Source organism: Mycetomoellerius zeteki, unplaced genomic scaffold (assembly GCF_001594055.1).
Source record: "Mycetomoellerius zeteki isolate Tzet28-1 unplaced genomic scaffold, Tzet1.0 scaffold135, whole genome shotgun sequence".
Classification (NCBI taxonomy): Eukaryota; Metazoa; Arthropoda; class Insecta; order Hymenoptera; family Formicidae; genus Mycetomoellerius; species Mycetomoellerius zeteki.
The window spans coordinates 4,819,410-4,921,350 of record NW_017256287.1 but is presented as its reverse complement, the minus strand read 5'-3'; the positions used below and the strand labels follow the sequence as shown (position 1 = coordinate 4,921,350).

The 101,941-nt window shown below is 29.8% G+C and overlaps 15 protein-coding genes and 2 pseudogenes across 24 annotated transcripts in view; 12 read left to right on the top strand and 5 right to left on the bottom strand.

Moving 5' to 3' along the window:
- Window positions 1–531: 531 nt before the first annotated feature.
- LOC108731758 (GDNF-inducible zinc finger protein 1) lies at window positions 532–7,278 on the bottom strand. Of its 2 annotated transcripts, XM_018462263.1 has the most exons (6): window positions 6,660–7,278; window positions 5,306–5,746; window positions 5,108–5,210; window positions 3,208–3,601; window positions 913–1,348; window positions 532–793 (listed from the first exon to the last, which is right to left on the bottom strand). In XM_018462263.1, the coding sequence occupies exons 1-6, from the start codon at window positions 6,837–6,839 to the stop codon at window positions 581–583; spliced, it is 1,767 nt and encodes a 588-aa protein (XP_018317765.1). In that variant the 5' UTR covers window positions 6,840–7,278; the 3' UTR covers window positions 532–580. The 2 variants fall into 2 exon arrangements, with proteins under 2 accessions (XP_018317765.1, XP_018317764.1); XM_018462262.1 differs by lacking the exon at window positions 3,208–3,601 and having other exon boundaries at window positions 913–1,331.
- A 5,385-nt stretch (window positions 7,279–12,663) lies between these two features.
- LOC108731544 (15-hydroxyprostaglandin dehydrogenase [NAD(+)]-like) lies at window positions 12,664–13,970 on the top strand (annotated as a pseudogene).
- Window positions 13,971–15,035: 1,065 nt separating this feature from the next.
- On the top strand, window positions 15,036–15,984 carry LOC108731620 (15-hydroxyprostaglandin dehydrogenase [NAD(+)] pseudogene; annotated as a pseudogene).
- A 1,609-nt stretch (window positions 15,985–17,593) lies between these two features.
- Window positions 17,594–18,640, top strand: LOC108731587 (15-hydroxyprostaglandin dehydrogenase [NAD(+)]). The gene has a single exon (XM_018461970.1). The coding sequence runs from the start codon at window positions 17,684–17,686 to the stop codon at window positions 18,470–18,472; it is 789 nt and encodes a 262-aa protein (XP_018317472.1). The 5' UTR covers window positions 17,594–17,683; the 3' UTR covers window positions 18,473–18,640.
- Window positions 18,641–19,860: 1,220 nt separating this feature from the next.
- On the bottom strand, window positions 19,861–20,235 carry LOC108731591 (histone H2A). Its single transcript, XM_018461974.1, has one exon. It carries the CDS (start codon window positions 20,233–20,235, stop codon window positions 19,861–19,863), a length of 375 nt encoding a protein of 124 aa, XP_018317476.1.
- Window positions 20,236–23,186: 2,951 nt separating this feature from the next.
- LOC108731542 (probable oligoribonuclease) lies at window positions 23,187–24,658 on the top strand. Its single transcript, XM_018461898.1, has 5 exons — window positions 23,187–23,213; window positions 23,703–23,774; window positions 23,882–24,043; window positions 24,147–24,367; window positions 24,532–24,658. Exons 2-5 carry the CDS (start codon window positions 23,730–23,732, stop codon window positions 24,656–24,658), a joined length of 555 nt encoding a protein of 184 aa, XP_018317400.1. The 5' UTR covers window positions 23,187–23,213; window positions 23,703–23,729.
- Window positions 24,659–28,886: 4,228 nt separating this feature from the next.
- Window positions 28,887–34,620, top strand: LOC108731709 (Kinesin-like protein at 61F). The gene is made up of 16 exons (XM_018462181.1): window positions 28,887–29,111; window positions 29,360–29,507; window positions 29,615–29,764; window positions 30,185–30,345; window positions 30,409–30,558; window positions 30,633–30,869; window positions 31,010–31,385; window positions 31,474–31,745; window positions 32,218–32,357; window positions 32,426–32,544; window positions 32,611–32,964; window positions 33,084–33,311; window positions 33,405–33,584; window positions 33,666–33,885; window positions 34,227–34,348; window positions 34,437–34,620. The coding sequence occupies exons 1-16, from the start codon at window positions 29,047–29,049 to the stop codon at window positions 34,491–34,493; spliced, it is 2,979 nt and encodes a 992-aa protein (XP_018317683.1). The 5' UTR covers window positions 28,887–29,046; the 3' UTR covers window positions 34,494–34,620.
- A 454-nt stretch (window positions 34,621–35,074) lies between these two features.
- Cdc23 (cell division cycle protein 23) lies at window positions 35,075–37,385 on the bottom strand. The gene is made up of 7 exons (XM_018462182.1): window positions 37,285–37,385; window positions 36,549–37,204; window positions 36,155–36,334; window positions 35,897–36,061; window positions 35,576–35,822; window positions 35,246–35,510; window positions 35,075–35,186 (listed from the first exon to the last, which is right to left on the bottom strand). The coding sequence occupies exons 1-7, from the start codon at window positions 37,383–37,385 to the stop codon at window positions 35,076–35,078; spliced, it is 1,725 nt and encodes a 574-aa protein (XP_018317684.1). The 3' UTR covers window position 35,075.
- A 768-nt stretch (window positions 37,386–38,153) lies between these two features.
- Window positions 38,154–40,223, top strand: Sergef (secretion regulating guanine nucleotide exchange factor). Its single transcript, XM_018462183.1, has 5 exons — window positions 38,154–38,273; window positions 38,488–39,058; window positions 39,365–39,616; window positions 39,696–39,860; window positions 40,002–40,223. The coding sequence occupies exons 1-5, from the start codon at window positions 38,217–38,219 to the stop codon at window positions 40,169–40,171; spliced, it is 1,215 nt and encodes a 404-aa protein (XP_018317685.1). The 5' UTR covers window positions 38,154–38,216; the 3' UTR covers window positions 40,172–40,223.
- A 959-nt stretch (window positions 40,224–41,182) lies between these two features.
- Fam92 (CBY1 interacting BAR domain containing protein Fam92) lies at window positions 41,183–43,688 on the top strand. Of its 4 annotated transcripts, XM_018462184.1 has the most exons (9): window positions 41,183–41,302; window positions 41,413–41,514; window positions 41,634–41,762; window positions 42,143–42,323; window positions 42,544–42,768; window positions 42,920–42,952; window positions 43,090–43,251; window positions 43,320–43,424; window positions 43,494–43,688. In XM_018462184.1, the coding sequence occupies exons 1-9, from the start codon at window positions 41,271–41,273 to the stop codon at window positions 43,632–43,634; spliced, it is 1,110 nt and encodes a 369-aa protein (XP_018317686.1). In that variant the 5' UTR covers window positions 41,183–41,270; the 3' UTR covers window positions 43,635–43,688. The 4 variants fall into 4 exon arrangements, with proteins under 4 accessions (XP_018317686.1, XP_018317687.1, XP_018317688.1 ...); XM_018462185.1 differs by lacking the exon at window positions 42,920–42,952 and having other exon boundaries at window positions 41,185–41,302; XM_018462186.1 differs by having other exon boundaries at window positions 41,186–41,302; window positions 43,320–43,571.
- On the bottom strand, window positions 43,688–45,249 carry LOC108731714 (heat shock factor-binding protein 1). 3 transcript variants are annotated; one of them, XR_001937036.1, is made up of 4 exons: window positions 44,905–45,249; window positions 44,745–44,811; window positions 43,906–44,090; window positions 43,688–43,815 (listed from the first exon to the last, which is right to left on the bottom strand). XR_001937036.1 is itself a non-coding variant. In XM_018462189.1 (4 exons), exons 1-4 carry the CDS (start codon window positions 45,001–45,003, stop codon window positions 43,808–43,810), a joined length of 252 nt encoding a protein of 83 aa, XP_018317691.1. In that variant the 5' UTR covers window positions 45,004–45,249; the 3' UTR covers window positions 43,694–43,807. The 3 variants fall into 3 exon arrangements, 2 of the variants coding, with proteins under 2 accessions (XP_018317691.1, XP_018317690.1); XM_018462189.1 differs by having other exon boundaries at window positions 43,694–43,815; window positions 44,013–44,090; XM_018462188.1 differs by lacking the exon at window positions 43,688–43,815 and having other exon boundaries at window positions 43,849–44,090.
- A 1,667-nt stretch (window positions 45,250–46,916) lies between these two features.
- LOC108731573 (group XV phospholipase A2) lies at window positions 46,917–50,558 on the top strand. Its single transcript, XM_018461951.1, has 7 exons — window positions 46,917–47,386; window positions 47,749–47,891; window positions 47,973–48,207; window positions 48,328–48,555; window positions 48,740–48,911; window positions 48,993–49,115; window positions 49,210–50,558. Exons 1-7 carry the CDS (start codon window positions 47,284–47,286, stop codon window positions 49,427–49,429), a joined length of 1,224 nt encoding a protein of 407 aa, XP_018317453.1. The 5' UTR covers window positions 46,917–47,283; the 3' UTR covers window positions 49,430–50,558.
- Window positions 50,559–50,823: 265 nt separating this feature from the next.
- On the bottom strand, window positions 50,824–53,288 carry LOC108731677 (TBC1 domain family member 20). The gene is made up of 5 exons (XM_018462115.1): window positions 52,699–53,288; window positions 52,205–52,448; window positions 51,892–52,095; window positions 51,543–51,762; window positions 50,824–51,464 (listed from the first exon to the last, which is right to left on the bottom strand). Exons 1-5 carry the CDS (start codon window positions 53,132–53,134, stop codon window positions 51,159–51,161), a joined length of 1,410 nt encoding a protein of 469 aa, XP_018317617.1. The 5' UTR covers window positions 53,135–53,288; the 3' UTR covers window positions 50,824–51,158.
- Window positions 53,289–54,237: 949 nt separating this feature from the next.
- Window positions 54,238–56,161, top strand: LOC108731678 (translocon-associated protein subunit gamma). The gene is made up of 4 exons (XM_018462116.1): window positions 54,238–54,479; window positions 55,077–55,204; window positions 55,563–55,654; window positions 55,820–56,161. Exons 1-4 carry the CDS (start codon window positions 54,350–54,352, stop codon window positions 56,016–56,018), a joined length of 549 nt encoding a protein of 182 aa, XP_018317618.1. The 5' UTR covers window positions 54,238–54,349; the 3' UTR covers window positions 56,019–56,161.
- A 2,172-nt stretch (window positions 56,162–58,333) lies between these two features.
- On the top strand, window positions 58,334–81,793 carry LOC108731673 (long-chain-fatty-acid--CoA ligase ACSBG2). Of its 3 annotated transcripts, none has more exons than XM_018462109.1 (13): window positions 58,334–58,392; window positions 75,832–75,899; window positions 76,956–77,007; window positions 77,285–77,492; window positions 77,748–77,882; window positions 78,082–78,277; window positions 78,357–78,458; window positions 78,544–78,690; window positions 79,623–80,098; window positions 80,198–80,412; window positions 80,878–81,029; window positions 81,104–81,229; window positions 81,551–81,793. In XM_018462109.1, exons 2-13 carry the CDS (start codon window positions 75,837–75,839, stop codon window positions 81,743–81,745), a joined length of 2,067 nt encoding a protein of 688 aa, XP_018317611.1. In that variant the 5' UTR covers window positions 58,334–58,392; window positions 75,832–75,836; the 3' UTR covers window positions 81,746–81,793. The 3 variants fall into 3 exon arrangements, with proteins under 3 accessions (XP_018317611.1, XP_018317612.1, XP_018317613.1); XM_018462110.1 differs by lacking the exon at window positions 58,334–58,392 and adding an exon at window positions 63,957–64,060; XM_018462111.1 differs by lacking the exons at window positions 58,334–58,392; window positions 75,832–75,899; window positions 76,956–77,007; window positions 77,285–77,492 and having other exon boundaries at window positions 77,760–77,882; window positions 78,056–78,277.
- Window positions 81,794–89,378: 7,585 nt separating this feature from the next.
- Window positions 89,379–93,784, top strand: LOC108731674 (very long-chain-fatty-acid--CoA ligase bubblegum). The gene is made up of 11 exons (XM_018462112.1): window positions 89,379–89,433; window positions 89,711–89,918; window positions 90,174–90,308; window positions 90,520–90,715; window positions 90,793–90,894; window positions 90,980–91,126; window positions 91,668–92,143; window positions 92,240–92,454; window positions 92,927–93,078; window positions 93,152–93,277; window positions 93,566–93,784. Exons 1-11 carry the CDS (start codon window positions 89,385–89,387, stop codon window positions 93,758–93,760), a joined length of 2,001 nt encoding a protein of 666 aa, XP_018317614.1. The 5' UTR covers window positions 89,379–89,384; the 3' UTR covers window positions 93,761–93,784.
- A 4,637-nt stretch (window positions 93,785–98,421) lies between these two features.
- Window positions 98,422–101,941, top strand: part of bgm (acyl-CoA synthetase bubblegum family member 1) — a 9,599-nt gene continuing 6,079 nt past the window's right edge. Inside the window, exons 1-2 of one of the 2 annotated variants that reach the window (XM_018462113.1) lie at window positions 98,422–98,475; window positions 101,834–101,882. In XM_018462113.1, the coding sequence (XP_018317615.1) occupies window positions 101,837–101,882 (46 nt within the window). In that variant the 5' untranslated portion in view covers window positions 98,422–98,475; window positions 101,834–101,836. The other variant, XM_018462114.1, reaches the window with a different exon arrangement.

The following is a 101,941-nucleotide window of genomic DNA, read 5'->3' as shown; positions in this document are numbered from 1 at the left end:
TTTTGCCATTTAATTTGGAAACACCCTGTATATAGTATACTGGCCATACGTAACAATTTTTCTTAAATATTTAATCTATTAAATATCTACAAATAAAAAAAATCATATATATTACTAAACATTTTTAAACAATATTTAGAAATGTTTGGTAACGTAATATATGTGTTTATTATCCATCACAGTAGTTCATATGGAAATATATGTTAGTTCACGTTTTTATATATTCTATCTTATAAACACACAATATTTAGATTATTTTTTGACAAAATTACTAAAAATAAATTGCTGGCATCCTGATACAAAACATAATAAATAATGTAATTTACATTCACGACCATAGATAAAATATACATATAAATATCTCGAAGTAACATATATGTATAATTATTATATATACACTGTGTATATACATTAAAAATATGTTTTATATTTATATAATCATTTACAATTTTTAAGTATAAAAACATAAACTTGCATTTGCTTCGAACACGATGGTATCCTCAACAATATGAATTTTATTAAAAGGGGGAATACAAATAATTTCTTGACATACAAAAATTTAAACTGTGATAATTATTACCTAATCTTTATCAGGCTGAGTGTTATCATGACCACAGTTTTGTTGTGAACTTTGCTTAATGATGTTAACCAATGTATCCAATTTGGTAGGACGCGCTATTTGCAGGACCATATGTGCTTCTTCCAAAATTAAGAGACCATTGTGTGCGTCACTGGCTGATAAATTATGCGCTGATATCACATGTCGTCTCCAAGCTGCGTGCGTAGGGAGAATCTATACATGTATAGAATAATTATAAAAATAAAATCTTACCTGTCATATAAATGCAAATGTGACATATAATTCAATTTGCTTTTTATTTTGAAATAGATCAAACAACTCTACAAACTCACTTGTAAACACCATTTGCAATTAAGAGATGGAGAAGTAGTGTGCACAGCTTTTATGTGCCTTCTGCGGAAGCCCCAACTCGTATATGCCCTGTCACAGAAAGGACAAGGAAACGGTGGATATGCTGGTCCACCTTTTAAAGTCTCTTCTGATGTATCTGTACTGTAGGATTCGACAAACGCGGGAAAACTGGGTTGCAAAACTCCAGAATTGTGTCCCAGGAAATTCGAAGATTTCGGCTGATCTAATGATTGTTCAGCACGAGAATAATTCGGTAAATCGGATAATGGACCCTCCAATATTTTCGAGACATTCCACAACGAGTTCCGTTCAACTGCGAGGGAATCTCTCCTGTGCGTTTCTGGATCTGGCGAAGTGTGACGAGCTTCGGCTATTACTGTCACAATCGGTTTCGACCATCCTGTAAAGAATTTCAGTCTACCATTTGAATTGTTTCTTCATAAGCGAAATTTAATGTATAAATTAAATGTTGGACACAGTAATCACACAATGAGATATAATAGTATAATATACTCAATAGAAATTCCTTGACTTGATGCTTTTCCACTTACAATATAAAGATAGAGAAATACTATTTACAAGTACATATTATATTTTATTGTTTCCGTTTTAAATAATATTATTTATTCGCTACTATTACGTTATTCTTAATTCTATTGAAATGATATTTATAATGTAAAGTATATGAAAAATATTTAAGTCATTTGCAAAAAGATCCAAGAAAGTTATTACTCTAAATACTATAAAACGCAAAGTATCTTTTCGTAGATTTTCGTATGGATAGATACGTGATGAACAAAGGAATGTATAATAAGTATATCAGAAATAAGAAGACAATTAAAAATGTAAAATATGTTTATTTGCGACCAGTCGTTTGTCTTGTCTACAATAATATTGATTTAAATAATATCGTTTCGCGAAGCTGTCGGTGTGCTCCAATGATCGACGCTCGTACCGCGCAACCGAAACAAAAAAAAAACACGACTTTACAAGTAAAACAGAGATCAAAGAACACTTTCGCAAGAGTCTCGAGAAAAGGACGTGCGATAGAAACCGCACGTAGATTTGCAACGTAGACCCTAATAGTTCGTGGTGCATGCTGAATGCACCTTTGCTGCAATTTAAATACTCTACAAGCATGTCTTAAATCACTATTCTTGTTGTAAGAGCTACGGTTTTTCTTTTTTTTTTTTTTAAGTATACACAGAGCTGCCGTGGTCGTGCAGCACGTTCACGCACGTAATCAACACGACCAAAACATATCCTCGTACATATATATACATACATATACCATACGTATACCTTTAACTGAATACGCGTGTCGCGTGTGCACGCCCGTGTATATACCATACAATTCCGCATAATGAATGCATATATACACGCGCATCTTGTCCATGTATCAGTAATGCGTGTGAGCGAGTACGTGATGTGTATATTCGAGTGCAAGAGAGAAAGAGAGACTCGCGTGTCTCTCCGATATACGCCAACTTTTTAATAACATCGTACCACGTTTTACTGTAAAAGCGAATTCTCACATGAATTGTAACTAAAAAGTAAGAAGGAATGTTATTCAAGGTGCTATACGTGAAACAATAAAAAAACACAGGTAGATGAATAATCGACCTTACTTGTGAATGCATCGTGAGAGAAGCGGGGAGATTCTTTAAACACGCGGTGTGCGAGTGTCAAAAATGTGAGATGAGAGAAGAGATCAAATAAATTATTAAACAAATTATTTCAGAATTTCCCTTGATAAAGTGAAAATTAAACGGAAACTACGAGGAAGGCTTAGAATTATTCGATTGTCCGCCACCCATCACTCCGAGTGGCGAACCTGAAGCGTATAAATAATTCGATCGCGTCTATAATGCTCTTTCTAATCACCCTGTCACCCCGAAATCTATAGCCTAGAAACGTCACCGCGGATCGGTGAGTGCACGTTTCGACTCTATTGCACTTTAAATCCGCGATTTTAACCATGACTGGACCATCCGTCTCTTCTTCCCCTAGCTACATGCTACACGCGCGTGAATCTTACTGTCTACTTACATCAAATGTTTTTTTTTTTTACAGTGTCCTAAATATAAAGCGCGAAAGCTCATACCAAAGAGGAACAAGCGAGGAACGAGTCGTCCTACGACGCTTGTGTGAGAACGAACGGGGTGACGGGTTTACAAGAACGTTCCTATTCCAGCCAGTGGAAACGTTTCCGTTTGACCCCTGACCTAAAACGCCCTAGTCATTGAGTGTAGACAGATCGTCTCTGAAACAGATACCTTTTTAAGCCTCTATTACTAGTGTCGATTTTGGTTACGCAATTCTTCCAAGCTTCCTCCCATTCGATGCTGTTAGGCGCAATGCCGCTAAAGTGCAAGAGGACCTCCCGAATTAAATGTATCTTGTTACTATCGAACTGTTGCTTGCCCATCTTGCCATTGACATTGCAGAGGATCCTCTCTTCCGGCGTAAAGAGGATTTTCATGAGGTCGCAGGCCAAATGATCCATCGGTCGGGATGACGCCCAGGTTGAGATTATGTCCGGACTTGGTAGGAGATCGGCATAAGGTAGATGCTGATACGAGTAAAGCAGCGGTTTGACATCCGAGAATCCACTTAGCCCGGACAAGCCAGATAAACCGGAAATGTCTTCAGCAGGACTGTTCCCAGACCCTGCCACACATATCAGCACATCGCGCTTTAGACACGGACTGCTCCACACACGTGAATTACGCGCACAATAAAGAAAATGCGAGCGAGTGTACATTAAAGGCTATAATGAAGGACGGATCACGCATCTTGGATCTCACGTATGCACTGCTCACGCATGCACGCACATACGCTTATGCACCGCCGATCGAAGCGTGATGCCGAAACCGGCTTCATTCTCATAAAATCTCTGAATTACAGAAATTAATGTCGCAATAATTACTATCAGTTTTTACACAAATTGCAATCATTACAAATCAATTGCGCTTTGAGATAACAATATACTTCCGTATCAAATATTCCGCGAAATACTTTTGCTACAATGCAATGAGCTACGGGGACATTTACCATTTGCACCAATTACGTCGCTCTCATTGTCTTTTCGATAGAGTTCTCTTTACTCGTGCACGCAATCTTTGTCTCTACTTCATCACACGGAGCCATTGCAGCACAGCAAATTAAGAAAACGTGGCGCGCCAAAACGAGCAGAACAGAATATGTGGTGAAAGCGAACAGAATATTCGAAAAAGCTACGATCTGCAGTACCAAAGAAAAAGCTTTGATACTACAGTAGCCGCCGGCATACGCAAAGACAATGAAACTATGTATACAAATGTATACAGCATTTGTGCATGTGGTAATATTAATTATATGCGCTAATGAAAATAATAGATTTTTAATAATAGATGAAATAATACGTATATGTGCTAAAATGATAGCTGATATTTGGTTTCCGAAAAAGCAAAATGTAATTATATCTGCATTAGATTAAAACTTATTATTTCAATAAAACTCTTTTTTGCATATAGATTAATAATAATATCTCATATATCTATCAAATTTAACATATTCATTTACTAATAAAAATCATAGTAAGCGTATTAAATACACTGATTTAAAAATTCAGAGAATTATTATAAGAGAAAAAATTACTTTTTTTTCAATTATAGAATGTTCAACAAATTTAAGAACACTTTTTGTAGTGCTAATATCATAAAAAATTATTAAAGTAATTTCAGTTTCTGTGTGTGTGCAATTATACATTAAACACAAAATGTTTAATGTTGAAAACTTAAAAATTGCAATAAATATATATAATGATCCACAATTAAATTTTATGTAAAAAATACAATTTTCAAATATCTCTAAAAATCTTTAACTGAAAAATATAAGGTATAATATCTTCAAAATACATATATTTATGTATGCAAGTTATACCTCCAAAAAGCTTTAAAATTTAACGGATTTATATTTGATATAAAAAACGAAGACACTAGCAACAATACAGCAGCGAAAATGCAAAGAAAGAAGACTCAGTGTTTCATTTAGTGAATAGTAATACATGATTTTTTAACACAGAAAAACATAAAATGTAATATACAAGAGCTAGCTATTTATATAATTGCCATATAATGCATAATAAATCGCATAAAGTAGTAAAAATCTAATTAGTTTATATGTGGCACTAACCTTGATTCCCATCTGCCTGTCCTGTATCTAGCCTTTCTGCTGGATCCTTATCTAACGGAGATCGTTTTTGGAGATCGTCTACCGCCATTTCCAATGGTTCTATCTGAAATGCGTTTGAATTGAATGCTATATTTTATACACGCCATTGTACGTGACACACAATTGTTTTATCATTATTATCTTATTTTCTGAACTAACTTTCATCTCCAATCGATGATATACTGGATTAGGTAACGTTTCTGGTAACATGTACTCTCCATCTTTCCCACTTTGATCGCTAGCAGCGGATTCATTTGTATTTTCCGATTGCGATATTCTAGGCGTTAGTGCTTTTTCCAAGATAGAATTATTTTGTTGTTTGCTAATTTTCTGTTTCTTTTTAGGTGCCTCTTCCTTATTCAGTGATACATCTTCAGCCACAGCTTGTTCTAGTTCAGCTAGTCGTTTGTAAGACTCCTTTGCAAAGATATCTCCACCAGACAAGCCCCGAATTTGTAATGTCTCTGCTGCTTTTAAGAGTGCTGGTAAATTCTTTTGCTCAATATTTACCTCTCCTTTGTATATAAATATTAACAGTGCCTCCAATTCGCTAAAGTGTACATCCTGAAGTATTATAACCGGATGCTGGCATGGGTTTGTCTACAAAGTAAAAGAATAAAACTGTTAGGCTATATTCAAATTATTAATCTATATCATTAATTAATTGGTCGAATTTGTACTTATCAGATTTGTCATTTCTTTAAATTTTTTTATCAATAAACCATCTGCTTTTCATTTTTCTTTAAATTAATTAATTAATTTAACTTTATTATAAACAAATAAGCAATTTTCTGAGAGAAATGTATTGTTTTAAAAATATATAGTATTGTTTATAACAGTAAGTTAGTAATATGTAATATATACAAGAAGAAATACTCATAAAATTTATGAAATATAAAACGCATGTAGTATGTAAAATATAAAAACATTTTATATTGATTCAATTAGAAGAAAGAAATATTCTAGAATTACTCTTTTTTTTTATTATAGAATAACTGAATAATTCTTCTTTAACCAGAGCTACTTTTATTATCATTTTCATAAAGGAAAAATGAAATATAAATAAAACTCGTAAATACTAAAATTAGCGTTTTGCGTTACAGTTTTAAATCTACTATTGACAGTTTATCACAAAACATCAGGAACGAGAAAGGAAGAGATACATTACCATTCGCTGACAAAAATCGAGATAAGCGAGAAAATTGTTCCACTTAAGAGACACAGAGCCAAATAGTTAATAGCCGCGTGTATTCAATAATCGTTAGGTTTATCTCGATAATAGTCGCGGTAATAGTCTTCTAACCTCGATGCGAGAGTGCTCCGAAGGCTATACGCGACAGCTGACAAACACGTCGTTTTACCCGCCAATTGTCGAGGGCATGACAACACGCGTGGACAGGCGTGCGAAGCGAGCGACGAAGAAGCGTCCAAGGATACGACTGGTCTCTCGTCTCATCGTTAACGCGATACGTTCAGGGATGATCACGAGGAGAAACAACCTTGACGGGCTTACCTGGAAGACCTTCTTGAAGAAGGGACTGCTGGCCGAGAGTATCACCTTGTGCGCAGTGAGGCACTGTCCGTCACTCGCGAGAGTCACGTCCACCAGGCCCTCTTCCTCCCACAGGCTCTCGAAACTGGTGGCGATGTTGCTGAGAAAACTGTTCCACTTTAGACATATTTGACTTGACATGTCGCGCTGAGATCGGACGGGCACGCTCGTATTGTCGGGACGCTGTCGCACCGTGCGGTAATGTCCTGGTCCACGGAACCTTCTCACGCGACGACTACGACAGAGACGGCGAGCGCGACAGTGAGACCGTAGTCGTGCCAGGTACGCACAAACATCGTCGGAGTCGGAACCGTCGGGAGAACACCACAGTCGAGCAGCATGGCCGTCCGCCGAGTATTGGCTCGTGCTGGCGCGCCAAGTTCGAACAACTCCCGAAACGCTTCGGCGTTATGTATTCTAGTACGTTACGCCTTGCCGTACGGAATAAATAATTAAATGCATCTTGACCGGAATATCTCATTAGGTATAATTCTTGCAATCTTTTATTTTCATATGTTGCCGCAATACACATGTAGGACTCGATAAAGACGCAGAATTTAAGCCCGCTGGACGATTCGTTAATTTCTCTCAAAATTTCAAAAAGGAAATTCCATTTGGAAAGAATTCCTTTATAAGCCATCCTATTTTGATATTGCATAATAATTCATAAATATTTATTAACTATAATTTGTCGACTATAAAATTATAAATGTTATAATTATTTAGATTTTATTTGTGTGGTCTATTTTATTGTATATTATATTGATAGATGTATATCTTATGTGTGCGTGTTATTTGATTATGAATCCTCGAAAGTTTTGTCATGTTACATGAAAATACAAATAAATTATAGAGTAGATTGTCTAAAGTGAACTAGAAAATCCATTTATTCTATACCCAGATAGCACAAAGAGTTCAAAAAGAATTCAGTGATGTGTCATCAATTCTGAATTCATTTTCAGATGCAAAAAGAATTCTTTTTCTGAAAAGTTCTGAAAATAATTTTTATCGCATTCTGAAAATAATCTCAGAATTGATGACATACGACTGAATTCTTTTTGAACTCTTTGTGCTACCTAAAGTGTATATACGCAATCTCCTGCATTATTCTGCATTGAAAATGAATTAGATTTAAAACTACGTTATATTATTTCTATAATTTTATGCGCATGTAAATTAGAATTTGTAATAATTATCAAAATATTAAATCATACTGATATATATTTTCTTAACATATATTAACTCATAATATAACTCTGTTAATAATTATTTCTTTAGATTTATACAGCAATACATTCACATTTTAAAGCTCGCAAAAAAAGAAAAGGAACAAAGCAGCCAAATATAATGAATAATAACGTTTATAAAATTTGATTTACGCTCAAAATTAATAAATCCTCGCAATAAATAGAAGTAAGATCAGCTGAATTTTCTAGCAAAATTTGGAGAGTTCCAAATAAAAACTTCGAATTGGTAAATATTCGCATTTCATCGTTATACGTTCATTTCATAATCGTTTACATTACATTTCTCGTAACAAAGCGCGGGTAGCGTTGGATCGAAAGGCAAAGTCGTTCCGTGGCACGATAGGCTCGCATTAAGGCGAAGCTGAGTGTGCATGCGTGCAGGTGCTTACGTGCGTGCTCGCGTGCGTACATTCAACTGTTGTTCTTATGGCCGACAATTCCCGCGTGCGTGGCCGCGTGCGTGCCGTGCGTGCGTATGTATACGTGCGTGCATACGTGCGTGCATGCGTGCGTGCGTGCGTGCATGCGTGCCCGCTCGCGTGCATGCATGCTTGCGTGCGTTCGTGCCTATAACAGAGTTTCATGATCGTTAAGGTTTCACCGGGTTCTACTCTGTTTTTCACGTTCGATCCCGACATACGAAAATACACAGAACAAAAACCAAGCAGTATTTCGACATATTTGTTTTCTCAACTGGAAAAATTAAGAATTTTACAAACAACGCTCTTTTTTAATGACTTTTTCTAGCAAATACGACAGAATATTACCTGGATCGTGTAACGGAAATCGATGTAAGTATAGTAAACATAATTTTATTATAAAGGACAATCCTTTATTTTAGTAGCTGTTCTTTAGATTTATTTATCTTTTTAAAATTTAATTGTTTATTTTAATAATATATATGTTACGAGAAGTTCGTTTAGGGTGCAGTCCACTTGGCGCTACAAATGCTTCGAAGCGTTTGATTGACCAAGAAGAAAAAATTTTACTAATTGACTAATCAAAAAATTCTTCAAAACATTTGTAATATCGAGTGCACCGTAGCCTTATGCCCGTGTCACACTACGCATTGGAGACTGAGGATTGCGAATTGAGGATTAGAATTCAGCCGATTAGAACGAAACGGATTAAAATTAAAGCTATCTGAGTGGTCGAATTCTAATCCTTAATTCGCAATCCTCAATCTTCAATGCGTAGTGTGACACGAGCATTAGTTAACTTTCCAATGTTTAATGTCGTATAAATGAGCGAACGTTTACGAAAACAACCGATAAATATTTAATTTTATGCGAGGACAATTAGAACAACAAAGTCATAATAACGACGAAATGACAAAATGAGTGATTAATTGAAAAATAATTCTTTTAATAATCAAATTTGCAGCTATTTCGATGTTATTTTGAAGTTATGATGATCTCGTGCTTTACTTGGGAGTTATCTCAGATATAAGTCACAAACTAGTTTCAAAATATCTGGGAATAAAATCCTAAAATCGACAAGTTTGTCTTTTATTTCTCCTAAAAAAATTTGGTCGCCATAAGCACAAGAATAATTAAATGAGTACGAGTGAGCGAAGGGGAAAATTATTTATATTCGCTCTGTCGATAGAGCTTCAAGAGTTTTATCTTGACTGATTCTTAGCAAATATTGTATGAATGTAGACAGATGAGCAATAAATAAAGTATAATTTTATTTCATATATACTACTTTCTGCAGACGAATTATAATTTCAAATCAATTCTCGCTTATTGCCGCGCTCAAAAGCTTTTATTATCGCGTGTTTACGATTTGTAATTAGGAATTTATCGTTAAACAATTCATTCTGTACACGTTTTATATGTGCGATATATCTTCATGCAGAAATGATTGCAGCAAGAAAAAATATGATGCTTCAAAGATTACCCCGCTTGGCATATTATCCCGATTTTTACGGAATAATGTTGCATGAGAAGAAAATCTTCCGAATAAAAGTCACGCGATAGCCTCCAATTTTCGAGTATCGCATAGAATCGTCGTTATTTCCTGTCACGATACAATTTCCTTACATATTTCTTATGGCAAGATGCACAATATGAAAAACAATATATATCTATACAAATCAACAAATAGCTCGATTTTACATATACATGCTTTGACGTGAATACTTAGTTTAGTATTTATAACGATAAGTTTTATAAGAAAAAGAGATATAGCTTTCTACGTGGTTAAATGTGAAATATATTTTTTTATATTTAGAATAAGAATGTTTTATATATACACACATATATATATATATATATAATACGATACACAACAAATATTTCTCGTATGAATAAATGAGTGGTCCTGAAAAGGACCGTTTCTATTTCTTCCAAATTTATGTCATTTCGCTCTGATTCATAATATACCTGTTACATATCTTAATATAACTTACACAAATAGAAAAATACTGTCTTCAGATAATTGCAAGTAGTCTGTTAATCTGTTGAAGAGTCACCATCACTGATATTTGGTCTTCGATTCTCCTTCTTCCTCTCCCTAGCAGTTAATGCTAGATACAGTGTACAGTCCGTGCGTCGTCTTACGTGATGTGTTATGAAATCCACTAGGTAGTTCTGTTTGTTTTTTTCTTTGTTAACAAGGTACTCAGGTGCTAAATCACAACGAATACATGAAAAAAGTCGATGTCGAGCCTCTCTTTTCCCCAGCAAATCAGAATAAACGGAAGCGGCCTTCCTACAGTTTGGACACTCGCCGGATACCTTCGTTTTGAATACAATTCTTTCCATAATTTATTGCGAACAAACAATCCTCTAGAGTCTAGGACGTATGAGCCAAAAGTGACGCGTTGGTGTCGTTAAGCGATCTTTTATATGTCGACGACCATTCAACTAAATTGTGATTGGTCTTTGGAGCAATGGTAGGAGTCTCCCTGATCAATGATTTTGTCAAAGCTTTTCAGAAATAGTAGCAACGAAACAATCTTCATCTTTTCTTGGAATTGTGTGTGTGTGTGTGTGTGTGTGTGTGAATTCTGAGTATACATATACTAATATTTTTAAGATTTCTTATTTATTGTATAATTTCTGAAAAAATGTCTTAAACTTTTCCAGAGATGTGATAAAATTTTATCAAAAATTATAGGATGAGAAATTTTAGAATATTTCCGAATTCATATTTAAAGAATTTTAGAAAAGACTTTCTCGGCACTTTTGAAAAGGGTTCCAATTTGTATTAAAAATCTGATGAGTTCCTGAAACGTCACAAAATTAAATTTGGAAATTTAGAAAAATTCTGAATTTTATATAAAAATTTTGAAAAATTATATGCAAAAGTTTGAGAAAAATGTTCACTAAGGTCACATATAATCGCAGAGAAAAATTATTAAAGCATAGAAAAATACCAAATATGTTTATCTCTGATCTTGTCTGTTCGATAAGAGCGTACACGAAACTTTTGTCTGAAAAGGCCTATCTATGGAAGCAAGTAAACAACTCTCCTCTAAAATTCTTTGTAAAGAATTTTATAAACGTTGTCCCAAATGTCCCGATACAACATTTATAAAATTATATGATGAAATCTTGCATAAAATGTGTAATCTGCAATAGTCTGTACGAGTATATTTGTAAAAAAGAATGTATGTACGAATAGATTTGTAAAAAAGAATGTAGACACTCTGATCTTTTCTAAAATATTAATAACTGCGCAATTAATTTCGACATAGTGTTTCGGCAAAACAATAGCAACATGATGAATCATAATCCCATATTTATCAAATTAAATTTGAAAAGAAATTGTCCAATAATTGAGAAAAATATTCAGCTGTATTTTTAAAAATATTATGCCGGAAGTTCATTTACAATTAACATATTTAACAAATTAAAATTTGACTTTATGATATTTTGGTCTGTCCAAAACTCGGCTCGTGAATCGAAACGCATCCACTTCTCGTTTCACAACGAGAAAGTATGTACAATGAGAAAGAAGGAACGTAAATAACAAAGAATAGATATTATACCTGAACTCAGGTACGTCTAAGCGTCGTAGAGTGAAGGAACCAAGAGAGCCCGTCTTTTAATCTACAACTATATATAGTAGCCATTTTTTATTTTGTCATCTTCCGTCTGTGACACTCATAATGATGCTATATCGATCTTCTTCAGGCATCCTTGTTTCTTATTATAGAAAATATGAATACAGAAGTTTGCAGCAATATTGCTACAACGTGTTGTAACGTTGCATATTTCAACGTTGGACAGATCTGACAGCAAATGGAATGCTGACGTCTATCCTTTGTTATTTACGCTTTGTCTCGCTGTACCAAGACGACAGAGAGGCGGAAGCGTTTCGGCTTACGAGCCAATAAGTTTTGGACAGGCCTGGTCTGACTGTAATTACATAAAACTTTCTTCTTTTTTTCTCCTTTTTGTTCTAATCGATTATTTTAAATATTCAAATTATGGGCGGTATTCATAGTCCATTTTTATTTCAAGACTGTCTTAAGTAATGTCTTAAGACGCTAATACGACCCTCTGACTAGTTCGTGACTTCTTAAGACTATACTTAGACGGTCTTGAATATAAGATTTGACTATGAATAACGGCCTAAAAGTCCTTGTCACTATTGCGCACCTTTCGGCATACCTGTAGCAGCTTCTTAGCAGCACAAGATTATATGTTTCACAACATATATATATATTTTTTTTCTTATTTTAATATAATAAGAAAAAATTAATAAGAATGTATAATTTGATCAAATGCAAAGATAACAAGCGTTGTGACAGTTACTTCCGGCAAGGTATCAAAGCCTGTTATGCATATTTTATGTTACATATGCTGTTATAATACGTGTATGTGATATCATGTGATAAAAGACATTGATAATGAGCACAATTAATTGCTTTACCATCCAGTTTGCTCAAGCGATGAAATGGTGTTCCAACTGGAAAATTGGTTTCATGAAGAACAACGGTGCGGTATGATGTTTTCTAACTGCTGAAGACATCGTGAAAATCAACGTTTTCATTGCCTGCGACGTGACGAAAGCTGACGATTTGAAGAAGGTATTCAAGAATATCATTGACGCATTCAAAGGGCTTGATATTCTTATCAATAACGCTGGTATAATTAACGATAACTGTATGGATGAAATAATCGATCTCAACATCAAGGCACTAATTCAATATCAGCTCTATGTTGATATTCGACTATATGGGGAGGCATAAAGACGGCAAGGGTGGTGTAATCGTGAACATTGCATCCACAGTTGCATTAGATCCAGGTTATTTTAAAATTTAATTTAAATTGTAAGCACACACAGGATTATATAAATAAATTTAAATATCATAAAAAAGAACTTATAAGAGACAAGCTAGATGTTTTATGCTAATATATGTATAATTTACTTTAATTTTAATAGTAATATTAAATATACCAACAAACATTTCGAACTTTCAATAATAGATCATTTTCAATGTTACAAAAATGTCAAATTATGCCTTCAAATTATTAAATAAATTAAAGACGCTCACATTTGAAAATTATTTTGATATAAATCTTTTGTCGTACACAAATATTTGATGCTGACATTGTTACTCATAACATTAATACTAAAAGTTATAGTAAATTATATATTAACATAAAATATCTAACTCGGCTCTCACAAAAATTTTTTTCAGGTTATTTTTTTCCAATGTATGGCGCTTCGAAATATGCCGTTCTAGGATTCAACCAATCTCTGGCAAGTATGTATGACAAGACTGGAGGGCGAGTTGTTATCATGTGCCTAGGCATTACAGCAACACCATTAGTCACACATATCAGCAGTAAGATCTATAGCTCCTATACTAACCAACGAGATCGCTGTTATGGAGAGCATTCCGAAACAGACACCTGATAACGTGGCACTTGGGGTGTTAAATCTGATTCAAAAGGGTAAAAACAGAGCGACTTGGATCAGCGAAGGTGATCAACCGCCATACGCCGTGGACTTTCCCCATTATTCCAAGCGATCTACTATATGCCTGTATAAGTTGATATTTTCTTAATCGACACAAACTAAAAGTAACATAACATCAATGTTATAATTTCCCACTCCACAGTGTAATTGTTATGTAACACCATATGTTATATTACATTTAATATATTGTGAAGTACGAAATTATATAACATTGATATTATATTACTTTTAGTTTATGTCGACTGAGTTATAATTTATCTTACTTTATTTAAATCAATTTACGTTACGGCTATCAAATCAATTATTTGTATGAAATTGTCAATATTAAAATAAACAATATGACATTATATAATTGATCACATCTACGATAATATTAACCCTTAATTCACACGATAATTTTTCATCAGCTTTTAAAGAAGGATGTTAGGTTTTAATTGTTTTTCGGTCAAAATAAAAAAGTTTCAAAATAGATTATATATTATATTAAAGAGTTATTTAAGCGCGAGTCGAATGGTATATTGCTTATCTTGGGGAAACATCGGGAACACGGAAGAAATCGTTACATATCAATTATACATATCAATAGCAATCAACCTATAAGTTCTTAAGTAAGATAGCAAGATGTTCCGAGAATTAAACAATAGAACCTGTATTGTAAATATTTAAATACACATAGATATATCAAACGATTACTTTCATCAAACTCTTCGTCGCTTGTTAATTCGCTTGAAAATCTCCTCCAAGTTACCGTGTTGCAACAATACAATATTACTTAATTCTGTAAATGTCTTGATGTCATCCTTAACAATTTTTTATCAATAAATATGTAATAACATTAAATTTATTGCTGTGGATAACATTGCTTTTTACGATATTTTACCACTCGACTCCGCGTAGTCCTAATATCTTATATAATTTTTTGTACATCTCGGAACTTTTCCATTTTGATCAAAATACAACCAAATTTAATATCCTCCTTTATCCTTGAGATAACGAAACGAATATATTTAAATAAAATATCTTATCATTTTGCATTAATTAAGTCTACTGATGAATTATTCATTTTTGTAGTGATATCAAATAAGAAGATAAGATAAGGAGAACTATTAAATTAAGAATGCTATCTTTACACAGACATTCATTATAAGTTGCTAAAGAATCTCACATCTTGCTAAAAGCATTTCAGGTTTTATTCAAGGCTTCAAGAAGTCAGCATAATGTATAACGTACAGAATAAAACTATAATGATTACTGGAGCAGCCAGAGGATTAGGCTATAAGTACGCCGAAATACTGCTTCGCAATAATGCAAAGAGTGTTGCTGTGGTCGACCTGCCAACATCGAACGGCCAGAATGCGGTGGCTACTTTGGAAAACGAATTTGGAAAAGGTCGTACTATCTTCGTTTCCTGCGACATAACAAAGGCTGACGATTTAGAGAAAACATTCAGAAAAATTATCGACGCGTTCAAAGGACTTGATATTCTTATCAACAATGCTGGTATATTTAACGATAACTATTGGGAGAAAACGATCGATCTTAATGTCAAGGGACTAATTCGATGCTCTATATTAGCATTTGATTATATGGGAAAGCATAAAGGTGGTAAAGGAGGTGTAATTGTAAATGTTGCATCTGTTGCTGGATTGACACCAACTTATTTTATTCCAATGTATTGTGCTTCGAAATATGCCGTTCTGGGATTCAGCCAGTCTCTGGCAAGTATGTATGACAAGACTGGAGTGCGAGTGGTTATTATATGTCCAGGTGCTACAGCAACACCAATGATTACAAGCGTCAGTGACAAGATCTGTAACTCCGTTCGCGCTGTGTTAGGGAGTGATGCTGTTAATTTGGATAATTATCAGAAACAAACAGCAGACAATGTGTCACTTGCAATGTTAGATCTCATTCAGAAAGGTAAAAACGGAGCGACTTGGGTCAGCGAACATGATCAACCGCCATATGCCGTGGACTTTCCCGATTATTCCAAGCAATCTTTGCCTGTATAAATTAATATTTGATAGCTTGCTTTATGTTGTTTTGATCAATTTACACGACGGCTATCAAATCAATTATAAAATTATATCCATTTTTAAGCAAACAATGACATTGTGATTGAATTAATCATATATTTGTAATAATTAATACAATAATACAGTGTTAATATAACAATGTTTTCACTTTCTGTCTTGAAATTCTTTCTCACTTTCTGTCTTTAATTTTAATCTTTAGATCTCGTGTCGAGATTTTAAAATCCAAAATCATGCATAGTTCCCTCATAAAGCCCTATAATGATTCATATATGTATAATATGTCTATTATACATTGTTCGATGTGTACGAGTCATCGCATATAACGCCATATAGCATCATATCGGCGGTCTAAAAGTTAAGGATTATATAATATATAAACACATTACTAAGAAAATTTAAAAAGAAAAACAGTACATATAAGTATGTGTATTGTAAGAGTTATTCGAATAAATAACTTTTTAAACATGGCATCATATTCGTAAAACTTGTTATTAGTTTGTTTAAATATTTTTTTATTTAAGCAAGAAATTTTGCAAATTTGATCTTATATTTGTAATCAGCAATCCATAATAACTTCTATCTTTTGTATTAAATTATGTCTTTCATATATGTATATATTATTATTTTATTTACAGATAATAAAACGATGAAGATTAAAGGGACAAACTACCCTTAGAACTAACATTAATGAACATTAATGAAATACTCTAATGAATAAAAATAGAAAGTGAAATATTTTTCCTACATTTACATTTATGTCAAATTTGAACAAAAGTGGAATGCATTTATTTAGATTTACTAGACAGACTTAGATTTGCAGCGTTACAAGATCATAAGGTTGAAGATATATTTTTCTTCAGTTAAAAATTCAACTAATTTTTTGCTAAAGTCCGAAACGTTTTTACGTGTACTTGATTTTGTGATACTAGATATATTTTTTTCAGTATGGGAGATCTTATGGGGAACTTATGGGGAACTTATGGGGAGCTTATGGGAAACTGCCTCTTCCCCCATTTTTAACGCGATTTCCTACTAAACAGTTTGAGGAAAAAAAATTTGGAGTTTACTAAAGAAAAAATTAGCAAATAAAAACACTAAAGTTTTTTACCAGTTTCGAATTAGATTTGCGATGATGGGGGCCTAGATTAATGAGGGTACTTATATATAAAACTCTCCGTCGAGCATATAAAATTTTCATCGCAACCTAGGTTTTCGAACTTCGCAGTACAGATTTTTATATTGTTCCAGACTGTATAAAAATCTGAAAAAATACACTTGTGAAAGATTTAACAAGTTTTTGCTATTATATACTTAGGACTGTATTTCATTAGTTTTGTTATAGATTTATCTATCAGAAATCAATCCAAAAATCGACTATGTCTTTAAAATCCAATATTTTCGGCGGTTAATATTGCTATTTATAACTTACATGTAATATATACATATACATTTGAATATCAAAATTATTTTGATGACCTTCCCAGTGAGAAATGACAATGGAATCGACGTCGAATCGATATCTATCTATTATTAGTTCTACTTATTATCATAAGTTCTATTGTCATTAAGATTGCATTTTTAAAAATAAGAGATGATTATTTCCCACCAACAAGTTTGCTGTTGAATTATTCATAACACTGATAAGAAGGAATATTAAACAGCATGAACTCTATTTAAAAAGACAGTATCAATTACAGTTCGTTAAAGAACTCTTACATTTCGCAGAAGTATCACATCTCATAGAAGGTTTCAAGAAACCAAAATAATGTACGACGTAAAGAATAAAACTGTAATGATCACTGGAGCAGCTAACGGAATAGGTTACAAATACGCCGAAATACTGTTACGTAATGGTGCAAGATGTGTTGCCGTTGTCGATCTGCCAATATCGAATGGCCAGAATGCGGTGGTTACTTTGGAGAACGAATTTGGAAAGGGTCGTGCCATTTTCGTTGCCTGCGACGTGATAAAGGCTGACGATTTATTGAAGACGTTCAAAAAGATCATCGACACATTCGAAGGGCTTGATATTCTTATTAACAACGCTGGTATATTGAACGATAAATTTTTGGAGGAAACGATCGATCTCAATGTCAAGGCACTAATTCGCGGCTCTATGTTGGCCTTTGATTACATGGGGAAGCATAAAGGCGGCAAGGGCGGTGTAATCGTGAACATTGCATCCATATTTGGATTGCACCCAGCTGATTCCTTGCCAATATATAGCGCTTCGAAATTTGCTGTCTTGGGATTTAGCCAATCTCTGGCAAGCATGTACGACAAGACTGGAGTGCGAGTGGTTATCATGTGTCCAGGCGTTACAACAACAGCGTTAATCACGAACCTCGACAATAAAATCTGTGACTCTGTCAGCGCTGTGGGCAACGATATCGACTTGAAGAAATATTCGACACAGACAACCGACAATGTGGCACTTGCGATGTTAGATCTTATTCAGAAGGGTAAAAATCAAGCGGCTTGGGTCAGCGAAAATGGTCAACCGCCATACGCCGTGGACTTTCCCCATTATTCCAAACGATCTTTGCCAGTATAAGTTGGTACTTGATATGTTATGAACTTTTTTTCTGGATACTGCAATTCTTCTACTGAATTACTGAATCAAAAAAAAGAAAAAATAACCTAATCAAATAACAATCAATTATATGTTTGACATTATGTCAATTTCAAAATAAATAATCTCATTAAAACTGATCATTTCTACGGATTGATCAAATCTATGATAATTAATATTAATAATCACACCCTTTATCTTAAAATTTCATCTTAAAATCTTAGAAATCATATATAGTTTTATATAAAATTTGTAGCGATGTAAACGGTTTAGAAATAAAAATATCTCACGGAATTGAGAAAAGTCTTTTATAAATCATTATCATTTATATTTAATTATCAATTAAATCGTTATATGTAAGACACATTAATAAGTAATTTTAGTAACTTTGATCTTTTAATCTTTTAGTAACAATGATCTTTTAATTAATTTTCATTTTAAATAAATTGTTTTACCGAATAATATTCTATAACTTCGTAAATACGATTATAATTATGAAAAGCGTTAAAAATAAGCTTTAAATTCGAAAAATATACATATTTGAAAAATAAGATAGTAATGTAGATTATAATCTTGTTATACTTTAAAAATGTAAAATGATAAAAATATATTTATATGTATAAAATATAAATACTTATATTTGTATAAAACGTTATTTTTTTTATGTGAGTTTTTTTTAAGCACATATGTACATAGTAGCTTTCCGAGAATATTCTCTTTATAAAGCAAGATTTATCACAGATATCACACATTTTTATCGATTCTTTTTTACAACAACATGACGTATTTCTGTGCCACAGTAAACATAAAAAGGAAAACTGCAGATTGCATTACAATCTCAGAATGTATCGTAATAACACGCAGTTCGCGATTTTGAATGTAACAAGGTTGCCTCCATTTCACTTATAATAAATCTGAAATTCAAGCTCCTATTGAAAAATGGGGACCGCTATCCTCACTTACATGCGTCTAACATACAGAAGGGTAAAAAGGGTTATGCGATATTTCAAGGTCTCATTGATTCCACTGTTCCATAATTTACAATATGTTTGAATATTTTTCAGTACTAAATTTCAAGATTCGAACAATACATATGTTCTTTGAAATATGATTATACACTTTATGCATTTTGGAATTACATGTATTTTTATATAATCAATTTTCTTATAGTAGTAGTTATGAAGGATCAAACAATTAGAGGATATTACATACAAGGATATGAATACTTTTAATATAATAGTTTATGTTGACTAGCTAGATAATTAAATAAAGGTAATAGATATAGGCAATAATAGAATTGCAAAAACGAGATATTCTTTGTACATGAAGAAATTGATGATCCTAAGAAGGACCGTTTGTAGTTTTTGCAGTTAAGCTTTTTTTTCGGTTTTCTTTGGCAGTAAAACTGCTTGAATGTTCGGCAGTACGCCACCCTGAGCGATGGTAACGCCAGAGAGCAACTTGTTCAATTCCTCGTCATTGCGAATGGCCAGCTGTAGATGCCTAGGAATGATTCTGGTCTTCTTGTTGTCGCGAGCGGCGTTTCCCGCCAATTCCAATACTTCCGCAGCGAGGTATTCCATCACGGCAGCCAGGTAAACCGGAGCACCGGCACCGACACGCTCGGCGTAATTTCCTTTTCGCAGAAGCCTGTGGATACGTCCAACGGGGAACTGCAGTCCAGCACGATTAGAACGGGATTTCGCCTTTCCCTTAACTTTGCCACCTTTGCCACGACCAGACATGTTTACGATTAGAGAACGACGTGAAGCGTACGATATCTCGGCAGGTTGTGTTTTTTTATAACCCAGCTCCAGGCTATTTATATCGCATCACGATAGCTACGTGCGTCCAATGGCGTGACAGATAGATGACGGCGTTACGTGATTGGTGCGCCGTTACTATCGCTTTACTATGTATACAAAAACTATACATTAGATAACAACTTTTTTCTTTTCTTCATATTTCTGCTCCATATTTCAATATTTTTATGATTTTGTTTTTTATTTTATTTCAAAATTTATTCTGGAATTAACGTTGAATATGATTTTTTTGCAGATTAAAAATTTGTTCCTAACTTCAGACTGTTGATTTATTGAATATAAAAAAAAACCGTGTTTTTTTTTTTACAGATATGTGAATTTTCCTGGGAACTGCAATTCTTCGATTTTATAAAATCTAAAAAAAAAGGTTGTACTTACGTGTGTATTTTGATATCTTTTCAATGAGCAGATTTCGTTCTTTAGAAAATTGAATGCTGCCATCCAAAATGAATATTAAAAAATCAATACTCGCGGATATAAAATTTTATGTTTCGCTGCATAGATCAATCATGTTTATAAGAATCTCTAATGATAAAGACAAATAATTCCATTGCATTTTTTTACTCATGTACGATAATTTCCCGTTAAAAATAATTATATACACTGCAAAGAATCCCATTTGGTTGAATCAACTAATCTCTTGTTTAGATATGAGTACGATGACCATTTTCTTAAAGAAAATAAAGGACAAATCTGAAAATTTTAGGACTTTGTTCCTAAATGTTTTCAAACCAGTTTGTGACCGTCAAGAATCTGTGCATTATAAAATTTTATTGCATAGTATAATCAAATTGAGATAATGCGCAGTCTTCTGATAATTTGAGACTGGTCCGACTGTATTGGAACAAACTCTTGATCTGAAATAATAAAAGGTTGGAAGTAATAAAAAATGGGAACAACTCTAGTTTTAATAAATTTAATTTAAAAAATTAAGAAATATAATTAACAAAAACATATCGTATTTATATGCATGAAACTGTAAAATATTTTTCGTAAAAATTTGATCTTGAATATAATATTAGACATTGGAATGCTAGTTAGAAAAGAATTTCCCGTTATATCAAAATAAAGGACAAATAAAGGACCCGTTATATGAAAATAAAGAACAAGATTGAATTTTGAAAATACAAATAAATCTAAAGGATAGCTACCTAAAATAAAGGACTGTCTTTTAAAAGACATCTGTCCTTTACAATAAAAAACATCACCGCAGACATGGACAAACAAATTCTTGGTTGATTCAATCAAATGGAATTCTCAGTAAATGTAGTAGTGTAGTTTATCGTTTCACACGAATATCATATTATCTCGAACAAAACACATACCTAAAAGATTTCATAAAGATACAGCATAAAGATATTTTTTAGACATATGCGTGTTTTCTTGACTAGAATTAAATTAATTTTTAATAATCAAGAATATAAAATATATACAAAGCTAAATGACTTATGGAAACGATCTTTTATTTGCCTTAATTATGAAATGCTAAACATAAATATAATACGTTTTTTTTTATTGCATTATGCGCATGATGGAATACAGTTAAATAAGTCATGGATAACTTATTCAAAAACTCTATAACTGTAATAGATTCTAAAAAAAAAATCGATCAAATTAATATTTGATTCAATCAGCAGCAAAGCAAAATTTTTAACTATAATTGTTTTCAATCTAAACTTTTTTTCATATGAAAAAAGATAATTTTTTATATATAATAGAATTATGTATATCTTTAATAAATGATTTTTTTCCGTAATTGTCACTATTTCATCCTATAGCTGCTATACATATAATTGATTCCTTTATTTGCATCGGTCATATCCATTTTCTACAGAAATAAATTTGTTTTTTGTTCCTATTTTCATGAACAATTTTATTTTGACTGTTTTTTTTTACAAATTGATGTAATTGCCGCACACTTTTTAGACTTCACTTTGCGTTAGCTATAATTTATTGAGGACCTTATCTAAACATCAAGCGTACTTATTGACGACGTATTGATACTTATTTCAACTATATTTTTTACCTATAATTTATTAATGTAAGTTTTACGATAAAGTTGTCACCAATTAATTAATATAAGTCGATTAAATTTTGATCAAAAATAAGGCTTATAATGCTATTTTAATTTTTAACATTTAAAAATCGTATTTTTCCGTTTATTTATAAAATATGAATAAATTTATTACGATTCAACTGATTCTTGCTATGAAAAACAAAAATCGGCGAATCGCAATATCGTCTGAAAAGTTTTGAGCCTCAACATGAAGATGGTATTACTCGTCAAAACAATTTTAGTACTATAATCGTACATACTTTGAAAGATACCTGCGAAAATTGTAGCTACTTCCGGCACTTAGTTGTTGTTTGACAGTCATTTGTGCCAGTCAATGTCAATGTTTTTGTAAAAATGGAAAAAATCAGCAGTCGCCATGGTAAAAATTCACGAATTGCGGTTCGAATTAATTGACCATCCACCGTATTCACCAGATCTGGCCCCCAGCGACTGTTTTCTATTTCCTAGGCTCAAAGTTTGGCTCGGAGGACAGAAATTTTCATCGAACGAGGTCATCGCATCTGTAGACGCCTATTTTGCAAAGCAAGACGCTCAGTATTATTTGAATGGATTAAAGGGGTGGGAGCATCGCTGGAAAAATGTATCGACTTAAAAGGAGACTATATGGAAAAATAAAATTGAATTTGATCGAAAAATTAGTTGTTTCTATGTTAGATTCAAAACTTTTCAGACGACCCTCGTATGTTGCAAATGCAAACAACTGATATTAATTTAAACGAATATCGAATTAAAAACTCTCAATTATTCTCTGTAGAATTTACAGCGAAAGTCGAGCGCATGTCAAGTATGTCAAAACGCACATGAGTTTACGAAGGAAGCTAAGGTAGCCTCGTAGTGTCAATTTGAATAGTTCGCTGTCGTTGAAAGTATTATTTTCCAAAAATAGACAGCCATCATTAACGTCTGCTTTAATACACGTATTATTATATTACATCAGTTTTATATTTTAGTTTGTATAACATTTTTTTACGTTTCTAGAAAAACACGTGTTTAAAGTTTATCGCGCATTTTGGAGGTTATCTCTAACATTGTATCGTCAGAAATCCCCATTTTCAGAAATGTCATTTTATCATTTTTTTTATAATTTTACCAATACTTGTATAATAATTATTGTATAAATTTATGTAACGTGAAGTATGTAAAAGTATCTTTGATATGTGTGTGATATAAAAATAAATAATGAGTGTTTGATTTTACTGTTATATATGAAATTCAATTCAATGATAACAGATGAATACTAATCTCTTTTTTTACATTTCTTTTAATATAACTAATTTTTACTTCTTTTATTTTTTCTCATTTATGTTTACAGATTGTGAAATATATTATTGATAACAAAATGGCGCCCAGGAATGCTAACTATATTGTTTGGATTGATATGGAGGTATTGGAACATTACAAATAACACTTCTGTACACATAATAATTATAATGAAGAGTAATAAAAAAAATTAATTTAGAAACATAAATCAATTGCATGATATTTTTATAGATGACTGGACTTGATGTAGATAAAGATCATATATTAGAAATTGCCTGCGTTGTAACAGATAAAAAATTAAATATTATTAGCGAGGAATTGAATATTGTAATACATCAGTCAGACGCAATATTAGAAAATATGAATGACTGGTGTAAAGAAACCCACAATAAGGTAAACTTTTAACTTATATGGATGATGTTAATATTTTTGAACTTTTTAGCATTTGCAAATTGATATATTTTGAGCTCTGTAATTTAATTATTATATATTTCAGACGGGATTAGTTGAAAATTCTCGCTCAAGTACTATATCATTGGAAGAGGCTGAGAAGACAGTACTTGATCTTTTAAAAAAACATATTCATGAAGGTTCATGTCCATTGGCTGGAAGTTCAGTGTATATGGATCGTTTTTTTCTATACAAGAACATGCCATTAGTTAATAATTACTTGCACTACAGGATTATTGATGTTAGTACAATTAAGGAAATTGCTAGGTAAGAATAAATTTCTTCTATTTTTATATTAAAAAATAGAGATACTGACATTTTTCTGTTATACAATGTAAACGATTAATATAGAAATCTGTCTTGCAATTGACATTTAACAACGATTTTAACAGAAAAATATGATACTATGAATAAATCTTTATAATTTTTAGGAGGTGGAATCCGAATGTATATAATTCGACACCAAAAAAAAGACTAAATCATAGGGCTCTGGATGATATAAAAGAAAGCATTAATGAGCTAAGACATTATAAAAAACATTTCTTTAAGTTGCTATAATTCAATAGTAATACTTAGCATGTTGTATTTGTTGTAATATTAATTTATACAAGGTAATTTATTTATACATAATTAATATTAATTAGTACTTTCCCTGACGAAAATAAGAAGCTTCATGAATGTTTTTTTGGACGCTTAAATGAACGTTTGCAGAAGTTCGTTAAACGTAGAAAAGCTCAGTAGAGTGTTTGTAAAGCGGAAATTACAACGCTGCAGCGTTTGGAAAACGGAATTCAGAAAAGCGTTTTTTGGGCATCTCCAAGTTTGACAGTGAACTCTGCACGAAGATGCATCAGCGTTTACTGCCCAGTAAACGAGAATGCATTGAAATGGATTGAAATGGATTCAGATTTTCAGAAATATGGATTCACGAATATTAAAATAAATGCTTTTCAATCCTGAATGCATTTTTATTCATTTATAGGAATTGCATGGAGCACATCTATGCCTTTCAATCTAAAAATAATATCAACTTTTTCTGTGCATTAATACTGTTCAATTCAAAATTTTGAATAGGAAATGCAGTTTTTCAATCCAATTGCATCCAATTGAATCTAATTGAATCCAATTAAATCCAAAAAAAAGTATTCGCTATTTAAAATACGCATTCGGATAGAAAAAAATTCAATCCATTTTAATTCATTCTCGTTTACTGGATGAGCGTCCTCTGAAAAGTGTTGCTTTAGCATTACAGAACTTTCACGAAACGATATATACTGTATTTTATAAGAGTTTCTGAAAGTGTTTAAAATTCAATGGCTGTTGTAAGCGTTCTTATAAAGTTTAAAACCATATAAATTTTCAAAAAATCGTCATTCGACGGTTGACAACGCTGTATAAAGCTTTCTTATTTTTCCAACCAGACAGTAGGGAGACACTCATCCTCGATCTCACATAGAACATAATTCCAACATTTTCCAACTATTGTCAATACATCTACGGTAATGATTTATGAATTTGCTGAAGATGGTTTGAAAGAAACCGAAATTTCCAAATCAAATAAGTTGGTATCGACAGTCATTGTACAATTTTAATATATATATTGTGTGAATATTATTAGACTATTGTATAAATTGCGCACCAATTACTGCGCTGTGTTAACGCTCTCATTGTCCGTACATTATATTATTGTTTCTTATTTTCGTCAGGGTTTACACTTAAAAAATTTCATGTATTTATCAATATGAAATAGCAGTAAGAAAGTTTTAACCCAGACAGCACAGAATATTTATGATAAATATGTATTAATATTCACTCATATTATTTATAATAAATGTTTATAATCTGTGCAATTATCTAAGAGATCACAAAAATAAAATATTTATAAAATATTTAAAATAAATCTTACAAATATTTATGAACATTTTGTAAATATTTTATAAATATTGTATGCTGTCTGGGAAGTTTTAGGAGAATTTAATGTCCGTTTCTATCAATATAGTTTAATTTTAATCTCGGTTTAATATTAGAACTGTGGCTGTGCCATTTTTTACCCATCTGATTTTTCTTTTTCAATTAATTTGGATTTGCACATTTTCAGTTAATTTGGAATTTTAGATTTTTGTGACTTTTTATAAATAATTATAATTAATTACAAGTAATTTTACTTTTATGGTGACAACCTTCCCTCGTAAAAGCCAAATTTATCTTGAATCGCGATTGGATTAATTTAGACCCGCGGTTCTAGTTAACTATATATATAAAACTCTTCATCTTTTTTTTTAGGATAACAAAATTCCTAAGATAACAAATTCAATAAATAAATTACAACAAATAATTGGGAATTGGCTTCAAAAAAGCTTTATTTTAATAATAAAAAAATAATTAGTAGTACATGTTTTGGCTAATCTTTTAGCCTTCTTCAACAAAACGACATAAAAAATTATTACATTAAATTGGTATCTATCTGGCTGCAATCATTGAGACACAGTAATCTCATTCTTCCATTATGGAAAAAATTCCCCAGTTGAAAAGATAGTGAATGACTAAGAATCCCACAATAATGTAACTGATGATCAGAATAGTCATAAATTATTTTGATCATAAATTCAATAATTATAATATTATAATAATTATAATACAATTAAAAACATGGTCAATGAATAAAAATATATTGAAATTTAAAAAAAATGTTTCATACTACTGTCAAAATTGTGAATAATTTGACAATAAAAGAACAGTTCGATGCGAATTATGGCAATGTTAAAAATGTATTCAAATGTAGATAGATACCAATTTATACTGTAATAATTTTTTATGTTACTTTGCCGAAGAAGACTAAAAAATTAGCTGAACCATGTGTACCAAATATTGAGATAAAGCTTTTTTAAAGCTATATTGCGCATCGTCTACAGTGCTGATTCCCAATTTCCTGTTGTCATTTGTTTATATTGATTGAATTTTTTTTAGTCCCAAGAGCCCTTTTTTCCACCAATATAAGATAAATTTCGGTTTAACTTACTGTTTATTTTTTTCCTAAAAAGAAATTCTCAGAATTAAAAAAATAAAGAGTAAATTAAATCGAGATTAAAGTTAATCTTACGTTAGTAGAACTGGACCTAAATAATTAGAATAAGATGAAGATTTGAATCGAGAATAAATTCAGTAATCGAGAATGGATTAAAATGGATTGAAATTTTTATGCATATTTTATGTCTAATCGAATCCAATTGAATAAAAAAAACTTTATGCAATTGGATTCAATTGAATTGAAAAACTGCATTTTCTATTCAGAATTTTTAATTTAGCAGTATGTATATATATATATATATATGCATAGAAGATGTGAAGATGACAGAAGACACACAGAAAAAGCTGCTGACATTATTTTTAGATTGAAAGGCATAGAATATGTTTTTTGCAATTCCTATAAATGAATGAAAATGCATTCAGATTAAAAAGGATTTATTTTAACGTTTGCGAATACGTATTTCTGAAAATCTGAATCCAATACAATCCATTATTGTCGTTTATTGGGAAGTTAATCTTCATTAAAATAGGTAATTTAGGTTGATAAATTTCATGTTGTGAATAAATGTATGAATATAACATGAATTATAAGAATTATTTTTCAATGGACATAATAAAAAATCAATAAAATATAGCGTAAATTTTATTTTTACATCTGTATTTGAATTGAAGCTTTATATTTAGGTTCGGTTCCACAAATATAAGATTAACTTTAATTTCGGTTTTAATTTTCTATCTTTTTCTAATTCTTGGAAATAGAAAAAGATAAATAGTAAGTTAAAAGTCGAGATTAAAATTAATTCTACATTTGTGAAATCGAGCTTTATAAAGTGGCATCGTATGTATCAACCAATAAGCGCGCTGAAAACTGAGTGCAACGATCTGTTTACGTGATGGTCCGTCTACAATACACGTAGTAAACTTAATTTAAGGCATCGTCTACAACATACGAAGTAAGCTTGGTTTAAGAAGCAAGAGATTGACCAATCACAGTCGATTGTGAAAAGAATAATCGACTGTGATTGGTCAATTTCTTACTCTTACTTCTTAAACCAAGCTTACTATATGTATTGTAGATGGACCATTAAACCAAGCTTACTACGTGTATTGTAAACGGGCCATAAGGCCAAAATCAGACTACGCATCGAATATTGAGATTGAATATTGAAAGATTGAAATTTGACCAATCAAAACAATAGGAGTTAAAATTTCTTTGTCCTCATTGGTCAAATTTTAATCTTCAATCTTCAACCTCAATCTTCAATGCGTAGTCTGATTCCGGCCTGAGGCACTCATATGTACATTCAATATTATGAGCATTCAGTGAGGTCTGTTTGGTTTATATTTTTAGATCTAACGGAATATGCCAATCAAATGCAAGAGCTCACTGATCGCTCAGTGTAGTATTAGGTCTGTTCGTGTTGCTTGCACTTTTGGCACTCGGCATCTTCGCTTCCTCTCTTTTCAAAGTCAAATATATATCTATCCCATTTTAAGTGCAAAAATATTTGGGGATTGCATGCAACGCGAACAGACCTATTGAATGCACCCAAATAGGTGCATCCAGAAGCGCAGAGCGCTCAGTTCTTGCATCTGATTGGCATATTCCATTAGAGCTAAAAATATAGACCAAACAGGTACAAGAGTCTCACTTAGCGCTTAGTGAACGGTCGTGCTTCTGGATTCATCTAGTTACTAGTGATTTGTACGTCGTCACCTGGCGGCGATCGTGGGAAACATCTCAATTCAAATTCTTCAACGGATAGTGTGGCTGTTTTCTGGCAATTGCTGGCGTGTGGCGTTTATAAACAGTAAATGAACGCGAAATAAAACGCAGAATCATTCAGTTAATGAATGTAAAATTGTAATTAATCGTGTTGTATCGTTGTGAGAAATAATTGTACAACAAATTATCCAAAATGAATGATACACGTAACGCGAAGAAAGAGAAGAATCAGCATATACAGGTTTTCGTGCGTGTCAGGTAAGTGATGATAATTATTTGCGTTGCTGACGCATTATTGCGTGTGTGATTGAGGAAATTGAAACTCTGTGCATAATTAGAGGTCTATAAAATTCTGTCTTAAAAATTTTTTTTTAATCTGTTTCCCCCTGTTTAACAACTTTAATTTCTCCATTAAATAAATATTAGCTAATACATTCATTTTTGTTACGTTTATTTTCTATGTTAATATTGGCCTGTTATCTTTATGGAATAATTTTTTTCAATAGGCCAATAAATCAGAGCGAGAAATTTGGAAAATCTATTTCTGTATTGGAATTGCCAACTAACAAAGAAGTAGTGGTGCATGAAAGGATACAAGGCAGTCATTCAAAAAAATTCACATTTGACAAAGTATTTGGACCTGCATCGAAACAGGTATGAGACAAATATGTTTCTTTGTATTATATAAAAAAATTAAATTTTTTATCTTAAATGTTGCTTTGAAGAAATGTTTGTTTTAAAAAAAAGATTGTAATCTTTAGATAGATGTGTATAATGCAGTTGTTAACCCTTTGCTTGACGAAGTATTGGCTGGATATAATTGTACAGTTTTTGCTTATGGCCAAACTGGAACTGGAAAAACATTTACTATGGAAGGTGTCAGCAATGATCCATCATTACATTGGCAAAGTGTAAGTTGTATTGTTTAAAAATATATTAAGTATTGTTAAATAAATGTTATGCATCAGATCTAATAAAATTTTAATATATAAAAATATAAACAATATAATGAATATAACATATATATATAACTTAGAATAACTTTAAATTTATTATAATACAAAGAAATAAATAGAACTTCCTGATTATTGAATTACAACAATGCTTGATATATAAGAAATTAAAGAAGATTAGAATAATCTTCTAAAAGAAATAAAATAATTTACATCTATATGATTTTATATATAGCTGTAAATTTTCTTTCTTTTAAATTATATTCTAATCTTCTATAATTTCTTATATAAAATTTTGAACTAACTTTCATATCTTATTGTACCTTATAAATGTGATAATGTAATGTATGCTTGTATAATTGAGATTTATTTTTATAGGATACTACAGCTGGTATTATACCACGTGCATTGAGTCATTTGTTTGATGAATTACGTTTGTTGGAATCACAAGAATATACAGTTCGAGTTAGCTTTCTTGAGTTATACAATGAAGAATTATTTGATTTATTATCACCTACTGATGATGCATCTAAAATAAGGTAATATTATATTCTTATAAAAAATATAAAAATTAGATCAGCATAGTATTTATAATCCTTTAGGCTTTATGAAGATGCCACAAGAAAAGGTTCAGTGATCATTCACGGATTAGAAGAAGTAACTGTACATAATAAAAATGAAGTTTACAAGATCTTAGAAAAAGGATCGGAGAAAAGACAAACAGCTGCAACTTTAATGAATGCTCATTCAAGGTTATTCTTGTCTTAAATTAAAAATATGTAATTTATTTTAAAACTTTACGCTACTTATATATTTTTCCTTTTAGCCGTTCCCATACAGTATTTTCAATTACTATTCATATAAAAGAGAATAATGTGGATGGCGAAGAATTATTAAAGACGGGAAAATTAAATTTAGTAGATTTAGCCGGGAGTGAAAATGTTGGAAGATCTGGTGCAGTTGATAGGAGAGCGAGAGAAGCAGGAAATATTAATCAATCACTATTAACCCTTGGTCGAGTTATAACAGCACTTGTTGAAAGAGCACCTCATATACCATATCGGTAACATAAATTTACGTAATATAATTTCATAAATACGAATATATGAGAAATTTAAAAATTACATTAACATTAAAATTTAATAAATATCTATCTGTGAAATATATTGATCTAATCTATTTTTTGTGTTTTTTATTGGTCAGGGAATCAAAATTAACAAGACTTTTGCAAGAATCATTAGGAGGACGTACAAAAACATCAATCATTGCAACAGTGTCTCCAGCGAGTATAAATCTTGAAGAAACCTTATCGACATTAGATTATGCTCATCGTGCTAAAAACATTACAAATCGTCCTGAAATCAATCAGAAATTGTCTAAGAGAGCATTGCTTAAAGAGTATACAGAAGAAATTGAGAGACTTAGAAGAGACTTGTTAGCAGCACGTGAACGAAATGGTGTATATTTGGCGCATGAGAATTATAATGAAATGCAAACATTAATTGAAAATCAAACCAGGGAAATTGAAGAAAAAATAGCACACATCAAAGTACTTAAAGAAACTATGGATGCTAAGGAAGTAATTACACAATGATTAATTTCTATTTTATTATAGTATAAACACTATTAAGTAATTAATACTTATCCTAAATTTTATTTTTGTTTAGGAAATATTTAATGATTTAGAAGAGGAACATGTCGCACAAACTAATTATCTGCATAAAACCGAAGAACAATTAGAATGCACTACACATATTTTAAAATCGACCGAAGCTCTTTTACAAATGACAGAACGTGAAAAAGAAGAACAATGTCACATAGTAGAAAAACATGTATCTGCAGAAAAACAGCTTTTATCGCAAGCACAAACACTCTTGGATGTAGCGGATGCGGCGACAATCGATGTAAATAAGCTTCAAGATAAAATTTATTATAAGAGGTAACTACATTATTTTTCATATTTATTTATTATATTCATCATCATCTCAGTCCTATTGCTTGTGGCCGAGCGTGATGACTTTTCTCATATGCCTGTGGTGTGCATGCTGGTTCTACACAGTCATTTGGGACCTACAGTTTCGAAACATCGATTCCGAACAACGAAATTTTTATTAGAGAAGTGCTCTTAAGCAAAGATACTCTCAGTGATTTGCCAGTGTCTTCTGAGAGGAGATACGAGCGTATGAAAATATTTTTGATTCTGGCGCGAATCGAACTCGGGATCTCTAGCATAGCAGACCAGTGCGCTGTCTGCTCTGCTACGCTCGCTCTCAAAATTTATTATATTATTAAGCATTAATATTTTGTGATATAGATTAATATTTCTTGAATAATATGATAGCATTATATCATTTAAAAAATCTTAAAATTAGGTCATTTAAAAAAATACATTTAAAAATACATGTTCATAGACAATTGGAACAAGAAAACGAACATATCAGTCATCAGTTCCGAAGTAATATTTCAAAACAATTTCAAGATATGGAAAATAATGTTACAGTTAATACACGAGGATTTATAGATTTTTGCACTTCTATGAATAGTAACATTGGTAAGTAAAAATTATCAGGACACACTTGATAAATGTGGGATACGTACATTATACAGATATTTTTACAGATTCACAAATGGAACTATTTAAAAAAGATATTCATGCACTAATCTACCATATGTCGAATGATATTGTTAATAAACAAAAGTTAGCAACAGATGAAATCATGAATAATATACATAATTCGGTAAGTATTATTTACATATATAAAATACAACAAAAAAAAATGTATATAATAAAAATTTCTCTTTAGTACAAACACTATCATGAGTGGCTAGACACAGAAATGGCACATTCATCTGATATGACTCAACATGAACGTAAATCTTTGAATGACATATCCCTAAAACTAACATCAAAAGTTAATGATTTGATAGAAGTTAATAATATGGAAATTGTAAAGAACTTACGTCGTTTAAATGATAACGTATCTCAGAAGTTTGATGAATTATTGGCATATACAAATGAATCTACAAGACAACTTTGTAATAACAAGTTGCAAGAACGTGATAATTTACATAAAAATATAGATATGATAAGACAGAATGTACAAACTATTCGTCAAGGTGATGATAAAATCATGGAAGATCAAGAAAGATTTAAAAAGGTATGATTTAGTAATAATTCTGTTATCTGATGCTATTTTTTAAATAACATTTTTGTTTATTTTTTGATTGATATTTTAATAATTTTATTCAAATTATATATATTGTCCTTATTTTACAGTCATTTGAAAGTCTATGGCTACAATTTAACAAGTTAAATGAAAACATGAATGAGAATTATTCCACTGCATGTGCTACCTTAAATCATGTTAATGAAGTTTGCAGCAGTACAACTAATGATATTCTCAATAACTGCCAAAAGACTGTTGAAAGTAGTGAGACTCTGCAACAAGAAATTCAGAATGGTATAAATATACTCAAAAACGATGTTGTATCTAACACGGAAAAGGTAACATTTAACTTTCATTAATTTTCAAATTATTAAATACTTAAAATAATATGAACAAGATAATATACTAATTCTGTATCTTTTATTCTGTAGAATTGGACATTAGCAGAGCAAATTGTAAAACATAGCCGTAATTTGACTAACGAACTTCAAATTGACTTAAATAATCACTGCGATGTACTAGTACGGAATGAACTACATGTCGAAAGTAATACGACACAAATGAAACAAAAATTGAAGAAAGATGATTCTTCTTCTATTGAATCTATCAAAGTAAATCTATTTTGTGTATACATTAAAATTATTTTGTACATGTATAGAGATAATACATATATCTAATTGTTTCTCTTACAGAATATGTATGATACACTAGTACAAAGAAGTCATGATCACAAAAAGCTTGCGGAAGAATTAAAAGAGAAAAATCTACAAATGTCCATAGAACTGAATGATAAGCTTGCAAGTCAAAGTAAACATTCATCTGTCTGGAATGACAAAACACTTACAGAAATGCATTTAATACAAGAAAAAATTGGCAAATTCCTTGAAGATTTACGGCATGATACACCTACAGGTAAATCTCTAATTTTTATCATCATCTCAGTCCTATTGCTCATGGCGTATTGAGTGTGGTGATTTCTCATATGCCTGTGGTGCGCACGCTGGCACCACCAGCGTTGTACACAGTCGTATGGAACCTACAGTTTAACGTCGATTCCGAACGACGAAATTTTTATTAGAGAAATGCTCTTGACAAAGATACTCTCGATGGTTTGCCATTGCCTTCCGAGAGGAGATACAAGCGTATGAAAATTGGTTCTGCCGGAAATCGAACCCGTTTTATCGAAAGTTTTATTGCAATCTGGTGCAGTAACAAAAAACAGACTTGAAAATTCATTTAACATTTCTTTTTAGGTTTAACGCCAGCAAGAAAAGAATATCAATATCCACGACACCTTATTGCAACTTCGCCACATGAACGAATTATTCAGCGATTTAGAGAAACAAGAAATTACCTCGAATGTTCCGATGATGAAGTAAATATAAATTCCGAAATTACATATTGCTAAAGAATAAATTGTAGGGATTATTGAAAATATATGAATATATGTTATGTATTTACAGGAAACAATATTGGTCAATAATAACTCGCCGAAAAAAAAATGTCCAAATGCAAATTAAATACTTCAACTGGTAATCAGTTGCATTTTATACTTAACAATAAGAATTATATACATTAATTATATACATTAGATCTATATAAGGATATTTTCTTACAATGATAGAATGTAATTAATGGAATTCTAAATAAATCTTCGACAGGACATAATTCATACAAATCTATTGCAATATATTATAAAGGTATCGATAAAAGATTTATTCTTAATATTAGTATATAAGTTAAATATTAACACATGAATTGACTGCACAATTAATTTTTGTAATAAACATAAATAAACATTGTAAGTATTCGGATTGAATTGGTATTGAATTTAATAACCACTTATGGATTTTTTCCGACCAGAGAAAAAAATTGAATTTTGCAATTTTGATTTTTTATAATTTATATATACATATGCTATCCAATAATTAATTACAATTACAGCCACTTGTACTTAACACATGAAGATATGAAAATCTCGAGAAATTTTAACATTATGTAGGAAAAAAAATATATAATACAAAAAAATGAATCCTTTGTATTTATATACAGAATTACAAGCATTAAAATTATATACTATGAACGGAAAATATTCGTTTTATTTATGGTGTAGGTGTGAACGAAAGATTCATTGGCGATAGTTGACTTCCAGGTGTTGCATCCGTTCGCGTTCTTTGCTCAATCACAGGATCCGTTTCGTTCATATCATCCACCTGGAAAAATTAACGAAATTCAATTGTTTTGCTAATTATTAGTAAATAATGTTACTTACCACCATAGAAGTTTCTTCTACTTTCACTCTTTTTTCAGCGATAGTTCGTAACAGCACCTTTGCTTCCTCTTTTGTTTCATCAAACTGAAGGCACTTCTGTGCATAGTGATTAGCTTGATCCAATTGTTCCTTCTTTAAGTGATACTGTGTGAGATATTTATATGCATGACTCAGTTCTGTTCTATCGACACTTCGAAATTCGTCCATTACAAAATCTGTATAAGCTGCCGCTGCATGATCGTGTTCTCCTAATTTCTCGTACAGTCTGTGGCAAAACAAAATATACATATATTATTTCTGTCATTTTAATACTACATATCGGATACATACGTTGCTAATTTTAAGAGTGCCATTCCTTCTATATCGCCTACATTGCATGCCTTGTAATAACATTTGAGTGCGTCTTGAATTTTATCCTGCTTTTCATATGCTTCGCCCAAGGCTAGAACCATCCTACTATCATGGGGCCTTAAAAGCTGAGCTTGTTTATAATAATATAGTCCATAAAATGGCATTTTCAAAATTTCGTACGTCTGACCCAAACCATACCATGCTCTATAGTCTCGTCTGTTCACCTCTAGCAAGTTGAAAAATATAAATGAAAGATGTGATATGTTGCCGATGCAAACAAAAAATGTTCAAAGAATTTACCAATCGCCTGTCTATAACTATGAATAGCACCATTGGTATTTTTCATTTCCATAAATTCATGACCTAACAATGTCCAAGCTGATAAATATTGAGGATTCATTTTTAATGCTCTGTGAAAATACATCACTGCTTTTTGATGATCAGCTCTTAAGCTGTAATAATTTCCTAAAAGGGCATTATTTTTTAAATATTTCTTAAAGTGTATTTTCCTTAAATATGAAAGTGTGCTTTTCAAAGACATGTACAATTAATACTTACCAACTATACAACAAGTCTCTAATCTGTATTTATCTATCTCAGTAGCCCTGTGCGCCAAATCTGCTAATTCAACTTTCATTTCTTTCACGTAAAGTAAATTCGAATAAGTATCCATGTTATCAAGGCAATATGGATCTTCATCTATTATTCTTTTGAAAGTTTCTATTGCATTATCAACATCTAAAATAAAAAATTTTTATGATATTCAAGCAACTTATTGCTTATTATTAGAATATTATTTAGAAGAAATATATTTCAAATAATTATGAACATGTGATAGATTTAACTAAATTCTAAAATCAATTTATATAATCAAGAAAGAAGATTAATTCAAAATATTTCAATAAAGATTATAAACAGTTGTTTATTCTAAATATTGAATTCGCTAACTCGCCTCTTCTGTAATGCACTGCAATTGCAGTTTGAGCTAAAACATAACCATTTTTCTGAAAACCCATTGATTGCAATTGACAATATAATGCTAAGCCTTCATCTATGAGCTGTAATTCTAAGTACATGTGTGCCATAAAAAAATATTTCATCCAATGATTAGGAAGGCATAAGCTCTCCAGCTTCTCCCTGTCTGTGATTAATGCAGCCAGCTCTAACCATGCACCCCAATGCATAGGCTCCTTATGAATAGATTCTACTAGAACATCTGTCGCCTCTCTAATGAGTTGTAGCTTCTTCAATGTTACACCAAAAAGATATAGTCCATAACCATCTAGCTTCGATGCCAAATGATCCGATCTTAAATCGGCACAAAGGTACTTTAGAGTCTCGTTCTTCAGAGGATCCGGTGGCACATCCGTCATGTCGTCTATCTTCTTTTTCTCCCCTGATAAATAACGTGAATACAAATGTAGAAATCTAATCTTAGGACTTACGCAGTCCATTGTGAAATAAGCCGCTCTATCGTATTCCTTTAAATCAAAGTATGTTTTAGCCAAGGTATAGATATCTTCTGCTTCACTGATCTCTGGTACCTTGGCATGTATAGTCAAATCATCTATATCTACATTTTTCAATGAATAATTTAATTCCGCTAACCTATAACAAAGAGACATGAGTGTGGAATCCTAAAAGTGTACACAAAGGACTGTAATATATTTACTCAAGCAAAAATTCACCATTTGGTAGTGTGCAGCAAACCACGCTGGGAGCATTCGTGTATTGCATGCAGAAGATCCAATTTAACCTCTTTAAGATTGAACTTCACGGATTCCTGCATTTTGCTCAGCTTAATTGATTCTTCTACGTTACGTCACTTACAAAAATAATAACATTTAATGTTACACAGCCAGAAATAAATTCTTATTTAATTAATCTACATTTCTTAATGCAACTTGCTTGTATGCCGGCATATTTGTTTACAATCATATGCAGTGTGAATCCAGCATTAGGCTGCGGTCCACTTGACGTTACAAACGCTTCGAAGCATTCTTTGGCTATGTTCCAAATTTACTGCCAGCACAGAAAATGCTACAGTTTATGTTACGTGCACTATAGATTTTCAGTACTGGCAGTCAATTTTGGAACAGTCTTTGATTAGTCAATTCGTAAAATTTTTTGTTCTGATTGGTCGCTCAAACGCTTCGAAGCGTTTGTAGCGTCAAGAGGCCCGCAGCCTTAAGGTGCGTTCAGGGAGACGCTATTAGCGCTATTGTGTCATTCTATCCTTGTTTTACGTTTAATAAACAACGAAGATAGAATGACAGAATAGCGCTATTAGCGTCTTCCCGAACGCACCATTAATCTAACACAAATATTCGTGCATGGAACTTACTAAAGGCTGCTGCACATGAAACTATTTAAATGCATAAACAAAAAAATAGCATATTATTTTTGCTGAATAACAAGAAATTATTTAGCAAAATATGTATTGGATATTTCATCGACCAAGAAAGACTTTTGCGCTAAGCTGTTGTAATTGGAGATTTTCATGAGCACCTGCCTGTTCCAAATGACGCATTTGTCACATTTTATAAATATGCGGATATAGAATGTCGTCACGTGGAGTAATGCAAAGAAAGAAAATATATTCTGAATTATAAGAAAGAAAATGTTTAATAAAGAATATAATTCAAATATAATGTCTACGTATCGTTTGATTTCATGGGTAAGATAATTATAAATAAAACATCTAGATTGTCACGTTATTTGACGAAAACTTTTATCGTGCGTGTACACACTTCGTGAGATCAGATTTTCTGAATACGCATGCTGAGTGAAAGCAAAAATTAGTAGTAAAAAATTAAAATAGCTAAACTTTCAAAATGTAAATCTATAGCAGATTTAAAAAGAATCTGAAAAATCTTGGGTATACTTTACAGGGTGCAAATTCCCACGGTCAACTAGGACAAGGTTTATTATCCGAGCAATTTATTCTACCTCAAGAAGTTGATTTATCCAGATGTTCCCTGAGGCCAGAACTCATCAGGAAAATTGTCGGTGGTGCTGGACACACCCTGATTTTAGACACAAATGGTCGTGTTTATTCCTGTGGACTGAACAACAAAGGGCAAGCTGGAAACACCAACATCGAGCAAGAAAATATTCTGATGTTTCAAAGGATATGTGCTCTTGAACATGAAATAGTGATTGATGTCTGCTGTGGATGGGACAGTTCCGCAGCATTAACAAGGAATGGCGAGTTATATGTATGGGGTTCCAATCGTTATGGACAATTAGGTTTGGATCCTTCAGTTTATCTTTCAATACCTCATCCCCGCAAAATTTCATTTGGCGAGAAAATAAAGAATGTTTCAATGGGTCTGCGACATACCGCCGTAGCAACAGAGAACCATGAGCTCTATGTTTGTGGATCAAATAATAGGGGACAATTGGGTTTGATTAATCCAGAAACCATGAAGCTTTATAGTCTTCTTGGTGCATTCACCAAAGGTATATAACAAATCATACTTTGAATAATTTTTTTTCTGTAAAAATAAATGTATAAATTAAAAAATTCTGAAGACATTAAATTTCCTCGAATATCTATTAATATATTTTTTATTATATGTACTATTATTTTATAGTGTATTTATAGTTTCAATATTTACTTATCACTCTTATGGATTGAATTTTATACATTTTAAATCATTTATTTCATCACTTATAACTTAAATAGTCGACAACTGTTCTATTGAAAATACATTTCATTATAAGAAAATGAAAATATTTCCATTTAATTAAAACACAGGTGAACAGTTACAGAACGGACAATGCAAGGAAACGTGGAAAATGTTACCTGTGGTCAGTATCATACTATTGTCCTAACAAAAAGACAAACATATAATATATATGTCTTTGGTGATAACAAGCATGGACAGCTGGGATTTTTTCCAAAAACATCTTCTGAAATACGAATATCGCAACCTTTATGTATTCTACTCTCTGGCATACAACACGATGTACCAATTCAAATTCATACAGGCTGGAGCCACATAAATATTTTGAGCAGTAAGTAAACTAAATTCACTTTGTGTTTTTGCTACATATATTGAACTGTTTACATATTAAAATACACATATAATTTCAGACGGTATTATTTTTTCGTGGGGAAGAAATGATTATGGTCAATTAGGCCGTTCTTTATTGAAACCACAGGATGGAATTTTTATGGAAGAGAGACTTCAGTGTATTGAACACATCCCGAAAATCGTTCAACTTTCAGTTGGATCGGAGCATAATATTGCCTTAACCGGTAAATTATTATATGCGATAAAAATGTGCAAATGCTAAAAAAATAAAAGACGCGGCAAATAATTACAATTTTATATAATTGAGAATGTATATTTAAAAATATTTTATTATATATGTCATAAGAAATAATTTAATTTAACAGATAATGGAGCAGTGCTGTGCTGGGGCTGGAACGAGCATGGAAACTGTGGTAACGGAAAAACGGAGAATGTTTTACAGCCAAAATTTCTTCCAGTGCCATCTAAGTCCGTTGCTGTTCTCGTGGGTGCTGGCGCAGGACATTCATTCGCTGTGATAAAAGACACTAGCTAATTGCGATATTATATTATTGCAAATTTGTTATTTATTAAATATTAAATCATGTACCTGCAATAAAGTATTTTTATAAATATATCTTGATATTGTTGGTCAATTCGTTATTTTATTGCAGTATTATAAGACAAAGGTAAGTAAAATCAATTACACAGAATTCCGTATTCATCTTCTACATTTTATATAAAGTAGATATAACGTAAGTTTCATTTTCTAATATAAAGATTAAATATAAATGCATAAAAACAATATTTTTATATGATATTTAACTATTAGTTTTATTTTTCTAATATAAAGAATAAGGGCTAATTGTTCCATCTTCGGATAAACTATAATTTATCTACTACTGGATAAACAAAAGAATAATATCATAAGAGAGTAAGACAGTGAGCTAAAGTTTACCGAAAGGTGAAACAACCCAGCCTAAATGTAAATGCGTAAAAGCGATATGTTTTTTGTTACCCTGGCGGAGAAGTTTTACGAAAAACTACATAGGTTGAGACAAGATCTTAGAAATTATTAGTTTTTCATAGATATTCGTAGTGGGACGTAAAACGGCATTGTTTCTTTGAAAAACCTAGAAATCCCCCGCCTTCAAACAACGTCACTCTACATCTCATTACGAATATCTATGAGAAAAACTAAGAATTTCTAAGATTTTGTCTCAATCTATATAGTTTTTCTGTACTTTTTCGTAAAAATTTTTTTCCGCCAGGGTATATAGACAAAACAGGAGAGTCATGAAATGTACAAATCTTTATCAAGAGAATAATAAAAATGATTGTATTACAGCCGCGAAACAGAAATGAGAAAAGTTATAATAAATAGATCAGATATGAATCAATCTTTCGTGAGACGATCAGAAATTCATAATCAATCTCTTGCATAGTTAGCCCGAAGGCAGTATAGAAAATGCGTATATAACTTCACCTGCGGCAATTTACCACCTGTCAGTAGGCAACTGTCAACGAAGCGTACTGGAAAGGAAACAATAGATAGACATTTGTTCCCTTCGCTTCGCGAGATATTACCGCGGCAAAGGAACCTGACATAAAATAGTTCGCGTTGGATTATTTTTTTAAAGAACACTTATAGAAAGATGCTTCGATCACGTTCTCAAAGCAGCTTGTAGTAAGTTAAACCGAAAACGTACGGTTTCTTTTTAATTTTTTGTCGCCATTTGACATATCATAAACAAATCGTAAACAAACCTTAAATTAAATGTCTATTTTATTTGCTAGTGAGCAAGAAGCGAAGTTTGTACAAGATCGCATAACGGGCGTGGAAAAACATTTCGCCGAGCTATGCTCAATATTCGCAGCGTTCACCAGAAAAGCTGCCAGGTGCTCCTCCGACCAACAACCATATCGATTATTTTTCCTTAGTGACATATTCTTATTCTCTATTGTTTTGACAACAATGTGCTCCGTTTTGTTCGCTATTTACTAATTTATTTTTTCAGATTGCGTGATAAAAGCGATGAAGTGGCTAAAATGATACAAACTTACGCAGATTCGGAAGTCATAAATCGATCAATGAGCACCGGACTAGCGAATTTTTCCGCAACATTATCAGTCATCGGTGATTATAGGTAAAACTAGTTTGTTTCAAATAATTTTCTTTAATAGTTTTCTTCATAATGTATAAAAAATGTTAACTTTTTTGTGTAAATAATTTTTACATTCAATATTGGCATATATAACTAAAAAATAAAAAATTATAGCGTTACCATCTTCATTCACACAATAAAATAAAAAAAAATCTTTATTTTTTTTTATTAAATCATAGCTTTTTATTCCTTATCGAATGCGAAAGAGAGAGATTATTAGAAATCCTTTAAATAATCTTTTAAATAATCTTCGTTTGATTTACCTATGCTATTTTAATTGCGTTGTATGTTTTATCTTTTACTTTAACATTATTTTGATTTATACCTACTTTCACTTCTAAAATTATCGATCTGCTCTACAGAGATGCAGAAGTACAAAGATTGGATGCCAAGGTGATTGTACCTCTTTCGCAATACGCAATGATTTGCAAACATGCCCGCGACGATGTAAAAAACACGTTTGCAGCACGCGACAGAGAACTTACAAGACGAAAACATTTGGACAAAGTTCGAGAAAGAAACCCCAGAAATCGTCAAATGATAGTATCCTTATAATTAAACATTTATTTCAACATCAGTTAATTTTAATTATAACTTAATTAATTCTAGACCTTTCGTAACAATAAAACAAAACATTAAATTAATAATTAAGAACAAGATATTAATATTAATAAAATAATTTTAAAGCGATATAACTAGTTTGTCGTTTCAAGAATATCTCGTTATCTTACGTTATAAATCTTTAACTGAAAAAGAATATCAGTCTCAAGCTGAATCGGAGCTGACGAAAGCGTCCATCGAAGTATCCCGAGTAGTAAAAGGACTGGAGGAACAAATCGACTCATTCGAACGACGAAAGTTGCACGATTTGAAGTCCATACTTTTAGATTTTGTCACTGTCGAATTGAGCTTTCACACAAAGGCCCTTGAGCTTCTGACCAAAGCATATCAAGATGTTGCAGCTATTGACGAAATTAAAGATATTGAGGTGAGGTAGAAGATCTAATTTCAATTTTTTTTTTAAATCATGTCTAGCTAGTTAAAGTTGAAAAAGAATTATATTTATAAAATATGTATTGTAACTGTATTGATACTTGTATGACAAGTGTGGTCAATATTGTTTATCCTTCAACATGCAGGACTTTCAAAACGCGAGAGGAGAAATGAACGGGGTAAACTTGCTTCAAATTGATATTTGTTATTACGATTTAATGAGAAAGACACTTAACATTTCAATATTACCTTTACTGTTAAATGCTGATGCAATCTCGTAATCATTATCCAAATAAAGTACTACTTCTGTATTTAGGAATTTCGAGACACATTACGAGTTCCCGATTCCGTGGCAAGATTAGATACTGTGGGCAGAACTTCATTTCGACAGGCTTACTCATTAACGAACTTAGCCACTCGATTCGCATCTTCGCCTTCGGCGTCACAGAAATTAGCTAATCGAGGAACCGAATCTGCTGTAAGTACAAAATTCGAATACGTATCGCTGTAGTTTTTATTTTTGGATTTTAATATAACAAATTTTAGGATTCTATACGAACTGCATACACAAACTCTTCCGAGTCGGTTCAAGTTGAAGAATATCCAGACAGCACAGAAGAAACGGAATCAGAATCAATTCGAGAGAAGCCTGTGAGAACTAGGCAGAAATCTATGTAATTTTAATCATCCTTTTAATATTTTGCATTTTTATCTTTTTAGAAAAGAGTGTCAAGACACGCTGGATACAAAGTAAAGAAACGCTTCATTCTCAAACCCGTCCCAGCAATTCCTACATGTCAGAAGTCTTTAATGTCATCTATAATATATCGCATACCTTACAGATTGAATCAAACAAAGTAAACATTTTCTTACACTTGCATAATGCTTATTTGTATTAATTTAAGTTCATGTAGATGCCCAACATTGTTTTAAAAAGATAAGAGAAACTTCATTAAAAATAATATAAGAATCAATGTAACCCGCATTCCACTGAAGTTGAGTAACCTAATTGTTATATCGGTTTAGTCGATATCTCAGTTATCTGAAACGAGAATTGAAATAATATCAAAATATATTTCTAAAAAAGTGTAAGTTTATTTTCTGTATTGTAACAAAAGGATGGGTATCTCACTATCAGTATACAATTTTTTTCCATGATGATAAAGTATAGCGATACTTTAGATAAGTCGTTATACTTATAGACGAGTGCATTGAAGAAAGAATGAGCTTATTTATCACCTCCTTCGACTCCTGCTTGTGTCATTAGGTCTGCGATATTCTTCTCCAAGTCGTCTATTCTGTTACCCATTTCATCTAGTATTTCTTATTAAGGATCTTACAACAATTATATATTTGTAGAAATTATTAATACTATAAATAAATATATGTCAACTTTTATGATTAATACTATAATAAATAAATATACGTTAGCTCGTATAACATTTAATTCAATTAATAATCAAATAAAGGATGGCATGCATAGTTAAAAAATAAATATAGCTCAGAATATTTACATACAAACAATATATATATCAGGTTCTTTTTAGCTAAACTTTTTCTTGAACAGCTTATCTTTTCTTTTTTATCAACGTGAAAAAAAAGAAAATGAACATACAAGAAATTCAGCTAAAAAGAACACATTTATTTAATCTTTTATAAACAACTAGTTGGAATATAAAAGCGTATGCCACAAAATTTTGAAGTCACATAGACATAAAGTTGCCTTCCTAATTATTGAAATTAAAGCATGACTCACAAAATTAATAGCAACAAAAACAGCTATTGTTTTTTACTACTTACGTTCAGAGATAAATAATCTACTTGGCAATACAGTAAAAAACTTGACGCAATTAATACGACAGACAACCAGTTACATGATACTGTACGATCAAATGTCAACACAGATTTTTCCACAAATGCCGCTTCAACAGCTGCAGCACCGTTTTAGGTTAAGCATGAGAAAAAGGATATTTCTTCCTATGATCTGGTCAGACATGGTTTGAAACTTGTCCTGCATGTTCTGCAACAGCGTTTGCACCTGCAAAGGAGTCAACGTAGCGTCAGGATCGCGTCGCGACGGATCGTCCCTGGATGCGTCATCGTCATCCTGTGCGTAAATACGCGGACTCACGTATTGCGTCAGCTCCTGCATGTTCTTCGGGTCGGCGCTGTTGCCCATTCCATAGCTGTCAACGTCCTCGCCCTTGTGATCTTGTTTGACATCGGCCATCCTCGACGCTTTAACCGGAGGGGAGGAAACGAGGGTTAAAGCTCGGCTCGTCCGGTCCGGTCCAACGCAATGGATCCTCCTAGATCCTCCCTTATCTACCCTCTAATGCTCGGCTCGGCGACCTCGGCGTGCTGTCGCTCGCTGTCTTTGGTGTCGATCAGTGCCAAGCACTGTCGATTGATCCAACAACGTACTCGGTTCGATCCCCAACGACGTCGACGGGACGCTGGTAATAAACGACGTGGAAACCCGGAAATTGATTTTTCAAATGTTACTTCTCGTGCAAATTTTATTGCAACTTTTTTCTTTAATTAGAAATTTAAAAAACCAAGGTTTTTATTTATAGTTAGAAGTAAAAACTCAATAAATTGAACACCAATTTGTACAGTAAAAAAATGTTTTTTTATCAAAACTCTAAAAAAAGATAATAATTCTGCATGGCTATCGTTACTAGTTGTTGTACTGTATTTTTATTGTTTACAACTATTTAAAAAATCTTTTGGATGAATACAAAAGTTTCGAATGAATTTTAGAACAATTAATAATAATATATGTATGTCATCATTTGTCCAAAGAAAATAAATCTCGGAGTAATTTTTAAGACTAAAATAAGGAATTGATTTTTACTCGATTTTTTACTCAGATTTTTTTATCTCTACTCTCGATCATGTGGATAAAAAAGTGACATTTAAAATTGACATTTAAAATTCAAATAAATTAATATATGCTAAAAGAAGTCTTAAAAAAATTTCGTTTATACTTTCATTATTCTTGATTTTTATTTTGCCAACGTGAGTTGTGACTTAATTGTGACACGTGTAGATTTATGTAGAGTACATAAAAGAAAAACATGCTTGTATACATTATAAAAAAACTAGACGTTATTTTTAAATTAATATTAAATAACCTTGGTGAAAATTTTTCTCAGAATTTTTCATATAATTTTTCAAAATTTCTCACATTTTTTATACGCAAATTGGAACACTTCTCAGAAAATCTACATCTTTTCTAAAAATTTTTCATATATATTACTTATAAAATATCGTCAGATTTCTTAAAATTTTTGTAAGTATAATTTCTGATAAAATGTTATAAAATTTAAAAAATTAAAAAATATTTTTTAAAAATTATGGGATGAAAAATTTCAGAATATTTCAGAATTCACTTGTACAAAAAATTCTGAGAAAAGATGTAAACTTTCCAAATATTTCTGAGTATTTCTGAAAAATGTTCCAATTTGTATAAAAATTATGAGAAAAATTTTCACCAGGGAATGAGAACAAATATATTCCACACAACACGGGGAGCTCATAAAATTTTTGTGAGCTTTATTTAAGCTTCAAAAAGAATCCCCGGGAACTCCTGTCCGCTTTTGAGAATTCCCTAGGAGCTTCATTTTGGTTCAGAGGGAGCTTTTTTTAAGCTCGCCGAGAGCTCAGCAAAATGATCGGAGCTTTGTGCTGTGTGGAATACTGGCGAAGGCGATCGCAAAACAAGACGAGTCTTTGGCAATTTAAGACATCATACGATTGATGAATCATATTTTTTATGTTCTACATTCAAACTTGTTTGTCTTTGACTCCATTCTGACGCAATTGACACTTATCGCAAAATCAGCAATAAAATAGAACTATAAACTGGCCATAAATCTGTTTGTTTCAGCTTTTATATCCTTGTGCGTTTTTCTCGTTTTGTTTCACACAAAACGAAGCATCTCGAAAAAAGAATTATATAAACATAAGCTAATCTAAAACGCAAGTTTATATAATTGGAATGACGAAATTCGTGTTTACTCTCCTCTCTTTCAACGTCATTAAATTCGCGTTTATCGATAATACTCTTCTCTCTTTCAACGTCATTAAACTCGTTTATCGATAACTTAAATATAATAATATGTTTTACAAATACACAAATACAGGAAGAGGCAATTACGATCGATCAGAACAATCGCTTACGAAAGCGTACCAAAGCGTACGTGCCAATGGAATAATACTTTTTATCCTCGTTCGTCGCTTCGATTGGCTGTCGCTGATCGCGAGTGTCGTCTACTTCAACGCGTGAGGCGATATCAGCTGATTATCGTGACTGGAGCAAACAAACAACAAAGTACAACGCAGTGTTGTGACGAGCATATGATATTTCCATTTTGTTAGATCAAGAGTTGACGGAAGAGACATTGTTCGTCGAGTAACAGCCAAGTTTGTTTAATTTCCAAGATATACACGTGTTTCTTTCCCGCGAGAATCCGCCTGTCGTTTAAAATCATAGCCGCGACAAACAATGCGCCTGGCAGCTCTCCTGAGCATAATTGTTCTCTCGCTCACCACGCAACTGGTGAGACCCTGGCACGCCAAAACCAAACAAATATCGCCCGTTATTCTTGGTAAGTCAAAAAAAACAAAACATCTTATTACTGTCCATACAAATCATATTTTTATCTGAGACATCTTGATATCCTTAAGATGTTCAGGAAGGGCATAGAGATGTCCTCTGGATGTCTTTAGGATATTTCTTGGAGGTGATGTGTGTATGGGATATTTTTGAAAGCGTTCGGCTCGCCGAAAGTTATCATGATCCTTTCTGTCTGCACTTTAGAGGTCGAAACGGCTCTGAAGTGCCGCTTTGTATGATTCTCTCCTTTGATGATATATGATTCTTATCGTAGTGTCATAGAACTTCGGAGATATCGACTTATTGAAACGTTGCGAAAAGCGCGTCTACTTACGAAGGAAAATGATATTCCAGTTCCAGGTGATGGCGGCAGCCAGGTCGAGGCAAAGATTAACAAGTCATCAGTGGTGCATTATATCTGTGCGAAAGCATCCGACGATTATTTTAGCTTGTGGCTGAACATGGAACTGCTTGTACCTGTCGTGATAGACTGCTTTGTACGATCATTGATTTATCATGCGTAGCTCTAGTCTTTTTCTCGCTGAATAATTTGAAAGTAAATTTGAATCCTATTGCAGATAGATAATCTTAAATTGAATTATGACAATGTGACGAGGACCACTAGCAATCAACCCGGAGTAGACGTAAGGATACCGGGATGGGGCAATCCGTTTGTAGTCGAATATATAGATCCTAGCAGAGCCTCGCCAGGCTCGTATTTCAAGGACATTGGGAATATGCTGGTAAACGATTTAGGATACATCAGGAATTTATCGCTACGTGGCGCGCCTTATGATTTCAGAAAAGGACCTAGTATGTAGAAAAATGATATTAATAAATTGTTCCATACAGGCATTACACGCTAGCATTTAGTATCATATATTTTATTCGATTGTACTACAAATTTACCGAGATAAAGACCTTAAACTACAGGTGAAAATGAAGAATTCTTCGCTAAATTGAAAACTTTAGTCGAAGAAACGTATATAATGAATAACGATACGCCAGTGACGCTACTGGCTCACAGCATGGGTGGACCTATGACTCTTATAATGTTACAACGTCAAAGTCAGAAATGGAAGGATAAATACATAAATGCCTTTATCACACTTAGTGCTGTATGGGCAGGATCTGCCAAAGCTATTAAAGTATTTGCCATTGGTAAGCATATCAATCTTATTTGTATAATCTTGTTTGCCTGCAATCATTAATAATGGATTATTGTTGAATACATTGTTAATAAATTAGCAGATAACTTAAATTCAGAATAGTATAATACAAATTTTTCAACTATCTTGTTTTATGAGATATGATGCTTTACATACACATTTTAATTTTAATACAGGAGATAACTTAGGTGCATATTTTCTTCGTGAAAGTGTATTAAGAGACGAACAGATAACGAGTCCAAGTCTAGGATGGCTGTTACCTTCAAAACTACTTTGGAAAGACACAGATATTTTGGTACAATCGGATCAGAAAAACTATACATTGAGCAATTTACAACAATATTTTATGTACGGTGGATTATTTAGACAATTATTATATACCTGCTGTATTTTGTTCGCAAATATTTTTAGAAATATTTTCACTTACAGAGACATAGACGTTCCTAATGCTTGGGAATTCAGAAAAGACAATGAGAAATATCAATTGGATTTTACGGCACCAGGTGTTGAAGTACATTGTTTATATGGCAGCAAAGTGGACACAGTAGAAAAGTTTGTATATATATATATATATATATATAACTTTTTGTTTCATTCAAATTCGTAATAAAAGAAGCCATTTAAAATTCGCATTTATTTTTTATAGATTGTATTATAAGCCAGGTACGAGTATAAATGGTTACCCTAAATTAATAGTTGGAGATGGCGATGGAACGGTGAATATAAAGAGTTTGGAAGCATGCACACTTTGGCAGAAATCACAAGTACAAAAAATTTATAATCAAAGTTTTCCTGGACTAGATCATACTGAGATCTTAAGAAATCGTGACATTGTGGCATATATTAAGACAGTTTTAAAAATATAATATGATTTTTATTAGTACTTTTTAATGAAATGCAAAAAAATGACAACACATTTATGTCGCTAAATTCTCGTAACATTTTTTGCTCTTGCTACCGACGAGATAATAGTATCTCGCTAATCTTGATACGAATTAATATTAAAACTTTAATATAAAATGATTTTAACAAGAATAAAAGATTTCACTAATTTCATAAAGTAAATTCATTTCTTGATAATTTATTGACTAAAAAATACGACAACGTAATTGAAAATATATTTTTATTAACTACATTATTCATTAAAATATATCATTACATAACATAGCAGCAAATATCAATTGGGAATATTATAAAGTGGTGCAATTACAAAAACCATTTTCTAAATGTCAATACTTCCACTCATTTACTGGCATATAGCCATATTCTCAGCCTATAAATATAATACTTTTATCTCCTCCTTATTGTGTACATATTTATATATTCAGTATATATTATCAATTTTTATATTGCATGATCTCATATGAAACAAAGAGTGATCAGATTAACATGACTAGCGATACAGTAATAATATACTATATGTAAAGTATTTCTATATTGTATAGTAACATATTTTTTAGTCGCTGATACAGCACAATTAGAATAACAATGAAATCCAAATTTCTTAAGTTACTAGTCATAAATTGATTATGTTATAAATATATGTTATATTTACACTGATTCACAATTGTAATGAATACTCATAAAATACTCAAGAAATTTGATGTAAAAAGCATTCCCTTAAGAAATCTGGTAGTGTCTCGGCGCTAAGCCAAGTGCGACACTATTGTGTTCCTTTATGTGTCAGCGATATCAACAAAAGTCGAATTTCTAAAATATTTACAATTTTAAAATTTTCTTATTATAATGTACAAGTAACTTCTTTTTGGTATAAATAAGTCCATACATTTTAATAAATATATGGACTTATAATAAACATTTATCAGCGCACATTAAGTTTCTACAAAATTACATTCACGTACAAAGTGGTGAAAAACAAATACTACATAAAATGTAAGCAATTGATATCAGTATTCTTTTGATATCTAATGCCATCAAATCTGATAAACTAGACAATACATAATTACATATATATTTCTAAGATAAAATGGTATATTATAAAGAAGAAATTCATCATCAAAGATAATAAACGAATGTTGTTAAAAAATAAAATGTTTTTATTATTGATCACATAATAATAAGTACCATAATTTTTCTTTGCAAATATAATTATAGATAAAATTGTTCCTAATCACAGATCATAACAACGTAATTATAATAATCAATATTACATATGAAACATTTTTATATACATTTTATTTATTTGATATCCCATTTAGATCTAAACCTTTAGCAATTCTGAGTATTTGAAATTGCTACTTTTTTTTTCCTATAATTTTCATATATTTATAATTTTTTAACATATAGTAAAAAGTTTATGTCAGCCTTCAGAACACAGCATAAAGGCAGCATAGGAATGCACAAGATTCTGACTCATGTGTCCTAGAACAAATTTTTGCTCAAATACTGATAACCAAACCTTTTAATTATTCCTAGCAACATATACTCCTTGCTTCATTTCTTTGGTGCTTGCTTTTATACAATTTTTAAATCTTGTTCCAAATCGCAGCAATGTATTGAAGAAGTGGAGGATTTCTGCTTCAGAAAATATGTAAAAATTCTAATTTTTTTTACAACAAATAATATCTCTTAATGTCAGTTAAGTCCTGTCGAGGATCTTATGAAAGCATATATTCCCAAAGCTAAAATAGTTACAACGGTAATAGTTTTGTAACTTCTAATACGATAAGATATCCTTGGCGTTGCCTGAACAATTTTTAATTTTCGTTGTCTTTCTCTCTCTTGTCGGCTTGCTTCTGCCTTTGCCTTCCATTCTTGCTCTTTAATTTTTCTCTTATGATCATAATCTCTGACATCATTACTGATAGATTCAGGAGGATATTGTCGATATAGATTCTTTGCTTCTACTAAAAGGGTTTCAAATGGCAAGTCGTCGGGTAACTGAAAACATAAACTTGAAATAATTCTATTGTCTTTCTTTGATTCTTCAGAGTTAATTACTTGTTTTACTATACTCACCGTACATAATACTTTATGTGTGTGCCCCATGTCAGGCGTAGTATTAAAAATTTCTGTAGCTCTATGTGCCACAATTACCGTACTTAAATAGAGAGGCATAAGTGGGGGACTACCCAGAAAAAAATCAAATAATCTATGTAACAATTTTCGGTTTTCTGCAAACTTGTGTGCATACCATGTTGTGTATTCAGCCAAAGCAAAGTGTGGAAACAGTTCTACACTAGAATTAAAAGGAATGTTGCTATTAGTAATGAGATTATTAGTATCAGAAGTTTATTTATTAATCCATTTAGAATAAATATAAAATAAAAATTTAAGATATGTTCTTAACGGATAAGAAAAAACTAACTTTTCTAAATGTTCCAAAAGCGTAGGATGTACTCTTTCCAGCAACGCAAATATAAAGAATAACTCTTGATTCACTTTTTCCATAGTTTTTTCCATGAATCTTTCCAGGAATTCTAGCGAAATACATTCAAGTACGTATAAGCCTGCTTGTAATCCCATTACAAGTAACACAGTTGCTGCCACATCATTGTATCCCTGGTAGTAACTAAGTACAAATTATTTCATTTTATATTATAATAAAACATAAGTTATATATAATATATATAAATTTATTATAAATTAATAATAAATTATTCATGTTTAAATATACTAACTTTAATTGGGAATGTCTATGAAGTACCCAGCACATAAGCTGAGTTAACTGCTCTTGAAAATTTTCCGTCTCCTCTTCTGTTGCATTCTGCGAGACGTGACTACCGCTACGTGCCACATCCTTCAATATCTGCTGATAAATCTCGTTTGGTATATAAGTATGTACAGTTTCTAGTCCGTTAATGGATCCAGGTTCCAATCGTGCCAGTCGTAAAAGTTTCGGCCACAGTACCCTTCGTACATCATCTACAGATCATCCTCATGATTTCAAGACTTAGTCACAGAGAACAAAATTATTCTCAAAAAGGAACCATTTTATATAAGTGATATTAGCAAACTAGCACTTGGGATACCGTCTGTATCCAAAAACTACAACGATAATCGTGTAGAAGACTGAAAACCGTAAAATTCTCTTTCGGCAAAATCCTAAAGAATGAAATTATCTGTTTGTTAAGGTTCCTTGTTGATCATAATTGACGTCACCTGGGCAAAGTACCATTAACGAAGCCCTCGCTACTGCAGCCAAGTAGTCTTAGCTCTCCTAACGTGAGATCCGGGTTGGCGATGCTGCCGCGGATCACGCTCATCTTCATCCTCTCGCGACTCGTGAGGATGTCCGTCGTACCGTGGTCGTCCTCGCGAGTCAGCACACCGTTCCGCTGCTTGCCTGCCGTGGCTACGTCGATGAGATCCGGTATCTGCGGCGTGACGCCGTCGTGCCACGCTTTCGTGGAGTCGGACAAGATCACGAGGGGCACGCGGTCGTGCGAGTCGGTTGTCGCCCAGCTGTCTGTTTTTGTTGAGAGACTCGCCGACGACGCCGACTCAGGCACGTTCCTTCTACGTACTTTGTTGTGGTTATGATTCTCGGTTGACGTCGACGCGTCCGTCGAAGACTGCATCAAGGACACTTCTTCGTTCTCGGCCTTCATAATTTCACGGTGTCGAGATGGATTTACGCCAGACACGCTAGTACGCGTGTCATAACACTGATAATTTAATTGAAACTCCCGAAAATTCTTCGAATTAACGGACCACAGCTGATCCGTCAGGAATGACAGCAAATGGCACACTAGAGACACACCAGTTGGAACGAATTAGTAGCCGTCAGCTCGTAGAATGACTCGTAGTTCGTACAGCTATATATAAGGTGCGTTCAGGGAGACGCTATTAGCGCTATTGTGTCATTCTATCCTTGTTTTACGTTTAATAAACAACGAAGATAGAATGACAGAAATAGCGCTATTAGCGACTCCCCGAACGCAATAGTTAGAGCTACAGCTGCAACACCAACAAAGCAATATTAAAAATCGACAACTTAATTTATGAAAGTTCCAAAATTTGTACTACGATTAATTGATAATTTAATTTTACGATTTATTATATCATATATTTTATATTGTTATTAACTGTGTTTCATTATTTATGCGCAATAACTATTAAAAAAACAATTCAACTCACAGTAATCCTAAATATGCATGTTTATTCGTGAAACATGTATAATAATATATTAATTAAATCATTTAATTTAATCTCTACTGTATTATAAAGGATTATAGATCGATCAAATATTTATATTGATGATAATTGAACTCTTCAATTATCTCTGGACTCATCGAATGTGTTTATCATGATTAACATAATAATTGCATGATCAATAATAAAATGCTAAAAATAATGCAATAAAATCGTGTATAATTTTCGTTTAATCTTCAAAGTTTCAAATGTATCGTAAATGTTTATTTCTATCAATATAGATTAAGTTCTAATTCTTAGAACTAAAAAAAAAATAAAAAGTAAGTTAAATCAAAATTAAATAAGTTATTCTATATAATTGGTAGAAACGAGTAAAAGTAGAAAATAATTTAAAATTAAGTAAGTCGGTAAGTTAAATTTCTGATACCTACAACATGATCACAAACTTTTGGTAAAGTTTGCAACAAATTGCCTGCAGGGAGCAAGACTTATGCCTCGATCGATATGACGAGGAATGACGATGAAGGACACGTCACCACACGTTTGCACACCGATGCTTTTTACGCATGCGTACAGAATTTGTTTTTGACTGTTTCCGATCTCGATCGTCCGTCAAGTGATAATCCTCGTGAACAATTGTGTTGTCCGCCGGTTATATCGTCTAACTGAAAATGTCGGGAAAGTCTAAAGCATTTACGAAAGAGGAGGAGCTGCTGCTGCAAGACTTCTCCAGGAACGTGTCGACAAAGTCCTCGGCGTTGTTCTACGGCAATGCTTTCATCGTTTCGGCGATACCCATTTGTGAGTAGAAATTTGTGAAGAGCACTGAAAAATACTCCCTTCATCATTTTTCTCTATTACATTATGCGATTAGATTTCTACTGTATAAAATTTTATGTTGTCCGATTTACTATCTTATTTAAGAAAGTTGAGATTTGACAGTTATGTCTTGGAACTTAATGAATATTGTATAACAGATTTTATAATATTCTCTTATATATGATTTTATGTATATAAAACTTATATTATGTTTGATTATATATTTATGATATTTGTGTGTGAATAAATTATCTAATATATAAAAAACAGCATAGACAGATTTTTCTGTAGAATAATTTCTGTACAATGTTTCTAGGTTCTATACAGAAAGCGATTAGATTCATATTTTTTTTTTAATATATTTTATTTAGGTTTAAATAATCGTTTAAATTAGAACATATTTAAGTCAGAATTTGTTTTTATGTGTATGAATATATATATTATATCTTAGTCTAATAACATATAATTTAATATCGCCAGTATATCTTTGTTTATTTTAAATCTAATATTTAATATTTATTGAAAATAAATATTACGTGAAATCTTTATTCTTTATTAACTACATTTTATTTTTTACAGGGTTGTTTTGGAGAATACATTTGATCGATTTATACTCTAACTTGATCTCTTTTGTATTGGTTACATTGGCGAGCACATACGCCCTTGCCTTAGCATATAAAAATACAAAATTCATCCTCAAACATAAGGTATGTTCTATTGATATCTGAATTTACAAGATGGATATTTGTTTACTAAAGCACAGAAGCTCTTATTAAAATAAATAATTTTTTATATAATTTACAACATTAAAGAATTTACCTTTCGAGTTTTATTTCATACTAATCACAAAGAAAAAGTGACTGAAACTGTGATATTTTGTAGATTATGAGATGCTGATTAAAAGTTTTCTTAGGCAAAATCATAAAAAGTGAACAGATTTTGCTATAGCATAATTTGATTAATGCAGAGTCCTTGTTGAGAACTTGTTGAATAAGCCTAAGAGATGATATATATGTAGGAATGATGAGAATATAATGTAATTTTGTATATACATATGTTATATAGATTGCAGTAAAAAGGGAAGATGCTGTAACTAAAGAAATAAGCCGTAAACTCGCGGAAGACAAGAAGATGAGCAAGAAAGAAAAGGACGAAAGGTAATTTCAAATTTTTCTGAAACAAATGACTGATTAATCATCAGTCAACATGCATCGAATGGTGTATAATATTTTCTAAGTAATCATCTCGGCACAATTAATTATAATAAAAAGTATATTATACCTTTCGCAAAATATTAATTTATATTATATTTAAATATCTAGGATCTTATGGAAGAAGAATGAAGTGGCAGATTATGAAGCAACAACATTCTCAATTTTCTACAATAACGCCCTTTTCCTGGCATTCGTCATCGTATCTTCGTTTTACATTTTAAAAACATTCACACCTGCAGTAAACTATATACTTTCTGTAGGCGTTACTAGCGCATTCCTAGCATTATTTTCAACAGGATCTCAATAATATATGCTACGAATCTATGTATTCTGCTAATTTCATAAGAAACCTCCATCAGTTCGATTTACCTTTTGATATGGAACATTCATGGATAATAAATAATATTTCTATTTATAATGAAATCAACTGCTATAAATTATTTGTTATTTCCGGACAATTTGGTTAACATTTCTAAGTTATAAACAATTTAAAAATTGTTCCTATTAAGTAGCAAATAGAACTATTCTATACATTTGTTAACATTTTATCCTTAAGGGCGACTTTGATCAAACTCTGATTAACTTGAGCGGTGATTAATTCAATGAAATTATAGTAAAATTTCTAAATATAATACATTGTCTCTAATTTAATCTTATTTCTCAAAAAATATGTCAAAAATTAATGATTCTATTTATTCAACTGTAGATATTACCTGATAAGCTCATCACCGATTAAATTAATCAGAATTTGATGTAAATTATCATAAGCAATATTAATTTGTGATCTTGTGCAGGTATGTATATAGAAAACTATAGTATAATAGATGTAAATTATATATCAACAATTATAATTTTATTATTATAATTATTGTTATAGACAGTTGTGTGTGTACGTGTGTGCGTGCGTGCGTGTGTGCGTGTGTATGTACCGTTATTATGACAGTTATCTTGTAGTCATTATTGCGTGAAGTATCCGACTTATCTCTTTAAAAAATGTGAAATTGTAGCTATTTACCAACTAACATGAAGAAGTTTCGAGAAAAATGTATAAATTATATGCGTATAGAATATTAAAGGATTATTTAAGTGGAGTTGAATGTTGTATCGTTTATCTTGGGAAAACATGAGAAATATGGGAGAAATTGTGAAATCTAATATTATTATCTAATGCTATTATTGATAAAAAATTATTAAGCAAAAATTATTAAAATGTCGAAAAAGCAACAAGAATTGTATATTACTTAAATACATAACTTTGAGAAGACTTTCAAGCAACTGATGAACGGAGAGTCCGATTCATAATAATCATTTCACGCGTTTCCTGGATTTGATTAACAAACATGCTTCAAGTAATAACTGTATTTAAAAAACAATACAGTCATTGTTCTTAATTCCTTTTAATATCTTAGTAACCTTTTATCAATAAATTTAATTGTCTCTCAATAAATATTATTATTGTCTAAATGCGATTATTGTCTTTGATCACGATTTCTTTTGATTTTTTCCTAAGATAAGCAATACGGTATTCAACTCCGTTTTAGTATCAATTTAATATATATTAATTTATACATCTCAAAATTACTTATGTTAGCTAGAAAACAGCTGAAACTTAACATATCCTTTCATAAAAATGTTTTTAAGAGATAACAAATTGATGAGCCATAGTAGTGGCTACAAATTATTAATGATAACTAAAAATATAAAGACTACGCGTTTCACGGGTTATCTCCGTGTCCAGATCCATCCTTAGAATGCCGACGTTTCATGAACATAACATCCAGATAACAAAATGTTTGCAGTCTTTTAACAGACTGTCAGCAAATTCGAGCAGAAAATGATGACAGTCTGCTATCAAGCTTGAATTTTTCTATTAACTCTTAATAATAAATATACTAATGATATCAATGATATTTTATAATTGATATCAATGGTATCACTTTGTACTTATATGATATCATTTTACATAGTATTACGTTAAACATTCTATAATCAAATCAAAGATACATATTGATGTAAGTAAAAATTTTTTATTTTAATATATGATTTATTTATGATATAATTAATATTTATACTCTCTCTATACAATATTTATCTACATAAAACAACCTAAAAACCTGGATTAAATTATTAATTATATTAATTGATTTATGATCTGATATGTTTATATGTGTGCCCGTATAGATCGATGAAATCGTATAGTAATCAGCAATCACATAGATATGTTTCGTTGATATTGAAACTATTGAAAGTCATTTTCGCTAATTGCCTTTTTTCAATGTTAATAATTGTTGTATATAGTACATATACATTTAATCAGTTTTGTGAGTTATTGTAATTTATGACTTCAAGCACGTAAATTTTTTATTCGGTGTTAGTATCTAATATTAAATTATTTAATGGTCACTATTACAATAAGCAACTGTCAACGAAAAAAAAATATATTTTGACAACTCAGCAGTTGTTAACTCGCTTTATCGACAATGCGCCAATGCGGGATCTATTAAGGTGCATTGATTTTTTTATCGTGAATAAGAAAGTGAATAAATAGGTTTTATCTCTTAAAAAACTTGGTAATGTTGAGATTGTACGTGTATAAAAACACCAGTGTTCAATTGTTTGTTTCTTTGCAAGGATTAATAGAAGTCGTGCCTGTGCCCTCAACGATCCATGTTGCAGATCGCGTAAGATTTTGTGCAAATAAAATTTAAATTCTTTTTTACATTTTTTGATACTAATTTCAATAAATATATAAAGATTTTACTTTTAAAATAAATTTTTCGTGTTTTGTATCATTCTTTTCACTAATGTAATTACAAAAAGCAAGAGCCGGTTACGGTCACGGTCAGAGATTGTATCCAATTTTCGGCTTCGGTCCTTTGACGATAACAGTTTTGATCTTTTTTTTTATTTTTTTCGATCTTTTTCGGTTCAGGATCGGAAAAGTCCGAAATCCAAGCGGTTTCAGCTCTTTTATCGATAATGGTGATCATAACCCTCGTAACCATTTAGATTTCAATTTTTTTTTATTATGGTTACGGGTATATGATTATCTATTGTAGAAAAAGGTAATACAATAAGCATAAATTGCATATAAAAATTCACGTTTATTGAAAGGAACATTCTTTAAAAGAAATCTGGAACGGGAGAAATGTGTAAGCACTGTAATCATTTCGTTTCTTTTTTTGCTGCACTTTCGTCTTCATACATCAACGTCAACAATTCGCAGCGTTTCAACTGGTTACAGCTCTTGTTGATAATTTTTATAAAATAACATATTAATCTTATGCAAATTATCATAATCAAGCAAGGAAATAAGAAAGTAACACTCCGTGGACATCCTGTAATATTGCTCTTTAAGACTCCTGAGTAGTCTGTGTAACACAATTGTTGACTCGACGATCGTACCGAAAAAAAATCCAAACCGAAAATTGGATTGAAATCGAACCGAAAAACATGTATCGATCCATTAGGCTACACAATATTTGGGTCCGGTTATTCCGATAAAAATAACGGTTACGATCCGGTTATCTATTTCGGTTTCGGTCCGAGTCCCTGGCAAAAAGTCAATATTTATGGAAATGTATGGAAATTAGATATATATAATTCATGAAATACTCAACATTGAAAAAGAGACTCTTCTAAAAAGACTTGTTTTTTACGGAAACGAAAAAGATATTTATTTTATCATTGATCAAATGATAGGAAAACCTTGTGCTGTGCCTTATATGCAAATTAGTAGCGAGGAGCATCGTATACAGTACATTTATTATATAAGCTGTATCGTATAATATTTTTATTTTGGAATCTTTGTACTCATTTTGGATAAAATAAAAGGAATTTAATAATTAATCAGCTATAAAAATGGTTCACTATTATTTTTTCGCGAAAAAAAACTTGATTTTTTACTCATAAAAAATCTTCATATTTCCAGATGTTTTAACTTTTTAAAGCCATTAAAAAGTTATTATACTTAAATACTACTAAAAGTTATTATACTTAAATACTACTAAAAGTTGTTATACTGTATTTAAATTTATAAAAAATAAATAAAATCCAACTTCTGTTATGGTAAAAATTTGTGTAAAGGTTTCATAAGTATATAAGAATTGTTTCAAATTTTTATGTAATTCAGAACAAAAAAAATCTGTTATGGATCTCAACAATCCAAGTTGCAAACTATAATTGAAAAGTACATTTGCCGATGGAGGATTAAAAATTAATAACTTTATTTGTTGTGAATTAATTTGGTATTGTTTGAGTGCTACAGAAATATACGTTATATAGCAAATTCGATTGGATGCACTTTAGTGCGCACTGGTGCATGTTAAAGCCATCATACACATACAGTGAGAGCAAAAAGTTTATTAGCAATTTTATACAATGAATATATTCTATTCTAACATAAACAAACTAGCTTCGCATGTATTCCTGATTTTAAAAGCCAAATTTCTCGACTGTACGAATACTTTTTGAGCATCCAAACAATACAATTTTTAATTTTCGCTTATTTTTTAGATGATATATTTTCTATAATTAATACACATCTCTTTGGTATATATAATTTTAAGAAACATACAGTCTATTTTATTCTTTATGAATAAATTGTTAATTACCCAACAAGAAATGATCGTCAATTAAACGTCGAATCGACATCAAATTGGTGTTGAAATCATCGTATCTATATCGATTTGATATCAATTCGATGACTCATTTCTCGCTGGGTAATATTTACTTTTTAAAAATAAAGTTATTTAAAAAAATATTTTCTATGTACGAATACTTTTTGCAGTCACACTATATATTCTTCTTCCTCGTAAAATAAACTTGAAACCTTTTTTTTAAGGTTTAGAGAGCCTCTTGAGATGAAGTCCAGCTGTCTTTCCATTGTTTGGATTCCAAGCAGATCATCCTTCCAAACTTTGGAAGGATGATCTGCTTGGATCGCCTGTTTATTTCCATCTCTTGCGCTCTTCTCGTTATCCTTTCTTCGGTCAGTACATGCTCGTTCCAGTTTTTCCTTCTTTGTTTGATTCATCTGACAATGTGTGTTGCATACCTCCTTGATTAGCGTGTGTTTTGTATTCTGTCTCTTAAAGTATATCTAATTGCAATGGTCCTATTATAGGTATTAGAATGACATTACCCATTCTATACTCATCATTAATTGTCAGTATACATATATTGATACATTAAATAAATATATGTTTAATATAAATAATTTAATATAAAAACGAATTAAACCATGAAATCCTTAATACATTTTATTGTGCTGTCAAGTAAAATCCATATTTTATAATTCGAAACATTTGCATTTTACTTTTAAACAGGTTAAATCAACGCGGGGAAGAAATGTTTTATATATTTTTATATAAAATTATATAAAAATATATATAACTTATTTTACAGGCAAAATACTGCGCTCTCTGCCGCTCTCCTTTGTCGGCGAAGATAAGATACTGCTGATCGCTCGCTCACGACATTTTCGTGATATATATGCAAGTTTATATATATTTATACAATATTCTGAATATTTTTTCATCGACATTTATATATTCTGTGACTGTTTTTTCACTGAACCGGAATATTCGGCATATTGGGAATACGAATCGAACTTTCTATGAACGTATATTTAGCATTAGCTGAGACTACTGATTTCGTATAAACAGATCGGCCGAGTTATTTCAAATATTTCTGTTCTACTACCTATTAACCTTTCCCTATCATGTAGATAAGCTAACTACTTGCTTTTTACACCATTATTATTATCGCCAATAGTGGTCTAAATACGTATAGTATGAAAAGTTAAGGCAACTAACTATCCCATTCGTAAGATAACTATTAGCTTATTGGCAAGCTATATAGTAAGTCGCATCGTGTAAATAACAAGGATCAGTATTGTAAAAGCCGAGTCTTGCTATAACCATTCAGATCAATGGTCAGTTATTGGTTTATACTTGCAAGTGAGTAGCTCACACTGTATAAATTAGACAGCTAGACTTATGCGTCAATTCTAAGCAGAATTGTAAAACTCGTAAACTGTTTGTGTTCTCGTAAAACTTGTAAGAACTTATGATTAATATTCTAATTTTATGCGTATATATCGTAAGACGTACGATTATTCGTAAATATCTACAAATTTTTGCAAATTTTATGGCTAGTAAGAAGCTGTCTGCAAAAATATTGTATAAAGGTATAAGCACTTAAAAATTTTTACAAATCTTACAGGAATATGTTACGAGTCTTACGATTCTACTTAGAATTTAGGCATTAATTCACAAATAATAATTAAGAATACAAATGCTAATTATAAGGAAATTCGATCTCATTTTAATATATGATAGCATGTTACACTAATTTATGTTTGTGCATATTAATATTTATAAGAAGATGAAAAAACATCGACTGATAAAAAAATCATCACTTATAAATGAGAGAGAAATAAAAATAAAACAGTACATACATGACTTATACAGGGTAGCCCATGTAAAGTATTACAAGCTATTATCTCTAAAAGTGTGTGTCAAATGACTAATATGTTCAGACAAAAGTTTTATGACTTTGAGGAGAGCATAAGATGGTACCATTTGTTTGACCTTGGGTAGCGTTGTCAAAGTGAGAGCAAGGCTACTTTGAATTTTTTAAATGGAACCCCTCATTTTTTATTACATTTTCTTGTAGCTTATCTCGAGAGCTTTTCAAAACGCTATAATAAAATATTTTTTCATTAAGTATTTTTCGAGTTATAAGGTTCGAAAGTTACAATACAGTCGGCATTAGCACTACGTAAGTTGTCCGACCGACGATTAAAACCTCTTGAATGTTGTTCAGGATCATGTTCTGGATAACATTTGTCAAGATCAAGGCCATTGGAGATTATTCCTCTTATTTTCATTTTTGCACTAAAAATTCATTTACGTAAAAATGAAAATAAGAGGTACAACCTCTCCAATAGCCTTGATCTTGACAAATGTTATCCAGAACATGATCCTATGGTTGTGAATAGAGATGATTGTGAATTGAAATGTGTATAACAGATATCAGATACGATATATATAATTATTCTAAAATTTTATGTTTTGTTACCCGATAGTCATTTAAAAAATTTGTTCCTTGATTTTTCCTACATATATACGCAAATCACAAAAAATACAATTCTGAACTCTGTATAAACTCTATCCAATATTAATATCTAATTTTATTTTTTATAATTTTGAAAATATTACAATTTTTTCTCAAAAATTATATATTTTTAACAGTTCGATAAATATTAAATAAAAATTGATAAATAATAAAGATTGATAAATACTAAAGATAAGTGAATTAAAAATAAATTTGAAGTACGACACAGCAACACGTATTCACGGTTAATGTGCATTTCTTGTCTGATTTAATATTCCTAAATTAAATTTCAAATGCTGAATAATTTTAATTAAATATTCAAATTTTGTTTTATAACTCATGATCTTTTATGCAGTTATGTAAAAAGCGAAAATAGTATTATAATCAGTTGAACAAGAAAAAGATGTGTCGATTCAGCTGCAAAAATTAATACGAGATTGAGCAACATATGCACTTTATAAAAATACATGAAGATTTCGAAAATGATTGAAATCATATTGTCTATTATAAACAATATAAACCTATTAATGTAATTTAATTTAATCTTTATAACACTCAGACAGCACACAATATTATAAAATATTTACATAACACTTTTGTGTAAATATTAATAAAACTTATTTTAAATATTTTGTAAATATTTTTGTGATTTTATATAGATCGCGTAGATCATGAATAGTTATTATAAATATTATGAAATAAATATTTATAAATATTTATTGCAATTGTTGTAATAAATGCTATAAAAATACTCAATAAGACATTATAATCCAAACAAATACTTATTAGAATTATTTACCTATATTTATCATAAATATTACATAAAATATTTAGTCTACATATATTTTAATAATATTTCGGATAAAGCTTTATATAAAATATGTATAAAATATTTATATGACATTTCAAAAAATGATTAGTGATAAATATTTATTATAAATTTTATTCTATGCTGTCTAGGCAACAACTCTTATAATACTCAAACGAATGAGCCAATCTGATTTATTTGATTTTATGTTGACGTATAAAGTTAAAGACGTATTTCGCATTAATAGTACACTAGACATTGGCTTATGTATAGCGTGATCGACATAGGTGGACTGAGTTCTTGGTCAGTATTGCAAGAGCTGTCGCACGCTACAGATCCGGCTCGTAATTCAGAACATAACTCGAGCACGCGGGAATTGTCTGTTTAGTTTAGATAATTGAGAAGTAAGGAAAACTATATAGGTGAGTGCGAACGAAGTTGCATATCTGGAGACATTGAACGAAATTATCAATTATTTAATGTGAGATATAAACTATCTGATAAATCAATCGATTAAAATTTAAAAAATAATTGAAACTAGAAAAGGAGAAGTAAAAAATATAGGAAGACTTTTTATTCTATATTGTTCTTCACACGTGACATAAAAACTTTTAGACTTTTATTTATATTGAGCAAAAGGAAGAAATGTGATAAAAAATATACGAATATATATATTATATATATACATATATATTGTATATATATATATATATCCCAGGTAGAATTGGTTCACATACGTTTTTTATACGTTTTCTAAACGTATCTAATGTTCTACAAACATAATGGGGATATATATATATATAATATATATGTGTGTGTGTGTATGTGTGTCGGTTTAATTATAAAAGATCTTTCCATCGCTGTTCGATACCTCTATAGTTTCTCTAATTTTACTAAGTTTAGTTTTTACAAAGGTAAAGCCCATTTTACAATTGCGTAAGCGTAGTTGTACATAAGGTGTAGTTATAAGAATTGACTAATAACAGTCAATATTCTTCTCGTATTCTATGATTGGTGTATTTTTACAACCCAACTACTTATAACTACGTTTATGCAATTATAAAATAGCCTTAAGATTACTAGCTTTACGCATCAATTTCTAAAATGTGAAGGAAATGATAATCAGGATCGAAAAATCGAGATGTATGTGGGACGAGAGAAAGTCCAGATCGAATCCAGCAGAGTTATTCTGTAACTCTTAACGCAAGTTTCATTATCGTTATAACGTCGTTGTGCAGTTTTTTATCATGATAAAAAAGCTGCTGGACCTGCGGACAATTACAAATCTATCTACACAGAATCACGCGTCGTTGCAGTAAAAAAATAATTGAATTAATTTTTATTTTTATTTTAATAAAAGACATATATCGCTAACACTTTACAATTGAAAATCTTATTAAGAAACCAGAGTATTTTTTGTATTCTCAATGTTCTATATAAAATTATCCTTCTTCGAAGAAGGAATTTGTCATAAATTTTGTAAAGCTTAAAAACAATCAATTATCAGTTTTTTAATTTATATAAAGAATTATTTTAATAAGGTTTAGATTAATTTCTTTTATTTATTTATTATATTATATTATATTTATTATATTTATCGATATATTTATATTTTACATTATTATATTAAATTATTACATTATTATATTATTATATTACATTTCATTTTTTAAAGACAAAAAAGTTATAAGCATGAAAAAATTAATAAAATTTTGGATAAAGTATATATTTTTTTCTACCGTTTGAAAAATGTTTTCATATTTTTACTATATTATTTTGCATTTTTCCTCATAAAATAGCATAAATAGTAAAAAAATTATTAATATTCTTACTAAAATATTATTCTTCTCATAAATATGAATTCGTAATATAATTCGCAAGAATTTTTAATTTTCAGTCCTTAAAATAATTTTATACATTTTAATGTCATTGCAATTAATAATGCGTTAATTAGATAAAGCATTTTTACCAATCGGCTGTGTTTAATTAATTTTATGGAACGTAGCTAAAAAAAAGCACAATAAATTAATAATACGCATTCATAAAATATATGCGGTAATATAAAATAATGAAATAGCTAATATAATATAATTTATAAAATATATTTAATAATTTACGTAAACACATACATATAGTACGTAATTAAAATTGCATCTGATTGACGGATAAAGTTTTTTCTATTGCACAATTATACATTGTATTTTTCAACATCTAGTAGTGGTGTAGAAATGAGCGATGTTTTTGTATTTTTTATTTTCTAATTATCGATAAGCAATCGTTTGAAATGATTTGAGACATTTTACGGTAATTGCAGAAATTTTCTGCTGAGTAGTCGATCAGCATATCCGGTAAACTTGTACGACAAACAAAATTGACTCAAGAATATTTATGCAATTGATATTGGATGCAATTGATAATCAGTTTTAAATTCTAATAATTATTTTTTAATTAACGTATGGCATTAATTACTATCTTTCAGTAATAAATTGGTCAGTATTAGATTTTTGTAAAGAAATTATAACTTTATTTTGTTCAATGTATAATCCATTTTGTAATTCCAATGTATATCAGATATGACATTGCATCTTATTTAACTCCTAGTGATAAAATGTAAAAAGCAATGGTTTTCATCATAAAATAATTTATGGATTATCTAGTAGTATTGATAATTACTATAGTCGCTACGAAACAATAAATATTTATTCTCAATTACAACTAATATTTCTTAATACTTTAATATTACTCTATGATATTTACCCGCGAAAAAAAAAATTAATATATTCTAAATAAGGAGCTTAATAAAAGTATAGTCTTATAAATTCTTTATAAGGATTTAATAAAAATCCATATAAAGATTTTATATAATCTTATAAATGAATGCCAACATATATATTATCTTTTGCATCTTTTAATTAGTTTATATTAACAACTTATTAAGTTTAATGAAACTTTATTATACCATGGTAAATCTTATTTGAGTCCAATTTATACAATTTAATTAAATCTTAATAAGTTTTTAATAAGTTGTATTAATAAGTTTTAATATGGTCTTAATTTATATATATTTGTATATATAGAGCATAAAGTCGTCTAAAAGACGACTAAAAGATGACTAAATTAATATGCTGTGTCCTGTGTGCAAGAGCCATTGTCTTTCACCATAATCCATTTTGAAGATTCTTTTTCAAAAAATATTTTATTAGTGCTCATTAGAACACGCATAAAATTTCTTGCACCTAAAAACCTGCTGCGCGCACCTTTTATTCTACCTTGTATGGTTTTCAAACACGAGAAATTGAACTCCACCGCGTCCGTCTGATGGCGATTTCGCGTACTACTGCTCGCGGGTAAGTGATGAAAAGTATAAATAAAGTAATGGAAAGATACGTTCTTTATGTTGTTTTTTTGGTAATGCGAAAGATATCTTTTAGTCGACTTCTCACTTTTCCGAAACAGCAATCATAGAAAGATGTCTTTTTTAAGTGACCTATTCGACAAAACTAAAAAACGTACAAAACGTATGAAGAACTTATAAGCTCCTTATTAAGATCAAATATGGGTAGATTTTAAGAATTCCATATAAACATTTAAGATAAAATCTTATATGGATATTTATGTGGTCCAAATTAAATATTTATAAAGTTTTAAAATCGAACCGTTATTAAGATCTTATTTAGTATTTTATTAAATTTTAATAAAATTCATATTAAATTATATTAAGCCTATATTAAAAATTATATTAAATTCATATAAAAATTTTTTTCGCGGATAGTCGTCTGCTAACAACAGACATTTAAAAAATGGAACTTCCTAAAGAGCATTTTCGACATGCGTTGCTTTTGTTTTTTAATCAGAAGAAAACAGCGGCTAAAGATTATAAAACTCTAATAGAAACTTATGATGATGTTACTCCATTAATTAAGACGTGTGAATATTGGTTTTATCGATTCAAAAGTGATGATTCAATATTAACGATAAAAGCTGGAAAATGCAGATTTGCAAGCATTATTGAACGAAAATCCAGCACAATCTAGTTAGAACTTACCAGAGGATTAAATGTTGATTGTACAATAGTTATTAAACGTTTACGCGATATGTTGTTTAAATAAATCAGTTTTTGAGAAAAAAACCCTCAAAACGAAATCAAATTCCTAATAGTATGCATAAATGGCTAATTTGAATGAAAAAAAAAAATAAAATGATTATCGTGAATTTAATTGGACTACAGTTTTCATTATAAGTTTTACATAAATATTTAATATTTACACAGATAGGGACAAGGAATTAATAACATGCCTTTTCATGCCTTCTTTTCACTTCTTTTGTTGCGTTACAAATAATTATTTAATCTGTTTAAAACAAAATCAAATTAAAATGGATTTCACTATCTGTCTGTACCAGTATAGCTTAATTCTATTCGATGTAAATATTTAAATTTATACTTTACAATTAAAGAAATTTTATTGAAAAAAATAAAATATTTTAATATTAAAAAACGTTATCTTATAGTTAAAGAATCAGAATATAACTTTTGGGAAAATTTAGTTGAAATAAAATTTAAAGCTTTCAAAGATAACAATTATAAGATTTTACTTTAAAATATGTAGAAAATTAAAGTGATCTAAAAACTTTAAAGTATTTCAAGATTGACTTTAAAGTAGTCCGTTGCATCGCCACCAAATGTACGCAGCAATGCTATATTTTCTCTTTTATAAAATATATACATAGAATAAAAGGTATAGCACAATGAGATTTTCATTCGTATTTTAATGAGATAATTATTTTAAAACAAGCATTCTTATAAATAAAGGGGACTTGTCTTGAAGTTTAGACAGTTTCATAATTTTACAATTATACAAGATTATCAATTAAAAAATCTTAAAATTGTGTGTGTGTGTTGACATTTAAATTTAACAATTTTTTAATTTCTTCAGTTTCTTTTAGATTTTTCTTAAGTAAGTTTTAATAAGATTGCTTTAAATAAAAGTTTAAAGTACAAATTTATCATTCATATTTTTTTATTTTCTCTAAAGTTTTCTCTATAGTAGATTTTAAATATTTTTAAAGTTTTCTAAGGTAAACGGGCGAAAAGAAGATATAACAAAATGTCAAAAATTTTCTGACATAATGTTTTCATAATTCTCATAGCCTTTTGATATGCTCCTATATACTTGTATTCTTCTCTCGCAGAAATGTCATATTCCATCGCATTAATGTTTCACATCATGCTATAACTGTCGTAATCCCATTGTAAGATGTAGCAATTAACTTAAAGCTTTTAAGTAACATTGATCGGTTACGATCGATATAACTAAACGACAGTATAAATTACCATTATCATTTCGGACTTGTACATTGCAATTGACATATTTCTTAATACTGTTAGTATATATTACGTTTTACTCGAATTTTAAATGTAATATTAAACTGCTCAAGGATGTTTCGATAAAAAATCTTTTAGTACGATAAAAAAAACTTTTCCTAAAATATGCTGTGAAATTGAAAAATGCTCTAAAGGAAGGAATATATATCCCAAAATTATGCTGTAAAAATCCCTTTTTAAGCGTCTAAAATATGCTCTCTGTGAAATTAAAAAAATGCTCTAAAGAAAGGAATATATGCATTTAAAAATTACTTTTTATCGCACAAATTTTCAAATTATTAATTAAGTTTTTTACTTATAATAACAAAGTAAAATGAATTTGATAAAATTTGTTTACATTTAAAAAAATTTTAATTAGTCTTACAGGGCATTAAAATTAAACAAAAACCCCTTAAGGGTAAGGGGTAGATTTAATATATTAAGTGAAATAGTTTTAAAAAGTAAAATGGGTTAGGGAGTTTTTGGGGTCGCTGAAACTAAATCTTATGTCAAAAGTATAAAATTCAAAATGGCTGACCCAATATGGCTTTATTTCACCTATATATATTAAATTCATCTATATATATTAAATCTTTCTTTTAAGGGGTAGTTTTAACCCTTCAGAACGAACCTTTGCCGAAAAAAAATACGTGTCAAATATTTTTCATAGTTCTACAAATATGCAAAGTTTCATTAAAATCGGTGAGTGACACTTCGGTAGATTTACTTGTTAAATTACTTTTGATTAACCTATTATACACTTTAAATATAGTTTAAATTATCTCAAAAATGCTTTATTAAATTCTTAATTACTTTTAAAAACTTTAACTTTATTTAAAGTAAATTTTCCTAAGAGAAGAATGCGTTAGAATTTCGCAAGTTATAGTGTACTGCTTCTTATATAAGTAGGTATATTTATCATCTAACGCGAGGCTGTAAAACTCAATATTAAGACTCAATATTAAGCTACATGTGTAGCTTAGGCGTACACAAAGCGATCACACGCATTTCCTCTAATTTTGCATAAATTATGATATATCTGAATCATTATTTATATAATGTTTTGAATATTTTAGTATCTAGATTTATTCTTTAGATATAACATATTGCCATACACACATCTGGTATATTCGTATATTTCACATGGCAGCAATACAGTACACATAATAATTTTATTATAAAAAGTCTAGAATTATATGTTTGTGATGTGATAAACTTTAATAAACTAACATCAATTTTATGGTGTTGTATCATATTTATTGATAACTTTCTTCAACTCTTTGGATCATAATAATCTAAGAATAAATCATTTTCATAAATAAATGAAAAGAGTTTTATTCGAAAAGAGCTGGATCTTAATATAATTCTGTCTAATAAATAATCTAATAAATGAAATTAATATTATTTCTATATGAATTTATGTACACTGAAGCTAGAATAATAATATCGTAATTAAATTAATAATGAATTTAATAATATTAATTTAAAAATTATTATATATTAATAATATTAAATTAAAAATTATTATTAAAAAATTCCCTTTTTTCTTCACTGTTTACACGTTCATATCATATTTTGTAGAAAGATAGAATAAAGAAATATTTAAAATAAAAACACAGCGCGATAACACATAAAGTTCAGCATAAAATTAGGTTCGAGAAAATATAGAAGTTTTGCTTGAAGCTTGAAGACGTATATTTATCTGTTGATATGCTGCTCGCAGATTCAGCCTTCATTATCTCTACAGTTTTATATTTTAAATTTTATTCTTAATGCTACATAAATTCTTTTTCTAATCTATTTTCAATTATATTGAATTTATCGTATCGTATTTCAATTATGTATTTAATAATACATTATAAAATTTTTCTCTTCTCTAATTCCACATATAAGATTGTTTATATAAGCAGTAAAAAAAAAAATTCATAATGTTATTATATTAAACAGTTTTCTTTATAAAAAATTTTTCCTTGACATACATTTCAAAAATTTCACATGCGTACAAATATTCGTATATCTGTTCATAAGAAAATATATGATGAAGAATACCTAGAACAGTGAATTAAAATCTTTTCGGTAAAATTTATTGCAAAGCTAAAACAGTAAATTAAAATTTTTTCGGTAAAAATTATTGCATAGCTCGATATATTATACAATTATACAATTGTTGACAATTTTAAATAAATATTTTTTAATTTTTCCTTATGTCTTTTGTTACCTTACAATTTTTTAAAACTTCATAACTCGTTTTAAATATATAGATACACTCATGATTTTTTATATAAGATTATAGTAAAAATATATTTAAATCTTACAAATATGTCTTACTTAAATAATATTTAAATCAGTTTGAGATACTGCGTTTAATTCGTTGATGTTATTACTTACTTATTGTCGTATTTGAACTATTTATTATCGTAATTTGCAGTTATTACAGTTCTAAAATATATATCAAGTTACAAAGTATATGTCAAGTAATAATTGAATGTAGCGCTCTTGTATTATGAATGTCTTATATAATGATATGACATTCGTTTTTCAAAAAATGACTGTCATGTAATGAATAAGAAACTTACGTTTGAATAGAATAGGATTAAATATTATAACAAATAAATAATGCTATACATATAATGGTAATACCTGATTTAGTATAATGCATATGTTGTTAAATATTGCTAAAATTTTCTAAAATTTTGCAATTGTAAAAAATTTCTAAAATTATGCAATTAAAAGAATTATTTAATATTATGACACAATTAGCGTAGTACCAATGTCACACTAATGCTAATATAAGTGTATGTATTATATAATGTACACATAAATTAACTGTAACTAGTGCACACAAAAACAATTCAACTAGAAACAAAATAAACAATAGTCGATAAAATCATTAATTATAAATAATAGAAGAAATGTATATTCGTAAAATGTATATTAGTAATTTATTTGTGTTTATAGAAAAAAGTTTTATAAACTTTTTTATTAAAAACACTATTCTTCTATTTAATTCATTCTTATACATATTTTCTTATACTCTCATACATTCTCCATTTTTCTTTTCTTTTTTTTGGAAGTTTTGTGCAGTTTTTATAAGCGATAACAATTTTATTGTCTGTAATCGCATAATTACTTCTTTACTCTGTATGCAGATTTATAAACTTCTCTTTCTAACACAAAGCATGACAATCTAACAATTCTTCATGGGAAGATATATGTAGATCAAAGGTTTATTTTTCTATTTATTCAAATTATAGAATAAATCAGAAACGGAAAATGCCGCAAATGAAAAATACAATTTATACAGTTAACATTGTAAATATAAACATAATTGCGCTATCTTCATGCAATTTAAAAGCGTCTTTTTATAACTGTTTTTTGCTGATATATAATTTGAAAATTTTTTTTCAAGCGCTGAATGATTTTTAGTGCTTATGAAAAACATTAATTTCTTTAGGGGCGCAATTTTTGTCATTCGGTGTAATTGCACGTAACATTGTAACGTCCTTGTGACGATCCTTACAGTCAGTCTAAGATTAAGATAATTTGCGAGTTGCGTAACACATCTACAAATGCTAATATGGGTGTACTTTGAACGTTTATGACAAAAATAAAGCAATCACGTATCGTACGATCGTTACATGTCAACAATCTCATACTTTTATGAACCCCCTCTACATCATTATATCAAATGGAAAGAAAAACATCCTAAACATTTGAAGATTAATAAAGGGATAAATTAAAATTTTAAAATCCTTCAAAACTGACGTCAAAATCTGTAACACAGTTATTGACGCTAACTTGTTTAACTTTTAATTTATTATTTTGATTTTTAATGTATTAGATATTTAATGTATGTTGACTAAAGGCATTAATTATAATTTTAAGGATCTAAAATGATATAATTTGATATAAAAATGACTGATTACTGAATGTGAGTTTATTCAAATAAGCCAGAAAGGCTATCTTTGATCAAAGCTTAAGTTTATTTTAATAACAATAATATTTCAAATTTTCAGATATAATATCTAGATGTAAAAAATATAATTGAGTGGATCCATCTTCAGCTCCGATTAAAAAAGTAATTTATAATTTATGTTTCATATTTTCTATTTTAACCCTTAATATACACAATTGGGTCATTTGTTTTCTTCAAAGAAATAGGAGTATCAAGTAATTGTTATAACATTTTTATATACAATTTTTTAAAATACACACTTTATAAATATTGTCTAAAGATATTAACGTATATGTAAGAATCACTTAATAATTTTTGTAGGTATATTTCTTAAAGTAATAAAAATTAATCTGGGAAACGAAAAACCGATAGGAGTAAAGGATCGGAAAAATCATCGTGTGTACTACGGATTAAAAATATATATATAAAACTGTGCAAGAGAAACATGCGTAATTAGGACAAACTTTCAGCTTTATTTATTTATTAAATGATCGTTCTATTGTGCTTGTATATTAAAAATCAACGCTTTAAACAGCGATTTTGATTATTTCTGCTATTTTGTACTTTGGAATCGATTGATAACGCAAGTATAATTGAGCATGAATGCACATTGAAAAGTGTAAGTTTATTCTTTCATTACCAATTCTAATTGTATATTCATCGTTAGAGTAGTAGGTATTCTTCATAGTTTCGGTGTTTACTTTAATTGTCTTGTAATCGCAACATAATCATATTAATCTGATTATGTTACAATTGATTCTTTACATAAATTAGGATACCGAAATATTACAAACATAAATATTTGACACAAATAAATATTTGACACAATTTCATTGCTTTACAACTTGCGAAACATATCGAGATTCTTTAAAAGTACTTATATGCTTTTATTTTCCATTTAGACATTATCGCTGTTGCTTTCTTATACAGGATGTCCCAGAATGACAAATATTTCGTGTGCTGGTAGAGCGGACTAAACTGAGTTGAAAAGTTCTCTACCACTTTATAATTTTCACAATAGTTAACAAGATATTAATTACTGAAAATCACCGAATATTGGTTTTTAATAACTTTTTACTCAAGCATTATCAACTTTATAGAAAAATAGCAAATGTCAAATTTAAAAAAAAATTCTTAGAACTCTATGAAAAGAAAATAAACAATTTTTGTCTTTTGCTGTTTTATATAATTTTTTGTATTTTTTCTTTCTCACAGTATATTCATTACAAATCACTGGTTATTTTTGTTTATAACTAACAATTATATAATATAAAATATATAAAATTACTAAATTATATACTCGATTATATCTTTTCGCATTATATCTGAAGGTTAACTTCAAAAAAGTCAAATTAAAAGTTAATAATTACTGATAAAATGTAACTGAATTAAGTTACAAAATTAAGAGTCTAAAATGTAATTAAGTTAAGTTAAAATTAATTAATATAATATATTATAGGACCGTACATGTGATAACACAAACTATAGAAACGCTTTAAACGGTCTAGCTGAATCTTAAATGTTTGTATGATTCTGTGTGAATTTATATACTCGTATATAGTCCTTTGAAAGGCTAACTTTATTAAACTACCGCAATAATATCACGAGTTAAATTTACTAGCAATTTAACAATTTGATGCTTTTGCGCATCTTGTGTGCATCGAGGTGTCAAATTCTGATTTTAATGAAACTTTGTAAACTTGTAGCTTACATAAAGAAATGAATTTAGAAAATATCAGTTGCGGTGGAAAAACGGTTTGGTAATTTATAATGGAAAAAGCTGAAAACCGCTGTAAGGGGTAATTTCACCCCTTCAAACCGTTTTTCCGCCGCAACTGATATTTTCTAAATTCATCTCTTTATGTAAGCTACAAGTTCACAAAGTTTCATTAAAATCAGAATTTAACACCTCGCGAGGTTCCCTTGTGAGTGACATATTAAAATCTGTAAATAATTAATTCTTATTGCAAAAAATATTACCTCGGCCGGGAGTTGAACCTGGATCTCTTGCTTTCCGGGCAAGCGTCCTAAGCCTTTAGACCACGCCTTAAAAAATCACTAATTAAAATTAATTAACTTTTTAACTTTATAACTTAACTTTTAACAACAATAATAAAATATTAATAAGCGGGCAATGAGGGCATTAACACAGCGCGGTATTTGGAGCGCAATACATATAATATATTCTCAATACTTTTACATTACGTGTTTATACAAGATTCTTGGACGTTTCGGTTTACTTTAAACCATCATCAGCAATACCATATAATTTTCCATATAATATTTAAATCCGCAAATGTTGGAAATAGTTTCTGTGTTCGACAGAGGATGAGCATACCCCTACTTCCTAGTTGAGAAATGCCGTGAAATCTCTTCGTTGTTTAATCAAGTGATTAACTGAAGAGTACAATAATACAACAGCGATATTAGTTATATTGATTTTATGTAGTTTCTCACTTTTTTCTACCCTTCGCCTTCGCAGATCACAATTCAAAGCGCAATACGTCATATTACAATAAGTACACTAAAAAAATGCATGTAATTTTACATGGAAATTACATGTTCATGACTGGAAAATTACTTAATTCACAACTTATTATTAGACGTTCATATTAATTAGGTATATAATTTTGTTCTCTTTTTATTTACTATTTCCATTTGCTTTTTTTCTTTAATCATTGTATACCAATGTATTATTGTGCATATATGCATCAAAGCATTAAATTATTAGTATACTTATATATATAAGTTTGAATTATAGCCGATTTGACAAAAAATTGAGATTAATAAAGCTACATGAATAACAAAAACTCATTCCATTATGAATTTAATAGTAAACGCTTTTTTTCTGACTATTTTGTTATCTATTATTTCAGATGCAATGTCCGTATCTGAGATCATACAGTCGTATGGAATCACAAATGGCTTTACACGAGATGATAAGGTATGATATTTATAAAAAAAAAACATAGTTAAGTCGTCACGCCATTCATTCGCTTAAACAAACGCGTTTCGTCAGAAATAGTAACTGCAATAAATTTATCAGATCTTTTTGCAATTATATCCTCGTTACGGTTCGGTAAAAATTCAGATTAGGGAAGTTATGTCAAGGTCAAGGTCATTGGGGGGAGCTCTCCTAATCTGAATTTTTACCCGTGGTTCAATTAATTGTAAGATTTCATCTATCGCGGTTTTTATACATCCATTAATTTAATTAGGCTGATACTATGTATGTAGTAAATGATAACTTCGTTAAACAAGTAAATGTCAACAATCATCATTTTTCCTATGATTGAATATCATTTCTCTTTTTGTCATTCATATAATATGTTAGCTTCGTATATCATATAGCACAGAAGTGTTTATTTTGCGTACTGCCTGCAGTACATATTATATAACTGTATATATAATTAGACTTGGCAATTACATTATTATTACGCACGCATATTTAGCAATGTCTTACAATTTTAATTAAAATAATTATACAAAAAATCATAATATATTCTAATATTATTTGAGATTTTCATTTGAGATTTTCATTTGAGTTTGTGCAGTAAAAGAATCCGTAGTTTAATTCATTATATCACAGTGACGTTATAAATCACAGAGATGACACAGATGTTTCGAATTGCAAAATTCCAACAATATTATAATAATTTAAAATTATAATATATTAATTATTTAATACAAATTTTTGGTTATATGTTGAATTATTCATTAGATAATTTCAGTTCCTTAGAATCTTGTATGCGTTAATAATAATCATCCACATATGGACAAGCAAGAAAAATGGTTATGTCAGTAATTAAAAAAACCTAATATGGATATTAAATTTTTTAATAATTCTTGCAAAAATTATATTTCTTGCTTGGTAACGTGGATGACCATCATTCATACAACATATGATGTGAGCAGCCCTATGCTTTAAAAAACTCACTTAAAATTTATTTTATAGTATTATAATATTTAAAGTACAAACCGAGTGAAAAACTTATTGCAGGAGATGAATCAATCGATAAGATATGCATCAGCTAGTGAAACTGGTCTCGATGGTAATTCCGTTATAATATTTTTATAATAAAGTTTCTTTTTAATAGATAGTAATTAAATCGGATCTCCTTTTACAATTGTCAGTTACAATGTTAAAGCATTACTGGTACTTATCCTACTTTACTTTGTTAGAAAATTATTTATATATTCTACCCACAGCAAAGTACGCATTTCCTTTTATTCTATTAAACAATTTATTTTTATAAATTATTTTTTTAAACTATGTAAAAATTGCTATTTTATTTAAATAATAAAATATTTATATTTACATATTTTTAGGACCTGATCAAGTGCTATCTGCGGACGTAGATACTACATGTAACGTCGACGGCAGAGTACGAATAAAGTTAGATAGCAACGGACCTAATTCATGCATGCCCGTATCAATCCCTGGAGTTTTAACTAGAACAGCAAAGCTTTATCCTGACCATATAGCGTTGGTGTCTAAACCCGATGCCAACGGCAAAAGAACCACATATACTTTCCAGTACGTATAAAAAGAAGATGTAATAAGACTTTTATTTTTCTTCATTATTATAATAAGTAATATATGTATAATAAAACATGTAAGACTAATTTCTCTATTTATGATTTTGTAAAAATATTATTCTGTACAAACACTTTGTTCTCTTTTCTTTTCGATCTGGTTGACAAGTATATAATTTTAATGAGTTTAGCAACTAAATTTATTACGTTCGATGATACAATCAACTTTATACAATTTTGTTAATTTATATTATAGAGAATACGAGTCTACTGTAAGAACCGTCGCAAAAGCGTTTCTGAAGCTGGGTTTGGAGAGATATCACAGCGTCTGCATAATAGGGTTCAACAGTCCAGAATGGTTCATTACCGAACTCGCGACTATATATGCTGGGTAAAAAAGCATAATTTATCGTTTTATGTCTAAATGAGCATCACGTATAATTTTACGCGTATTCTTTATTCGTACTCTTTTAATAATTCACAATTTATTTATATAGCGATGTAATAATAAAAAAAGATATAATGTTTTTCAACAACGTATATTTTTATTTTTCCGATTTTTAGATAAATAGATCATCATTCTTTTTTAGTGGATTGGCTACAGGGATTTATACTACAAATTCTCCAGAGGCATGCCAATATTGTGCTGAACACAGCCGGGCAAATATAATAGTCGTTGAAGATGAGAAACAATTGCGAAAAGTCTTGCAAATAAAACACAATTTGCCTCACTTGAAAGCAATTGTTCAATATGATGGCAAACCTATCGAAAAGGATGTTTTGAGTGTAAATTGATTAGTATGCTTGCGTAATATCTTTTTAATATATATATAAATATAACTTATTATTATTTATTTTTTGTCAGTGGGATGATTTATTGAACATAGGTAAAACAGAATCGGAGGATAAATTATTATATGTGTTAAAGACAATAGGAGTAAACGAATGTTGCATTTTAGTGTATACGGTACGTTAAATTTGTCACAATTAATCAAATTGAAACTGCTCTATTATATATTTAATGTATTATTTCCTTATTTACAATTTTCCAGTCAGGAACAGTTGGAAATCCAAAAGCTGTAATGTTAAATCATGATAATATGTTACATGGCGTACGGGCAATAATACCAACGTTACAAGTGAAAGAAAAATCAGAAGTTATAATTAGCTACTTACCATTATCTCATGTTGCAGCACAGGTAAGATATTCCAAATAGGATAATATATTTTATTTAGATATCCTCAGACCCATTTTCACAATATGTGATTATCTAAAAACTAAAAATTACACCATGAGATTCATCAATAAAATTCATTCAAGAATTCCTTGGTAATATTTAATCTTTATTAACCATATATTGTGAAAATGGGGGCTTATAAGTAGAAATATTTCTAGTATGTTACTATAGGATTGAAAAAATTACTTTCTAAACATAGCTAGTTACAGTTACTTAGAAAGTGAATATTTCATATATATATAAAATTTTTATACACAAAAACATATATATGTTTTTGTATAAAAATTTTTTTATAAAATGTCAGAGATAAAAATATATCAGGAGACACAGTAATGTCTCGACGCTAAGCCAAGAGCGCAACGACACTACCGTAGTTTCTTTACGCGAGACCGCGAGTTTTAATTACAAGAAGTAATCACAAATTATTTACTGAACACTTCATTTCGATCAGTCAATATGTTGAGAAATATAAATTTAAAATAAAAATGGTAACTATAGAAATAACTGTTAAAATAAGTTACAGTTAGTTACAAAAAAACATAACTTGTTAATGTTAAATTACAATTATAGATTTAAAAAGCTCTAAAATATAAATGTGTGCAGCCAATTTTAAAAAAGAGAAGTGTTATTTTTTACCATATTGTGATTAACTACAACTACTATAAATCTCGATTGAATTCGTCAATTCGCGACAATGAATGCCACTTAAAAAAAAAATTTAATATACATTTTGAATAACAATAAAGCTAATGATAGTTATTTCTCTAATGTATAACAAGTAACGATAAGAAGTTATTTTTTTTTAAAGTAACTTTCCCAAACCTGAAATTACATCTAAATATCTATTACAATAGAAAAAAATTGATTTATAATCATGTTTTTATTAATTTTAGTTAATTGACATCATAGCAAACATTACGTTAGCGACCACAGTATACTTTGCAGATCCAGGTGCGTTAAAGGGTACATTAATAAATACATTACTTGTGGCACGACCGACTATTTTCCTAGGGGTGCCTAGAGTATGGGAAAAGATATACGAAAAGATGCAGGAGAAAGCGCGTAATAACGGTGTAATAAAAACGTGGATTGCTAAATGGGCAAAAGCACAAGGTCTTCATTATTACGTAAATAAAATGAATGGCATAGATTACAAACATTGGGGGTACGTCTTTGCAAAGTGGCTGGTTTTCGACAAAGTCAAGGCAGCATTGGGTTTAAACAAGTGTCATATCTTCGTTACCGCAGCAGCACCCTTGAATATCGATATTAAAAAATATTTCTTGAGTTTAGACATATCTGTATTAGAGGTATATGGAATGTCTGAAAGTAGTGGACCTCACACACTAACCGACTTTAAAGAATACAGGTAAATTATATTTGCTTTTATTTTTTATATTAAATTTACAAAGATATTTACTTTTAAAATATATTGTATACAATAAACATTATTTTTATTTATTTACAGTTTGTATGGTGTAGGAAGGCCTATATCCGGAGTATATACAAAATTAGATAATATAGATGAACATGATGAGGGAGAGGTTTGTATGAGTGGACGACACATATTTATGGGTTATTTAAATGAACCCGAAAAAACCGAAGAAGCTAAAGATAAAAACGGCTGGTTACATAGTGGTGATCTTGGCAAATTCGATTCAAAAGGGAATTTGTCTATTACTGGTAAACATATGTTTTACGCCTATTAACAATTGTCATTATATAATATTTTGATAAAAATTTTTCTATGAATTTTTATACATACTGGATCATTTTTGGAAATACTAAGAAAAGTCTCTTTTTAGAATTTTTTGTACGTATGAATTCTGAAATATTTTAAGATTTCTGAGATTTCTTTTTATATCTTTGATGAGATTTTATAAGATTTTATCAGAAATTACAAAATGGGAATCTTAGAAATCTGAAAATATTTTCAAATTCTCACATGTAGAATAACTCTGGAATAAAGCCTTTCTCGACACTTCTGATAAGTGTTCCAGTTTGTATAAAAAATTTAAAAAATATTTAAACAAAGTTATAAAATTATTCAAAAATTCTGAAAATTTTCATCAGAGTAATACTTGTTAAAAATAATCACATTCATGTTATATCAGTAAGCACGATATATAATATTTTACATATTCGCAGGGAGGATAAAAGAACTTATAATCACAAGCGGAGGGGAAAATGTGGCACCGTATAATATAGAACAATCGATATTGTCTGAATTACCATATTTAAGTAATGCTATGGTAATTGGAGATAAAAGGAAATATTTAACAGTCCTTGTCACGCTTAAGGTACAATGCAAGAAAATAAAAGAATATAAATTTAAAACTATAAATGTCCAAATAATACGTTTTTTTTTTTTCAGAGTAATATGAATGAAGAAACTGGTGCGCCGTTAGATACCCTGACGCCAGATGTATTAAAATGGGCACAATCTATTGGTAGTAGTGCCAAAACGGTTACAGAAGTCATAAGCTCTCGCGATGCAGCAGTAAGTCTTAAAAGAGACTCATAATATTATTTGACATTGTGTAATAAAAAAATATTTATTTCTTAAGTCCGAATTGAGCAAATGAGCACAGACAAATACGAATAAACAACTTTCGTAGTAATAATTTATTGGCGATGCATTGGTTATTATAAATATTGATAATGTATTAAGACATATTGAGACAATATTGGATTAAAAATAGGTCAACATTGTGCTATTAGAGTTATTTTAATACAAACAACATTGCCAGTACGACAGCGTTCGTATTTATTCGTTTGATCTGGATGTTTAAATATTACAAAATGTTTTTTGCTCTTTTAGATATATGAAGAAATCCATGAAGCAATTAAGAGAACAAATATGCAAGCCATAAGTAATGCTCAAAAAGTACAGAAATTCGAAATTCTTCCGCATGATTTTTCGATTCCAACTGGCGAATTGGGACCCACGTTAAAGCTTAAAAAGAATGTAGTTCAGAAGATGTATGCTGATTTGATAGATAAAATATATGAATGAAGTACACACTCTACCCAATAAACTCCGACTAACAATAATATTACATCGATGTTATAATTTCACACTTAACAAAATGAATAATAATATAACACAATTAGTACATAGCAATTATATCGTTAAGTTTGAAATTATAACATTGATTTTATGTTACTGTTAATTGATGTTTATTTGATACCGTCATAATAAGGTACGTGCATTACTAAAGAATCTTGTATCGTTTTTATACAAGTACCTTAACATGCAAAACATCGAATATTTTAGCGAGATGTTTGATGAGCATTTTAATGCATGTTTAAATCAGGTGATTAAAGGAAATAAGAAGAATGTTAATAAGTTTTGTCTGTTTTTTGGCTAACATGTGTAATTGAAGTTCCAAGATGTATAAATTATGTATCGTGTTAAAGAATTGGATACTTAAGCGGAAAATGAGTAGTATATCATAGGAACATATCAGAAGAAATCATGATCAAGACAATAATGTTATTATATTTATTAATAAAAGATTATTAAGTAAGACATCAAGACATTCTAAGAATTAACAACATCATTAAACAAGATAACATAGATATTCATTAATCATAGGTATTCATTTTTATACAGGTGTTCAGCGTAACGGTCCGCACGATTTTTCAAACACTTCCGACAGTTAAAAAAAAATTTAAATATGAGTATTCATCTGTTTTATATAGATTACAATATGCGATAAAAAAATTTTAAAAAATTTTTTCATAAGGAAATCAAAGCCATCTTAAATTTTTTAAAGCCATCTTTAAATTCTTTTATCGCATATTGTAACCTGTATAAAACAAATGAATATTCACCTTTTAACTTTTTTTTTAATTGTCGAAAGTATCTGAGAAATTGTGCGGACCGTTACGCTGAACACCCTGTATAAGTATATACACGTTATATTGACATTGAAATTTATATCGAAAGTCGTTTTCATAAGCGCCTTTTTTTATCAATTCTGAATAAAAATAATTGTTGTGTAGTATATTACATTTGATCAACTTCGTAAGCCACTGTTATTACGATTTGAAACACGTAAATTTTCTATTCAATGTTAGTAGTTACCCGGGAAAAAATGTTTCATATATAATTACTTAAAATTATATAAAATTAGATATAATTATATAAAAAATTGATATTTTATATACAATTACATATATAATTATGTATAAAATATGTCCATATATATATAACATTTTTTTCCGAGTATGTCAATATGTTATGTTAATGTTATTGCTGTTAATGGAGAAATCGTCTATTGATTTGATTCAGCACTTATTAAGAATTAATAGTTTTATATTTGTTGTGTTAAGAATTAATAATTTTATTTATCGTAGATGAATGAATAACATTGCAATGTTACTGCAATATTGTTCAAACGTTGCTGGAATAATCTGTGTTGTATGGAATTTTATCCGATGTTAATGGCTAATTTTGTTTGCTTATAATTCTAAATACATTTCGATTTTTTCAAAAATCATATATTTTGTAATCAGGAGTAATGTCTAAGCAAGCGCATTAAATAAATACCAAAGATTGATAAATAAGTTAGAAATGAATTTGATGTACGAGACACATAATAGCAAATATATTATTTTATTAGTTTTTATTATGGATATTCGCGATTATTGCATATTTCCTATCTGCAATGATATTTACAAATTAAAATTCGGATAAATTATTGTACTTTTTGTAAACTGAATCATTTTCAATTAAAAATTCATATCATTTTAATTTAATATATTTTATGCAGTTACACAAAAAGAAAAAAATTTAATCGGTTGAATAAGAAAAACAATAATTGAGTTGTAAAAATTAATAGCGTGCAATTAAACAACATGCATACTCTGTGAATGCACAAAAATTAAAAAATTATTGAAAATAACATTTACTATGAGCTTAACTTAATTTAATTGTAACAGCAATTTTTATGATACAGTTAAAAGAATAGGCCAGTTTGATTTTGTTAAAGTTAAGACATATTTCACATTAATAGTATACCATGTATTCTGTAACTCGTTAAGTCGTATGTGTTTATAACCTTTTTTACTATGTAAAATAATTGCGCATAACGTTATAAACACATAACGATTGCATAATGAATTATACAATATAGGGGAAGATAGCTTATATACAGCGTGATCGAAATAACAGTGGGTTGAGTTCTTAAGCGGTATTGTAAGAGCTATCGCACGATACGGAGTGATCCACAGTGATTCAGCTTATAATCCAGAACAGCACATAAGGGAATTATTTGTTTAGAATTTTAAATAGTTAAGAAATAAGAAAGAGTAAGTAGAATGATAGTGAATGAGAGTATCTGTAGTTACATCGAGCGAATATATACAAGAGTGGCACAAATATAACTAAGACTTTTTTTGTGTGAATATAAATCAACATTAGAGATACATACACTAAATAAAAGAAAGGATTATGCACTACGTAGGCTTCCAAAATTCATTGTTAACTAAATAGCTATAGTTTACACACACACACACACACACACACACACACACACACACACACACACACACACACACACACACACACACACATACACACACACACACACACACAGAATGAGGAAAAAGTATAAAATCGATAAAATATCTCGAAAACAATGCATTAAAGAGAAAAATGTTTCATATAAAAGTAATAAGGTTACAATATAAATGCATCAAACTTATTTGATCTTGAATGTAAGTATGAAGGAGTTCTCAAACTTTAAAGTTATAAATAGATTCCCTACTTTTTATTCAATATTCTTGTAATTAACATCGGGATTCCCTACTTTTTATTCAATATTCTTGTAATTAACATCGGGATCTTTTCAAAACACTATAATGAAACTTTTTTTTGATTACGTATTTTTCGAGATATTAACTAAAAAGAGTTTAGGAGCGATACTTTTATATTTTTTATTTTCTAATGATTATATAAATAAGTAATCGGTTAAGAAGTATAGTATTTGAATTAAAACAGAAGTAGACCGTGGAGTAGTAGTAAACAACTTCACATATCAGTACTTGACAGTAATGAATCAATTAATTTACAGGGAAAAGAGAGCGATGTATCTTTCTTTTCTTTATGAAGTGACTCATCTCTCTCTCTCTCTCTCTCTCTCTCTCTCTCTCTCTCTCTCTCTCTCTCTCTCTCTCTTTCTCTCTCTCAGCGCCAAGTATTTACTAATATGAGAAATTATTTACTACTCCACAGTAAATCTACTTTTGTTCTAATTCATCTACATTAGAGAATGGTTTGAAAGAAACCGAATCATGTAAACGTTTTTAACATAACATATATAATTTTTTTTTCATGTATATTGTACAAATTTTACGCATGAAGTACTGCGCACGACTCTTATTTGCCTTTTCCTTTCATTAGTTTGATTAAAAAGTCCATATTAATTGTATTCTTTAGTTATCATTTAATATTAAAAAAATTTTAAGAAAAATTCGTTGCTCAATTGTGTAAAGCAAAATTGTTTAAAATAGTTAAATATGCTTTGTTCTAAAAGCTGTACCTTTATATTTATGTCCGTACTCCCAGAGAATTTGTTATAACAGTGACCAAGAACGATTATAACATAACATTTTTTAAATGAACAAAAAGTAGTTTTACTATCAACTGTCTTACCAATCTTAAAACTTATAACGTCTCTAAATTTATGACTATAATAATAAGTAGTCATTTGTCCAAACAAGACAAGTGGTTGGGCGAGCAGACGAGCGTGCGTGCTATTTGAATTTACACTTAAAACTTTATGAGCATGTTTTCAAAGCATTAAACTTTTGAAATATATATATATAAAAAAAAGTGATTATTTCAACTCAACAAAGAATATGCCTGAATGGGATGCTAATACAGAGTGAATCAGAGTCGTTGAATCAGCTTTTTATCCTATGAAAAAATTATCGATTGCACATCTAATTATCGGATATAGATTAGATGCGTGGATATGCATCGTACGAATTGCTGATCCGAGCGCAAAAAAGTATTTAATGCAAATTGGCGGTGGAAAGAAGAAAATAGGGAACAGAATATTATTATATAATATGTTTAATTGGATACAATATAATATATTTAATTGGAAATAGAAAATTATACAAGTCTGCATTGACGTTTTGTTTTATGTCATATAAATAATATTAAATCTTTTTAACTCTTCTCCAGCTACTGCATTTCTAAGTATGGGATATCCGCGGGATCACTTTGTCAATATGAAACAATTTGGGATATCCACAGGATAAAGTGTGCTGTGTGGGATCTTTATTTTTTAACACTATCGAAATAGTACTTCGAAATGCCGTAGCAAATTTTCTTTTTGTCAAATTAATTTTATTTTTTATTTCTTTAGTTTCAGTTTCTATTTTCGTAAGTGTATCAGTCGTTATTGCGTATAGCAGTCGGTTTTTTTATTTTTTCCTTTTCCTGATCTTCCATAATTGATTGATTATTGACCGAAGTTATATGTAATTCGATCAATATGATATCAAATTATTTCGACTTTCTTCTTCTCCTTAAAAAGGTTAAGGCATGCAAAAAATATAAGTAATAAAAGTAAGCGAAACGGTTTTTATTTACTACTTACATTACGATTGATGATATTTACTTTACAATTTCGACTGTGATTGGTCGATTCGCTTACTGCTTATACCTTATTTTGTGTTACGTTTTTCTCTTATTGCCATTTTTTTGCTTTTATTTTTTTTAATCGACTTTCTTGCACTTCACCTTTTTGCTTTTATCTTCAATGTAGAAAGAAAAACAGAAGGAAAAAATTATGCAAAAAATTAAAAAAAAAACAAATTTAATAAATATTAATTTCTATGTACATTTTTATATTTTCTAGTTTTGCAGACTGTATGTTGATTCAGTCTAAGATATCAGTCTAAAAATATATTTCTGAACTGAAGCTAGAATAATAATATATTACAACTGATAATAAATTTTTAATAATGCTAAAATTATCATAAAAAATTACCTTTATTCTGTAGTCTTTATACATAGTATTATATTTTGCAGAAAGATAGAAAAAAAACTTAAAAGCACAACACAGTAATACACAAAGTTCGGTATAAAATTAGATTAGAATTCAAGAAGAGAGAAGTTTTATTTAAAACTTGACTTTTGTGTATTTATTTATTTGTCGATACACTGTTTGCAGATTAGTTGATTATATTTTCATCGTTTTATATTTAAAATTTTATTTTCATTTTTATATGCAAATTCTTTCCACGCTCTATTAAAATCTATTTTTAATTACATTGATTTATTACATGATAATTACGTATGTATTTAATAATACATTACAATTTTTCTCTCTTCTCAAATTATACATATAAGTTGGACGATTTATACATGATGTATAAACAAAATCAAACACAGAGAGAAAGTCTGCATATTGGAACTAATAATCCAAAAAGATCAATAATAACATTATGTATTGAAAAGTTTTGTTTAAAAAAAATTTTTCTTACCACGAACTTTTAAAAATTTTGCATGCCACCAATCAGTTTTAGATATTGCATTTCAGTCAACTGTTATCATTCCTTGTCATTATTTGAATTATTCATTATCGTAATTTAATTATTACAATTTCAAATTACAAAATATACGTCAAGCATAATTCAATATATTGCGCTCTTATATTGTAAATTTATTCTTATATGTATAATAATGATATGATATCAATTTGTCAAAAGTCATGTGATGAGGAACTGGCGTTTGAATTTAATACCTATGATTTAGTATAATGCATAATTGTTAATTTTTAAATTATGCAAAAAGATTATTTAATTATGACACAATTAGCGTTGCTAATTTTGCTAATGCTAATTAATAATATTAATAAAATTAATAATATTAATATCAAGGGAGTAACCACTATCTCTGAAATATTGTTTCATAGATTACATGATTTCATATGATTTTATCTGATTACATATAATTTTTTTCACTACATATGAAGTAATTTGGTAAAATATACGATTTTATATAATATTATACAATGACCTCTCGATTGCATATGTATATAATTATTGGATTATACATAGAAATTTCATGAATTTTATAATGATTTCGACTCTGTCCCACGATTACATTAAGTGGTTACATTCTTGATTAATATATATAATGTACTTATTGTTTAAATTAAATGTAACTACTATATAAAAAAATAGTTCAACTAAAGATAAAACAAACAATAATGATAAAAACCATTCATCATAAATAATAGAAAAAATATGTATAATTTATTTGTGTTTATTGAAAAGTTATATACATTTTTTTTATAAAATACTGCTTCTCTATTCTTTCTATTTATTAAATTATGCAATGAATCGAAAACAAATTAAGAAATACTGAAAATGGAAAATACAATTCGTATAGTTAACATCGTAAGTATAAATAATAAGTTAATTGTACTAATTTTATGCAATCTAAAAGCGTACTTTTATAACTATTTTTTGCACGATATTCGCAATTTCTTTTTTTTGCAAGCGCCTTATATAGGCCAAAGCGATCTTATAAAAAACGATTTCTTCAGAAGGCAGAATCTGTATCATCCAATGCAATTGCATATAAAGTTGTGATGTCATTGTGACAATTAATGATCCTTACATTCAGTCCAATGATTAAGATAGTGTTTGTGAGTTTGAGTAATACGACTTTTATACATACTAATATGAATGTACTTTAAATGTTATAAAAAAAGAAGAGAGCGATATCGTACGATTGCATATCGTACGATATCGCTCTCTTCTTTTTTTATCTCTCGATCATTACTTGTTACCTGCAATTTTATAGTTTTAAAAATCTCTCCTGTCATCAATCAATATCAAGTATAAAGAAAAATATCTCAAACATTTCCAGATTAATAAAGAGATAACAAATTGAAGTTCTAATCCTCCAAAACTGACGTCAAAATCTATAACACAGTTACTGACGCTAGTTTTGTGAGACTTTTAATACATATAGTATATATATATATATATATTGATTCAAAGGGACTAATTAATTTTAAGAATCATTCAAAAAAGTGATCTTGCAGTTAAAGCGAAATTGTCTAAGTACGAAAAATAGCTAAAATAGATAAATTTCTAACAAATACTGCGATATTGGACATGTATTACATAATCATATAGATGGCAGAGATAGAATTTAGATTTGTGAATTCTATGCGTATGTGATATATAATTTTTTATCGGGTACAAAAAACAATTATAATTCTAGCTAGAGTAGCAAAATAGTTTTTTGCATGATCCAAAATAACATAACTCGTATAAAAAATAATGAATACTAAATTTATTTAAATAAGAAAATTTTACTTTTATAATTACTTTTTGCGCAATATTCATTATTCTATATACTACGAGATTCCTTTCTTTTGCAATTTAAAAGATATTGCAAGAGCGGATTCTTGAAAAAGTTCTCCGTAAATAAAAAAAACTGTAAATCAAAAGTAATTTTATCGGTTCGATTTTGAGATTCCGATGTTGTAAATTAATTTATCAAATTTTGTATTTGATTTACGGTTTCGATTCAAAAAAAAGTTAAAAACGATTATTGATTGCGAATCCCCGTTCAAAATATCATTATTTAAAATTTATAAATCAGGTTGTTACAGGAGATGAATCAATCAACTACATATGCATTGGCTAGTGAAACTGGTCTCGATGGTAATTCTGTCATAATATATTTAAAAAATCTTTTATTTATAACAATTTTTAATCTATCAATCTCTCCTTGAAAAATTGTCAATTTATACAAACATCAGCGCATTATCGTTGTATATCCTGCTTTACATAGATAATTACCTACTTATAAATTCTGCTATAATAAAGCACGCCTTTTTTCCTTCTTTTATATTAAGCATTTCATAAGTTTCTGTAAATTCTGTAAATTTTTATTTTATTAAATAAAAAAATATTAATGTTTACATTTTAATAATTTTAGGGCCAGACCAGGTACTATCTACGGACATAGATACTACATGTAACGTCGACGACAGAGTACGAATAAAGTTAGATACCAACGGACCTAATTCATGCATGCCCGTATCAATCCCTGGAGTTTTAACTAGAACAGCAAAGCTTTATCCTGACCATATAGCGTTGGTGTCTAAACCCGATGCCAACGGCAAAAGAACCACATATACTTTCCAGTACGTATAAAAAGAAGATGTAATAAGACTTTTATTTTTCTTCATTATTATAATAAGTAATATATGTATAATAAAACATGTAAGACTAATTTCTCTATTTATGATTTTATAAAATATAAATATTTTTTTGTACAAATTTTTTTTTTCTATTCTTCTCAATCTGGTTTACAGGTAAAATCCATGAGTTTAGCAACTACATTTACCTGGATAGATGATACAATTAATTTTGTATAATTTTGTTAATTTATATTACAGAGAATACGAGTCTGCTATAAGAATCGTCGCGAAAGCGTTTATAAAGTTGGGTTTGAAGCGACATCATAGCGTCTGCATAATGGGATTCAATAGTCCGGAATGGTTTATTGCCGATCTCGCGACTATATATGCTGGGTAAAAAGAATCATTTTTATATTAAAATAAGCATTACTTATAATTTACACACGTACTGTTTACATATTCATAATATTGCGTATATAACGATATGACAATAAAAAGCAATATAACATTTTCAAAAATTAATATGTATTCTTAATTTTCCGGTTTTTAAATCGGATTTTTAATAGATCATACAGATTTTAAATAGATCATTGTTCCTTTTTAGTGGAATCGCTACAGGGATTTATATCACAAATTCTCCAAAGTCATGCCAATATTGTGCCGAACACAGTCGGGCAAATATAATAGTCGTTGAAGATGAGAAACAATTGCGAAAAATCTTGCAAATAAAACACAATTTGCCCCACTTGAAAGCAATTGTTCAATATAATGGCATACCTACCGAAAAGAATGTTTTGAGCGTAAATTGATTAGTATGCTTGCCTAATATCTTTTTATTTAGTATATATATAACTTATTATTATTTATTTTTTCTCAGTGGGACGATTTATTGGACATAGGTAAAAAAGAATCGGAGGATAAATTACTGTCTGTGTTAAAAACGATAGGAGTAAATGAATGTTGCATTTTAGTATATACGGTAGGTTCAATTTATCGCAGTTAATCAAATTGTGACTACTATAACATATTTGATGTATTATTTTTTTAATCTGCAATCTTTATAGTCGGGAACAATCGGAAATCCAAAAGCTGTAATGTTAAACCATGATAATATATTGTCCAATATACGGGCAGTGTTAATGGTACTACGTATGAAAGAAAAATCAGAAGTTATAGTCAGCTATTTGCCATTATCTCATGTTGCAGCACAGGTAAGATGTTTCAAATAGCATAATATATATTTTATATATCTTAAATAAAAATCTATCGGTGACATTACAATTAATATAAATTTTCATGTATATAAATTACATAGGGTTGGAACCCAGAACTTGTAACGTGTGTGTGTCGTTACCATTACTTCTTTTTAAGCAGTTAAAATCAGATTTTAACTGTTGACTAATATTATTGATAATGACTTTATAGTTTATCTATAATTATGTTTTTAATATAATAATATATAAAACGTATTTTTCATATGTTAAGATTTTTGCAACTAAGTTTTATATGTCCTTTATTTTCTTTATGTCATTATTTGATTCTAATAGTCCTTTGTCTTTGTTAATTTGCATAAGATTGCATGAGATTATATAGGCCGGTATTTATAGTCAGTTCTTATATTCAAGATCGTCTTAAGTTCAGCCTTGAGTCACGAACCAATAAAAGAGCCGCATTAGCGTATTAAGACATTACTTAAGACGGTTTTGAAATAAGAACCGACTATGAATACCGGCCATAATATTTTAATTCCAGTTAATTGACATCATAACAAACATTACGATAGCGACCACAGTATACTTTGCGGACCCAAGTGCATTAAAGGGTACGTTAATAAATACATTACTTGTGGCACAACCGACTTTTTTCCTAGGGGTGCCTAGAGTATGGGAAAAGATATACGAAAAGATGCAAGAGAAAGCGCGTAATAATGGTGTAATAAAAACGTGGATTTATAAATGGGCAAAAGCACAAAGTCTTCATTATTACGCAAATAAAATGAATGGCATAGATTACAAACATTGGGGCTACGTCTTTGCAAAGTGGCTTGTTTTCGATAAAGTCAAGGCAGCATTAGGTTTAAACAAGTGTCAAACCTTCGTTACCTCAACAGCACCCTTGAATATCGATATTACAAACTATTTCCTGAGTTTAGACATATTTCTATTCGAGGGATATGGAATATCTGAATGTAGTGGGTGTCATACATTAAATGAAATTGAAAAATGCAGGTAAATTATATTTGCTTTTATTCTTTATATTGAATTTTCGAAGATATTTATGTTTAAAATATTTTGTTTACGATAAATTTCATTCTAATTTATTAGCATGGATGGTGTAGGAAAAACTTTACCCGGACTATATACAAAATTAGATAATATAGATGAACACGGTGAGGGAGAGATTTGTATAAGTGGACGACACATATTTATGGGTTACTTAAATGCACCGAAGCAAACCGAAGACGTCAAAGATAAAGATGGCTGGATACATAGTGGTGATCTCGGTAAATTCGATTCAAACGGGAATTTGTTTATTACTGGTAAATACTTGTTTTATTACTCGTAAACATCTATTAACACTCATTATGTAATAATATTTATTAAAAATAATTACATGGGTTATGTCAGCAAATACGATGTATACATAATATACATGATATCCGGTAAAAATCGTAACAACGTTTACATTCTTGAGATTATTTTGAGACGAAAATCGTAATACCAAAGTGACCAGACTGTAATAGTTTTTGAATCATAAGCATTTAAAGTTAGCAAATCATATCGTCTATAGTCTGCGTTTTCAGGTGTGGTTGACATTTTTCGTTGTATCACACTTAAACGAACGAACTTTAGGCAGTATTCGCTAACTTTAAATGTTTATAATTAAAAAACCATTATAGCCTTGATATTTTGGTATTAGAATTTGTGTTTCAAAAGTATCTCATGAAATATACCTTTAACCATTGTTACGGTTTTAATCGAACACATTGTATATTTTTTATGCATTCACAGGTAGAATAAAAGAACTTATAATCACAAGCGGAGGGGAAAATGTGGCACCGTATAATATAGAACAATCGATATTATCGGAATTACCATATTTAAATAATGCTATGGTAATTGGAGATCAAAGAAAATATTTAACAGTCCTTGTCACGCTTAAGGTACAATGCAAGAAAATAAAAGAATATAAATTTAAAACTATAAATGTCCAAATAATACGTTTTTTTTTTTCAGAGTAATATGAATGAAGAAACTGGTGCGCCATTAGATACGTTGACGCCAGATGTATTAATATGGGCACAATCTATTGGTAGTAGTGCCAAAACGGTTACAGAAGTCATAAAATCTCGCGATACAGCCGTAAGTCTTAAAAGAGACTCATAATATTATTTAATACTGTATAATAAAAAAAATATTTATTTCTCAAGTCTGAATCAAGCAAACAAATATGAATAAACAACTTTCATAGTAACAATTTGGCATTAGTTAAATATTGATATTGAGACGTATTGGAACAATATTGGATTAATACTGGGTCAATATTGTGCTATTAGAGTTATTTTAATGCAAACAACGTTGCCAGTATAGCAGCATTCGTATTTGTTCGTTTGGTCTACATGTTTAAATATTACAAAATATTTCTTTTAGATATATGAAGAAATCAACAAGGCAATTAAGAGAGCAAATATGCAAGCCATAAGTAATGCTCAAAAAATACAGAAATTCGAAATTCTTCCGCATGATTTTTCGATTCCAACTGGCGAATTGGGACCCACGTTAAAGCTTAAAAAGAATGTAGTTCAGAAGATGTATGCTGATTTGATAGATAAAATGTATGAATGAAGTACACACTCTAAGTTGTTACTATAAGTTATTATTATTAGTTTATAATAACTTTTTATTACACAAAATCCGCGCAATGTACACAATGATTTTTAATAAAAGATTGATGCGGCCTTTTACTTTTGAATCGTTTAATTCTATCATTGTCGTGTCTTATTTAGCATTCTTAATCCGGAAAAAGTAATAGATAAATTATATTTAAATTATTTATCGCTAAAAATGTATATGAATGCTATTCATATATATTATTCTATTTAGTTCAAATTGTTTCATAATTTAAAAAAGATGATTGCATTTATCTTTATTTAAAGAATGTATATTATAACATATTATCAATTTTTATTTAATTATAACTCATTAAAGAAAACGATAATAATCGAGGTATCCCTAATTTTGAAATGTCAGAAACACTTCACGTGAACAATTATGTAAAAAACCACGCTACCAGACCACTTTTTATCTTGTCAGCACATTAGTTCATAAGAAATATTCGAAATTCTAAAACACACACACACAACACACAAATGTCAAATATTTTCTTCGATGTACCACGATATAATGATGATATCACGTACAACTCATGCTATTAAAACTAGAAAGCTAATTTCTGAGAAAATAATCGATATAAGAAATTGTTTCATTCCGCGATGAAAAATACTAATTTATAAATTATACTTTTTATCACGTAATATAAAGTCAAGTTATCTATATACTAATATACAGGGCTTAGTCGTATTTAAAATAAAGTTATTTAAAATATATACTTTTAATAAAAAGGTTATTTATTATTTTAAATAATGTTATGATCTATTTTTTAAGTAATATTTTAAATAAGTTTTCGGAACTTATTTTATATAATATTTTTTAAATAAGTCATATCAGTCAGGGGATCGATCGTATTTAAAACAATTTTATTTAAAATATGTACCTATTTTATAAATAAAGATAATAAAGCAGTTATTTAGTATTTATTATTTTAAAAAAACTTTTTCTGACTTATATATATATTCCTTATTTAATACTTTAAATGAGTTTTTAGAATCTAAAGTACGACGTTTCGTATTAACAGGTATAGTATTTGTCGCAAGTATGTTTCAAAAATTGAATTATGTGAAGAAGAGCGCAGCTATCTGCACGAGTAAATGAATGGCGGTAACTGCGTGAACTGTAAAAACATGACGCGCCGCTCGCCCGCGTGTCAAAATAAACTCCAAAGCCATGCGCCAATCATCTAACCGTCGAAATATTAACGCATATTACGAAAAAAGTAAAATAATATACATATAATCTATTTGTTATATTTTTTATATTCTCCGATGAATAGGCGCGATTTATTAGATTTATTACGCACTCACACAACTCATTTATTTCTTAGATATTTCAAATTGTGTTACAATACGCGCAATATACGCAATATTTTTTAAAAAAGATAGACGTATTGTGGCTTTTTGTTACTTTTGAATCGTTTAATTCTGCAGTCATTTACGTCTTATTCCGCATTCTTAAAAAAAATCCGCACTATATATTAATTACTTCAATATCTAAACAGAAATAAAATAAAGTACGCGAGAAAATCATAGACATATAGAATACAGGAATTACAAATCACTGTTTTATTTTAATTAGTATCATATTTTAACTTAGTAGTTAAAATTCAACAAATTTCGCATATTGCATTGTGAATTTAAATACAGGGTGTCTCATAACTATTGCATTTCCTCTTAAGAACATATTTTTGAGATAATTTTGAGACGAAAATCCTAATGCGAAAATGTTGATAAAACGATCACAAAGAGGAAAAAAGCAAAAGGTAAAAAGCAAGAAACAGGAAACAAAGAGCACATTGTAGAACAATCATTAAAAAAGGGGAAACTGTCACAAAAGAAGTGTATGTGAGTGTACGCGTTCTGATGAGTGTAGTGAAGCCGTGGATGGAAACTGTGGCGTCCGGAAGGCCATATGTTTTTCAGCAGGTTTTTTCCGGCTCACACGAGCCATTTCGTCCAAAATTGGCTCTCAGACAACGTCGATATGTTTTGGTCCAAGGAATTCTGGCCTCCTAATAGTCCAGATTTGAATCCCTTGGACTACTACGTATGGAGCGTAGGATCACCAACACACAAGTCCCAGCATCCCAATGTGACGTCATTATAGGGACCACTATTGAGGCAGCATTCGCTGGTATGGACAACGCTACATTACAGCGTGCGTGCGGACGCTTCAGATCGAAAATAGAGGCCGTCATTCGAGCTAATGGGGGATATATTGAATAATTATGCTTTATAGGGATCCCCCCAAATGCCATGTAAAAGAATTTTTTGTAATATTTAATTTTTCATTAATAACATTTTGTTTAAAGAAGTTGTTTGATTTGTGTCCGGATTTTGGTGACGCACCCTGTATATTAATTCTAGAAAATATATCTTATCTTAAAAATAACCGAAAATTAACAATATTGTATTGTTTGAACGTTCAAAAAGTATTCGTACAATCGAGATATTTAGCTTCTAACATCAAGAATACACGCTTGTTTATTTAGTTATGTTAGAACAGAATGTATTCATTGTATAAAATTGCTAATTAATGTTTATTTTCTACAAATAAGGCACTTTTTATAAAAATTTCCTTATATGAACACTTTTTGCATTGTATTATATTTGGCCTGTTATTTACCGAAGAATTTTTTGAACTGGTGTACATACAAGGCGCAATAAGTTGAACTGAACGAAATATAATTATGATTTTCTATTCAGTATAACTAGATATATAATGTTTAGTCGTCATGTTATGTTAATATTCGTTATTTTATGCTCTAATCTACAGCTGTTAACGAAAAAATCATATTTTAATTTGATTCAACGATTATTAAGAATTTATAATTTTATTATTAGTTGTCCCAACAATATCAATAAATTTGATATTGTTTGATTGATACTACAGAAATATACTCCAGATTCTTCTTTCTTGTTCCAACTGTTTTGTATACCATATTTTTTGTTTAGCTAAAATGATTTGAAAAAATCGAGCCTTTGGACTTTATATAATAATTCAATTTTATATAATAATTCTTTATATATAAATTCATTCATAGGTAAGAATTTATTTAAATTGTAAATCAAGTCCCCTTTTTGGTTATGTAAATGCTGAAGTGTAATAAATTTTATTCTAATTCAACTCATACAAGTGCTAAAAAAAAATCAGATCTCATTTTAATATAATTTTAATATAATATGATAACAAGTTGCAATAATTTTTTTATTTTTCTGCATATTAATATTCCTAAGAAAATGAAAAAATATCAATTAATAATTATCATTACTTACAAATCAGATAGTACAATCAGATAGCAAAATAATGAACCAATCAGAATATGAAATAAAAAACTCTGATTAGTTAATTCTCTTATGCTTCATGCGTTACGTAGCATTATGCAAAAACTTGCTGCGGCTTTAGAAATACAACAACCACTAACTGGCCAGCATCCCTATTCTGTAACTTCTAACGACAATGTCGATATCGTTACATGTCGTTGCGCAACTTTTTCACCATATAAAATATCTGTATAACGACACGTAACGATATCGACATTGTCGTTAGAAGTTACAGAATAGGGGTGCTGGCCAGTTAGTGGTTGTTGTATTTCTAAAGTCGCAGCAAGTTTTTGCATAATGCTACTTAACGCATGAAGCATAAGAGAATTAACTAATCAGAGTTTTTTATTTCATATTCTGATTGGTTCATTATTTTGCTATCTGATTGTACTATCTGATTTGTAAATAATGATAATTTTCAATTGATATTTTTTTCATTTTCTCAGGAATATTAATATGCAGCAATGTATTCATAAAAAAAATTATTGCAACTTGTTATTATATGTTAAAATGAAATCTGATTTTCTTTTAGCACTTGTATGAGTTGAATTATTATGTAAAGTCTAAAGGTTCGATTATATAATAGGGCCCCGGGACCATCGACTGTGTTCAAAAACTCGGATGTATGGATATATTTAGATATCATTTCATCTTTGTTTAACATTCGGTAAGCTATAGGGATACAAATAATTTACCTTAAATTCTTGAACATCTATGGTAGCCAAAATTCGATTAAATTGCTGCGTTCAGAAAACAGGAACACAACGCTATAAGAATCTATGGCATACGTAACGCGAACAGGGCACTTATCATATATCATTATGGAAAAAATCAGAATAGATTCCGATCGGAATTATTCAATTATTCCCTAGATTTCTATTGTGTTTTCTAGGGAAAACAGAATAATTCCGATCGGAATTCATTCCTATATGTTCCATGATAAGTACCCTGTTCAGTTTTATTATAAATTATTATAGTACGTCTCTCTCTCTCTCTCTCTCTCTCTCTCTCTCTCTCGAAACGCAGTTGAGAATGCATCTCAACCACTGTATCTTCTGAAAGTGAACATAATGAAGAAATCGAAAATTACACCCGCCCGCGCAATTTCTTATTAAATGAATCAATCTACTTTAAAAATCAAAGCAATTGGAGAACCAATTCTCTAATTTTCGAAAATCAATTTTTAGAGAACTGAATCAGAATCAAACATACACACTGAAATCGTATTTCATGTATCAATTAGTTGTACAGCGTGATCAACATAGATGGACTAAGTTCTTGGTCAGTATTGCAAGAGCTGTCGTACGAGACGGAGTGATTCGGCCGGAGTAATCCATACCTTGAGTACGTGGAGGAAGTGTTTAGAGTCTTAGATAATTGAAAAGCGAGGAAGGCAAGGTGAATGCGTATAAGAGTAAATATCTAAAGCAATTGAGCAAAATTATTTGATATAAGATGTAAATTTTATTTGATAAATCAATTAATTAAAATTTAAGAAATAACTAAAACTATAAAAGAGAAAAAGAAGTAACAATAATTTCTTTTTATTAAATAAAAAGAATTAATGCAATAAAAGGATATATATCATGTATGTGTATATGAAGAAAAAGATTCTAATGTGAGACCTGTTTTATCTATTTCTTGGGATTTTTTATTTTATAGTTAATCAGATCAAGTCAATTATATAGCAAACGATAATTTATAATCTGAGTTTAATATATAAAACACATTTAAAGTAATTAAGACAGTTTTTAAAATGGAAAAAATTATTTAAATAAAAAGAGACATTATGATGTGACTATTTGAATATGATGATAAAGTGGGTATCCATTATATTTTTACAGAATCTAGTTTCTTTAGAAATTAGATTCTGTATCTATTTGGACTTTCCATGAAATATAATAATTAAATGTAAATTTTATTAATGTCTTATATTGGTGTTTTTTAACAAGCGAATAACGTGAATTTCAATATTTTTAAAGAAAAACATTACAGAGCGTTGTTTTACATAAAAATCTTTGTGGTTATTATTTAAAAATGATTTTTAGAAGTCCTAAGAGGTATCTGCGAAATAATATTTCTGATAAACACACTTATGAAATCAATGCAAAAGTATTGCTAGGAAAACTTCATGAAAAGAAACTTCTGAATATATAATATTATGTATCTAAATCTGATAATATATATTTTTTTCAATACATTTAGAATTTTCTATGAATTTAAGCTATTTGGACTTCATGAAAAGTCTCATGAAGAGTTTAAATATTTAGCTGAAGTTCGCGCTTACTAGCGCTTATTAATATTACTGCACTCGTTACTCATGCATAAATGATAATAGCTGTGTTCTGATATAAGATCTGTTTTTTATTATCCTGCACCCTCTAAACTGGTGCATATAGTGCAATAAACTGAAGGAAAACAAACGTATATTTGTTTCACTTCAACTTATTGCACCGTGTGCACTAGTTCAGAGATTGCAGGAATAAAGAACAGACCTATACACTGCCAATACTGAAAATCTATGATACATGTAACATGAACTATACAATAAAAGAAAATAAATCTTTGGTATTTGTAATTATAATTACATATTACTATAATTACGATTATTACTGCAATATTAGTAATAACCATATGTATAGTTCTAACAACAAATATGTATAGTTGATAACTTAAAATGACCATAATCATAGTTATTATAGCCATAATATAAATTACAACCATAAAAAATAAGGTTGTCCCAAAACATGATTATAAAGTTGTAATAATTTGAATTTTCGTAGTAATTTTAATTATTTTTGTAGTTTTGTATTTATAATAACTAGACAGTAAAAAAATTTGTGTATTTGTATTCGAAACGGTCCACTCACGTTTATATTAACAGTTTATGTTGAATTTTTTAACATATTCGGGTGTTAATTTAACATAATGTGATTATATTATTTAAAGATTTTTTGTGAAATTGAATATTCAATGTTTCTTAGTGTTAAAATGACACAATTTATAAGTAAATGAACAAGTACATAAAAATATGTTTTAAAACGTAAATTCTAAGATAAATGAATAAAATATGTGTTGATTCAACAGATTATAAATGTTAATTTTCTCAAAAAAAAAAAAAAAAAAAATATGTTCCCACGGTATATATTTAAAAACTATGTCGATGTTATTTTTCTTTGTATTTATTCTCTTACATAATATTTGTGTTACCTTCTAACATATTCATCTTATGTAAAATTAACTCAAAAATTTAAGTGGACCGTTTGGGACATGCGTTTATGTTAAATTCAACACATTTTTTCCAATTGTACGTGTATAATTATAGTCATTTTAGGTTGTCAACTACATGTATAATACACATTTGTTGCTAGAACTATATATAGTTATTATTACTAATATTATAGTAGTAATAATCATAATTTTGGTAATTATAAATACTAATTTTTTAGAGAATGAGTTCAAATATGGCTAATTACAGCCTATGTTTAGATAGTTATCTTTTCATGAGTCGCGCATGAAGTAATATAAAGCTAAAAACACACGATGCTCGATTTCTTAAATGATATACATGCCTCTGATGCGTGCTGGAATATAAGGTTCATACATTGAGCACGGCATGTCGATATGTATGACTTCTGCATTTATTATACATTACTTCATAGCTTGTTTCCTAGGCTTGCAAGCTCCAATCAAAAGATTAAAAACTGTCACGTGATCGAACAGGCGATTGACTGCGATTGACAGCATCTTCAGAATAGAAACAATTGTACTAATTTCGTAGTTATCTGTCAAACGTCAGACGGCATGCATCAAAACAAGCATAGCATCATACATACATGCCTTTAGTTAAAAAAATCGAGCATCGCATGTGATTTTAGCGCTAGGGAGCCAGCGCATTTCAGCGTGCTCTCACAGGTGACCATCTAAACGTAATTTGTAATGGGCCATTTAAATATTTTAAATCCTTATTATTTCAAAAACTATTGCTTAAAATAAAAAACTATAACTTTTTAATTTAATTTTTTTTATTTCTTGCTGTAGTATGTTTGGTCGCGAATTTTGGGAACCTCTCTATAACATACAAATACCTATACATCGGTTTATAACATTTTTCGTTTCTTCAATGACTTCTTTAAGCTTTTTATTATTAAATTTAATTTTTTATGAAATATATTTTATAGTAAATTTTTTAAATATACATATATTTTTTACAATTAAAATTGTAAAAAAAATAGCTCGAACATAAAAAATATATCACAAACTTTTAAAAATTTGCTTGTACAAATATTATGCAATTATGCTTGTTATGATAATCAATCAGAATCTTTCCTTTTATTTCACGAAAAAGAGGAACTTTGATTGGTTAATTCTCTTATGCACTATACGTTATACAAAAGTCTGTGTTGCGACCTTTAAAGAAAAAGTTATGTGATTGATATTCACAATGAGAAACTAATTTGATACTGACCTACTTTTCCATAAGATTCCTGTATTTAAAAAGCTATTGTATATTATAAATTTTCTTTTTTAATAATTACTGATATTAGTATATTTTCTTCCTGACCCAATCTCTGGATGGTTATTATTAAAACATGAAGTAGATAAGCAGTGCCACGCTTTATTTTCAAATTCACGTAAAATAAAATAAATGTCACAACATTTTAACATTTAAATAACGAACTGAATGTAAAACTTGTTGCAGAAGATGAAATCGGCTAGATATGCATCGTTTAGTGAAACCGGCCTCGATGGTAATTTTGTCACAATATATTTTTAAAAAGTTTTTTTTATAGTAATTGAATTTATCAAT

Bases quoted from the DNA above. Each gene is read 5' to 3' on its own strand.
- LOC108731758 (XM_018462263.1), bottom strand. From the start codon at position 6,839: ATGTCAAGTCAAATATGTCTAAAGTGGAACAGTTTTCTCAGCAACATC. The intron at 5,747-6,659 runs GTAAGCCCGTCA...TTTACTTTGTAG, and splicing joins TCTTCAAGAAGGTCTTCCAG to ACAAACCCATGCCAGCATCC. The intron at 5,211-5,305 runs GTTAGTTCAGAA...AACGCATTTCAG, and splicing joins ATCATCGATTGGAGATGAAA to ATAGAACCATTGGAAATGGC.
- LOC108731587 (XM_018461970.1), top strand. From the start codon at position 17,684: ATGTACGACGTAAAGAATAAAACTGTAATGATCACTGGAGCAGCTAAC.
- LOC108731591 (XM_018461974.1), bottom strand. From the start codon at position 20,235: ATGTCTGGTCGTGGCAAAGGTGGCAAAGTTAAGGGAAAGGCGAAATCC.
- LOC108731542 (XM_018461898.1), top strand. From the start codon at position 23,730: ATGGCGCCCAGGAATGCTAACTATATTGTTTGGATTGATATGGAG. The intron at 23,775-23,881 runs GTATTGGAACAT...ATATTTTTATAG, and splicing joins TTGTTTGGATTGATATGGAG to ATGACTGGACTTGATGTAGA. The intron at 24,044-24,146 runs GTAAACTTTTAA...TATATATTTCAG, and splicing joins GTAAAGAAACCCACAATAAG to ACGGGATTAGTTGAAAATTC.
- LOC108731709 (XM_018462181.1), top strand. From the start codon at position 29,047: ATGAATGATACACGTAACGCGAAGAAAGAGAAGAATCAGCATATACAG. The intron at 30,870-31,009 runs GTAACATAAATT...TTTATTGGTCAG, and splicing joins GCACCTCATATACCATATCG to GGAATCAAAATTAACAAGAC. The intron at 31,746-32,217 runs GTAACTACATTA...ACATGTTCATAG, and splicing joins GATAAAATTTATTATAAGAG to ACAATTGGAACAAGAAAACG.
- Cdc23 (XM_018462182.1), bottom strand. From the start codon at position 37,385: ATGCAGGAATCCGTGAAGTTCAATCTTAAAGAGGTTAAATTGGATCTT. The intron at 36,062-36,154 runs GTAAGTATTAAT...ATGCCCTTTTAG, and splicing joins AGAGACTTGTTGTATAGTTG to GAAATTATTACAGCTTAAGA. The intron at 35,511-35,575 runs GTATGTATCCGA...GTTTTGCCACAG, and splicing joins GCACTCTTAAAATTAGCAAC to ACTGTACGAGAAATTAGGAG.
- Sergef (XM_018462183.1), top strand. From the start codon at position 38,217: ATGTTTAATAAAGAATATAATTCAAATATAATGTCTACGTATCGTTTG. The intron at 38,274-38,487 runs GTAAGATAATTA...TATACTTTACAG, and splicing joins CGTATCGTTTGATTTCATGG to GGTGCAAATTCCCACGGTCA. The intron at 39,617-39,695 runs GTAAGTAAACTA...ATATAATTTCAG, and splicing joins CCACATAAATATTTTGAGCA to ACGGTATTATTTTTTCGTGG.
- Fam92 (XM_018462184.1), top strand. From the start codon at position 41,271: ATGCTTCGATCACGTTCTCAAAGCAGCTTGTA. The intron at 41,303-41,412 runs GTAAGTTAAACC...TTTATTTGCTAG, and splicing joins CGTTCTCAAAGCAGCTTGTA to TGAGCAAGAAGCGAAGTTTG. The intron at 42,769-42,919 runs GTGAGGTAGAAG...TTCAACATGCAG, and splicing joins ACGAAATTAAAGATATTGAG to GACTTTCAAAACGCGAGAGG.
- LOC108731714 (XM_018462188.1), bottom strand. From the start codon at position 45,003: ATGGCCGATGTCAAACAAGATCACAAGGGCGAGGACGTTGACAGCTAT. The intron at 44,812-44,904 runs GTGAGTCCGCGT...ACTCCTTTGCAG, and splicing joins TGCAGGAGCTGACGCAATAC to GTGCAAACGCTGTTGCAGAA. The intron at 44,091-44,744 runs ATATCCTTTTTC...AATAAGAAATAC, and splicing joins TGACCAGATCATAGGAAGAA to TAGATGAAATGGGTAACAGA.
- LOC108731573 (XM_018461951.1), top strand. From the start codon at position 47,284: ATGCGCCTGGCAGCTCTCCTGAGCATAATTGTTCTCTCGCTCACCACG. The intron at 47,387-47,748 runs GTAAGTCAAAAA...ATGATATTCCAG, and splicing joins AATATCGCCCGTTATTCTTG to TTCCAGGTGATGGCGGCAGC. The intron at 48,556-48,739 runs GTAAGCATATCA...ATTTTAATACAG, and splicing joins TATTAAAGTATTTGCCATTG to GAGATAACTTAGGTGCATAT.
- LOC108731677 (XM_018462115.1), bottom strand. From the start codon at position 53,134: ATGAAGGCCGAGAACGAAGAAGTGTCCTTGATGCAGTCTTCGACGGAC. The intron at 52,449-52,698 runs GTACTTTGCCCA...GATGATCTGTAG, and splicing joins TAGCGAGGGCTTCGTTAATG to ATGATGTACGAAGGGTACTG. The intron at 51,763-51,891 runs GTTAGTTTTTTC...TTTTAATTCTAG, and splicing joins CTTTTGGAACATTTAGAAAA to TGTAGAACTGTTTCCACACT.
- LOC108731678 (XM_018462116.1), top strand. From the start codon at position 54,350: ATGTCGGGAAAGTCTAAAGCATTTACGAAAGAGGAGGAGCTGCTGCTG. The intron at 54,480-55,076 runs GTGAGTAGAAAT...TATTTTTTACAG, and splicing joins CGTTTCGGCGATACCCATTT to GGTTGTTTTGGAGAATACAT. The intron at 55,655-55,819 runs GTAATTTCAAAT...TTAAATATCTAG, and splicing joins AAGAAAGAAAAGGACGAAAG to GATCTTATGGAAGAAGAATG.
- LOC108731673 (XM_018462109.1), top strand. From the start codon at position 75,837: ATGTCCGTATCTGAGATCATACAGTCGTATGGAATCACAAATGGCTTT. The intron at 78,278-78,356 runs GTAAATTGATTA...ATTTTTTGTCAG, and splicing joins TCGAAAAGGATGTTTTGAGT to TGGGATGATTTATTGAACAT. The intron at 81,030-81,103 runs GTACAATGCAAG...TTTTTTTTTCAG, and splicing joins CAGTCCTTGTCACGCTTAAG to AGTAATATGAATGAAGAAAC.
- LOC108731674 (XM_018462112.1), top strand. From the start codon at position 89,385: ATGAATCAATCAACTACATATGCATTGGCTAGTGAAACTGGTCTCGAT. The intron at 89,434-89,710 runs GTAATTCTGTCA...TAATAATTTTAG, and splicing joins TAGTGAAACTGGTCTCGATG to GGCCAGACCAGGTACTATCT. The intron at 89,919-90,173 runs GTACGTATAAAA...TTTATATTACAG, and splicing joins AGAACCACATATACTTTCCA to AGAATACGAGTCTGCTATAA.